We start from the raw sequence: 121,896 nt of genomic DNA on the forward strand, positions 1-121,896 counted from the left end.
TAGTTTTTGGCGGGAAAAGGTCATACAGGGGTCAAATTTCAAAATCGCTCCAATCATTTTGAAAAATTATACCAAATTATTCCTCTAGTCATAAGGATTCAGAAAAAATATAGTTTGCCATATCTGTGATGTACGGTTCTTGAGTTATAACCGAAAAGGTCAAAGGTGCAAATGTTGGGTTCAACAGAGGTCAAAAAACTAAAAATTGTCTGATTTGAACCAAAATGGTCTCAAATTGTTCGGCTTGCAAACATAATTCATTTAAAGAATATTTGCACTGTTTAGGTTATTAATTACATGCGTAACATCGAAAACTAGGTCGGGTCAATAGAGTTTAATGGTCAATGACCTCTTTTACCCTGCTACCTAGGTAACGAAACATCCAAGATATGGCAAACTATTCTTATTTTGGAGAGTTTTTTAAAGGACGAACACATTGAGACCATTTTTAAGGAAATCGGAGCATTTTTTCGAAGTTGACCCACGTGGAGCCCAAAATTTGACCTTTGACCTTTTTGCTTATAACTTGAGAATGGTACATCACAGATATGACAAACTATACTTTTTCTGAATCCTTAAGACTAGAGGAATGCTGTGGTATAGTTTTTAAAAAGATTAAAGCAATTTTGAAATTTGACCCCTGTATGACATTTTCCCGCCAAAAACTACCGGTACCTTTCCACCAAGTATATTTTAGTATATTTTTGGTATGATGTTCAGGGGACATCTCTAAAATGTATAAAAGTGAAAAAAATTCTGTTGCAATTAGTGGTGAGTGACACCACTTATTCGGTTAGATTGACTGGACTATTAGAAATCCAAATTGAATTTGAAACAATACAAAAGATAAATAAAAACATGTTTTTCTTAAATAAAATAGCTTTAATAACCAGTTTAAACTACAAATGTGTCACAGTTGCCTCCTAAAAACAATAAATTACAAACAAATTGCATGCATTAGTATAGGAAAATATTACAAGTAATTTCAATTTATATTGTCCACGTCTATGTCTATGAAAATGAATCATAAAATGAGTACCGAATGTCCAATTTCTTTCAAATAAAAGCAAATTGAAACTGAAATTTCAAAGAAATTAAATGTGAGAAAACCCTAAAACATGTGTAAAATGAGTTAAATTTCTAAATTGTCCCCTTAAAAAAAGACACGTTTCCATTGGAGTCCTTGAAACAAGAAAAGAGCACAACCAGGATAGAGTGAGCATTAAAGGGTCCATGGTTTAAACCAACAAACAGCAAACACTTTGACCACAATGGCTTGCCATATTCGGTCGGTTTGCAGCTGGGCGTATGGAGGAGTCGAGGCATAGATGTTTTCCCATGCACGTATACCACCAGTCCATCACTTACAGGCGACCGCAGGCTGGCGACCGGGCAGGCGACTCGCCATTGTGAGATGATTCCGTTGAATATCGGTCTTAAAAATGTTCTTTCAATTGATGTTTTGCTGAAATGCGCGCGAAAATTTTGACTTTCATCGCTTGAAGGGGCGCAGAATCGATGCCGAATTGGTCAATTTGGCGCCCCCCTAAGGGTAGCGCCCGGGGCATGTTGCCCCCTCTGCCCCCCCCCCCCCGTAGTTACGCCACTGTCTGCACCACCACATCACATTTTGGTGTTTCAAGTGCAATAAATCATGTAATAAACTAAACCAATTCACAGATAAAATGGAATGTATAGGAAAAAAATAAATATTCAAATGTCATGCTTTAAACCGTCCCGTCTTATTTTCAAAGTCATCCCGTGTTTACCCCCCCCCTCCGTTGTCCCGTGCCCACGTGGCCCGTCGTTTTTTCCTGTTACGGGACGAGATGTCATGTGTCCCGCTGTCTCATATCCGCATGCTGTTGCCCCCTCATGTCTGCTCAAGTTTCCATTCAAAACGTAGCATCCCCCTATCCCCTATAACCAAAAAAAAATTTGGATTCCCTGCCCACCGAGACTTCCCCCTCATAAATATTGACCGGTCGTTTAGTGCGGTATTTCATATACGCGTACAGCGTTCAGTGAAAGACTGATCAGTCTTTTACAGTAATCAGGTAACCATTCAGTAATCAGCTACTGAACGATCAGCAATCAGTGGTCAGTGACTGAACAATCAGTAATCAGCTCCTGATCAATCAGTAATCAGGTAACCGTTCAGTAATCAGCAACTGGTCAATCAGTAGTCAGTGATCAGCAATCAGTAATCAGTGATCAGCAATCAGTAATCAGCAATCAGTGATCAGTCTTTTATACCTGCCGGTAATCGCAACGAGTTACAGAATTTAAAGGCACGCATGAACAATGCTCATCCTACTCTGAAATTTACCTTTGAGATATCCGACAACCTTGTCACATATCTAGATCTTCAAATTTACAAAGGAAACAGGTTCCTAGAACACGGCCTACTTGATCACAAGATCAACATAAAAAAGACAGAAACTCATCAGTGGTTATGCCCCGAATCGGCGCATTGCCCATCTGTTTTTACAGCCTTAGTTCTAGGGGAAACGATTCGCTACTGCCGCGGTCATACATCCGAATCCAATTTCGTTAACAAGGTCAACTTCTTCACAGATAAACTTGTGGAAAGAGGTTATGATCGGCATACAGTTAATGAAATAACCAGCAAGGTTAAATTTGAAGATCGGGACACATATCTCAATAGCTCAAAGGAGAGTAGGCCTGATATGAACAAGAAAAATATCCCTCTTGTTTTAGTAACTACGTACACACCATATATCAAAACCCAGGACCTCAAGAAAGTTCTATTAAATCATTGGCATAAAATTGAGCAAAATCCTACATTAAATGCTCTTTTTCCGAAACCACCTTTACTGGCTTTTAAACGTGCAAAAAACGTGCAGATACCCTAGTCAAGTCTAAGCTACCACAACTTGATGAGCCGGCTGAGATCAATCAAACCGCGCTTCCTAACACACCCCAGGAGGCCATGCCGCTCATCGACCGACCAGCATCAAGTAGCCAGATTAGCACGGTGGATTTCAATGCAAATGATCATGCATTGTTACAATGTTTATATGAACTAATGGATGAAATATTGGTTTATTTACACGCCCGTCTAAACCAGATATTACTGGTTTTTTCCAGCCTACATTTTATATCGGAGGCCAGAAACAAGGCCCACATTTTATTGGTTTTAATTAATTAATTAATTAATTAATTATTTTGTTGCATGACGCATATTTAATCTGAACTCATATTTTGGTTCACATCCACATAATTTACAGCTGATGAGTCCCCATGTATCCGAGGGACGAAACCGGTCCTGTTATTTAAATTATTATGTTTAAATGACCTCTATACCAAAGTATTGTATAGGTTTCCAATTATATCATGCCTATTAACTAATAGGCCTACTACTTAGCAATTTATCAGCATGATGCTGGGTGTATACCGCGTCCCCATGTCGTTTTGGGCCGTCCCCTTATTCATTGTAATAGGAAAACCGTGAATATATGGTCTCAAACTCTGAAACATCTGAGCAGAAACGTGTCCTTTTTACTGGTTTAAAGTGAGTCTGTAGCTGTCGCCATCTTTGGAATATAATACAACATTCTCTGGCCAAACATCGGGTTAAATGTAAGTAAATAGTTCAAATCGTCTAAATTCAATAATATCAAACAGTCACGGACATTAAGTCAAGGCTACATGAGAAGTTTGGGGTAGGTCACGCATTTCCTTGGTATAAAAAACAGCCAAAAGGATGTCCAAAATTCCCTCTTTTTATCACAACGCGATTTATTACGAAACAGCATTTTCATAGGGCATACGCTGGTTCTTTCAATTCTAGTTTAAAATCTGTTCGTCACATGCAGTCTGATTTGGTATCTATGTTTTCATCAAAGTCTTGGGAACTAATGTGGACAGTAGTTTCGTTTAAAAACGGATACTGTTTAAAATATCAGTATTTACGCGAGCGACATTTTGAGTGTGTAAAATGCATTGAAAATTGTCGGCTAAAGAATGCATAAATTAAAATCGCGAACAGTAATAGCAACAATAACTATCTACATTCCAAGCGGAAACGCTTTTCATAAGCATACCACCTATTTTTGGGCAATCGCTGCAACCGAAATATGAAATTCCAGGCCATCTGTAAAAAAGAGCGTGAGCATATTTTACTATGAACTTGGGACATCAAAACACATGTTTTAATTGGTGTCAGACCTATTTTAATGATACGATAATTATGCTCCCAATAATGGCTTTCATTTGAACTATTATTTGTTAAACTGCTATTTTTACTTTTTGAGAAATTAATGAATTTATCGAAAAACTCGACGGAGAGTGTCACCGTAACAGCTACCTCCCTTAAGGGTCGGATGCCTAATCACCTTCTATTCGCCAGCGAAGTGTTACGTGTAATCCGATTATCACTATGTCAACTGGATCACGCTTTTAAGTTCTTCACCACGATCGAAATGATCGCAACACAAAGTATATGGCATGTATATACTACCAATAATTCCAAAGGGTGAGTGATCCAGTTGCTAAGGAGTTATGTAACCACTTCGCTGGCGAATAGTAACTAAACCACTGTTATTCAAGGATAATAGAATCAGGATGTGACAATCACTCATTAGTATGTGTCGAATTCTTATGTAAATAGCGTATTGTTATTATGACGTGATGTAGAATGATATAAGTGTATACTAAAACTGTTTTCATTTTATGGGAGCTCATGGAGCGGGGGGGGGGGGAGGGGTCGTGCACTCCATTTGTGAAATAGGCCTAGTATTAAATCATGTTGGCAACATATTTTGTTTGGAGCCCCTTTTTGTATAAGCCTTGTTGATCTTGCTTGACAATTCTTTCATGATATCAGGGATATGCCTATGCTGCACAATCTTGCTGTATTCTGTTAAAAAAAACCCGTAGGCTTTGATCTATGAGAGCTGAAGACTTGCACTTGACCTGAGAGGACGAAACACATTGAAGTTGCTTGGCACAGCTCGTATAGCCGTTATTAAATCACACACTCCCCTCAGCACCACTGATGTGGACAGCATCTAAGAACCTGATTGATAAGGCACGTTCACTCTCCTGAACCCCTCTGAATCCAAATATGACTCCTTTCTGCTGAAAGCTAAAGGAAGGCTGCAGCGAGTATCATCGTGAGGAGATAGTTTCTAATCTGTAGATACTGGTAACTTGTGAGATAGCGTCGCATATGTTGTTGTCATCGAACCTCTCCTGAGGCATAAATGCGAAGAGGGGCTCCAGACAAAGGAGATTGATTGTTGGTCAAGATTTGGTTGACCAAAGACGCAATAAAGATTTGGACTCATTGAAACAGTGGTAGTGAGCAATGGGGGAACTTTTACGAATGCAACAGAAGTGGATGCCTATTTACAGAGCACTGACGTTGAAGAGGGATCACAGGTAGAAGGACTGTATGCCTGCCTTGAATGGAGATATCAGATACGCACAGGATAGTACCTAAAGGAAGGCTTCTGAAAGACTATAACAAGCTACCTCTGATGACTTATGCCAACAATTTGAAACTATATCTAGCAAATGTAACAAAATAAACTGATGACTTTAGGTTGGTTGAAAATTAAGACTCAAGAGCATAATATGTTCCAGAGAAAGCTATTAGAGTAACCTTCAAATTTAGAGTCCACAAATTGAATGCAACCCCGGGATGCAACCCCCCCCCCCCACTCCATGGGACCCATTCCTGAAATGAAAACAGTTTTAGTATACTTATAAACTCTTATATTAGTCCCTTAATACACTACAGCATGTTAAAATTGCCATTTTATACACTAAAAGGACAAGTTCATCACCGGTTGTAAGTTACACCAGTAATAAAGAATATCTCTGTGTTAAACATAGTGCAAGTCTGCCGAATTCGGCAACCTTAACCAAAAACTTTCAGGGGGTATGTGTTGCCTGAGTCCCGCGGCCTCTCACTCGCAAAATGGCGGACAAACATGGCGGCTGCTCGTTCGAGGCCTGAGAAACATACGTGTATTTTTCATGGAGGACTTTTATCCATTATATGGACTTATAGGTCCGTATGCACAAAAGAGTTAGACCTGGTCTAATGTTAGACCTGGTCTAATGTTAGACCTGGTCTAAGTGGAATTTAGTCCCAGGAGAAAGGACATTTTCCTTTACATTTGCCCGAGTTATTTTGTATTATTTTTGAACTTTGCATTTAAATCTTCAGAATTTGCTTGCTCTTCTAGGAAGGAAATAAGAGTAAAGGACCATTCCTGATCGAACTAAATTCCACTTAGACCCGGTCTAACTCTTTTGTGCATACGGACCATATAGTTCATATATGGACAATATAGTTCATATATGGACTATATAGTCCATATATGGACTATATAGTCCATATATGGACTATATAGTCCAAATATGGACTATAGCCAGAGATCAAACAAATAGCGCCATTTCGTCACGATTTTGAACACCGATGTTAAATTTCAATCACGGCGCGGTGGGGAAGACAAATTTTGGACAAGAAATCCGATTTGTGGAATACTAAACGAGGTTTACCGTGAACGGCAAGTGTTCAAACATCGCTTGGACCGAACTTGAAGTAGAGAAAGAGTTGTACATAATCCGATTTGGAAGAATTGTGTGGACAGTGCTGACTGCGTTTAGTGCAAGTTCACATGCAGTGTCCAGTGACATGCATGTATCACTGTTTATCGTTCATGATTTAATGATTCGTTTTTTCGTAGACCTACTGAGCCGAGTGACGACAAATTCAATCAGCTATTCTCGCGGCAGTCTTTCTTGAAGTCTTTCTTCCGTCTGCATCTCAAGTTGCCGTGCAAAAATCTCCAATTCAATGCTTTATGTGAATGCATGTAAACCATGCATGAATGTCGTAGGCTGTTTCTTATGGATGGCGGATACCTTCAAAATACGCCTAAGATAATACGCCTAACCTTAGACGTCTAAGATGCAATCTTAGACGCCTAAGGTGCAATCTTAGACGTCTAAGAATTTCGCGGTACACTACGAACTTACACACTATACTGCTGTATCTAAATACTCGACAGCTTTGTAAGGTCAAACTTTTCACTGTGAGGTTACCACGCTTGCGCGGAAGCTGTTTTGTGTGACCTTTATGCTAATTCAGTGACCCGTGTTCACTCATGCTGCCCTGCACTTCCGCCGTGAATCAAATCATCCTCCAGACACGCTCCATAAGATATGCTAATGCATGGAGTACAAAGAATTACTTTGATCAATACCAGTTAAACAGGTGATTGGTATTGTACTCCATGCATTTGCATATTATCTGGAGCGTGTCTGGAGGATGATTTGGCCGAGTAAAAATAAAACATGTTTCTCGTAAAAAAAAAAAAAAAAGGAGGAAGAGGGGCTTGAGGCCCTTTTTTATTTTATTGTTCTGGTAGGAACGCCCCCGCTAGTGATCACAGAACCATCCAGAATTGTTTCTTGTATATTAGCAAGGCTATATAGAAAACATCTCAACTTCCAAGACATCTTTCTTCAAAAGTTTTGACTGAATTTTAAAAAACTGAAAATAAATTTGAAGCGGCCTCAAAAAAGGAAGCGGTAGGGGACGAGAAACATGTTTTATTTTTATTCGGCCTTATGATCTTCCGTGCAGTAGAAACGGAAAAATCCGAAATATTACTCAAATTTGGTCCAACTTTGGCCTAAATGTAACACAAAAATCGAAAATGTAACACGTTAAAACTAGCACAGTGTTATACTGTGTAGTTTTCCGATGATGCAAAAAATCAAAGTATTCATCGAAAAAATCCAAGAAATTGTGAATCTTGCGATGAAATTTATACATCAAAATGTTTCAGAATTGTCAACTTGCCTAAAAATTCCGTTGATCAAAAACATGTGCCCTGAAAAATGTCATTATTTTCCTTATCTCTTCACCGATTTTCAAGGTTTAAAAAACTTCGTGTAGATTGCGATTTTGTCTAAATGGGAGTAGAAAGTTGTCAGATTCAAAACATTATTCAACCCTCAAAGACCTTTCTAAAGTCCCCGTGCCGAACACACGAAGATTAAAAGTTCGGCTGGTCATTCGGCAAACATCGGCAGAAACTCGCTGAGTCGACTGTGATTGGTCAAGCGGCTGGAGCATGCGCGAGTAATTTAACAAGCATTTGGATACAGTAATATTTGTAGTGCGGTAGACTTAAATCAACGAATGACAGGACCCGAAATCCCAAACAACCAATCATCTTAGGCGTATTCAATTATTGACCAATGAAATCTTTGACCAATGACACCTAAGATTTTACACGCTGTCCAAGATTGACCATTTGACCGTGACTAGTGATGGACGGTATCACAAATTTGATCAAAACGTACGACGGACGTTGTAGAGATCATGGAGCTATTAAAAGATGGAGAAGAAATAGATTACGTAACGCATTGAAACCTTGTGCCGATTTGAAATCTGACAAGCTATTCATCGAAAGGTACCTTTTGTTTGGGACAAAGGGCTTCCGCCATTAAATCGGTAAGCTGACCCGACAGTGTATTAACGCTTTACCTAGCAGAGCACTGTCAATAAGTGATCAAATGAAAGTCGCGTGAAAGCGCCCAATGGAACGAAAAGTACCTATTGTTACGATGAAACCCAAGGGTGTGATTGAGTAGCCGTAAGCACAAAAGGCACACATTAGCCGCTAATGTATAGTCCGTTGTCACCCCACTGACATTAGGTGCTTCATTTAAATAAATTGAATGCGCTTGCTGAATGATTACATATCAAGGCTACCATGTAGGCATTTCTATATATAGTACAATAATGGTATTAAATAGCTACGTATACATGTAACATATAATAAGTATACCGGTATAGGCCTATATAAAAGTTGTTTCACAAATTGACATTTTATTAGATTTTATTTTAAGAAGGAGAATGTCATAAACAGTGGCGTACTGAAGGGGGGCAGCTCTTCTTTGAGAGGTCTTGGGAGGGGATGAGGGTGGAGGAGGGGATACGAAGAATGAGAGGGGACTGGCAGGGGCGTAACCAGACCTGACCTTCCGGGGGGGGGCAAGATTGTAAAATTTCCCAATTTCTGAAAAAAAATCGTAGTATTTATGTGCGAGCGGCTTGCCGCGAAGCATTAAACTAGTGGGGTCCAGGGGCCCGCCTTAGGGCCCTGGTGGGGTCCAGGGCAAAGCCCCGGTCAAGGGGTCAGGGGCATAGCCCCTGAAGCTCCTGGTTTTTGGCATATTAGAGGCTAAAAATCAGTGTTTCAGAGAACAAATTTCACAATGAAAGTAGTAGGACCCTATAGATCTTCTTCCCTTTCTTTCCCTTTTCTCTTCCCCCTTCCCCTTTTCTCTTCTCCCTTCCTTTTTTTCTTCCCTCTTTTTTCTTTTCTTCTTTCCCTTTTTCTTCCCTTTTTTCTCTTCTTTCCCTTTCTCTTCCCTCTTTTCTCTCCTTCTCCCTTTTCCCTTCCCAATTTTTTGCTCTTCTTCCCAGTTTTTTTGTGCCCGGGGGGGGCAGCTTGCCCCCCCCGGCCACCCCACTGGTTACGTGCACTGGGGACTGGAGGAAGAGAGAAAGAGGAAGAAATAAAGAGAAATAAATAAATAGACGTAAATAAATAGAAAGGTAAGGAAAATGATAGGAATGAGAGGGGACAAAACGTACGAGGGGATGGAGATCAAGGGAGATAAGAAGAGGGAGTGATACTTTAGCAAGTACAGAGAAAGGAAAAGAAAGGAATGACAAATAAATGTAGGCCTTATAATAATTATTATAGAAACTAAACACAACCCCCCCCCACACCTTTTTTTATTCAATTCCCTATCTTTTTTAATTTCCCTTTTTATTTAATTCCCCATTTTTTTTTATTTCCCCTTTTTTAATCCTCCTTTTAAAATATTAATATCTTTTTTTTTCATTCATTCATTCATTCATTCATACATATTTTTGGAATAATTTCCCTTTTTTTATTCTCCCCCTTTTTTAAAAAATATTAACATAGTTAACATATCAAATAGTTTATCTATTTTGAAATAATTTCCCCTTTTCAATTCCCCTTTTTTAATATTAACTTTTTTCTTCTTCAAAATAGTTTATCCTTTTTAAAATATTAAATTTCCCCTTTTTATCGCACAAAGCAGAATCTCGGCCGAGTTACAAAATACTGGTAGTTGTCCAAGAATCTGCTCGCTTCCCGCTACGTTTGCTGGTCTTCACATGTTCCTTTGTGTGACTGACAGACCGCATGGTCAGACCCACTGTGTAGAAGTCTACGGAAGTAACTAAGGGCCACGTGAGTTCGCTTTGTAACGCAAGAAGTCAAGATCTTGCGATCACAAATCCCGACTTCTTGTGTTCCTGACTTAGCCAGTTTGAAATAAAGAGATAGTAAAGATATCAAAATAAAGAAATAGTTAAGACAATTCAGGATCTCAAGAACTCATGAAATTTGTTCAATTTTCACGGCGTTAGTATTTCAAATGTAAGCCCATCCACTTTAGTTATCTCGAGATCCTATTTTCTTGACTTAAAGTCTGGAACTCGTGAACTCAAGCCACGCTTGAGTTCCTGACTTCCTGACTTCAAGTCAGGAACACAGGATCACGAGATCCTGACTTCATGACTTTAAAGTCAGGAACTCGTGAACTCAAGCCGCGCTTGAGTTCTTGAGTTCCTGACTTCATGACTTTAAAGTCAGGAACTCGTGAACACAAGCCGCGCTTGAGATCCTGACTTCACGACTTTAAAGTCAGGAACTCATGAACACAAGCCGCGCTTGTGTTCACGACTTCCTGACTTTGAACTCAGGAAGTCACGAACACAAGCCGTGACTTCCTGACTTCCTGACTTTGAACTCAGGAAGTCACGAACACAAGCGCGGCTTGTGTTCGTGACTTCCGACTTTGCCTGGACTTTAGCATGTGTGTTGCTAGCGCCATCATTTGATATTATATGGATGCATTTAGGCTCTCTCAGCTGGTAGGTGACACCGACCTAAACTTGTCATATACTCGAATGGGGGATCTAGCAACTATAGTGGATTGATATCAAATATTTTGTAATAAAATTAGCACAAACAATACATAAAATAGACACAACGAAAAATGAACGAAAGTGATCCAGAAATGATCGTTTGCAGTATCGAATATCGCCCAACTCTTTTGTTGGTGCGATCAGGAAGTGATGGTGTATCTAGTTTATCAGGTAATGATGATGATGATGATGATGATGTTAGTGATCACAGTGATGATGATGATGATGATGATGATGTTGATGATGATGATGATGTCACTTGTTGTTGCTGATGATGTTGATGTTGTTGTTGATGATGATGATGATGATGATGATGATGATGATGATGATGATGATGGATAATACTGATGATGTCAGATGATTATGATCGTGGTGGTAGTGATGAGGGATTTCAGTAATTTTAACAATGCAATCTTCGCTCCCCCCCTCCTGCACCCACCAGCGGCGTAGCTGGGATTTTTTCCAGGGGGCCAAGCCTATATGGGGCGGGGGCAAGTAATATGAAACGCTAATGTTTGCCAATAATGTCTAATACTTTTAATATTTGAACAAAGAGCACGTGTCATCTACCCTGCTCACCTATGATTTTGCATACACATTTAATATACTATCATTTGCTACGAGCCAAAAAAGGACATCATTTCCAAAGACACAGTTCAGTGACCTCGGGGCCTCCATTCAACAAGAAAGTTAACCTGACGTTGTGGAGTATGATGTGTTATATCCAATGCGTTTCGAGGTCAATTTATGAGTGCACAAACATTGTAAGGTCAACCCGACTATGTCTTTATATTTCGAACAGCATGTAACATATTTTCTTCAAGGCCAACCCGACTTTTACAATGCATATTAAAAGCAAGGAGCCAAGAGGTCAAATTTGTCCATGTTAAAAATAGAATATAAATATACATGTAGTATATGCCAGGCATGTTTATTTCTCTTTATCGTTTTCACCATCATCGAGTTATCATCATCATCATCATTATTATCGTCGTCGTCGTCGTCGTCGTCGCCATCATCATCATCATCACCATCATCACCATCATTACCTGATTATTAGACACACCACCAGTCCTCAGAGAAAATTAATTTATAAATATTTAAAATCATGTTTTATTACAACGTTTCTAATTGCAATTACAAACATAACTGCTAAATTAACAATGATTAAGCTGAAATGAAAAAAATAGATTAAATAAATAATTGTTCTCATCTAAGTGGTATCCGAGTATATGACAAGTTTAGTTCGGAGCTGAGAGAGCCTAAATGCATACATATAATATCAAATGATGGCGCTAGCAACACACGTGCTAAAGTCAGGAACTCACGAACTCAAGCCGTACTTGTGTTCTTGTGTTCGTGACTTCCTGAGTTCAAAGTCAGGAAGTCGTGAACTCAAGCGGCGCTTGAGTTCGTGTGTTCCTGAGTTCAAGTCAGGAAGTCGTGAACTCAAGCGGCGCTTGAGTTCGTGTGTTCCTGAGTTCAAGTCAGGAAGTCGTGAACTCAAGCGGCGCTTGAGTTCGTGTGTTCCTGAGTTCAAAGTCAGGAAGTCGTGAACTCAAGCGCGGCTTGTGTTCACGAGTTCCCGACTTTAAGGTCATGAAGTCAGGAACTCAAGAACTCAAGCGCGGCTTGAGTTCACGACTTCCTGACTTTAAAGTCATGAAGTCAGGATCTCGTGATCCTGTGTTCCTGACTTGAAGTCAGGAAGTCAGGAACTCAAGCGTGGCTTGAGTTCACGAGTTCCTGACTTTAAGTCAAGAAAATAGGATCTCGAGATAACTAACATGGATGGGCTTACAATTAAAATACCAACGCCGTAAAAATTGAACAGATTTCATGAGTTCTTGAGATCCTGAGTTGTCTTAACCATTTCTTTATTTTGATATCTTTACTTTCTCTTTATTTCAAACTGGCTAAGTCAGGAACACAACAAGTCGGGATTTGTGATCACAAGATCCTGACTTCTTGCGTTACAAAGCGAACCCACATGGCCCTTAGTTACTTCCGTAGAAGTCAGTGGTCAGACCATGTGTGTGTTTATTAAACACCACTGACCATGATGATAGCCTGAGTGTAGACTTATTTCAAGTCATGGGACTAGCATATTCATGATCGATCACTGCGCATGGTATCTGTAATACGAGCTGCTAGTAATCTTCTAAGGTCCTTTGTGAGCTAGGCGAGGTATCACATTGGTGATACCGTCCACCACTAAATATCAATCTTAGACGTGTAAGAAATCTTAGGCGTGTAAAATCTTAGGCGTCTAAGATTTCATTGGTCAATAATTGAATACGCCTAAGATGATTGGTTGTTTGGGATTTCTGGTCCTGTGATTCGTTGATTTAAGTATACCGCGAAATTCTTAGACGCCTAAGATTGCATCTTAGACGCCTAAGAATGCATCTTAGACGTCTAAGAATGCATCATAGACGACGTCTAAGATTGCATCTTAGACGTCTAAGGTTAGGCGTATTATCTTGGGCGTATTTTGAAGGTATCCGCCATCTATAGTTTCTGACTTCAGGCCTATGTCATGGCATAGGGGTCCTCTCGCTATTCCGAAGGTCCGCCATTCCGAAGGTTCGCTATTTCGAAGGTTCGCTTTTCCGAACGTGTAATTTTACCATTCGCTATTCCGAATGTAATTAAAAGTTCGCTATTCCGAAAAAACGGTTCTCTATTACGAAGGTTCTCTATTCCGAAAATTCACAAAACACAAATAGGTTCGCTATTTCGAAAGAAAGGTTCTCTATTCCGAATATGAAAAAAGGTTCTCTATTCCGAATATTCAAATATGGGTCCTCTATTCCAAAAAGGAATAAAGGTTCTTTATTCCGAAACAAGTCACCGTGTTCTCTACTCCGAATATGAAAAAAGGTTCTCTATTCCGAATACCAATTCTGCTTTACAATGTGTCATGTGGTTTTTTTTTAGTTCTTCTAATTACTTGTAAGGGTAGAGAACAGTTTGAGGTTTGTAACTGTGGAGTCTGCAAAGTTTTGCACGTGAAGAACAATAGAAAATTGGCTACTTTGCATACAATTTGCATATAAGGTAGTCACCTCACCGTCATCATGCATGGTCATGAAGTTTTGCCAATCAGTCAAACTGAAAAGTCAACATAATTTTACCATTATGTAGGCCTACATCCAGTGTCGCCGACAAAGGGGGGTAACCGGGTGTGTTACCCCGGGGCCCGGGGTCTAGGGGGCCCGTAAAAAGTGAAGAAAACATACCTTACTATGGGGCAGTAAAAGCAAAGAAAAGGGACCTCAGGGGCCCGTAAAAGGTAAAGAAAAGATACCTTGTAATACGGCATATTTTCTTTGCTTTAGGGCCTACGGGCCAACAAAGGTCTCTTTTCTTGTCCATTAGGCCTAGGGTATATCTTCTTTGCTTTTTACGGGCCCTCCGAGGTCTCTTTTTTATGGATCCATTAAGGTATCTTTTCTTTGCTTATTAAGCTGTTTTACATACTAACTAAGCTCTTTTCTTTCCTTTACGGGCCTCATTTCGGAATAAAGAACCCGTTTTAGATTTTGGAATGGAGAACCCTTTTTTCATATTCGGAATAGAGAACCTTTTTTCATATTCGGAGTAGAGAACACGGTGACTTATTTCGGAATAAAGAACCTTCTTTCGTTTTCGGAATAGAGAACCCATATTTTCATATTCGGAATAGACAACCCTTTTTCATATTCGGAATAGAGAACCTTTTCTGTTTTCGGAATAGAGAACCTTCGTAATAGAGAACCTTCTTAATTTTCGGAATGTGAACCTTCGGAATAGCGAAACTTCGGAATAGCGAACCTTCGGAATAGCGAAGTTCGCCCATGGCATACCTCATATTGATTGTACTACTACTACTACTACTACTACTACTACTACTACCACTACCACTACCACTACCACTACCACTACCACTACCACTACCACTACCACTACCACCACCACCACCACTACCACTACTACTACTACTACTACTACTACTGGGTGACTACTACTACTGGGTGACTACTACTACTACTACTACTACTACTACTACTACTACTAACTACTACTACTACTACCACTACCACTACCACTACTACTACTACCACTACCACTACCACTACCACTACCACTACCACCACTACCACTACCACTACCACTACTACTACTACTACTACTACTACTACTACTACTACTACTACTACTACTACTACTACTACTACTACTGGTGACTACTACTACTGGTGACTACTACTACTGGGTGACTACTACTACTACTACTACTACTACTACTACTACTACTACTACTACTACTACTACTACTACTACTACTACTACTACTACTAATACTAATACTAATAATAATACTAATAATAATAATACTAATAATACTACTACTACTACTACTACTACTAATAATAATAATAACAATAACAATAACAATAACAATAACAATAACAACAATAACAATAACAATAACAATAACAGTAACAGTAACAGTAACAATAACAATAACAATAACAATAACAATAACAATAACATAACAATAATAATAACAATAATACTAATAATAATAGTAATAATAATTCTATACCCAGGATGTTATAGCTGTTATGTATATAGCTTCAAATTTCAAGATGGCTACTTAAGAATCGATGGCTCATTCGTTTAAGGGGACTCGATCTTTTGTGCGTAATTATAGAGGGCCAGGGGATTCACTCTGTCATTAAAAAAATCACTTGAAGAAGTCAAAGAGCCCTAAGAATAAAAACTGTAGTGTAATTCACGCCAGACACAATTTCTTTATATGACAAAAATTAATTTTTGTAATCGATCAAAAAACAAACGTTTTATATCAATTTTAAATTTAGCCTGAATCCGTAAATATGGTACCTCTCGCCCGTTTTTAGGTCAAGGCTGTTTTTACCATTATGCAGCGAACCATTGTTGAAGCTATTTCACATACATGTATAAAACATTCTAGAGAAAGAATGATGCCATATACTGTTGAAATATCTTTTGTTGATTTCAAATGATAATGTCATGAAGTCGTAAATTTTAAGGTCAAATTCCTAAAACCAAAACAAAACATTGCGACGCAGATATTTCCCGACTTTCGCAATTTCATCATCACATCAGTGTCTTTATTATTTGTTTGAAACCTTTCCCAAACGTTCGTGCTCTTTATGCATAAAAACGGCTAATCTATCTTTACAAAACGCGTCTTTTTAGTAAACAAAAGGCTAAAGATGGCATTATGAGATTTATCATTTATCATTACACTCCTCCACTCAACTGCCACCGTGGCCGAACGGTAAAGCGCTAGACGCGTAATCGAAGGAAGTTTCGAAGTTTTCAAAATTCATGATCGCATTCCGAAATGAGTCACTTGTCGGTAAATCATGTATCGTATCCTTAACGCGTTGGTACACGGGTACTATATTGGTATTAGTATGATAGCCCCAGTGTGCGGCATGGGTTCGAGGCCCTCCTGTGCCTTATTTTCTTTTTTGAAAATTTCAAAATAGGGAAATGTAGCTAGGCGAATTTATGTATGGCGTAGGGTGGTGTCGGTCTATAGCGATGACAAACAGGAAGGTTACGATAAATATCTAAAGTGTCAACATTGGTAGAACTTAGCCAATATATAGCAAAATAGTATTTACCAGATGTTTGGCTACCTAACATATGCTCTGGCACCACACATACAATATGGCTTCACAAGTTATTCTGATCACAGGATGTGCTCAAGGCATCGGCAAAGAAGCAGCTTTGTTTCTTGCACGAGATCCACAATGTCGCTTCAAGGTGTATGCTACCATGCGTAATATGGCGACAAGACAAGAGGAGTTGAAAACAGAGGCAGGGAATATTCTTAACGATACACTGTTTATTCGGGAATTGGATGTTACCAAGCAAGAAACTATTGATAAAACTGTGAAGGAAATAGTCAACAATGAGGGGCAAATCGATGTTTTGGGTAAGATTTTAATCATTATGCATCATAGTACATCCAACCAAACCCTCGGGATCATTACATAGGTTTTTTGATATTGAGGGGTATGTATATTTTTATAAATGTATTTTGTCTATTGTCAAGACCTGCATCATATCAGTTACTATGTCATTCTGCGGTTAATATTATGTTAACATGTGTATAATGGGTCTAGAGTCCAGCATATCCTCCGACTAATACGAGTCAATATCTTTGTGTGTTTGAACCGTTGAACATTCAATACGTGTAATCCTGTATGCTAATAATAAAAGGTTGACGCAGTGAATTTGATTTTTTTGAATGCGAATATGCCTAAATTAGGCCAGTCCATATCTTGTTTGGACTTTTTGCAAGAACTGTGCTGACCAACTGCTGCCTTGCTAAATACAACAGTACAGTAGTACTTGCACGGAAGTATTTTGTGCTTGTAAAATATTTACTCCAAGTGGACAAATATCACCTTGTGCGCCTGCAATGTTCTTTCCTATCATCAAGGCTATATACATCGATCTTATCTGATGAGTCAGATTGGGTTTATCTATTTGCCAGCGATGAGCTATTGAAATTATAGCACTTAATCAACAAAAACAATCCATTTTATTGTTCAAATCGTAAGTGGTCATCGCTAACGACCGTAACCTGATTATGACTCCGGTTTATATAGTAAACACTCTCCGAGATGGTTGAATCGTCGAATGGCGCACACCGACATCGCCTGGCTAATAATTACTTGGTACAGCAGGGATACTAAAATAAATACCCGGGATCGATACACGTGAATTTGCTATGCATGAGTTTGATATGAGAAGAAAATCTTTGGATACCGGTGTAGAAAATGATGAATATCTCCCGTAAATGATTTCGTATAAAGAAACCAGATGTGGTTCCTTGCACATGAATATATATTTTGAACAGATATGATAGTCGCTAGCGTGCGCTTTGAGACAGTAGCTTGCGTCTTGAGTCAAAAACTGACAATAATTCCGCAATAATTCTGATTTATATGTGCCGAATTATATAGCGCAGTGTATAGGCCAATCGTGAAGGTTGTCTAAAAGGATATGACCTATGGCATACGATGCTTGACTGACACACAGCGAGGTTAGTCACCGAGCTAATCGGGGCTATTGTCAGTAGCCTTAGTCAGATGTCCTTCAGCCTATTATGCGACTGAACTATTAAACAGGTCGATATGTATAATGGCCATGCGTGGCAGTGGATTCAATCTACCATGGTGATTTCTGCCATGAAGATATCGGGGCGATGACACTGTGTGGCGTCAGTGGACGTTTCGCTTTTGCGCGAATACAGTATAATATTATCATGGCGAATTGATGACCTCCCGAAAGCTCGGATTTCGACAATACACGGATTTAGGGTTTCTCTACCGGAAGTCAATTTGTGCCGAAATTCCTTCCCACAATGCAATAAGCGTTTTGCATAACAATAGATACAGTTCGGAGGTTAATCCATCTCCTTTGTTATGCAATACGCATATTGCATTGTGGGAAGGAATTTCGGCACAAATTGACTTCCGGTAGAGAAACCCTAAAACCGCGTATTGAGCAAAATTCAAAATTTCTTTCCAGTTAATAACGCAGGTGTAGCTTTTGCACCCTGGTGGGAAACCGGTTCAATTCAGTCGTTCTATGACATCATGGAAATCAACTATTTTGGATGCGTCAGAATGACTAGGGCAGTAGTCCCGCACATGAAAGAGAAACGGAGCGGCAAGATTCTTCAAATCTCAAGTGTATCTGGATTCCATGGTAATTGCTTTTTTTTTAAATCATAGATAGCGACCATGGTACAGCCCAATTCAAACGTAAAAAACGTAAAAAACGTTAAAAAAAACACCAACACACAAAGCACACCATAAACAAGTGCTGACATCTCGCATCAACATAAGGTTTCTTATTTTAATTGACAGGGGTAACATTATGGCCCCGATTGAAGAGGACAGACAACAAATATAATTTTACTGTCTCACTTTAAGCAAATTTACCTCGAGTTGTAAAGATATACCTCGCTATTGAACAGACAAACAAAACAGACCATGATATTGAAAATATAACAAGGACTTTCTGATTTTCCAAACTTGCAGCGGCTCCTATCAGTATACAATACCATGCCTCCAAGTTTGCCCTGGAAGGTTTCAGTGAGTCTATAGCTCCACCACTAAGGAAATTTAACATCTGGTAAGTACATGTCACGGCTGAGCGATCATAGTCTGACGGCGATTTTCTGTTGCTACAGATGTTGCGTTTCAGTTCTCCACAGTGTAAACCTTCGGTTTTGATGTTTGCAGCGAAAGACGTTGCGGAAAATTTTAATCGCTACGACACGCCGATGGCGACAATAATTAGCCGCTACATCGGACTATTAATAGAAAGGTTGCGATATCCACACGTACGTATCATATCCCCGTACATCTATTCAAAATCACTCTTATGAGACGGGAGTATGAATAGATCTTCGGGCGTACGATACGTACGTTTGGAAATCGCAACCTCTCTTAGAATTAAGTACGTGTCACGCATTATGTGCTTTATTGTATATAGTAGCATACCGTCTTGTTTTAGCAGTGCTTTAATTTACCTTATTGAACGGCAGTTCATATTTCTGGCCGAGACGTCAATATCCGGGGGGGGGAGGCAGGGGACGTGCCCCCAACCTTTCGGCAAAATGACCCACTTTTGTTCTTTTCAGCCACTTTCTGACAATTCAGGCCGGTTGCCCCCACCCCTGATTTCAAGCCGGATTAGCGCCAATAATAGCTGGTGACAGGTTTGTAAGACCAGGGCACCTTACTATAAGAGCACACCTTGTACTTATAGTGCATTTTGCACATTGTTGCTATGTTAATATGTGCGGCTAGCGCCGCTCATACTTACTACCACTATAATAGATGCCCGTAAAACTAAGACTTAAAAAGAGGAAGGGGGCAAGCAATTTTGGCACACCGTTTTGAAAATGTTACCCCCACAGGCTCATTGCACAGTCCCTATTAAAGCAAAATGATAACACCCTGGCGATAATACCCATTGCAGGGCAAATAATACACTTCTACTGACCGAGCGTTGAACCAGAATCTTCATAAACCTACTATACTCTAATTAGCGTCTCCCTCACCTTGAAAGATATATAGAAGGAACCTTTTATTTATGATGTCACTGTTCTGAGCCAAGTTATTAACATGATCAATTTTTCACTTATAAACCACCGACTTGACATATTTGTAATAATTTCTATTTATTTATTAACAGGGTTTCTGTAATCGAGCCTGGTTACGTCGCGACAAAGATGACTCTACCCTATGGTGACAACCCTAGTGCTCTATATACAAAAGCAGCCAGAACAATCCCAGGAGAAGAAGAGCGAAAGATCGTCACTGATATGCTCACCTCTGACCCGGAAATCGTCATAGGAAATGAAACGCAGGGCCCCGAAGAATTGGCGAGGTTGTTTCAAGACATTATCTTGTCACCAAATCCTGATTTTCGGTATCAGACTTCTCAGACAATCAAAAGATTGGCACGGGAAAAGTTTGTTGATCCGACGGGCAACACGATCATGAATGCTTGGTTGAAGCAGTAAATTATTATTGACGACATCTAGCCCTAAACACTACCTAATTCACCTAAGAAACCACTGTTTTATGAATAATGGCCATTTTCTCTGTATTATGGGATGGTCCAATCACTTCACCTGTAACATCCCCGCGTTTTGCCCACCAAAAGTTATATTTTTCTCATTGACCTGTCCAATATAAGGGCTGAAAGATGTTTTACTTGGCTTTTGTAAGCCAATGTATCTGAAGTGGGTGGGTAAAGCGGTGGTGTAAACCCATTGTTATTGACACAGTATTCTAAGCGGACTTTTTTGTACTCATCATGCTCATTATAGACGAATCCAATTTGACGCATTCCTACACCTCAATGGCAGCCATAGCTGGGTCCCCCTCAGCTCCATCTCACTGTGAAATGATGCGGCCTTGGAGGGTATTTTAAACTGCATTCTTACACGTAGACAAAAGAATGATAATGGGGACCCAGTAATGGCCGACCAAATCCTGACCATGACTTTTTGGCTCGTTGGATTCGTCTATATCAAGAGGGATTGAAATACTAGCTTCAAATCTCACTACGGGAAAAATGGTTTACGGTCATTCTACCCAGCTGGAAATAGCATGACACCATCCTCTTCCCGTAAATCGAAGTAACAGGTACTTTGAGCAGTAATTTGACGATATCGTCTGATGTTTATACTCTAATTCAAAAGAGGTCAGTGAAAAGTAGCATTACTTTTACAAACAGACGAGTAAAAACACTACTATGGGCTATTTGCGGGGAAGAGATAAGTTTAGGTGACCGCTTATGAGTTCGAATTTCTACCAGCCTAATCATGAAGCTCCTGTGGCCGAGTAGTTGAGGCACAGGTCTCGTAAACCTGAAGTCCTAGGTTCGATTCCCAGACGGGATCACTTTTTCTACTTGTCTCTTTTATCATTTGCGACGGCGAACCTGGTGCAAAATTATGTTTACTTAGACGAATACATATTCGCCACTATGCAGAGTTCAGGAGGAAGTTCACAAGTAAAATTGCAAACAAACAAAAACAAAAGCTTAAAATATACTGTTTTTGTTTATTTCAGCCATTATCAAGTACAGACTCTTTACATCTTCACATTATATAATAACAAAATAAAGATATAAGTATTACATTAATATATAATACATTTAGATCTTGTTGTGTCATTGCAGATTGTTGAGATAATAATTACTCTAGTCAATATTCTAAGCGCTAAATTTTCAGGGTTAAAAAAGACAATGATTTTACAAGAGCCAGGGTTCTCTTCTTTTTTCGACCAGACTGAGAATGAATATTAAAATTCAACAGTTGGTCAATGTCGGAAAAGTAAGTGCTGTATTTTTCTGACTCAGGAGTAGTAGGACTACTGTATAATTTGCCGTTGCGACCATCTTAATGCTGATAGCATGGGCGTCAAGGATCTGTGGTTTCATTTGTAAGTAAATCGGCTGTGTGAAATATCCAGTGTATTTTTCTATTATGTTGAGCCTTATCACTTGGTAAACAACTGACTGACCTTGCCCACCAATCAATTAAGACTATTATAATCATGTGATGGCTAGAATCCAATAGTAAACATGATTAGAAAAAAGAATAAAAATTTCCTACACTGTACAGTCTCATTGCAAGATTAAATGGGTTAAATAGTCCTTGTTATGTGGGACAGGATTATAGGTCAATCAAATTAAGCAATCACCCACCACTAATTGCATCAGAAGCTATTTAATCGCCATTCATTTAAGAAAAATATCCGCTTATATAGGCGTGAAATTCAAATTTTGTCAATTGTTAAAAATCATACCAATGTATTCCTTTCGGATTAAAAAGATATATAATTTGACCTAGGCATTGTTCCACTACTTGGGACCTTTGGAGACTTTTGATATTTTCTTAATATACTTTTCTGAAATGAATGGTGATTATGTTTGTATGATGATCGACCAAAAGTGAATATATTACACAATATTACACAATATTTCACATTAATCACAATATACACAATATATTACAATATTTCACAACATTTCACATTATTTCAAATATATTTCACGATAACTATTGCAGATGTCCCGAACGTAAAGTCACATAACACAATAATATAATTCTTTGGAATCTTTTATAGAACTCTTTAGATATTATCAAAATCATATATTAGTACATGTACACTATCACTGATTTAAACATTTTTGACGTTGCGTAGCGATCGGGCAGTGGATTTGATAATTGTGTACAAATTCATGGCTTTTATTTTGTTTTAATTTTAAACCCACCACTATTGATTCTTGTGGAATATATGGACAATTCTACCACAAAAATGGTCCAATAGCGGTTTTTCCTTTCTTTGGTACGGGAAAACATTACATTACTTACATAAAATTCCACAAATATCTCTCAGCTCTATTTTGAATACCATGGTTTACCATACTTCAAATAACTTTGTGAATGTTCATTGTATCACCTCTGCAAGGTGTCAAAATAATTGTAATTACACCCATGCTCTATCTAACTATTGTTTTAGAAAATACATTTAAGTTGTTTTAGAGAATTTACTGGCTTAGTTGAATAGTGCTTTAACTTTCATTATTGGCCTTGAACAGAGTTTTAAATGAAGTACATTTGGGCAAAAGTGACATTAAATGTACCCAATTTGGGCAAACTTTTTTTTTAACAATTGATATACTGATGGATTGCAAAAACATAAAGTAGGTATAGAGAAATTCAGCATCCGGAAGTCATGGCTCATCCCGTACAAAATTTGTCAAAGAACCCTTCCCCATCCCCGGGGAAAGACACAGTTATTTGTTATGATTGTGTACTTTGTGCACAGATTAATTCAGCAGCATATATCTTCCAAGTAAAAAGGTAGCATCTATATTGTAATGTGTGACCTGCTACCACGAAATGAGCATAAAGTCGCAAGATTGGTAGCTTTGAAATGCCCTGGCTACTGCGTTGGTGTTCTTTGTTTCACACGCACCTGTTTAGTAGTATGTGAATGGGCCACAATTGGCCATTCACAAAGGATATACTACAGGTGCGCGGCAATCAGCAAGGATGTCTGGAAACTACCAACTTGTGACTTAACACTCATTTAGTAGTAGGGCGGACTTGGCATAGGGCGGATTAGACGGATAGTTCCATGACGCAGTAGAATTCACCACGACCTTTGCAGGACTTAAACCCCATTAAAAGCTATTAAACCAAGATAACACTCATTGGAAACAGCTCAATTATGTTAAATCAGAGCTTCTCTGATTAAATCCACACTACACATGTTTCTGTTTTACCTGTGCGATATTGCAATGAGCTGGTATTATAGTTTCAGTTGGGTGAACGATTATAAAGCAAACGCAAGATAACAATACAATAGTCTGCATATTGTTAACCAGCATTCTTGAAAATGAGAAACATAAAGGTTGTAGACTCAACACGGTTTGGAAATAATTTCTTAATTTTTTTGGTGTTCTCTGTCATTTACATATCAGGGAGGTACGACCATTTGCAGATGTCCAACCTACTCAGTTTTTAGCCTACATGTAATGTATTAATTATTCTTGATTAACAAAAAATATCCGTCAAGTGGTTTAGCTTTAATGCCCTTCGCAAGAGAGCGGTACACAAGTGAGTGATAGTCAGTAAAAGATGCATTCGATTTACACAGAAAATTTTGCAGGCCGTGCCGTGCCCTTCCTTCATAAAACACCAAAGTGCGAATATTTCTAAACACCTAAATTAGCTAAAATTTAGGACATGTTACAAAACTATATTTTCTAGAATTTCAGAGAGTACTATACATATTGGCCGGTTATTTTTCACACAGTGACGATAACTAGGCAACGCCCTATACCTATAACATACACTGTTTGTAGAGGTCGCGCGTCAATGGTGAGAGTACTGTGTATTGTGTATAGGAAAATGAACAGTAACTGCAGTATGCCCAGTTTCCTCCACGGGCATGTATCTGTCTTACCTTTCGGCACAACGCACGCGAAACATTTTCTGGCACAAATTCTTTACACTATAACACTTCACGATGTGCATGCCAACAACCCCGGTTTCAGCGTGTAGAATATTTAACATCAAACGTCATGACCCGGGATACATCAAATTTCATCTATGGTGGCCCAGGACAATAAAATGGCGGTACCGTTCCACCGACTATTCCAAGTTCTCTCAAAATAGCAAAAGTGATAAAAACAACATATATGGCGAAACATAGAACGCCCAATTTGATGTTCAGCTTCCACCCGTTGACATGAATGGCTATGACAACTATCAATACAGTTAACATCAATGTGATCGAGGTAAAAGTAAGTCCGTCTGTTGCTATGGTAACTGGTTCAAAGACGAGAGCTTTGATGGACCAGGGTAGACCAAGACATATTAAAACATCAAATAGATTGCTGCCTATCACATTGGAGAGCGCCATATCACCGAAACCTGGAAATTTGAGTTAGGTGAACAGGAAACAAAAATAAGCTTAGTTGGTAGGCTACATCAACATGCGGATTTCAGTGTTTCTTAGTACCGGAAGGCAATTTGTGCTGAAATTCATTCCCACAATGCGATAGGCGAATTGCATTATGTACAGTTAGACTTGGAGGTTAATCCTCATTTGTTATACATTACGCATATTGCATTGTGGGAAGGAATTTCGGCATAAAGTGGCTTCCGGTAGAGAAACCCTAAATCTGCGCATATACATGTTCTGATACATTTCTACCAGTTTGACATTTACTGTTGGACACATTTTATCATCTGATTATGCTTGACGATATCATGGTAAATGATGTGCTAGTAATATAGACCATAAATCTCGAAAGCCTTTTATTTGTGATTTAACCATACATACGTCCCGTCGGAGAACAGTTACTGCGCAGTTTTCCAATGCGCAGTAACGGTATTCGCCATGTAAAGAGTTATCTATCAAAAGCTCTCAGGATTTTCCGAAATTGTATATTTGCCGTAGAAGTATTGATTACCATAGCGATAGGTGAATTTTTTTTTTGAATGTATTGCCCAGCACTATAAGTAGGCTTTACTCAACACTTGTCAATATGCGTACGTGTTTGAGGGCAAACGAGAACACACACAAGATTTTTCACCCTAAACTGCGGAATTACTTCCAACCGAGGACAGTCCGCAATCTCAAACTGCTGCAAAAGACCTCAAATGCATGCTAAATGCTTTATAACGCTATTTGCGTTAAACCGAGGACCACACGTGTAAAAACTACCGTCCGCAGGTGATGGCTAAAATTCCGTTTCGTATTATACACAAAAAAATCCGCCATTTTAGTCCACGGTTAGGCGATGAAAACATCATACACACGTCCTCGGTTAGATAGCAAAGCACAATATCCTCAGTTGGCGACAAACACACACAGGGGTGGGGGTGTGTATGTGTATGCGTTTGTAAATGCCGTCTAACGAGGACCTACATATGGATACACACCGTAAAACGAGGACACACCTCCAAACGAGGACGTCCTCGGTTTGAAACTAGGCCCAGGATGACGTAAATGATGCAAATATGCATATAAGATAGCATATAAGACAGGTCCCCCATAGCGGTATAGGACGGGTCTCAGTTGGATAGTAAGTTGTCTGGTGTGTTTGCGTGAGGTCCACGGTGTGTCGATTAAAAACGGGTGTGTAAGTCCTCGGTTAGATCCTTCTAAAGTCGAGGTCCTCGTTTGAACGTATTTACAAACAGGGGTGTGTGCAATCCTAGATTGAATACAATACGGCTCTTTTCAAAGACACTAATCGTACAGGTGCGAGCGAAACGTATAAATGTACATGGACTCTGCATAAATTATGTGACATTTCCATAGAGTTACGATCCAGGTCTTTATGCCTATTCTTTAATAATCAATGGTGCGATGCAGAGTTACAGCGTACATCTAGTTGCTTGAAAATGCTGCAATAGCAGCATTGATCAAACAATGAGGAGTTGGAAAACAACGAACAAAGACGAGGGAGCCTACAAACTTTATCTAAAGTTGCGTCACCAAGCTTACCATGCCTTGCGACGATGACACTAGATAGTAAATCGGGAACGCTTGTTCCTCCTGCTAGTAACGTTATTCCCATTACGGTATCCGGGATATCAAACGTGTAACCTATAAAGAAAGATGCCATTTTAAATATACAACTATTTGCATGTATTTTTATTATTTTGATTTGAAGTGATTTGATGAAGACGAGAAGGAGTCGTGGAAGACAACAAGACGTGTTATCCTACCTTCATGTCGATTGGGCTATTCCAGTTGAAATCCATACACTATAGCTCACTACAAGACATGACCTTAATCTCCTACATGTGATGTTTAATTTATGAATGTTATTTTTTTGTCAAAAATTTGATTTTTGGTAATTTTTGATCAAAAATGTGATTCTTGGTCAAAATAATGTGATTTTTAATCAAACTCAAAATGTAATTTTTAGTCAAAAATGTGACTTTTGGTCAAAAATGCAATTTTTGGTCAAAATTTTTATTTGCTGAAAATTTACAAACATCAATTTGATGATTTTCTTGACAAAACGTAAGATAAATGTTTAAAAAAAGTTACTATCAAACAATTTCTACAAATTATTAACAAAACGTATCTATTAATTGTTTGCCAAACATTTATTTAATCCATTTAATATACATTGCTAATAAAACGTTTGTCAAACAATTGCCGATAACAATGTATGTCAAACATTTATAGACGAATCCAACGAGCCAAGTCATGGTCAGGATTTGGTCGGACATCTTTGGGTAGCCGCTAGCACCACCCTGGTGTTTTGAGCGTCCAATTGTGCAAATAAAAGCCGCCTAACACCTAGAGAAGATGCAAGGACGAGGAGGGTTAATAGAATAATAGCTAATAATATATATAATGGAGATAATTCCGCAGATAATCCCGTCGCATCTATTCATACATAGTCCTTTTGTTCGCAAGTACATCAATGCATAGATACCGCGTGTAGTTAATCCGATTATTATGTCACTTCAACAGCGAATAGACCATAAATAAGCTGTAAACTTTAATCATTCTTTTGTCTACCTGTGTTTTCGCGGAAGGTGTAAAACGGGTGATGGAATGCAGTTTAAAATTTCCGCCAAGGCCGAATCATTTCACATTTTGAGTGCATTATAGAGGAATCCAAATTCACGCATTCCTACACCTGACTAGCAGCCTTTAGTTGGGTAGCCGTCGGCTACAATGCACTCAAAATGTCGCTAAAGGAGCGGAGTCAAAACTTACCCATAACCACTATCATCCAATAAAGTACATACGACGTCCCCATCAACCACACCAACGACATGAAGAAAGATACGAAATAATATTTTCGCCATCTTGGTTGTGTAACGTCTGGTATTGTTATATACATCAATACGATTGTCGGTAAGCCCAGTATCCAGAGACCACGGTATACTATGCCTTCCGGAGGGGTAAACACTTCTGGAAATTCATAGGACTGTTTGTATTCAGAAATTGGACTATCCATCGCTGGAGAGGTAAAAAAAGGTCACGGTGAATAAATGTTAAGGTAGGGTTTGTGCAAATCCAAGTAACTAATGTATATATAAGTATATGCTCATCGTTTGACACAAATTATTACCAAATAATATTTGACTTTTTGGTCTGTAAAAAATATATTGCTTGACTGCTCTAAACAACCTATTTGTATGATTAGGTCTATTTGACCGTATTTTTTCATACTCATTATATATAATTTATAAATGCACCAAAGCAGATTTTCACAGCATCCCAGAATACACCATGTGCTGTAGATGCTACTTATTGGGTATTTGACCGTTTTCAGCAGACAAAACCATGACATATATTTACACACATGCGCCAGAAAAGGACTATATAATATCTTCTTTAATGTGCAAATGTGAAGTGGTATATCAAAAAGAGACACTTTTGGGCAGGATATCAATTTTGAGTGTTTTACAAGAGGCAAAGACGCAAATACACCACTTCTTTGTTCACATTAGAGAGATTGCAATTTTCCATAAACGTACGTACATATTGCTAGTCTCGGTTCCAAGCTGGATTGTACTCCTTCATCACGAAGGAGATCAAGGCGGCTGGAACAAAGACTAACATCTGATCTGGTCAAAAGAGGGCGGAACACTTGAAATTTAGTGGTCTCCGGGTCAATACGTCTACTTCAATACAACATGTTTTTGATGATAACTAAAAACCAAGGTTAACATGCTGCTTAAAATTAATTGTATTTCAGTGGTACCCAAATATTATGGTTGCCACAAAAACAAATATTTTGGTAGATTAAGGACCACCACATTCATATATTCATTGAATGTCTGTAATATATTGTTAAATGGACAAATTTTGTGCATTTTCAACGTTGTCTCCACGTTCATCTCGTACGTGCCAAATCTTAAAAACGGGCAAAATACGCGACCTCGCTTCCATACAGCAGAGTGATTTTGAATAGATAGACAGGCGTACGATCACGGCAACCTCTATTAATCTACAATGTGCAAACTTACGATCTGACTTATCTGATCGAATAAACCCATTCTGATCTTTTTCTTGGCTTCTCTCCTCATTTACTTCACTGCAAGGCTTAGAAAATGAACTCTCCCTCTCGCGTTCCCCTGACGCTCCGTATGACGTCTCTAAGTTTCCTTGTCCAATCAGAGACGTCGTATCTGTCTCTTTGGTCCTTTCGGGATGTAACCAATGGGCGGCCTTTTCGGAGAAGAATGAGTTGAAGTATATGAGAAGAATGTATAAAAGGTAGCCTACTATCATAATTAGTCCCTCCCACCTGAAAAAAACCAGAAAGAAATGATTTATGGATTACCGTGGAAATTGGGCACAAGTCGATGCACCGCGACACGCACGCCCTGTGAATCGCGTGAAAAGAACCACGCTCGGGGGGGGGGGGCGGTCCAATAATAAAGTGACATGCTTGTGCGTCCGCAACTTTCAACATGGGGGCTTTGGGAAAAAAACATGTAAAATATAGGGTTTTTTCGGGAGGCAATGCTAACAAAATGTTGGTCTTTTGCTAGTAGATGCCATCAAATTGGAGTCCTAATATCCTAAAAACAGGGAAAATTAAAATTAACCAAAAAAAAAAAGGGGGGAGGGGAAGGGGATATTTGGGGAAAACATTAACAATATGGGTCTTTTGGGTAAACAGGCAAACCCCAGGGGGGTCTTTGGGACTGCGGATGATTCAACAAGCCAATTATAGGATCCCACTTCCATTTTTAGCTCTCTCTCCCTTCTATCCCCTACTCTCTCCCGCTCTCTCTCTCCCCTCTCTACGCGTCTCTCCCTATCTCCTCTCTCCTATATATCTGTCGGAGTGTGTGTATATCTCTTTGTCTCTCTGGATCGCTACCTCGCTGTTTACCTTTTCCTCTGCCTCACCCCATTCATTCATTTCCTTTATACTCTAGTTTTGCATACTGCAGTTACTGTCCGTTTTCCTATACACAATACACAGTGCTCTTCCCATTGATACCGCACATATAAAACAGACACATGTGCACAACCAGAGAAGATCTGATTTAATCAGTTGAGATGTTTTCAATGAGTGTTATCTTGGTTTAATAGCTTTTAATGGGGTTTAAGTCCTGGAAAGGTCGCGGTGAATTCTACTGTAGACATGACTGCATCATGGTTCGCGTATATGTATTATCTATACTTACCATTGCACTTGTGAGTCATATATAGTTATTACAAGCAGTAACACACTTATAATGTAGCACACACCATCTCGAAATAAAGGCCACCCTGTCAGTGGTACCGCCTGAATGAAAACAAGTAGAAAATACCATTATGGTAACCCTACTCTTTAAATTTCTAACATTAAGAATAGAGGACCAATTTGACTAATTTAATCTTTTTGGTCCTATAGCGCTATCGGTGCCCGAAGATGTACCGATGGCACACTTTTTATCTTACCCTGAACGTTTGTACAGTGCATTCGTTTTTGATTTAAATGAAAAACAATAACACTATGCAACAGTTAATTATTATGTTTGATACAATTTATTACATCTCCAGGGAGTGATGTTAAGAGTCATCGGTACTTAAGGTTACCAACTATTTTTAAATTGTTGCGATTTGGTAGTTCACAGCATCTTGCGAATGGTAGTGAGGTTTGGCATAAATTGCATTGCTCAATTCATAGCGAGCATGTAGAAGAATCCAAATATCACAGATATACTTTTGTAGATCCTGTGGTTCTTGAGTTATGTTGTTAAAAGGGATCAAACAACAACACTTTTTTTAAATGTACATAACTCATTAGCAACAATAAATTAAGCAAGTTTTCAAAGTATATGATTTGTAGAATGCACTTTTGCAAAACATCCAAGTGTTATTATTCAATAATATATTGATTTAGACAATGAGAATCGATTTTTTTGGTTGCTTCGACCAATAATACCTCGTCCACCCTTAAGGTTAGCCGAGAGTTTTCCATGCGCTTGATTTCAGAGGGGTGTAAGTTCATAACAGAAACAGCCATGCAGAAAATGAAGAAGCGTACCGGGACGTAGGCCTACTTACAATAAAATATCGATCCACGGTCAAGACATGAAAGCCTGAAACTTGGCTTAGCTCGTGCCCGTAGCTCGTGAGTCGCGGAGGGGGGGCTGGAGGGCTGGGGTCATGAGGGGCGCCATGCCGAGGGGACACAAGCCGTTTTCGGCAATTTTCATAAGGATTTTATAAATTTTAAAATTGATTGGGGGCACTTCGTCAAGCTAACATGTAGTACGCCCTGGAAAATGTGTTCATTTTGAATTTATAGCCTTGATATCTTTGATGAAATCAATGCTGCTATTCCCCTGATTACAATGTAATAGGGTACAACAATAACATCAACAACAATATCAAAAAGCAATTATTTGCAAATCGAATTTGTGAAGAATATCAACAAGACAGACTTAGCAGGCCTACAAATTTCTGAATTATATAAAGTGAAAAACAATCAATCACGATTCACTGCAGTCAGCGAATCAATCAAATAAAACTAAAAAGAAAGGAGCAAGAAAGAATAAAGAAATAGTGAAAAAGAAAGAAAAGAGAGAGAAAGAAAAGAACCAAAAGAAAGAAAGAAAGAAAGAAAGAAAGAAAAAAAAAGAAAAAAAAAGAAATGAAAGAAATGAAAGAAAGAAATGAAAGACAATATGAAAAAAGAAAGGGAGAAAGAAAAGAGGAAATTAGAAAGGAAGTAAAAATGAGAAAAGAGAGAAAAAAGAAAGAAAATTCAGCCACACGGGGACTCGAACCCACAAAAATAGATCATAGCAGATTCCCAGTCCAACGCTCTATCTACTCGGCCATATATCACCTCACGCAATTGACTGCTCTCAAAGCGGATACATATAACTATAATTGGATGCAATTACGTGATTACAATCGCGTCCGCACAATGGCTCTTAGAATAAACACGCATGTCGGCGCTGAAATTTTGAACGAACTGATGGAGGAAACACTTCGTTTTTTGCAATACTAGCTTCAATTTGGAGTGAAAATCAAATGGGATAGCAATTGGCAGAATGTTGAGAAATAATGTAGGTATTCAGATGTCTAAATTACCGTCCCGTAATCAAGATATCGATAATTTCACAAAACAGTTTTTTCTCAGGCAAGATTCTCGAAAATGTTCCCCAAAAACGGGCTTTTAAAATTTAATCGGTACTGCATTTGGTTCTTCCCCATGACAACATTATTTCTTTAATCGATTTGTAGTACAATACAAAAAAGAAGAAAAAAATCGCTCGGCGTGGTTTTATACGGGGCGCACATTTGAAAAAAAACGTCATGGAACGTGTTTTTGATCTTGTGAATATGGTGCGAAAAACGGCTTTAAAACGAAGGATTATTCTAAAAATTTGTATAAACACACAAGAAAAATGTTAAGCTACATCCAATGCACCAACATTTCACTTGCTGCGATATTTGATTACTGAGAAAACTCTGTTTTAGAGAACAACTTTATACGTCTTTCATACGTTTTTTATACGTTTCTTTGTGTAACTTTAACCGGGCACCGATAGTTCTATAGGACCAAATTGGATGTGGTGCCTAACCGTAGCGGGTGATATACAAAGTACTACTGCATGGATTCTTCCCCTTCAGCGGGGCGAGCGGAAAACTCAGAGAAGATATCATAGTAAAAAGCAGTTACCAAATGAAATAAGTATTTGCTCTTTTCTTTTGGCTTTACGCATTAACTTCAGTGTGATAATTTAGAGGGTACTCCAGTACAATTCAAATTTTTTCATTCAATACGTACTTACCGTTTTAGCAAAGAAGCAGCAAAAACTTATGATTACAAACACATTAAAAGCAGCAGAGCCTACGATTGCACTAAGACCAGTATCGTCTTCAGATATAAATGTCCCTAGAAGATAAAAAAAAAGAAGATAATTATAAAGTAAAGTTATAGGCGGAGTAGTGACATGCAATTGGAAATTGGTAGACGACAATGCCGCTGTTTTTGATGTTGATGCTACTGCTACTGCTCATGGTCTCCCCCGCCGTGCTGCACCCTACTTGGTGCCAGATCAGAGAGCCATAATGTGTAAGAGTATGGTCAGATCTAAGATGGAGTATGCTAGCACAGTTTGGCATGGAGCAACTCCTACATCACTGTAAAAACTTAACTAGATGCAGTCCAGAGGCGTGCTGCTCGCATCATCGATCTCCCTGGAGAAGAACTTTCCTCTCTTCAAATCCAGCCTTTGGGTCACCGTAGAGCAGTAGGTGACACTACTATGTTGCACCGAATGTTTTATGGGTTACTATGCCAACTACTTCCTGACCAGCTCCAGACTGACCCTCGTCTTCGCCGCGCAGTTAGATCTCACGTCCAGTTCAAATTCCAAGATCTAATCTTGTTAGTCATGTGCGGTCTTTCATTCCATCTGCGGCCCGCACATAGAATGTGCTCCCGCCTCACATTCCTGGAATTGTGAAACGGACCAGCTTCAAAAAGGAGGTTAATAGCTATCTAGGCGCCAACCCGTCAGCTTTATCGTAAGGATAACAGCTGTTAATGGCTTGATAAGTCTTGACATAAAAGCTGCTTGGGAATGATGATAATGATGATGATGATGATGATGATGATGATGATGATGATGATGATGATGATGATGATGATGATAATGAAGATGAGAAATATATGACATGGCGGCGACGACGACGACGACGACGACGACGACGACGATCATAATGATCATGATGATGATGAATTTTTCAAAGAGAAAATGATTAAAAACTCCAGGATTAACTCTCAAGTAAAGTCTTGCATGGAAATCCTGCGACTGGAAAACGCACATTGATCGTACTGCTTGCTTCAACATGTTCAAATAGTTGGTGTCGCGATCATGCAGGAAGATTATGGTCTCTGCCTAGCCACTTAATAAGCCATCGCAATTTATTAATTAATACAAGATTGAGCAATTTGATAATATGAAGATATACATACCTATCACTGCTGTGAAAAATTCTGGAGCTGAGCTCCCAATAGCCATAAAAGTAGCACCGGCAACATCGGGCTTGATCTTTAATTCTGTGAGGAGAAACATACAGAAAGTCCATTTGGGTTATTTCTTTCTAACTCATTATTCGCATGCGTGTTTGAACTTCATTTTCTTTTCTTTTTTTTTTTTTTTTTTAACCCACAAAAAGCCCCTATTAAGTTCACTGCACTTTCCAACGTAATCATGGTAAGTAGGCGACGCATTTAACGACATCCTGTGCAATTAATTCACTTCATGCTAATGAATATTGTGACCTGAATATCTAAACAAACCGCTAACAAAAAATGATATCATCATGTGGGTTGCAATGATTGGCAAAAATAGGTTTTAAATCGCAAAAAAGTGGCATGGCCATGGTGTCGCTTTTTAAAAATCGAATGGTATGATCTGCAACGTTTCGACGTTCCTAAAGCTTTTGCAACAACCTACACAAGAGTAAAATATTGACATATCTACCCCTCTCCCCTCCCCTCCCTCCCCTCTCCACCTCCCTCTCCTTCACTCCCCCTCCCCTCTCTTCCCCATATCCGTTTTTTAAACATGCTCTATATGAAATCCCTCATTCCCTATTCCCCCTCTCACACCTTTATTCTCTCAAGTGCTGTTTCTTTGTCCCTTTATGAGCTTCTTTTTTTTTTTTTATTATCTCAATTCTGTCTCTTTTCTCTCTCTCTTACACTCGTTTACTGTTTTCTCTCTCTATCTCTCCTCTCTCTCTCTCTCCTCTCCCTCCCTCCCCCTCCCTCCCCCTCCCTCCCCCTCCCTATCTTCCCCCTCTCTCTAACACTCTTTCTATTCTTTCATGCTAAAATATTCTAACATAATATTGACATATTAAAATACTTTCCCCCTCCGCCTTTGTAATACTGTAAATTTACACATTGCTTGTTTTATATTGCCAATGTGTGTACTGGGTATACGTCGTAGGCTTGCTGAAAAACGCAAATTATATATTATCTTCATTCCTCAAAAGATTCTGTTTTAACTTTAAAGCTTGCTCTTATAGTCTTATCTATCTTATAGAAATATATTTCAAGGGTCTATGATTAAAATTAATATTGGATATTGAATAAATATTAATACGAATCGCAATATACCGATTTGTTAAGGACATTAAATTTATAATATGTCTATCAAATGTGAAAACTAAAATTTCCATATTTTTCGACAAGCAAGCGTGATTTTTATCAGTGATAATAAACAATAATGCATAAAATGCCTATTTGTATTAATTAAGGGCCAAAATTTATTATAGACCTGCTTCCACAAAACCATTATAAAGTCGCGACATTTCAGTGCGGGATTCGTCGCTATTGTGTGTGATAGAGCTATGCCGACTTTGTACAGGTTTTGTACCAGCAGGTTTTATATAGTCCCAATGGATATGAAACAAACGCTACCCGCCTGTCACAAGAAATTATAGCATAGAATACATAATGAGAAACAAAGTGACGATATAAATGAGTTTGAAATTAAACTAAATATGAGGTTATGAATAATTCAATTAAAAACTCAATTCCGGTTGTTGTATTATTACCATTATTTACCTTTTCCTTTCCTCTAAAGATGTATCGTCCCTCTTTTTTCCCTTCTTTTTAACACCCTTGTATATATAGCGTAGAGACTCGTTGTTTTTAAGGGAATTGCATTAAAAATTCGACTTAACCCTTTGTCCAATAATACGGAAAATCTTGAATAGGTTCTTTCAAAATAAATATAATTTTTCACCACGTTCGCTGTCGCAAGTAATAAAGGAGACAAGAAGAAAAGTGATCCCGCCTGGGAATCGAACCCAGAACCTCAGGTTTACTAGACCTGCGCCTTAACCACTGGGCCACGGGAGCTTCATGATTTATAGGCTGTTTGAAATTAAAACCCATAAGCGGTCACTTAAACTTATCTCCTCCCAGCAAATAGCCCATTGTAGCTAGGGCCGTAAATGCGAGAAATAAATTGCCATCCTCCCTGTGAGGAAATATTACATGGAAAAACAGTGGCATGATCGACAGGAATTATTTAAATAAACATAATTTTTCACCAGGTTCGCTTCTTTTTAACACCCTTGTATAGCGTAGAGACTCGTTGTTTTTAAGGGAATTGCATTAATAATTTGACTTAACCCTTTGTCCAATAATACGGAAAATCTTGAAAAGGTTCTTTCAAAATAATTTTTCACCACGTTCGCTGTCGCAAGTAATAAAGGAGACAAGTAGAAAAGGTGATCCCGCCTAGGAATCGAACCCTGGACCTCAGGTTTACGAAACCTGCGCCTTAACCACTGGGCCTTGGGAGGTTCATGATTAGGCCAAGAAAAAAAAATTGTTTGCTTGCCCTCAATTGAATTTTAACAATTGGGTCGGTCGGTCGGGATTTTTTTTTTTTTTTCTTTTCTTTTTTTTTAATTACTAGGAAACTCTAATGTTTGTATTAATTAAGGCTCAAAATATGAAAAATCAGACAATTTTGGTGTCAAAATGAATCAACTAATATTAGAAAACAACTAAAATGTTGAACACAAGCTCTAAAATACATTTTTTTTACATCTTCAGAATGCAAAAAAAAAAAAAAAAAAAAAAAACTTTTTCAGGAATTTCCAAAAATAGGGTCGGTATTCTTTTGTACAGTAAATAGAAAAAAAAACTTTTTTCTGATTTCCAAAATTAGGGTCGGTCGGTTGAGGGCAAGCAAACAACTTTTTTTTTTTTTTTTTTTTCTGATTGAAATTCGAACCCATAAGCGGTCATTTAAACTTATCTCCTCTCCGCAAATAGCAAATTACTTGCGACGGCGAACATGGTGAAAAATTATGTTTATTTATATAATTCCCGTCGATCAACTCCAAATATCACTGTTTGGTTCTTTAAAATGATTTCTCTCTTAGATTAGCGCAGACCCAAAAAAGCTTCTAAATTATTCTTTAAGCTGAAACAGTTCTTCTTCAAAGAACCAAAAACGGTTCTTTAGATGTATACTGATTCAGAAATGTATATTGACCTATCTGTAACGTACCGTCCTCATGTTCCCAGTCAAAAAAGAAAGATAACATGTTGCAGTGATTTAAAGCATAGTTTGAGCAGTTGTAAATAATCGTCCATTTTATTAATTTCATAATTCCGCCAAAGTGTACTCTGGCTCAATTAACATTCATTCATTTTGACACACCATGTACTCTAAGAAAGAAAGGTTTAAAGAATGGACCCCCCCAGTTCTTTAAACTGAAAGCACCCTTCTTCAAAAGGTTCTGTACCCCTTTGAAGAACCATTTTTGGGGCGCCCTCTACGGAGGAGGCACCATATAGGCATGACTTTGTGAAAATATCTAATTTCACTCTTGCTAGATTTACTCCGCAATTGTTTTGCTAAAATTATGCCCAGCTCAGAAATAAAACCACAATATGCTTGGATTTTATTTTATTATTGTTTTCTGATATGCACGGGATAAAATGGTGTGCGTATATTCTTTGTTTAAAATCAAAATTAATGGACTTATAAAAACACCAAATAAACCGCGACCTTTGATATGGCTTAAACCAGTTTACCGCCTCTTATAGCCCGATAGACAGTGACCCACATTATGAACCACAATAGCCTAATCTCAATGACATAATCCAATAACCTCAATTAAACAATCATAGTGCAAAAATTGACCTAAGTTGCAGAGTGTGAGTTTTTGTACCTAAAGTTTCAAAGTCATTCAATGAATGTACAAATGTATTGGGGTTAAAGAACCGTGTGCTGATAGATGCGCATGTTGTGGATCCCAGTGCAAGTTAAGATAAGCAAACATTGCTGCAGGTAGATGCATTATTTTTGTGATGACCTTCAAGATATGATGGCTATCAGAAACCCGGGATCAAACAGAGATTAGGGTTGTTTATTCTACCAGAAGTATTGAGGCAGATGTGAAATATGCTGGATATGTTTTTTTATTTGTGGATGCAATGTGCAGTAATCAACCAAATTTGGCGAATGATTCAATTTTAGTCCAGATTGATACCAAACACATTAAACTTTGGTACATTTTAATGAAAATATGATATTTTCTTTTGAATTAATGCTGGGCCAAATTTTCTTCTTACCAACAAGACAGCAATGAAATCATCACCACTGTTCATCACCAATTCTATAATATTAATAGTCAATTGTCGTTATCAGGTGTTACAATGATTTACATTTGCAGACCTGCTGGATACCAGCACAGAACGGGATATGTTTGATTGATAATAGATCCATTGTCCATATAGGGATGTCAATTTAGATAATATTTATACATCCCGAATTGAACTGTTTATGAATGATATAATTAAGATCTTAAACATCAATATTGTCTTTTCATGATCATGTTACATAATTTTGTAATGACAAGTTCTTTGAATGCTAGTAACTTTTTGTGTGTGGCATGATGCAGTCATGTCTACAGTAGAATTCATCTCGACCTTTGCAGGACTTAAACCCCATTAAAAGCTAGTAAACCAAGATAACACTCATTGAAGCAGCTCAACTGATTAAATCAGATCTTCTCTGGTTGTGTACAAGTGTCTGTTTTCAATGTGCGACATCGCAATAAAGCTGGTATTATAGCTTCAGTTGGGTAACCGATTATAAAGGAAACGAAAGGAAACAATGTATGTGTACCATTGTTCACGAAATGAGACAAAGACCTGCTTTTTGTTAACCAGCATTCTTCAAAATGAGCAACATAATGATTGTTGACTTAACACGGTTTGGAAATAATTTCTTCATATTTTTGGTGTTATCTTTCGTTTAGGGCCTACATATCCTTCCTAAAACACAAAAGTGCGACCCTCTCCAAACATCTAAATTAGCTAAAAATTTAGGACATGTTACAAAACTTTATTTTCTAGAACCTATTTAGAATAATTTAAATGTAGCTTTTACCGTTTTTTGTGGCATCCTTCAGAAGTGAGCGGTCCGATACCAATATTTTCGGTCAAATCTCCATTCAATTAACACGGGGAGTTGGCTAGCTATGCCTTGCCCTCACTCATATTTTACAAAAGTGCGACCATTTCTGAACATCTAACCTAGCTGTAATTTTAGGTCATGTTAGAGAAATATATTTGCTAGAAGTTTTGGAGAATAAATAAAATATTGGCTGGTTATTTTTCACACAGTGATGTTAACTAGGCAAGTGTCCATTCTCCCAACATACATCATTTGTAGAGGTCACGCGTCAATGGTGAGAGCACTGTGTATTGTGTATAGGAAAACGGACAGTAACTGCAGTATGGCACAACTAACCGGGTGGGAAATATCGGTATTATTGGTTAATACCAGTAATACTAGGAAATACTCAAGAATTTTCATGTTGAAAGCTGAATTAAAAAATGGGTGCTAAATAAATCAGATGAAAAATAAAGTTTTAGGCCCTAACTATGACCTTTTCCAGTTCTAGTTTTAGTTTTTTAACAAATAAAAAACTAAACATTGGTACATGGCAAAAGACAAAAAAGGCAAACAGATCGAATAAATTTAGAGTTATATATAGGCCTAAGCTGTAGGAGTTATGATATTGTTATGAACATTATGGATTCCGGGGGTGGGATAAATCTCCAATATTTTGATATGTGGGTTTCTGACCAAATTAACATCATATTTGGCCATTTTAGCCTAAAAAGTAGGAGTCATGTAGACCCATTTATATAGACACATTTTTCAAATCAGCTTTCAACATGAAAATTCCCGGTCAGTATTTTCCAGTATATCTGGTGGTATTTATCAATAATTTTCCACCCGGTTAATCAATTATTCCACACACAAATAATTATTAATAATTCTGCTCCAACAACCCTCCAGAACGTGATTTCCTAACAATGGTAACCGAAATGGTAAGATCTTTATTCCTTTTTATTTGAAACTACCCCTCTTCCATCCCATGCAGTACGATTTTACACCTCTCTCACTGCAATCTTTCTTTGCTTACTATGCTAATGTTACATTATTGTTTTACAGAAAAAATTGTATCTAAACGGTTACATTTCATCCCCGGGGGTGACACTTCAATATGAAATGGATATAGGTGTAGGGCTGGCCAGTAAGGGGCATCCTGTGAGAGCAAAATATGGGGTCATTGCAAGCCTGAGAGCATGATTTTTGGCTTTCTGTGAGAGTATAAATCAGTGTACAAAATATGGGGTCATTGGGTGAGAGAGGGACCGTTTGGATCTAAATTAGGGGGGGGGGGGGCATTGGGTGAGAATATGACTTTATTTTTAAGGGAGTCTTTGGGTGAGAGCCAAAAGAAGCCTCAAAAATCAGTGATAGACGATTTGTTGCTGTTCAGATGGAAATATTAGGGTCTAGGTCTTTGGGTGACAGATCTAAAGGAAACTGGGTCTTTGGGTAACAGCGATGGTGAAAAAGGGGGTCTTAATAGCCCTACATACGCGTCACGTCCAAAGTGGGAGTGCCCCCCCCCGATTTCAGCACATCATATCATCTTGTCTATAGACCTTTTTCTTGTTCCTCACAGGACGGTTGCAGGTTCAAAGTCATGAAAGTAGAAGACAGATTTTAGAACCATTTTTCTGAGAGTGTGGAGCTGAGACCATTAAGGTATTATGTATGGTCTGAGGTGTGGAGTGAAGCAACTCTGGTAATTGAGTCAGTGCTGCTGTGCATCAGTTGTGACCAACACCAAACCATGTATAATTGAAGTCCTAATTAAAAAAAAACATGTTTGCCTATGACGTCCTGACAACCAGACAAAAAAAAATGCTGTACTGCGCAGGTCAGCAACCAATCACGTCACGTCTTTGCCCTGACGTCAGACGCAAACTAGTCTTTTTAATTCGGTCTTCAATTATAGCTCATCCACGATCATCAATAACTAAATAAAGGTAACAAAGCAAGCAAACAAACAACAAACAAACTTACCGTCAACAATCACTTCAAGTGCTGGCACAAAATAGATGTCACAGTTATATCCTATCATACCACACATATAGAAAGCCACCAAGAAGTTGATGATAATCGCCCCGTTAAGACGTTGTTCATTAGTGAGAAGGGTTGGGAAGCTTTCGATCCCTCTCCTGGTGCAGTTTTCATTATCTTCGTCATCTTCAGTAAAAAATCCGAGTGGATGACGAAGCGCGAAAGCTCTGCTCGATAAATCTGCAATAGGAAAGAAGAAATATCAAGTGTACGAATAATCACCGTAAAATAAGCAAGAAGTAATTTATTTACCTCGCAATTTCGAAAACGCGTGCTATAAATTTTCAATGAAGTTCATAGATATTTTACTGTGTCGCAGGGTAACGAATTTGGCCCCATTTAAAAACCCTGTTCCTTCACAACATTACTGCAACAATAATCGATTTTTGCATCACTGTATATGGACAAGACACCTTGCAGAATAATTGAGATGTAACTAAATACTCTTTCAAGTATCTTGTTCTACGAATTGTAACAAAATTATCCACACGGTCATATCAGTTGTAATGCTTTTACTTATTTGTGACCTGTTTCCAGCGAAAAATAGCAAACTAGTGGTTTCTAGACCTTCCAATTGTTGAGTTGCTGTTCTTTGTTTGAAGACACCTGTATTGTCAGTGGTATGTCCTTTGTGAATGGGGACATTCAATTCTATCCCCATTCACAAAGGACATACCACTGCCAACGCAAAGAACATCACTTCAACAGTTGGAAAGTCTCGAAACTCCTAACTTGCGACTTTACGCTCATTTCGTTTGACCAGGTCACATTTGAGCTTAGACTTATGACTACTCAAACTTGTGGGGACTTTTGTCTTATTATTAAATTTTTAACTTATTAGAAAACCCACACCAGTAATAAGTAACATGTGCTTTGTAGATATATTAAGCCTGGAAGAATAAAACTTTAAGTTCAAGCAGACGTGTTATTTATCATATTTATCTTTAATTTCAAATAAACAAATGAAAATCCTTGGTGCGGGTAAATATTCAAGTGAGTAGAAAATCTGTGTTATTCATGTTTTATCCAGGCTATGTTCACATGCTAGCAATTACATGCATATTAACATATTTATGACATGTTAAAGTCTACAAATCCTTTTCCCCTCTCGTCTTATTATGCCCTGATTCGCAATGAACTATTTATAGTAAATGCACAGTGATTTAAATGATTTACATTTTTACAATAAGGCATGAAATAATTATGCTTGTTTGCCGTGTGCGCCGATATAACTTGTTTTCTATAACCGACTCGGTTAACTTGCCTAACCACAATTTTCATATCTATTTGAGGAAAGTCAAACTTCAAAATGCGTTTTCGTAGACTGTTTTTGTGTGTGTTAAAATATTTAACAAATTTCGGTAAAATATTTGTTTTTGAGTGCACTTGACCGCAATAAGTTTTATTTACCACAAATGTTTACTAATTTTTAATCCATTTTTGGCTTATGTCTTATGTTTCAAAAATCGAAATAATATTATAAATATTGCATAAAGCAGGCCTGATTTCCCTTGCACAATCTGGTAAAATCACCCACATCAAGAAAACCAAAACCTTGTGACGATGGCCATGATTGTATACCTACAACGGAAGCAAATATATGTACAAGAGAATGAGACACGGGTAGCCTGAACAACCTTTGCTATTGGTATTGTAGATAGAGAAACTCTCCAAAACAAATAATAACACACCAAGGTTCGGCGACCTAATATCATACAGATAAAGTAGCACGTGTACCTGAGTCAAGTCAAATTATAATTCGATCGCTGATTGCGGGCGATTGAATACTGACCAATGATATGGATTCTAACGTGATTCTTGCTCTTTGCTCTTTGCGACTACGACGTACACTTTGCATTAGCTAAGAAATAATCACTGATCGCAAACGATTCAATTATTAACTTAGCATTATCTATACACTTATTCAAAATCTATTACAAATTTGTTTAAACTTAACACGTCCACTTACTTAACACTGTTATATAACAGAAACAAAACATAGTAAAATATTTTTGTATTATGCCAAACTAAGTTGACAATTAAGACGGGCAAGATTCATACATTTGGTTTTACAGTCCGATTTTCTATCTTCAATTTCACTATGAGCCATAATGGCATCATTTCCAGGGGCCTAGTTAACCTCACCCCCATTAACTATCATTAACTATCGTAGCTTAAAAGTTGACCTTAATTCATGGAGTATGTGTCTTTGTCTCCAATATATTTAACGGTCATTCTGTGAATATATAAACATAATTGGCATACATACCGGGGGAATTGGGGATGCATCCCAAACAATTTGACAAGGGAGGATGGTCCATACAATCATCCCCCACCAATGTTGGACCATTTTAGATTAACAGTTGCAAATTTTCGCGTGGATTTGTTCACATTTACGTCGTATTTGACCAATTTAGCTTTAAAATGGCAACATTTCAAGAAAGAAAGAAAGAAAGAAAGAAAGAAAGAAAGAAAGAAAAAAAACCAACATTCAGAGTATATTGCATTATATAACTCTAGATATGTTTAATTACCCCCCCCAAAAAAAAAAAAAAGAAAAAAAAAAAAAAATAAGCAAAGAAGAACAATACTCCAAAGGAACAACACTTACCATTTTCAACTTTTAACAAAGCATCTTCTTTGCTCAGCGGTCCAAATAACTTTTCACTGGTAAGTTCATCTCTTTGAAGGTCTTTAGTAATCTTCTTGAATTCTTGGTACTGAAAATACGACCTCAATACGATGATACAAATAATGATCTTGATGCAAGCCCTCACCACTTTGGCATGTTTTTGTGTCATCGCCATTTCGCATTTTGTTGGTCAGTATTGGTTCTGCAATGCTTCCAAAGGTTATGCAAACGGGCTCCTACATTTGTATCTGCAATTTATAATGAGAGCAAAACAAAAACACTAGTGCAGTTTATAGCTGAACTACTGAGATGTGTCACGAGTTTCATTTAACAACGCAAACCTATGACGAATTCAGCCGGTGATTTGCTAGTAAAATAATGGCCACTGAATCGGCTGATCACGTAACTGTTATGAATTATTTATAGGTTTCAATGCAATCGCCTCAATCCATTACAATAACATTAAAGCAGCTAACTGAGCGTAGAGTAAGCACTTTAATCAGGAAAGTAGTCTTAGACTACTACTTCCCTGATTAAAGTGCTTGCAACTTGATAGGAATCACTGTTCAAATAAACTACGCACTGAAACCGATAGACTTCTCAGACGGCGAGTGGCATGATTGAGCCGGCAACTTGTGAAACCGCCCGGTCGTATGGCATATTCCATATACTCGGTTAGTTTTGTGGGGTTCATTTATCGAACCCCAACGGTTTTAGCTTGTATTTATATTATTTATTAACATAGGCCTATTTGTTTGTGATATTTCAAGCGTTTTAAAATTTCAAAATAATCCCATTCAATTACACGGTTGACGATGAAAATTTACTGAATTTAGAGAATGCAATGCGACCACCACCTGAGACATCTCCGTTAAAAATTGATATGCTGCCCTCTTGAGAAGGGTGTTATACTGCCCTCTTGAGCTAAAGATTTAATCCCTTGTTCGCTAATTCAAAGATAATTCATGCGTAACATGAATTTACCAAAAGCTGAATACTGATTCGGCTGTATGGCGAGTTCATAACATTACCATTAGGCTTCCATATCTGCAGGAAATGTAACGCAAAAGTTCACGGATAAAGTCACAGCCGGTCACATGCCAATCCAGACATCATTTCCGCCCCATATGCGCATGATTTTTCTCGGCAGAGGGAAATCCCCAAATCTTATATTATTGGCTAAGAACCGCAAGACCTATGAGAATGTTAAATGCGATTATTGGCTTCATTCATGGCATACGAACTTATTACTTAACAAAGACTGCAAACTCTCCCTAGAATTTGTAGATTGTTACCAAAGAAGCAGCAACAATCATGATCACGCAGTACTTGCAGTATGTCCAGCACCTCCTCCAAAATTGTTTCGTTAGCCCAAGATCACAACAGTTGGAGACAGCTTGTAATCTCCGCAGTCGATTGATAATGATGAACTTCGGAAGGCTTCGTTATTCCAGCGTGTTTGTACATTTAACAAAAATAAAAGATATTTTAATACCTTAAAAGGGCTCGGATAGCGACGTTTGCACAGCATTTTTGTAGGACCTGAGAGTACATCAGAAACACAGAAATTGCATTCTGAATACGAGTATTATCCTTCTGATATCAAATGATTTTGATTTTTTCTTAATTCGATATATATAGTACACATTTTATGAAAAATTATTAAAAAATTATATTTTTGAAATTTCTCGAGGTAATCTTTATAAGCAACTAGGCCTACAATCATCTACACAATATAAAGAAAAATTATAGCAGACAAACACACATCACTTCTCTTGCATCTCACTTGGCTGAGTTGGCTCTATCACAGCTTTGAGAATATTGATCCAGATCCAAATCCAAAATTGGGACAGTGGCTGTTTATTCTTTTCACAATTCAACAATATAATATTTCAACACGAAATTTAACTTCAAACTTACGTCCATCAGCGGTATAGCCTAAATTGACGTGTAAACTGTAATTGCAATTGCGAGGAACGATTTTTGGCATGTCCACTATCTTCTGAAGCCCAGACCAACAAGTATCTTATTTCTCTAACCATGGACGAAAAAGATAACAGACCGCGCAGTCAAAGTCTCAGCATCACTGAGTTACTGAGTACTAATAATTTCACATGGTCGGCAGGTATAAAAAATATATTTAGCCTTATCAATAGGATGGATATTTGGGATAAACCAAATACGATCACCGCTTCCAATTTTAATGAAATTATTGTATCTAAACTTCAAATCGTTTATAGCAATCTTTGGGTTAATCATATTAATAATTTTAGTCCTAAACTCAGAACATATTGTACATTCAAAAATTCTTTCAGTGCAGAAAATTATGTTATTATCGCTAAAAGATCTTCCAGAGCTGCATTCTGTAAATTAAGAATAAGCGCACATAATCTCATGATCGAAAAGGGGCGTCACTTCTCTCCAAAAATTAATCCAGAGAATAGAATTTGTACACTTTGTAATTTAAATAAGATGGAGGATGAATTTCATTTTGTAATGATATGTCCTTTCTATACCAACCCTCGCCAAGATTTATTATATACAATACATGAAATGTATGATATAGATGGTATGGCAGACACTGACATTTTCAAACTTATAATGAGTGCAAGTGATTTTGACAGTATTACTTCAATAACCAAATTCGTCAAGTCAGCTTTTGATTCACGTACGAACAGGGACTTACAAAGTTATAGATAACTAGCGGGACACCCGCGCTACGCGCGGGTCCCCGCTAGGTGAGTAAATGGGAGCGTTCACTAAAACGGGAGGAATTACTGAACAGGTAGAATCATTGAAAAGGTAAATTTCATTTATCCGAGTCTGACCCTCGTTAAGCCTAAGTTCTTTTTAGTTTCTTCTAGGCCTACATGGGCCAATTTTGTTCCATTTTTTAAAAACATTTTGCTGCTAAGCTTGCAAATTTCCGTTACCATGTTTTTTATTTACTCAATCCCGTTCCCATTATTTTCTAAATCTGTCCTTTCTTACATTTCCCTGTTGACTTCATTTTTTATTTGCTGCTTAGCTTGTGATTTCCCGTTTTCATGTTATTTATTTAGTTCTGTCCTCAGTTTAATAGCTTTTTTTATTTAAATCATCTAATTTTATTAGATTTTATTATTCTTTCCTTCTTTAGCCTATTTTATTCCCGTTTTCATTTTCTTACTGTGACTAACTATAGGCTAACCCACATACTCGTAGGCCTACCTGTTTGTCCTCATTTTGTTTTCTTTTTTAATTACAGTAGGCCTACCTCTGAATTCATGTTGTTTGTACTTTTTAACACACATCTTTTCCCCGTATTTATTACGCCTACGGTCGGTCGTTCACCCGTATTATCATTCATTGCGAGACTCTGCGTCGTTTACGCGCGACATGGCGTAGTGCTGCGTTACCCGCGCGCTATCGCTGCGCTACGCGAGCGGCTTGGCATTAGATACGCCCGTACGACGCGCACGGGCTAGCTTGACAACTGACTCCCTTTTTGTTTACCCAGCATAGCAACGTACCACATTTTCACTGATTTTGAGGCCAATTCTTGACCGTTTTCAACCAAATAAAGTTTAAACACGTTCCCGTATATTCATCGATCTCCCGTATGAATTTGGCGACATTTGGATCGAAACTGACGGAGCCTTTCCATGATACATAGATACATAGATACATACATAGATACAACATTTCCCTATTTATAGTAAGACTAGCGGGACACCCGCGCTACGCGCGGGTCCCCGCTAGGTGAGTAAATGGGAGCGTTCACTAAAACAGGAGGAATTACTGAACAGGTAGAATCATTGAAAAGGTAAATTTCATTTATCTGAGTCTGACCCTCGTTAAGCCTAAGTTTCCATTTTAGCTTCTTTCTTTCTTTTTAGTTTCTTCTATGGGCCAATTTTGTTCCATTTTTTTAAAAACATTTTGCTGCTAAGCTTGCAAATTTCCGTTACCATCTTACTATACTCGTAGGCCTACCTGTTTGTCCTCATTTTGTTTTCTTTTTTAATTACAGTAGGCCTACCTCTTCATGTTGTTTGTACTTTTTAACACACATCTTTTCCCCGTATTTATTACGCCTACGGTCGGTCGTTCACCCATATTATAATTCATTGCGCGACTCTGCGTCGTTTACGCGCGACATGGCGTAGTGCTGCGTTACCCGCCCGCTATCGCTGCGCTACGCGAGCGGCTTGGCATTAGATACGCCCGTACGACGCGCACGGGCTAGCTTGACAACTGACTCCCTTTTTTGTTTACCCAGCATAGCAACGTACCACATTTTCACTGATTTTGAGGCCAATTCTTGACCGTTTTCAACCAAATAAAGTTTAAACACGTTCCCGTATATTCCTCGATCTCCCGTATGAATTTGGCGACATTTGGATCGAAACTGACGGAGCCTTTCCATGATACATAGATACATACATAGATAGATAGATACATACAACATTTCCCTATTTATAGTAAGACTAGCGGGATACCTGCGCTTCGCGCGGGTCCCCGCTAGATGAGTAAATGGGAGCGTTCACTATAACAGGAAAAATTACTGAACAGGTAGAATCATTGAAAAGGTACATTTTTATTTATCTAAATCTGTCTCTTCTAACATTTTCTTTTTTAGTTTCCTCTGCTTAGCTTGTTGTGATTTTCCGTTTCCATGTTATTTATTTATTTAAGGGGGTACTACACCCATTGGATTTTTTTGCGGGTTTTCTGCATTTTGTGGAGAAATGAGAAAAAAAAATTGGTCAAAGTGGTATGCAAAATGAAGGGGCAAATCTTCTCGTTCTATTGGTGGCATCGGTATCAATGTAGCTTACATGCTTTTAAAGGTAGAAGCTCGGAAGAGGTACATAGACCTCGATTCACAAAATCGAGTTTCTTTAGAATTTCAGAATTGATACCGTTAATCCAATCACTCACACTTGTTAAGCATTTGTGACAGACGCTAAAAGTATAAAAATTATTTTTGGGGGGAAATTAATTAATTATGCACAGCTTTGAAAACATTAATATGCATCAATTTCATGTTATCAATGAAATTAAACTTATTTCCCCCTTTTAGTTGACAATGATATGCAAAATTTGTGTTCGCAAGGCAGCATATTTGTTTCAGGTTTGATAAGGTTGAAATTAAAGAACAGTAAATGCCTTGGTTTTCAGTATTAGGTGAATTTTTGCTCAGTTTTCTGAGGAAATACGGGAAGCTTACAAAACATGATTTATAATGCATTTGTAATGTGAATCGGTATGTTCACAATGATAACAGCTAAATGGGACACCCTACTAGTTCACGTGTATTAACAGTTTCGTCACTTACCTGTACCGCATGCTGAAATCATTCCACTTTAAGAAAATCCATTATAAATCCAGTATAAATCCATGAAACTCACTGTATTCGCTTGCCGAAAGACTTCCGCATACATTTTTGTACAGACGCCATGATTTGGTTTTTCTAGCGGTGGGCGATTCGATACCATTTTGGTATCGGTCAATTTCCGATACAATACTTTTATTTTTATGGAACGTAGGCCTATTGAAAACAAAAATAATTATTCGAAAATTGAAAACAAATATTAAATAAAAAATCTTTCATTCTCTATTAGCGACTTCAGGTAGCGAATAAATTGTGTGTGGTAGGCCTATAGGGACCGTCGACCGTTCACAAACACTTGCTGGGGGGGGGGGGGGGGGCTGAAGCAAAAAAAATCATCACAAAATTTTTCGGGGCCCCCTTTAGCCTACAGACCTCCTATCATTCACATTTAAAAGTGTATAGAAACTAGTTTACGCTAGGAATCCTCATTTCATACAATTTTTAACAATATTTCACACACCCGAAGTTTTCGTGTTCTTGAGCATTGTAAAGTTGCAATGTTCGAATCCAATCAAAGTAGGCCTAATTGCAAATCTTTTACAAAATATTTTACAAACACCACGGTTATATGTTATGAAAGATTTGAAACTATAGCCAATGTATTGGTTTTGTTTAATGTTTACAATTAATTTCAACACAAAAATTGTGTTAATAATGTTTTAAACTTAAATTGTCAACAGAAAGAGTCAGCTGATCATCAGGTTTTATGTCTTCTTTTAACATGAGTGGAAACAAAGGAACCCGAAGAATGTGCAAAGTTATTGACTTCGGCTAGCATCTTAAATTTAAACTCTGAGTCAAAAATAAGCTTTGTTTCATTAATTAAAAAGAAAGTTGTAAAGTTGTTGTATCTTGTTGGTAAAGTGAAGTTTGCTACTGGTTTTATTATTACCTGTGTTGCGATTCGAAATCCCACAAAGAGTAAGTAAGTTCGTTATTAAATGTGGTAGGCCTCAGTACCCCCCTCCAATCCCCAACATAGGCCTACACATGGACTCAATTAAGGTTAGCCGAGAGTTTTTCATGCGCTTGATTTCAGAGGGGCGTAAGTTCATAACAGAAACAGCCATGCAGAAAATGAACAAGCGTAGCGGGACGTAGGCCTACTTACAATAGAATATTGATCCACGGTCAAGACATGAAAAGGCTATGAAACTTGGCTTAGCTCGTGCCCGGAGCTCGGATGCCGGGGGGGGGGGTGGCACAAGCCGTTTTCGGCAATTTTCACAAGGATTTTATCAATTTTAAAATTGATTGGGGGCATTTTGAATTTATAGCCTTGATATCTTTGATGAAATCAATGCTGATATTCCCCTGATTACAATGTAAGGGATGATTTTGGGATTTTTTGGGATGAAAATCAACAAGACAGACTTAGCAGGCCTACAAATTTCTGAATTATATAAAGTGAAAAACAATCAATCACGATTCACTGCACTCAGCGAATCAATCAAAAAAAACTAAAAAGAAAGGAGCAAGAAAGAATAAAAAAAAAAAAAAAAAGAGAGAGAAAGAAAATGAACGAAAAGAAAGAAAGAAAGAAAGAAATGAAAAAAAAAAAAGAAATGAAAAAGAAAGGAGAAAGAAAAGAGGAAAGAAAGGAAGTAAAAATGAGAAAAGAGAAAAAAAAGGAAATTCAGCCACACGGAGACTCGAACCCACAAAAATAATTCATATTAGATTCCCAGTCCAACGCTCTATCCACTCGGCCATAGATCAGCTTACGCAATTCACTGTTCTCAAAGCGGATGATTTAACTGTAATTGGATGCAATTACATGATTACAATCGCGTCCGCATTATGGCTCTTAGAATAAACACGCATGTCGGCGCTGAAATTTTGAACGAACTGATGGAGGAAAACCTCGTTTTTTTATAATTTTCTTCAATTTGGAGTGAAAATCAAATGGAATAGCAATTGGCAGAATGTTGAGAAATAATGTAGGTATTCAGATGTCTAAATTAACGTCTCGTAATCAAGATATCGATAATTTCACAAACCAGCTTTTCTCAAGCAAATTCTCCAAAATTTTCCCCAAAACGGGCTTTTAAAATTTAATCGGTACTGTATTTGGTTCTTCCCCATGGCAACATTATTTCTTTGATCGATTTGTAATACAATACGAAAAAGAAGAAAACAATCCTCGGTGTGGATTTATACGGAGCGCAAAAAAAAAAAAACCTCATGGAACGTGTTTTTGATCTTGTGAACATGGTGGGTAAAAATGCTTTAAACGAAGGATTTTCAAATTTATTCTAATAATTTGTATATAACACACACAAAATGTTAAGCTACATCCAATGCACCAACATTTCACTCGCTGCGATATTTGATTACTGAGAAAACTCTGTTTTAGAGAACAACTTTATACGTCTTTTATACGTTTTTTATACGTCTCTTTGTGTAACCTTAAGGCGCGGATTCAGGTGGCTGACGCCCCCCAAATAACTAAATAAAGAGAAGAGAAGGGGCAGGAAGGGGAAAAAGAGAAGAGAAAATGGAGGAAAGGAGGAGAGAAACTAAATTGCACGTAATTGAGTAGGCCCATGTGTAAATAACCGCACAGTCGGGACGATTGGAAGTAGGTCCTATAGAGGCCTGCGACTAGGCATTGCTTGAAGGCGGGTCCTCGTCCTAAAAGCACGTGAAAATTACTGCGGGTCCGCCGATATGCAGGGCCCCTCACATTTTGCCACCAAAGTCAAAAATTAAGACGGACTCCATAACGACTTCATCGATTTATGCATGCTTTAGTAATTGCCAATCTCAAGTTTTGCAAATTGATTTCGGGCCCTTTTTCTGTTTAAAGCAATTGATTCAAATAGTAGTGTAAAAACAATGCACCGAATGGCTTCAATTCGACCTTTATTTTGCAAATTTTTCAAACTTCTCAGGGGGGAACATCCCCCTCAGACCCCCCCTTGCGTAGTGGATAAACATATGATCATTTTCGCTCTTCTTCCAACATTTGCAAATTTAAGCCCAATTTGCGGTATAGGCTTACAGGGAAAACTTGTCCAAGGAAGGTTTCATGGACCATCATTTTACAAATTTGCGGCTTTTTCAAACTACAATTTTACACACTAGTACCAAAATGGTCCACCAAATCACTTCAATTTAGTCTTCATTTTACCCTCCCCTGCGTAATCGATATACAAGTGGCCATTTTCGCTTCTGCTTTCGCCGATTTATGTTTAAAACAATTTATAGGCCTACGATAATAGGGAATTCGAAACTTGTCCACGAAAGGCTCTCACAAATTTTCGGCCGCCAAACTAAAATTTTACACTAGTATATAGGCCTTGGCATAATAGTGCCAAAATTGTCCACCAAATCGCTTCAATTAGATCTTCATTTTGCACACGTTTTTTTTTTTTTTTTTTTCTGAGGGGGGAACACCCTCCCTCAGACAACCCCCTGCGTCGCGCAAGCGCGCTCCGCGGCCATTATTTTTTTCATTTTGTTTTATTTTTTCTACAAATTCGACCCAATCCCCCTGACTGCTCTAGTTCGACAATGGGTACCAAAAGCTGGTATCGCCCATCCCTATGAAGATTGACTACGTACTCTCGCTAAATAAAAATCCCTTAAAAGGGATGAATAAGCGTCCTTATCAACCAATCAACTTTTAAGACAAATAGGTGAAAAACGATGTTTTTTCATAATTTTTTTAATTTCACATGATCCGTGCATATATCGCCTAGCTATAAATGAAAAAATATTTTTTTAGACCAATCAAACCAATATATGGGTGTAGTACGCCCTTAACCTAAATCTGTTCTTTCTTACATTTCCCTTTTAGCATCTTTTTTTATTTGCTGCTTGTGATTTCCCGTTTCCATGTTTTTTTATTTAATTCTGTTCTCATTATTTTAGCTTCTTTTTTTCTTACATTTCCTGAATAGTTTCTTTCCTTCATTGTTTCGTTCCCGTTTCATTTAGTTACTTTAACCCGTTGGTCTAATTACTTGTACCTTTTTGTCCTCATTTTAATTTAATTTTTCTTTACAGTACCGCTTCATCCCGTGACCCGTCCATGTACCTTTTGTCCTTTATTATTTTTTTCTTCTTTCCGTATTATCATGTCCACTGGTCTCTGGCTCGCAAATCGTGTTGCTCTGCGCCGTGTACGCGCGCATTGGCGTAATGCGCATTACGCATGCGACGCCGACGCGCTGCCGGCCAGCTGCAGTGACGCGTAGGCTGGTAACCGATTTTCAAAACAAAAACCCTGTTTTTACCCATATTTTCACTGTTTTTGCAGCCAATTCTTGCCCGTTTCCAACCAAATTTTCGCATAACCGTCTCGGTATATGGTTCAATGTCCCGTATGAATTTGGCGACATTTTGATCGAAACTGACGGAGCCTTTATACATGATACATAGATACATACATAGATACATAGATACATACAACATTCCCCTATTTATAGTAAGATAACGAAGTTCCCCTTTTATATTGTAAATATTTGTACTTGTAACTTGTAAGTTTAAGATTACAACTTTAATTGTAAATATTTGTATTTGTAACTTCAATATTAACTATACCAGTTTGTTTGTTGAATGTTAATAAAATATATTGATTGATACTGCATCACCCGATAATGAGGGCCGAGAAAAATAGGTAGAGAAGCGACACTCTCTGCAAACTGCCTATACCGTGCTATACCGCAGCTGAAGACAGGCAATTCGCAAGCGTCGTCGCCGGCCAAGTCTTACTACGATCGTGTAATGAGAAGATACCATAGAGTCCTACATAGAGATCTGAGGAAGAGACGGTCCGAATTGACCTAGTGACCTATAATTTATCGGAGAATCACATTTTTAGAGTATAAGTCCGCCCACCGCTGTCAATCATTCTAATGAACAAATAAACAAGCTCTGGCAATGACGTAATCCTAATTATAAATGAGAGAATCACATTGTACATGTACTGTCTGCTGTACCATATGTCTTCCAACAAGTGCCGGAGTGTCGCGGGCCTGATGAGGGCCGATTGTTCCATGAATTGCGACTGGCAAAACTGTTATGCACTTACCGCGTATTTTACGGTCTATCGCGTAATCGCGAAGGCACGCAACGCTCTATCGCGTATATGCGAAGGCACGCAACACTGGCGTGATTGTTAGACACGGCCATGGACGAAAGAGAAACAGACCGCGTACCATCAGTCAAAGTCCCCGTGTATTGTATGCTACCAGTTCTCGCATATTCATGAGGGCCGATTGTTCGATCATGCCGTGTCTAACAATCACGCCAGCGCTGCGTGCCTTCGCGTATACGCGATAGAGCGTTGCGTGCTTTAGCGATTACGCGACAGACCGTGAAAATACGCGGTAATTGCCTAGCAGTCTCGCCTGTCGCATTTCATGGAACAATCGGCCCTCATTATCGGATGAGGCGGAGACTTTGACTGGTGGTACGCGCTCTGTCTTATCTTACTCCTCTGTGGACACGGCACAATCGACCCTCATGAATATGCGAGAATTCACAGCATACAATGCACGGGGACTTTGACTGTTGATACATGGTCTGTTTGTGTGTCTAACCGCATAGCTCATAAACTCAGAACAGATAATAATTATTATAAAGAAGTGAACAACTAAATTATACAAAGAAACGAGAAAGTAGTGTTATTTCTTGAAAAACCAGTATTTTGTTTTCATTTTCACCACGTTTGCTTTTCTCGCGTTATGGCGACCGTGATATGCGCTGGCTCGCATAGTCATACCGCGTCATGCATCACTGGTTGCTCACGTCCGGACGATATACACATGGAGGACTTGTCATTTACGAACCGCGAATTTGATATCAGAAGGACATTCACCCACCTTTGCAAAGTATTTTGTGGGACCTGGATGCACATCAGAAACACCAGATAGATTGCATTGATTTTTTTTAATTCGCGATATAGTACAAATTCGCGATATAGTACAGATATTTGTTAAATTTTTCAATACTCGAAGTAAACTTTATCAATCTAATGATATATGCTTAAAGTGTATATTGCTGGGTGGAACAGCCGCCCATCATATGGAAAGTTCGATCTTTCTTCCCCCAAAACACCTAACAAATTGAGGTTTTTTTAGGTATTTTTTAATAATTTGTCATAACATTTCTATTATATCACGAATAAAAAAGAAATCAAAATTATTTGATATCAGAAGGATATTCCTCGGTTACTAGCTGATCACCGGTCTTTCGCGGTTCGTAAATGCATAGAGTTTGGACTTGATTATTAGCCTGATTAGTATTTTTCACTTGGAATTCTTTGCATGTTGTGGCCATTTTATAAGTTCCCCGTATAACTCAGAGTGACTAAAAATAGAACTGTTAAATCTCCTCCCCGTATAAGTATTCCACTGTAGGACCGTAAGGTTTTAGCCTTTTACCAATTCACCAAACTTCCTAATTTATAATAGATAGGTTATTGATTTTTCGGTCTCATGACCGATCTCTTAAGTAGAATTTTGTGGGGAAGTGGTCAAATTTTGAAAAAAATTCAAACAAAACACACGTTATCTTGTTTGGGTGAAAATTGGGTAAATTGTTCGAGTTTCATGAACTATTTTCATATTAAAGCAAGTAATATCATGAAGAGAGGGCATTTTATTTGAATAAGCAACCAGGCAAGTGGGTCATTTTTATGAGTGACTGTGCTAACCTTGACATTCTATAATTATACGCGTATTTAGGTAATAACAACGATTCAATAAAATTGCACACTTCCCTGGTCAGAGTGTGTGTCCATGGTCACCCTATTGTGTTTTGGCAATCTGTTATTTAACGCACTACTATAAAAAATTTACAGTACAAACCAGTGGTGATTGCGAATAAAATGGCTAAGCTAGTAATTGTTGTATTCGGTGCTACGGGAAGACAGGGTGGTGGGGTTGTTGAAGCTCTGTTGAAGAATGATATCTTTGAGGTTCGAGGTGTTACGAGGAATACAAAGAGTGATAAAGCTAAGGCGCTTGAAATACAGGGTAAGTTACTGTATTCTCACTGCACGTGCGGTACGTACTATTTCAGAGTATAACAGGAATGTCCGATTTCAATCGTATTCCAATGATTAATATGCTTTCTGTATTTTGTGCAACCTGTAATAATATTATATAGTAGTAGCATATTTAACTACACACAAAATCTATCTTACAGTTGACTGTTTTGTTTTGTTTGTGTGCCCATCGGAATCCCTCACTCCACCAGGGGCTTAATGGGCAAGTCGCTGTGCTCGCGCTTGGCGCTTGGAAAGTCTTCTCTACATGTATAATAGAAGTTTCCTGAATGAACAAAATTGGGTATGGACTGAAACAAACTTTAGGGTAAATTTTGCCCCCTGTGTAAATTCAGGGATATGAGATTGTGATCTAATAGAATTGATAGCGAACCAGAAAACTATAATTCTGTATTTTTATGTCTTTTTGTAAGGTGTAAAGGTAGTTGAAGGAAACTTAGATGATCCCAAGTCTTTAGCGGATATACTATCGGGATGTTATGGTGTATTTGGATTAACAAACTACTGGGAACTCTTCGACTCTAACAAAGAACTCCAACAGGTAAGAATTTCTCTAAAATCAATTTTGAGAAACAATCTACGAGACTTTTTATACCAAATCTTATAAATAATAATTATAAGTTATAAGATTCCGCTGATATTCAAACCACCAATTTCTGTTAGACGGGTGTTCTTGGTAAGCTCTATAGGATCTTGTTTAGAAGGCATCTGTGGTTAACTGTATGGTAAGAGATCGACGAACACTACATCGATTACATTCCCTTTCTCAATGGATTACCAATATAGATGAACTTTCATGCTAAAAACTAAGTTGGTTACCAGCTCTTATGCTGATTGGTCTAACGAAGCTTAAATAAACATATTTCCAAAATCCAGTCTACGCTGGCATCGTCAAAATATCAGTTGCCCTGGTAGGGCCTACAGACCTGCCCTGGTATTAGGCTCTGGTATTTGCATCCAACAAAGGTTTCGGTTGAAGAGAGAATATTAGAGCGCTTTAAAGTATTTCTTTTCATATTAAAGATGTCTTATTTTACTTTTCTTTATTTTTGCCTTTTAGGGGAAAAATTTGGTAGATGCATGCAAAGCCGCTGGCGTGAAACACCTGATTTTCAGCGGCGCGCCAGATATCAAGGAATTGCTTGGGAAATCCTGCCCTCATACTGACGGCAAAGCTGAGATAGCGAAGTACATGTTTGCGTCGGGAGTGCCCAGTACACTTGTACGATATTCGTTGTATGTAGGAACCTTACTGCGTGGTTTTTTAAAGGATCATGTGAACAAGGATGACAAGGGCGTATTTGTGATTGGTAAGGATTTGTTTAAAACACATTCCATGTTCCAACCCTTGTTTTTTCTTCGAAATCGAAGATGGTACAACATAGTTTTACTTCCAGACCACTTTTGCTCCTTCGTCACTCCTTCGTTATTAAAGTCACTTAAAGTTAAACACCACTAAGCATCTATATAACACAGTTTTTAATAGAAAAATAGGTAATTTCAAGCACGATATTCTCATACATGGAACTCTCACAGCAAAAAGACTTTATTATCAATTAGGAGTATAAGGTTGAATCCCCAAATGACCAAAATTTCAACATTTGATGGCCTGAGACGTTTCTTGTTTTAAACCACTGAAGTGTATATATTTTATATAGTGCGCCCTCCCTTTTAAGGGAACTGAGAAAAATAATACTCCGGTAAAATAATGATAGAAGCATGTCATTGCTGTATGTTACTTTAAAATTTGCACATTTGAAGATGTACGAATATGACGATCTACTAGCAGAATTTGAAACTGGAGAATGGACTACTTTCCAGTAAATATCGGAGGATTCGGAACGGAGGTTTCTACAGATGTCTCAGAAAATGCGTTGCCAACATGGAAAGAGAAAATCCATCATGGATCCAAAACTGTACAATCTGGTTATACGTGAACACGGAGACTTTTCAACAGATATAATTTATACAAATAAAACACCAGCAAAATGCTCGGAGGAAAGAGGGCCGGTTGAACGCTCAGAAAACTTGTTTAACCCACCAAAGTCTGGTCCCCAAGTACAGAGACCTCATGCACACAGACTTGAGAGTCAACCTCACCTGTTCACAGAGAATACATCAGGAGTGTTCATCTTTAAAAGAGTGAAACAGTGGCTCCGAAGATGTTTGCACGGCTGCGCTGGTGATTCACAAATGAATTATTATTCCTCTCAGGTCAGAAGCAAAAACTGTCTGGAGCGTTGTTCGGACACTGCCTTCTATTTCGACTGTAAATCTTCATCATTTTTTTAAAAACCTGGACACGAGGAAAATATTAATATTCACCAAATGTCATGGTGACATTTTCCACGTGGAATAGGGCTGAAGTTGAGCAACAGACCAAGTTTATCCCATCTCTACCAATTCATACTGACGGCACAACATACACAAATCCAACCCTCCGGCTACCTAGACTATGCCATAGTCGAATTTTATTAAAAATATGTTATTATTAGTCATGATGAACCCATTTCGTTGAACTCAAAATTATACTGATGTTTATTAAAATTAAAGTATTCAATAGTAAAATGGTCATAAAGAGTTAAAAATATCAGACGATTAGTGACAATAAAAGTAATTGAATGCAACATTATCTTGCATAATTATAACGGCTCACTTTAATACTGAACAATTCTGATTTTGGAACCAGTTTGTTGATAGCGAACCCAAAACTTGGGAAGCTAACAAACAGAGGGAGTAGGGTGACTGATCAGATGTGAAAATCTATCAATTGTGCACACATTAATTAAATTAGAGTTTTAAGCTTAAATACAATATCTAGAGTATGCACAATGGGCAAGTGGACTACGGGGTAGTCTACCGGCTACCAAGAACTGATAGTCCGGCCGCCAAACTCAATTTAGCCACAGAAGCTTGTTTTGGTGTCCAGAGTTTTGTTTTTGATAGGTATTGTTTCTCAAGACCACCAACTTCAAAAATAAGTTTACTGGATCTCTGTCAGCATTCAGCATTGTGAGATATGGCGGGTCAAAGTTCACACAGAGGTCAAAATTCAAACTGCTGTTGAAAAGGTTTCCAAATTATTCCTCTTCTCATAGCGATCCAGAAAAAAGTATACTTTTACCTATCTGCGAATACCCTAGGCAAAAAGGTCAAAGGTCACAATTTGACTCCACAGTCAACCTGACAAATGCTCTGATCTTCACCAAAATAGTCTCAAATTGGTCATCATAGAAAATCCATTCAGAAAAATAATAGTTTGCATTGTGTATGATGTTTCCTTAAATGGGTAACCATGGAAACATAGCAAACAGGGTCAGGGTATGTATGATTCAATGGACATTGACCTTTGTCACCACAATACCATGGTAACGAAACATCCTAGCTATGGTAAACTATTCTTTTTATTAATTGTTTATAAATTTGAGATTATTTTCATACAATTGTGGAGGTCAAATGGTGACCTTTGACCTTATGGGATGTCACAGATAGGTAAAAGTATACTTTTTCTGAATCGCCATGACAAGAGGAATAATTTGGAGAACCTTTCAAATGCTCAATGCTGACAGAGGTCCAGTAAACTTATTTTTGATGTTGGTGATCTTAAGAAGCAATATCCATAGGAACAAAACTATGGACACCAAAACAACGTCATACCCACTGGCAGCCTGACTATGAAACTCAAGACATCCTGCAAAAAGCCAATGACTATAGACGTATCTTAATACGAACGAAGAACATAAGCGTAGTGTTCCCTTCACATTACGGCCAAACGGGCAGTACCATCTACTCAGTAGCCATCAAAAATGAATACTCAGACTTGTGCAAGTCAAATTGTGTGCCTACAATTGTAAGAAAACATGTATTTCTTGGCCTAATTCCCCTCAAATTGCAAATATATTAAAACTGGACTTTTATTGTCAGTTAGAACTAACTAAACGATTAGGATTTAGCTATGTTTCATTTGGCAAAAGAGGATAATTTTTGTAATCCCAAAAAATAGTGCTGTATTTTTCTGGAATAGGGAATATAGTTGGTTTTTTCCCCTTTTATACATTACAGAAGTCCCAATGGAAGGTAAACCTATGGATGTTATCGCTGTACATGTTTAATTTGATGTACAAATTAAACTGCATTTTCAAAGACAGTTCTTGTTTAGCCTAATTTCCCTCAAATTGCAAATAAATTAACGAGCGAGTACCGAATAGGCTGCAACTCAACTAGTCTTATTAGCTATGTTTCATTTGTTAAAACAGGATAATATCCCCCCCCATGCGTATTTTTCTTGAATATGGAGTAGTTGATCTTTCCCCCTTCTATACATTACAGAAATGCCACTGGAAGGTAAACCTATGGATTTTATCGCTGTACATGGAGCTGGCAACGCAGTAGCCGCCATTTTTGCTTCGCCCGAAGCCTACATTGGGAAATCAATCGGATTATCTGGAGATCGTAAAACTATTCAAGAATTGGCAGACATAATGGGGAAACATTTAGCACCAAAAACCTTCAAAGCCAGTGAAGTAAGTAGCAAGTAATGCGAGACTTAAAGCCATATTATAACATTTTCATACAAAATAGATTAGCATTTCTTTGCCATAAAATATTACTGTCAGATATATCCCCTTTTATTTTTGAGCCGAACAACTACGGCAAAGTAAAGAAAATTGGAATTTACTAGCAGCGCACAGTGTCGCCAATACGTACCACTCCTTCGGTCATGTTATGGTACGACCCTTTGTTGTGTAGATCACCGTCCCGCACGCCGTGTACTGTGTGTTATGAATATCGTGTATGCGTTCGACTAATAATTCCGTCGTAATAATAAGACGCCGGTTCCGTCGTTTTATTCAAAATCTCGGATTTTGACCAAACTACAGCACCTAGAGTCTTGATTTTTGCAGGGTATATTGGTTTAATAAAGTACAATATAATCGTGTAAAAAAATGAATTGTAAAAAACCAGTGAGGGCGTCCTCCTCAGCAAATGTTATAATATGGCTTTAAGAACCTAATCAGCCCATAGCAAAAACAAAAGCTATCGGTCATGACATAGTAACTATTCAGTGTATGCCTTCTCCACTGCCTCCCCGTTGAGGTGTCAAATTAATATTCTTCCGTGAACAAAGCGTATTTTGGATTTATGGTTTATTGCACGACTTACGAACAATAATTTAAAAAAAAACCTGGAATGAGTAATTCAGATATCAGTATTGGAATAGTAGGCCTAATACAGTAGGCGTAATGTTTAGGCCAGGCAAATGGAGATTTCACTTGGACCTAGTATAATTGCAACAGGACATATTGATCACAATGCATATCTGTGCCTGCCGAATATCTCCATGCCAACATACTAAAGGTCTTTCATTTAATTTCATTTTTTGTTTGGCATTTATACATCCTAAGACATCCATGTAGATAAAAGATGCCATTACGTTTCTCTACCTGGATAGAATTGATCAAAAATTGAATTGCCTCTTGAGGTTAGTATAATGTCAATGAGTTGACCAGATCACAAGGATGTCATTATAACTAGAGGCAGTATATAACACAAATGAGTCAATGAGTTACATAAAAAATGACCTTGTGTGGTATTTGGTAAATGTTGATCCCTCACTACAAGAGTTATTACCGTCGATTTGGTTGAAAAAGGAGGTGAGACATGATCAAATCTCTCCAGGTAACAAAACGTAATGCCTAATTTGAATGGCACCCAAAAAAAGAAGTATTCAGAAAAAGTATAGTTGGACCTATCTACGACGTACACAGTTCTTGAGTTTTAGGCTCGATCATTTCTCGTTGCACCCCATAGCGAATAATTTGATAAAGTTTTTTTTTTTAATATTCTACAGATAACAATTGAACAATATTACAATTCTGGACTGCCTGGAGCCAAGATTTTGGACACCATGCTCGAGGCCTTTCAAAAAGGTATAATGGACGCTGATTTGGAACTTACTAAGCAACTTGACCCAACAACTATGAGCTTAGAGGACTGGGTCAAAGCAAACAAAGACGCCCTCAACGCCACGTACCAGTAAAGGGAAGATGCCGATTAATATTCTAAACCATTTATAAATGACCATTTTTATTATTTTACTTTATTTAACCTTGTATTCAATATTAGGATTTTACTACAAGCAGATTTTGCATAACACAGAATTCATAGATTCCAATACCAAAGCTGCCACTGTAGGAGGTGAGTCCGGGACCTCATGCAGGGATGGATCCAGGTTTTTGAAAGGGAACTTAAAATGTTTTTACTTCAAACTCTCCTCTGAGTTGGATATTTGTTGTTGTTTTTTCCTTTTTAGGAAAGACCCACCGTAGATCCACCTTTGACCTCCATCTCTAGAGGCGAAGTATCATCCTAATCACTACGTCACACTCACTCCGTGTGATATTGTAATGCGCTGTTTTTGAATGAAACGGATTGAGCAAAGACTCATTGCAAGAATGTCATGTCATTGACTGTCCTTGTGCCGCATTAGATATTGTTTCTTCTCCCACCAATGCAATGTAGCATGAAGGATAAAGGAATACTAATTTGGACAATTTTATCTTGCCCCACCATTCCCATCCAGCTGATTGAGTTTATACTACAGGAAAGTCATGTTATGTTATGAATTTGGACTTGTATATTATTGAAAAGGTTTGCGCTCAAGCGTAGAGTCAATATACGACGTTGTCCAGTGGCTAAGGTATCATTCTATGTATTAAAATATTTGCAATCATGTTGTTAGTTAATTATCATATTTTGGGGTGTTTTAATAGAAATAAACTTTGAAACTAATAAAAGATTAATAATGCGTGTTTGTGTTTTTGTCCGGGGTTTTTGTGTGTCTGTTTTGAGCGCTATAAACGGATAGTTAAAATTATTGCTTTCAATACTATTTGTGTAAAATAACGATGATAATAATAATGACCGCCCCTGGCATTTGGGCTGCCACCCCTCAATGCCAAAAAACAACAAAAAAACAAAACAAAACAAAAACAAACAAAAACCCGCAGTTAGTTATAGGGCGCCTTCCGTCGGGAGAGGTAACTAAGTGCTAGAGCACATCATGGAACCAAGATATCTAAAATCGGTGACATACTTGAATGGTTCTCCGTATAAGGCCTACTTATAATAACCATATAATAACAGAGTAAGAAAAGTTGGGTTTTTTTTCAAATTTTACGAGAACAGCAGGCGAAGAGCGAAGTCTAAATATCGATTTCGTAATTTTCAACGAGTACACACACATTTGAGCATTTGAGTTATATTGTTAATTGGTCATGTATGTCTTGTTAACGAAGGAAAGTGTATCATATTTGGTATCCAAATAATTGCATGAATTTACTCTTTCCAAATATGTATTTTAATTTCCACTCGGGCAATCCTAACGAAATATATGACGGTTCAAAATGGTACAATTGGGACACCCAGTATAAGAACAACTCGATACGTGATTGATGTCAGCTCGAACTTGTGTCAAACTCGTTGTCGCCAGTGTGTGATTGGTTGGGTTGTTGTTATTACACGGGGTCGCGCATGATCGGTGTTTTCCGTAAAAAGTATTGAGGGTCGATAACCCGACGGTTCATGAGACCGAAAAATCATTACCCTATCTATTATAAATTAGGAAGTTTGGGTTTTTGGGTGGGTGCGGCGTGCCCACCCTGTATTCTCTGACTATTGACCTACTTTTTCACATGCCGCAGTGTTGAGAAAATATTCGTGCCGGTTATATCCCAAACACGCACAGAGGTGATAGTTTACGGCGAGTTTTGTAATTATTACTTGATTTTGATATGTAAGTAATACGATAAAGTCGTCATAGGCAGTAATGTGTTTGTATTAAAAGAAATAACAAAAATAATTATTTAAGTAATAGAAATACTATTTGGAAATTGCAGCAAGATTTGCAGATGTTTTTATTTGAACAGTACCAGTTCACCAGTTTTGCTAGTTTTCCTAATCTTTGGGCTAAATTAATAGCATCGTGAAGGTCATATATCATTTTATACTGACAGCTTTGGCATGTACTTATTAATACAGCTTGTATGTGCATTGTGTTCAGTGTGTACATAGGCTATTTACTTTTCAAATCTTGTGACAAATAGTGCTTGCTGGATGCTTGTATAAGGTATTATAGACAAATTATTAGAATGCATGTACACCAGTAGAAATGGCCCAGGTTGAATAAAAGTAAATAACATATGAATGAATATTTTATTCCCTGGATTATTTTTGTTGGGACAAAATAATGATATAGTTTGACGCTTTGAAATACAGTTATGTTAATCATAATAAAGTTACAAAGTTAAAAAATAATATCGAAATATTGTAAAATCAAACATTTCCCTCATAAGTTGCAATACAACATATTGAGGAAATTGATATGACAGATTTTTAAACTCTGTGACATATGCCCTGTGGCATATGTCACAGGGGTAGGTGATGCGTCTAGTGCACATAGTTGTAGTTGTAGATGTAGTTAGCTGCTGTTTCCCTATCCTTCATTCTTAGCTTTCTACCCTACTAACATTCTCCTAGCTTCTCTTCTATCCATCTCCTCGCTTCTCTTTTTTGCTTGCTTGAAACGCCTCTATACTGCGGATCAACCCAACTCGCCGCTGGCTAGCCGCAAGGCGAAAAGAGAAGCAAATTACGTTAGTCTTCTCCTGCCAGTACATAGCCTCTCCTTACTCAAGACTCCTCATGGCCTCCCAGCGGTCACTACCGGGCAATTGGCATCTTGCGATATCAGGCAGACATGAGGGGATCTGGGAGCAGCAAAGGGCCCCAAAGGTGTGGTACGCAGGCCCACCGGCGCGTGGACACGCCCTGGTTACACACCAACCTTTGCCCCAGCTATGGGTCAAATAGCTGAGGTAGTTTACTACCTCAGGCGTAAGGGAGATAGTATCCTGTAAACGGCAAAAGGGCGTAGTGATTAGACTTCACCATACCGGCCAGTGAACAAAAGCAGGGTGTCCTGGAACCTGTACTGTTTCTTGTTTTCTTTGGTTGGAGACAGAGATCACAAGTGTGAAGGGCGCAAGAAAGATGTCTTGTATGTACATTTTTATACGGCCACTGGACAAGCGGAGAGGAAAACTCTGTTAACAAAGCTAGCTGTAGGAGTTGCGACCACAGCTATAACAGCAATCGAAAAACTATGATGGCGAACCAAAACTACACTAGGGTTAAAGTCCCTAATTCAGTCTTAACATCTCCTGGTGCAGACATCGATTTGCAAAGATCACATGACGCCTTGCCTCGAAATCCTGATGGAAGGGACAAGTCTGATGAAGGTGCCTGCAGGAGGAGAAACCTTGTAAATTGCAAGAAAGTCATTTCAATCTCCACCATGAATGTACGGACAATAAGAGAACAGCAGTGTAGAGAGGAGCTAGTTTCTAATCTCATTGAGTACAATGTGGAAGTATTGGGAATACAAGAGCATCGTATTATTCACGATGAACCAATTAAATATGAAAACATACTGGGCAGGACACTGATTACAACATCAGCAACTAAGAACGATGCGGGAGCTGCAGTTGGAGGGGTTGGAATTCTACTGAACAAAAATGCTAAAAATTCACTAGCCAGTGTAAGATCACACAACAACAGAATTCTCATTGCAAACTTCCAGGGTAACCCAGCAACAACTGTCATCGTTACATATTGCCCAACCAACGTAGCTGATGAAGACATAGTAGAGAATCACTACGATAGTATGAGGAGAGCCATTGAATCCATCCCAGCTCATAACCTCTTGATAGTAATGGGTGATTTCAATGCTAGAGTTGGACTGGAAGACACTAAATTTACATACCATGACACCACTAACAGAAATGGAAAGTACCTTGTGGAACTAGCAACAGAGAAGAATCTCATCATTGCAAACACACAGTTTCGCAAGAAAGCTGGAAAATTATGGACATTTACAAGCCCAGGAGGGAATAAATATCAACTAGACTACATACTCATACGAAGAAAATGGAGGAACAGTCTGCAGAACGCTGAGGCATACAACACCTTTGCTAGTGTGGGCTCCGATCACAGAATAGTGTCGGCAAGAATAAGACTAAGCCTCAGAAAGAGCAAGACTTTACCAAGGAAGAGCCAGTTCGATTGGAAATCCCTGAGCACTGATAGAAATATCCAAAAGAGGTACACCATAGAAGTGCACAACAGGTTTGAAATCCTTGAAGACATGGAGGAAACAGCTACAGATAAGTACAGCCGATTTATCGCTGCCAACAAAGAAGCAGCTGAGAAGATCATCCCTGCAAAGAAGCGATCTCGAAGGGCAAACTTTTCTCGTGATCCAAGAGTCATAAAGGCAAGAGACCATATCAGGGAGACGTATGAGGTGTATCAACTGGACATTACTGATTGTAACAGAGAGGAGTACAAGAAGGCGAAGAAAAACCTTGATGATGCATACAACAAAGTTATCGAGGCAGATCTAAGTGGCAAGTTGCGAGAGGTTGAAAGAGCGCATGTCAACTCCAAACATGGTGAAAGTTGGAAACTGATCAACGACATCACTGGTAGAAAGGCATGCAGTACAGGTCAGTTGAAGGGTAATACACAAAGTGAAAGGGTCACCAATTAGTACAACCACTTCAAAGGCCTTCTTGGAAGCCCTCCTGACATTGATGATGAGGAAGAAGAAATTACACCCATTTTAGACGAGCTTGATATTAAAGTGGGGCCATTTGACAAAGAAGAATATGAAGAAGCTAAGGCATCTTTGGTTGAGGGAAAGAGCTGTGGAGAGGACAACATACCTCCAGAAGTGCTGAAGAGATGCAACCTAGATGACATTGTGTTAGGGTTCTGCAATGACGCACTTATCAAAGGGAAGAAACCGGATCAATGGTCCATACTTAATATTGTTCCTATCCCCAAAACAGGAGATCTCAGTTCAGGAAACAACTATCGCGGTATCAGTCTAAGCTCCATCGTAGCCAAAACCTACAACAGAATGATACTTAATAGGATTAGACCTGAAATTGACCAGCATCTGAGAACAAATCAGAATGGTTTTAGAGTTGGTAGAACGACTGTTGGACATATCCTTGCACTACGTAGGCTGATTGAAGAGGTAAAGGCACATCCTGCCAGCGATAATAACATTCATCGACTTCAAGAAAGCTTTCGACACCATCCATAGAGGCAAGATGTTGAAGATACTCCATGCCTACGGTATTCCGGAACTCATTGTTGAAGCTATTGGCAAAATGTACCAAAACACAAAAGCGAAAGTAATATCACCAGATGGCGAGACAGATTTGTTTGAAATCTTAGCAGGAGTACTTCAGGGGGATACCCTCGCCCCATACCTGTTTGTGATCGTCCTCGACTTTGCACTGAGAATAGCTATTGAAGGAAACGAAGAGGAGCTAGGATTCCATCTGGAAAAGAGGCGAAGTAGGAGAGTTGGTCCAGTCGTGGTGACAGACTTTGATTTTGCTGACGACATTGCACTGTTGTCTGAGGAAATACACCAAGCACAAGAACTGCTTCATAGAGTTGAGACTTCAGCTGCTAAAGTGGGCCTGAAGATGAATGGAAGTAAAACAAAGTATATGTCCTACAATAACAGGAGAGAAAGCATCACAACAAATGAGAGTGTAGAACTAGAGGAGGTAGATGACTTCAAATACCTAGGCGCTTGGATGAAAAGTACAGAAAGGGATGTAAAGTTACGGAAAGCAGCAGCATGGAGGGCGTGCAGTAAACTAAAGAAAATCTGGAGGTCAACTCTTACCAGGAGTTTCAAACTTCGAATTTTTGCTGCAACAGTGGAGTCGGTGCTGCTTTATGGATGCGAAGCATGGACCATCACCCCTAAACTTGCAAAGGGTCTGGATGGCTGTTACACCCGTATGCTGAGAACTGTACTGAATGTGCATTGGAAGGAACATATGTCAAATGCAGACCTATATGGAGATCTTCCCAAATTAAGCCACAAGATCAGGGAAAGAAGAACCCGGTTTGCTGGCCACTGTTCCAGAAGTGATGAGCCCGCATCAAAAATGGTTCATTGGACACCCAAGCATGGGAGGCGGAAACCTGGAAGACCTGCTCTGACCTACATTGACATTCTGAAAAATGACACTGGACTGGAGGCAGCAGACTTCAAGACAGCAATGGAGGACAGGAAGTTGTGGAAAGCCATCACAGTTCGAGGACACCACTCGAATTAAGCAAGCAAGTAAGCATGGAAAGATACCCCAGCCCTGTTGTCTCACCAGAGAAGATGAGAAGAAGTCTTTCTATCTGATGATAATAAAAAACTCTAGGTATGATTACAAAAATGTTTTAAATAACTATTATCTACAAAAGTTTTAAAACCATGTTTTATATAAAATGTTAACATAAAACGTCTTGTGTTATGATGTGAAGGGTTAATATAAAAACAGGGAAAATCTGTTCCATCTGACCAGCAGAGAACAAAGGATAAGCAATAGATCAGATTAAAATCAGGAAAATATGACACAACCTCCAATGGGGAATAACAAACGTATAAACGTATAAAGTTAAAAACTCTTTTAACTTTGTTTATACGTTTTGTGTTATTCCCTATTGGAAATCGATGTTGTGTCATATTTTCCCTGTTTTTAATTGTGAACTTGACTTACTCATTCTTTCATTTCTCTTGACAATTTTTCATTTGCCCACCCTATTCCTTTTAAAGGAATTTTTATTTACGTTAAGGGATCCAATTAAGTTAATTACTTTCAAAAGCACTGAAAGTACCATGCAGGCTAACTCACTTCCAATACGATTGCTATATTTTTAACTCGTAGGTTATTTTTTGTCTGATATTCGGTCACTCAGATCATTACACAGGACAGAGAAGATGCAATGTTATTTTATTACATCTTCTCATCTTCACAAGAGTAGCTCAAAGGTAACTATTGTTTGTTCAATTTTATGCTGATTGTTGGCACATATCTTGAGCCTATTATAGTGGCCATTATCTTATTTAGGCCTACATATTAATGATGACAATGATATTGACCTCTATTCATGAGTGGTGATTCAATGTTTGTTCATAGTCCCCATGTGGAGATATTTTTGTTGTTGTTGCAATGTGTAATCCTACTGCAGGGGAAGATATATTTCATGTAGTCCTCCTGGGAGACATGCGTTACCGTGAAATCGTAGGGGGAGCTTCTTTGTTTTACTGTGCACACATAACAGTGAGGGAGGAGGTCGTTTTTTACGGTCAGTATAGTCCTACAGTGGAATACTTTTAGTCCTACGGGAAGGAGATTTAAGGGTCGATAACCCGAAGGTTCATGAGACCGAAAAATCAATAACCTATACTAATAATCAAGTCCAAACTCTATGCATTTACGAACCGCGAAAGACGGGTGATCAGCAAGAACCGAGGAATATCCTTCTGCTATCAAATAATTCTGATTTTTTAAAATTCGCGATATAATACAAATGTTATGACAAATTATTGAAAATACCTAGGTATTTTGGGGGAAAAGTGCATATATTCAATACGAATAGGTCGAAATTCCCATATGATGGACGGCTTTGCCACCAAGCTACATACACTTTAAGTACATATCATTAGATTTATAAAGTTTACTTCGAGGATTGTTAAATATCACAATATCAATTTTTAATAATAATATTTGCCATAAAATTTGTATTATATCGCGAATTTCAAAAAATCAAAATATTTGATATCAGAAGGACATTCCTGGTATTCAGAATGCAATTTGGTGTGTCTGATGTCTCAGGTCCCACAAAAATACTGATATAAAATTGAATCGATTGAGCTCATATTTATTGGTCAAGTTATGAGGTTTAAAACTTATAACGAGACCAATAAATATTGGGCGTAAATCATCAAATTTTATCATTATTATGTGTTGGATCCAACATTTTTACACATTTGGGGTCAAATTTTGACAAATTCAAACAAAACACACTTTATCTTTTTTGGGTGAAAATTGGGTAAATTGTTCGAGTTTCATGAACTATTTTCATACCAAAGCAGGTAATATCATTGTTGTTGTCCTCACTTATTTGAATAAGTAACAAGGCAAGTGGGTCATTTTTATGAGTGTACTATGTTATAACGAAAGACAAAGATAAAAAGACTAAATCGCGTCTAATTCTGACAACTAGACAGAAAATACCGTACTGCGCAGGTTGGCAACCAATCACGGCACGTATTTGCCCTGTCGTCAGACGCGAACTAGTCTTTTTTGTCTCTGTCTTTCATTATAACCTTGACATTCTATTATGATTATACGTTAGGTAATAATAACGTATTCAATAAAATTGCACACTTCCCTGGTTAGATTGCGTGCCCATGGTTGTGTTTTGACAATCTGTTACTAAACGCACTACTAAAAAAATTTTACAGTACGAACCAGTGGTGATTGCGAATAAAATGGCTAAGCTAGTAATTGTTGTATTCGGTGCTACGGGAAGACAGGGCGGTGGGGTTGTTGAAGCTCTGTTGAAGAATGAGAACTTTGAGGTTCGAGGTGTTACGAGGAATACAAAGAGTGATAAGGCTAAGGCGCTTGAAAAACAGGGTAAGTATTCCCAATGCACATACTATTTCAGAGTATAACAGGAATGTCCGATTTCAATCGTATCCCGGTGATAAAAATACTTTCTATATACAACTTATTATACGTGTTCCCTGTAACTTACAGGTGACGGTTTTGTTTGGTATGTTTCGGAACCCCACTCCATCAGAGCCTATAATGTGGGCTAATTGTTGTGCTCGCGCTTCGCGCTTGAAATGTCTTCACCATAGAGCTTTCCTGAATGAACACAAAATGGTCTGTTTTCTAACTCCATATGATTAGAAGAGTATTTGGGGGCACGGATTGAAACAAACTTTAGCGTAAATGTTGTCCCCTGTGTAAATTCATTGATATGAGATTGTCATCTTAGAATTCTCTAACTTGTGATGGCGAACGAGAAAACTATAAAACTGTATTTTTTAATGTTTTTTGTAAGGTGTAAAAGTAGTTGAAGGAAACTTAGATGATCCCAAGTCTTTGGCGGATATACTATCGGCATGTTATGGTGTATTTGGATTAACAAACTACTGGGAACTGTTCGACTCTAACAAAGAACTCCGGCAGGTAAGAATTTCTAAAATCAAAGCAACGAGACTTTTTATACCCAATCTTATTAATAATAAATCATAAGATTCTGCTGATATTCAAACCATCAATTTATGGCCTGCTGCTCCACCTTAAAGACACATGTCATAATATTGACACCAATGACGCAGTGATTCTTGATAAGGAGGAGTAGTGGCACAGGAGAGGCATCAGGGAAGTCATCGGGGGAGAGTACAGCAGCCGTCACTTAACTAGAAAGGGGGACTGAGACACAACTTATTTCACGCATGGGAGCGGGCCTTCAAGATGATCCCTAGTCGTCTTAGTGTCACATGACCAGCCCAGGGGGTCAGTTGCCTGTTGAAGTCTGATGGTATCAGACCCAACGTTGCAAGTTGTAAAAAGTAAGTTCCAGTATAAGATTCAATTCAAAACTTTAAATTAAACTCTCAGTCTGTTGAGGTATTTCCATTCAGCAGTCGGCACCAGGGGGAAGATCTGCTTTGGCATTTATGGACATGGTACGTGTTATTTGTGGAAGATTGGCAAGCCTATTTTCATAAGGCAGCTCTGGTACTTTGTTCAATTTCGTTGACATGGTTGATGAAGTTTTCCTAGACTTCAGCCGATTTTTTGCAGGCTATGGCCGAATAGAGGGTGTTGTCCATCTGTGGTCTGGCGATCACGTTCTCTACTACTTGCTGCACCATAACGGACCTCCGGCGGCGCTAAACCACATAGCAACTTGATTTGCAGTGACTTTGGGCTGTTGAGGTAGTGCTTTATGGTCAGTACAGAGCCTTCGAATGGTTGGCCATGCTTTTTTGCTGTTCTTTAATTGACATATCGGTTGACTCTATCTATCAGGGCTTGCCAGGTCTTACGACACTCAAGGGATATGTTTTCCATCATTTTGTCGCCTACTTCAGTTGTTTCTTCAATGAAAAGATCTTCATGAAACATGGTGGCATACTCTTCATATACTTGTGAGCTTGACTTGGAGAGTCCATATACAGGGTGTAACAATAAAATTTGTACAATTTTGAAAATAGAATGACACAAGTTTGCCACTTATTTTTTGGTTTGATATTTATATGCCTATCAAGATAATTTCTTTAGCCACCACATAAGCTTTGTTCCAATAAAACCGATGGTATACAAGTGAAGATACGGCCAATTATGTAACCTAGTCTGAAAACCGCTTGGGCCACTTTTGTCTAAGTGTTACAAAAGTGACTGAATAGAGTTGAACAATGGACCAGTTGGACGGTGCTCTTAGGTAGTTTTAAACGAAGTGGTAGAAATGATTACATAATCCTGGAGTTTTTGAAAGTCACAACTAACTTTACTAAGCACTGACATAACAACCTCATTTACTACAAATCGTGGCTGCATCTCAACAACTTCAACCCCAATTCACGTTGGAAGAGTGTATTTTCATGGTTGTGACATTCGATAGCACATGGAGTCAAGCAGAAACCATAAGATTGTTTATAGCTCATTTTCCAAACTCAACTATGAGAAATATGTAGAATTTGTTAACAGAAATACTGGCAATAGTGGTCGCCCAAGAACAGCTAGAAACCCAGCTGAACTTAATTTCAATATTGTTTTGTACTTATGGATGCAAAAATCAATCAATGATATCTCAGGGATATGAGAAATTGATGTACTTTATCTTAATTTGAAAGAAATTTCAAGACTTCATTTATAGATTTTAAAGAAACATCATATTATTATTAAGTTCATGTAATTATACGAAGAAACATCACTTATAATTCGTTTGTGTCAGTTCTTTAATGCACGATAAGCATATCTACGCGGTACAAACTTGATATGCGCAAACAAGGCAAAAGTGGGCCAACACGTTTTCTGGACGATTTAAATAATCGGACATAACTTTTGAATCCAAGCTAGTAAAGAAACCAACTAAACGTCTTCTTTTAGCCAATATATTACTGATTAAAGTGCGTATAATATTTGTGCCATAACATCTTTAGTTTTTCCCTGAGAAGTCTAAATGCAATTGTACAAATTTTATTGTTACACCCTGTATATTGTACTCTGCAGCCCGTGGAATATGTCTTCTCGCCGTCTACTTCGCTAGTTCTGCAAATCGGTCGTAGGTGCTTGGTATTGGTGCAATACGCTTGATGTTCTGCTACCACTTTTAAGAGAACCCTTTCCAATCTGCTTTCTTGTAATTGAAGCGCATCTTGAAAGAACACTGGTTGGTCTTACAAATACATTGACTTGTATGCCAACAGGCCGGTGTTGGCTTGCTGGGATAGTGTTCATCACAATCTTCTGACATTGATGTAGCTTATATAACAGAACTTGCTTTGAAAACGATAGCACTGCCATACTGACGATAGGATAGTGTCCATCACAATCTTCTGACAAAATACTTGCAATATTACCGGTGATGATGGCTAGATTTGGGTTGTTACCGCATCTCCATCGGGCACTGTGGAATGACGGTGGTAGCTTGAATTAGATTGAGTTTGTGTCCATCCATTCCTCTATTGCCTCTCCGGATTAACAAATATAAGTTGGTTACAAGCTCATCTTATGCAAACTTCTCTAACAAAGCTTCAATAAGCATATTTGCAAAATAAAACCAGTCTATACTGGCATCGTCAAAAGATCAATTGCCATGATTTCGCTGGTACAGACCTGCCCTGATACCAGGTTCTGGTATTTGCATCCAACACATTTTCCGGGTGAAGAGAGAATATTAAAGCTCTGTAAAGTATTTCTTTTCACATTACAAGTGTCTTTTTTACTTTCTTTATTTTTTAACTTTTAGGGGAAAAATTTGGTAGATGCATGCAAATCCGCCGGCGTGAAACATCTGATTTTCAGCGGCGCGGTGGATATCAAAGGATTAATCGGGAAATCCTGCCCCCAGACTGACGGCAGAGCTGAGATAGCGAAGTACATGTTTGCGTCGGGAGTACCCAGTACACTTGTACGATATTCGGGATATGTAGAAGGCTTTCTGAGTGGTTTTTTAAAGGATCATGTGAACAAGGATGACAAGGGCGTATTTGTGATTGGTAAGGATTTCCTTAAAACACATTCCAAGTTCCCATGTTTTTTCTTCGAAATCGAAGACGACACAACATAGTTTTGTTTCCTACCTGCAGACGGCTCGTACTCCTTCATCATTCCTTCGTTATTAAAGTCACTTAAAGTTAAATACCACTAAGTATCAATAACACAGTTTTCAATGGTAAAAAAGGGAATTTCAAGCACGATTTCCCCATACATGGAACTTACACATTAAAAAGACTTTATTATCAATTAGGAGTAGAAGGTTAAATCCCAAATGATTTCAACATTTGATCACCTTTGTTCCATAACCATTAAGGTATAGGACATTTTTTGTTTTTGCTATAGCTTCCGAATGAAATGTATTCAATTATGGTTGTATTCACTCAGGTAGCAGTGTGTGTGAATTTTACATCCGAACTAAGTGCTATTCTTTTTTATGGGCATTTTAGTGTCTAAAATGGCCCAAAATGAGGGTTTTTCAATATTGCCATTTCTAATCGTCACTTAACATGTAAAATAAAAAGGTCCATAAAAATTGAATAGTAGTTCGGATGTCCCAAAATATAAGAATTTGCGAGCGTAGCGAGCCAAAAAATGGGTGTTTTAAAGCTTTTTGGTCAAAAAATGTCCAAATTTAGGGAAGAAAGTCCACTTTTCACAAAATTGCCCTCCCCCACCTTTGGAAAAAGGTCCACTTTTGCAAAATCAACACCCCCCACCCAAAATAAAAAACTTGCTTAGATTGATATCCATTAAGCCTTTTGTTACAATTCTAAGTTAAATATATTTAGCACACATTTTAAGAGCAAATTTGTATTTGTATTTCTTAGTATGTCCTTGGCGGTATTTACCAATAAACACTGGTATTTCTCATCCGGTTAATTAATTTACACACAAAACAAATTACCAGCATATCAGGCACTTATCAATGTAAAATTATGAAACATGATCTTCATCCGTGGCATTGTCTTTTTCAAGACAGTTCTTGTTTAGCCTAATTTCCCTCAAATTGCAAATATATTAAGGGATCTAAAATGAGCGTTTATTGCGTTTCGACAGTATTTTTTGTGGGACATGAGAGCACCTCAGACCTATCGAATTGCATTCTGAATACGAAGAATGTCTTTCTGATATCAAATAATTTTCATTTTTGAAAATCACAATATAATACAAATTTTATGACAAATTATAAAAATTTGATAATTTTCAAATTTTTGATATATAACAGTCCTCGAAGTAAATTATATAAATCTAATGTTATATTCTTAAAGTGTATGTAGCAGGGAGGAAAAGCCGACGGTCAATTGAAAATGTTGACCTTTCATATTGAAGATATGGATTTTTTTCCCAAAAAGACCTAATTTTTGTTGGTGTTTTGGGAAAAAAAAATCCATATCTTCAATACGAAAGGTCAAAATTTTCAATTGATCGTCGGCTTTTCATCCCACCTACATACACTTTAAGTATAAATCATCAGATTTCTAAAGTTTACTTCAAGTACTGTTAAATATCAAAAATATCAATTTTTAATGATTTGCCATAAAATGTGTATTAAATGGCGAATTTCAAAAATCAAAATTATTTGATATCAGAATGACATTCTTCGTATTCAGAATGCAATTCGATATGTCTGATGTGCTCTGATGTCCCAAAATAAATACTGTCCAAACGTTCATACCCCAGCCCTTAAGGAGCGAGTACCGAATAGGGTGTAACTCAACTAGTCTTATTAGCTTTCTTTCATTTGGCAAAACAGGATAATATGTTACCCCCCAAAAAAAAAAAAAAAATAGTGCGTATTTTTCTGGAATATGGAGTAGTTGGTTTTTCCCTTCTAAACATTACAGAAATGCCACTCAGTGGAAGGTAAACCTATGGATTTTATCGCTGTACATGGGGCTGGCAACGCAGTAGCCTCCATTTTTGCTTCGCCCGAAGCCTACATTGGGAAATCAATTGGATTATCTGGAGATAGAAAAACTGTTGAAGAATTGGCAGACATAATAAGCAAACATTTAGCACCAAAAACCTTCAAAGCCAGTGAAGTAAGTAACAAGTAATACGACACTTAGAACTTAATCGCCCCATATCAAAAAACAAAAGCTATCGGTCACTTAGTACATACATGACATTAAGTAACTATTCAGTGTATATTGCCCCTCCTCTCCCCCATTGAGGTGTCAAATTAAATAAGACATATTCTTCCGTAACAAAACGTATTTTGGATTTATGGTTTATTGCACGACTTACGAACAATAACTTTTTTTTAATAAAATGAGATGAGTAGTTATAGCTTCAGATACCATGTATTGGAATAGTAAAGGCCTATACATTAGGCGTAGTGTTTAGGCCAGGAGAGTGGAGATTTCACTTGGACCTAGTATAATTACAACATGAACAGAATATACATATTTTGATCACAATGCATTTCTGTGCCGGAGATCTCCATACCACCATACTAAATACTAACAATCTTACGCTTTTACTATAGACGAATCCAATTTCACGCATTCCTACACCTCAATGGCGGCCGTAGCTGGGTCCTCGTCGGCTTAATCTCACCTAAAATGTGAAATGATGCGGCCTTGGAGGGTATTTTAAACTGCATTCTATCACCTGTGTTACACGTAGACAAAAGAATGATACAACACAAAAGAATCTAACATCGATTTTTAAGCTGACCATGATTTGGCTCGTTGGATTTGTCTATACCATCAATCCACGTTTTAGGTTCGATCATTTCTTGTCGCACCGGATAATTTGATAAAATATAAAAACATTTTTATTAAATATTTCTTATTTGTTTATTCCAATTCTGGACTGCCTGGAGCCAAGATTTTGGACACTATGCTCGAGGCCTTTCAAAAAGGTATCATGGACGGTGATTTGGAACTTACTAAGCAACTTGACCCAACAACTATGAGCCTTGAGGACTGGATCAAAGCAAACAAAGACGCCCTCAACGCCACGTATCAGTAAAGGGAAGATGCCGATTAATATCTAAACCATTTTGTACATATAAATGACCATTTTTATTATTTTACTTTATTTAACCTTGTATTTAAGGGATCTAAAATGAGCGTTTATTGCGTTTCGACAGTATTTTTTGTGGCACATGAGAGCACCTCAGACCTATCGAATTGTATTCTGAATACGAAGCATGTCTTTCTGATATCAAATAATTTTCATTTTTGAAAATCACAATATAGTACAAATTTTATGACAAATTATAAAAATTTGATATTTTTCGAATGTTTGATATATAACAGTCCTCGAAGTAAATTATATAAATCTAATGATATATTCTTAAAGTGTATGTAGAAGGGAGGAAAAGCCGACGGTCAATTGAAAATTTTGACCTTTCATATTGAAGATATGGATTTTTTTTCCCAAAAAGACCTAATTTTTTTTGGTGTTTTGGAAAAAAAATCCATATCTTCAATACGAAAGGTCAAATTTTCAATTGATCGTCGGCTTTTCAACCCACCTACATACACTTTAAGTATAAATCATCAGATTTATAAAGTTTACTTCAAGTACTGTTAAATATCAAAAATATCAATTTTAATGATTTGCCATAAAATGTGTATTAAATTGCGAATTTCAAAATTCAAAATTATTTGATATCAGAATGACATTCTTCGTATTCAGAATGCAATTCGATATGTCTGATGTGCTCTAAAGTCCCAAAATAAATACTGTCCAAACGTTCATACCCCAGCCCTTAATATTATGATTGTACTATTAGCAGATGGGCACTACCTCCACAATATCGTATTACATAATATAGATTTCATAGATGTCAATACCCCAGAAAGCTGCCACTGTAGGAGGTGAGCCCGGGACCTCATGCAGGGGTGGATCCAAGTTTTTGAAAGGGACCAACTCCTGATTTTTTACTGCAAATTCGATTGGCGGATCCTCTCCTCGGAGTTGGTTATTTGTTTTGTTTTCCTTTTTAGGAATGGACAGCCCCCTCCCCCCGTTGATCCTCCTTTGACATTATTCTCTAGAGGCGAGTATCATGTGATATTGTAATGGCAATGCGCTGTTTTTGAATGAAAGTGATTGACCAATTGACTGTCCTAATGCCGCTTTAGATATTGTTTCTTTCTCTCCCATGCAATGTAACATGAATGATAAATGAATACCGATTTGGACACTTTATCCAACCCACCATTCCCATCCAGCTGATTGAGTTTACACTGCAGGAAAGTCATGTTATGTTATGAATTTGGACTTGCATATTATTGAAAAAGTTTGGGCTCAAGTGTAGAGTCAATATACGACGTTGTCCAGTGGACTAAGGCTAAGGTATCATTCATGTATTAAAATATTTGCAGTCATGTTGTTAGTTAATATCATATTTTGGGGTGTTTTAATAGAAATAAACTTTGAAACTAATAAAAGATTAATAATGTGTGCTTTTCTTCCGGGTTTTTTGTGCATTTGTAAACAGATAGTTAGAATTGCTTTCAATACTGTTTGTGTAAAATAATGATAAAAATGGGGCCTTTGGGCTCCGGCCACTCCTCAGTGCAGTTAGTTGTAGAGCTTTTTTATTAATTTACTTATAAATTATACAATATTGTAAAATAAAATAGGTGTGTCAGGTCAGTATCCCCCCTCCGAAAAATATCCCAGCTACGCCACTGTACAACAGTATAATGGGATCAGGGACGTACCGGGGCCACTGAGGCAGGTGGTAAAATGTCCACATCGTCCCACTTACCCGCTACTTATACTTTACCGGGACAAATTGTGCCCTAAAAAGTGCAATTCCAATGTTAAAATGGGCCAAAATGAGGACAATTGTGACTTAGAATTGGATAAAAGGAAGATGCACATGACAACTTTTGGTCAATTTTATGATAGTATTTCGATTGCCCTTCCCCCCGGTCGGTACGTCTTAAGATGCGGCTTTTGACAGAACGGTTTCACGGGTAGTTGGGATCACCGTTCATCATAGGGCTTGATAGGTCAGATGATAGAGAATCGGACTCCCCGAATCCAGAGGTCGTCGGTTCGAATCCCGTTTCAGCTAATGGACTAAAACGGTAAAAGTATATTTTTTAAATTTGCACTTTCTGTATCAAGCTATATTTGGCCATTATTTGCAAATAACGGAGGTAAATAAGAGGTATTAGATATCATTTTGTCTCTAGGCTATATATTTTAGATGACTTCAACGTTTTTAGGGGCCTGAGCTTTCGATCCCAGCAGGATCTTTATCAAAGGCAAAGATATTACGCAAATATTTCAAATGATGTAATTTAACATTGAGTTATTAACCTCCAGGCAACTTACTCAGCTTATTTTCATTATTGTAGATTTTCCTGACAAACAACGTACCTGCTAAAATATTCTATAGGCCTACTATAAAAATTTAATTGATAACAACGTAAATTTGTATGGCACTAAATCCGGCACCAAATGCATAATAGCTTATAATAGCTAATAATAGCTAATAATAGTAGTGTCGAGTCACCGTTGACACATGAACACTATTATTTTAATAAAATAAAAAGAATATTCAAAACGAAGGTGAAAACTATACTTTCCTATATAATAGCATATTTTGCACGTGGGGGGTGGGGGGGTGTGGGGGGTGTTGAGACTGAAGGCCTCATTGAAGCGCTAAATGCCGGGGTGGTGAGAGGGGTCTTCTCCTGCGCGAAGTGAGGAAGCTCTACAATTTCTGATTTGTATGTTTAAGGTGGTACTACATCCCTTGATAAATTTGTGGCTATTTTTGAAATTTTTCTCAAAAAATAATAACACACTGGTAACTAAAGTTCTGTATATTATAGGGGCAAGGAATCCAGTTACTACTCTGGAATTTCAGTGACTCAAGACAAGCGGTACGTTATTTATGATAAGAAAAGAGGTACCGCTAGGATGTACCTCATTTCTTAACATATATGTGACGTGTCATGTCAAAAGGAGACACTTTTGGGCAGGAGCGTAAATGGAGAAATAGCCAAAAATCTGCCCGGGGTGATTTTTTCACAATTTGGGTTTGTTGCGAATTTGTGATGCTATTAATGTTAAAAATATTGTCTGATAGTTTCAGACCGGAATATAACTGGCATCTTGTATTTTTTGAGACATTTTTCAAGGTAATTCCTACTCTCAACATTGTCAATAATATTTTTAAAGGCCGATATCTCAATTTCCAATTTTATAATACCATAACTTACGAACTCAATATCTTCCCTTACGAATGTCCGATTTAATTGGGGAAAACGGCGTTGTGGAGCAAAATATCTCTATATCTCAGATTTGTAAAAACCTCAAAATTGATAACCTGCCCAAAAGTGTCTCCTTTTGACATGACACGTCACAGATAATGAACCACTTGTCTTGAATCACTGAAATTTCAGTGAAGTAATTGGATTCCTTGCCCATAATAATATACATAATACCAGTGTGTAGACCACCTAGTTATTTTTTTTGAGAAAAATGCCAAATTAGTCACAAAATTTATCAGGGGGTGTAGTACCACCTTAAGCTTTTAACACACAAATGTGTCCTTAATTACAGGTGTACCGATATCATTTGCACCTTCTAAATTTTACATTTAACCCGTATATTGATAGGCCCTATCAATATCCATAAATGTTGAGTCTAGCATTTACCTGTAAGGCAATTTGCTTGTACATTTTGTAGGCCTGCTGTTCAAACTAAAATAGCTTAAGATAGACGTAGATCACTGGTTAAATTAGAACATTTAATTTATTTAATGTTAAACTAGCACGGAACAAACATAACAAGATACATACCTTGATGATTGTGTTTTAAGCTCTGTGAGAAAGCTTGAGATCATTAGGCATACACGACTCAAACATAGTTTTACCATATAAGAATTACTTCATTCTCCTTAAAAATGCACTATCCGTCACCATGGTTACAAAATGCATAGATGGCAGAGCTGTAGCTTGAACTCTAATCTTAAAGGTATGATCACGTGTAGGCTTTGTTAGGCAATTCTCCAATACATAAAGTGAATTCACCCCATTCACCTGTTTGTACACTGAACATGGATTACGGGCCTGAAACTACATGGCTTCCCCACCTCTGAAAAATGAGGGAGCCAATTCACTGGCGGCGGAAGCATTAATTTAGGGGGGGGGCATATTTGGATCTGGTTTTACTGACATTTGTATTCAAAATCGGAATATTTTAGCCCAAAACGGTGCGTTTTGTTCTTTGATGGGCTATAGTGCACGCGCAAAATGTTGCAACTTGATCCTATTTTGGCCCAACCAGTGTTTTTGGGGCTATAAAGGAAAATGCACAGGGCAATATTGTTTAATTTTGTCCTCTCTTACGATTTTTAGGGGGGAACGTCATCCATGAAAATAATTAGGGACAGCCATCATGCCATCGCGTCTCCCTATCGTCCCCACCCCGAGTGGATCGGTGAATTTCATAGCCATTGCGCAGAAATGGTAAAATATAGATGTTGTCATTATTTACAGTGATAGGCCTAATAATGATAATACATGACGTGATGATTGCAAAATAATACTATAATAATAAAGTTTTCAATCCCATCAATTGAAAACCAATTTAACCCCTGCAGAATTAATGCTGTGGTCCCCCGTTGGTAGGGCCTATTGTGTGAATTTGTGTACTGTTGCTAAGTCACGTGGTACACAGGCGATGTTTTGCATTCCGATCATTTCTTGTTTCGTCATTATTTTGTCAGATTCAACAAGACTAGGTTGTGTTTAAAAAATTTTCTTTCGGAAGTTTTTTAGTGAACATATTTTTACAATTTAACCATCGTTCATAATAAGTAGTAATCCCAGTAGCTTTATATATTAATTTGGTTGGTGTAATTACAATATTACGTGGATTTTCATTGATGATTTTCGTCGGAAAATACAACAAAATCTGTGCGGCGGTTTGGAATTCAGTTCAAGAACTTTGAGTGGAACATTGGGGAGAAAAGTAGGTATGCCTACCACCAGCTGGACTTAAAAGGATCGAATTTTATGTCTATTTGCACTATCACCGAGCATCTCGCCAGGTGCATGATGGCTGATAATTCATCAGTTATTGAAGTGCGATCATAGGCTGTAGTATGATAGTTCCAGTTTGGACTCCTTTCTACGACTCCTAAGTCTTTTTACGTGAACGGAAAATCGATGTTTAATTGAGTTTACGCACGAAACAACCAGCTGCAGCAAGGAGTATTAAAAGTCATCAATATGATAAGTGGAAATTGTGACATTGACTGGGATTCTCTTAATAATTTTGTTATAAAATGATAAATATTTGGGAAAAACTAACCCGAGTGATAGAGGCGAAGTTGCTGGTATACATGCGGTATGTGACAATTCTACGTGAACGGGTCACCCAGCAAATGCAATTCAATGACCAAGCAAGGTGTCCGTCGGCCGTCATCCGGCAGAGGTGTTGAGATCCCGAGTTGAGATCAAGATGACGAGTTGATTTGGTGAGAAATTTGCTTTTATAATCAATCCCGGGTTTTAGTAGTAAAGCCTAAAGGTAGAGCACATTTGTAAAAAATGGGCATTGGAAGTAATAACATTGGGTCGCCTGAGTGCGATTTATTTTAATAATTTCACTTCACAAAAAGGAGTTCAAAACTTTTTTTCAAACTGTGAGATTCGCAAAAGCAGAACGCTAAACCAGGTTGCCAAAAAATTTCTGCTTGATTTGCTGGCCAAATAATCGAAGTCTCCAAAAATTCTTTTAATTTGGTTTATGGAACAGGAAACTATCTGAAGTCGCGGGAGCCAAATGTTGTAAAGTCGCAAAAAATTGTCCTTAATCATTGGTTTTGAGACAGGAAATTGTCAAAAGTCGCGAAAATAAATAAATAATATTTTTTTCAAAATTCGCCCAATTGGGCTACCAAATCGCGGGTTTGGCAATACTTAATGGCGGTCTCGATGATTGAGTAAATTCTTTACCGTCAATCAGTCCTGGGGATTATGCAAATAGCCAATTTCTATGGCGCGTTATCAACCCCATAGATTAAATGAACAAACCCATTTACGAAATTACGAGAAATTACATCAGTAATTCATTAATGAGATGACGTCATTCGAACATGTACCACGTATACAAAGATATTTACATTGTTGAATGCGATATCAAGTTGTGTAAATGTGTTCGAAACGAAATTTGAGTGCCAATAAAGAGCAGTTATGATTTAAAATGTTTATTATTTAGTTTAAATTTGGGTTTCCACATATAATTTGCATCGTTCACAAAATGTATCAACTTAATTGTAAGTAAAACATCGGACTTCTGCAGGATGAAATAGGCGCGTGGTATAGGTTGCAGAATTCGACATGCTTGATTTTCTAGAATCCATGGACGGGAAAGATCGAATCACTTCCCTGGTTAAAAACACATGGATCAGAAACAACAACCGTGGGTGGTCAAAACCCTTTATATAATCATGCTGATGCACCGTGCCTGGTTTTTAGTTGAAAACAAACTGTATTGTTGTGGCTGCAATATCCGGACATTGTAGGGATTATAAAATAATCCCAGGGTTTCAGTCCTGAAAAGGTTAAGATGCGGAGCCATGCGAGGTGTGCTGTGACTCCTGCTTTGCATAAAACATATAAAATGCCTCTGCTTTGTCCAATCGTGGGACAGGAGTCATTCACAGGCCGCGCTTGGGAGGCGTTGGCGTTTTTTCGGTAACTAGTGTCGGGAAAATTTACAAGCAGTTTGTATTCCCATCCGAAGTAGAAAATAATAATAATAAAATAAGATAAAATCTTTGCGTCCATTTACATCAGTGAATAGAGCACGAGCTTTTTGCTGATACAAGCGGCAGCCAAAAATCAGTCAATCAATAAATATGAATAGTGCTCCAAGTTTTTTGCTGATACAAGCGACATCTAAAAATCGTGCAATAAATAAATAAATAAAATGAAATAAAATGAAAAAATAAATAAATAAATAAATAAATAATTAGCCTATGGGCATATAAATAAATGGGAAAAATATATATATTAATCAAAAATTATATATAGCCTATGGGCATATAAATAAATAAATAAATACAAATTATAGCCTCGGGGCATATGAATAAACGAAAAAATTAATAAATAAATGGAAAATAATATATGGTAGCCAGTCACTCCGTGTGGAGACACGCTCCGGTCCTGATGGGACCAGGCTCAAACAAAATGTTCAAGCCAGCGTTAAAAAGCCTATAAACATACTGGCCTTTATGCAAAGAGATGTGAAAAACTAATTTGAAGAACAAGGAAAGGGGGTGTCACATCCAGACTTTGCAAGATAAAAGTGACACGAACGCTGATATAAATAATCTGTTTACATTTATATAGTAGGCATTTTGATCTGCCAAGATCGTAAACAAGTGTTGTGCGATATGCAATATAGTAACATCGCTTGCGGTGCATTAGTGATGCGCGGTATATGATATCCTGGATATTACAAGTGGGATATTCGTGAATCATTTAGTCTGATTAAATAATGTTAGTGGCTTTTGAAAAAGCTTGAAATTACTGGAAGTCAAATTTTGGTTGGATTTTCATGAAAATTCCTGGACAATTGTTTAAAGCAATCGGTAAGGGTTAGGATAGGTGAACAGATTTCCTTTTGGCGTAAAATACTAACATCGAAGGGCAGCATTATAATTTAACAATTTTGGAGGTCGTATATACCTGTAAATTACAGAAAATATTAACAGTGAGTGGCAGCCCTATAATTTAACAATTGGAAGATCGTTTTATGGGTTTTCTGACATATGCATAGGTGTTGGCACACAGTGTCATCAACCCTATATCTTCATAGCAGAAATCGCCATGGTAGGTTGAATCCACAGCCACGATTGGCCATTTGGTTCAGACCTTTGAAGCTCTTTGAGACGAATAATTAGTCGAGGGACATGACTAAGGCTACTCACAATAGCGGGGTAATTGATCTTGGTTTTGCGTGAATAAGCTTGTATACCCCATTGAAGTCAATGGTCATCGACTTTTATACTGCCTAGTAGTGAGTGCAGCTGTACTACACGATGTAGTCCATACAGGACCAACGCAATATAAAATTAGAGTTTTGGTCCGATTTTGAGTTCAAAGCGCACGGCCAATTTTCAAAGCGCATTCTAGCGACCATCATATCTGTTCAACACGTATTTTCAAGTGTATGAGACCACAACTGGTTTCTTGAGAAAAATTCATTTACGGGAGATATTCATCATTTTCTAACCCGGTATCCGAAGATTTTCGTCTGATATCAAAATCGTGCATAGCAATTCACGTGTATCGATCCCGTGTATTCATGTTAGTGTCTCTGCTACACCAAATAATTATTAGCCAGGCGGTGTCGGTGTGTGGCATTTAAGGAACTCATAGAAAATGTATCATCAGGAATTTGTAGAGTCATCTGATGTAAAATAAGTTTGGTGGATCATGGTACGATTCCTTATATTTACTTGCCCAAATTAACTCGGCATAGTTTTTTACTAGATTTGGTTTTAATCTACTTGGCAGCATCTTTGTGAAGCTCGCCTATATAGTGGGAACAGAGCACTGCCTTTCCACTTGGACCTTCTGGCATATTTAAAAAAGTTGAAATGTAAATAAAGAGGTAAATAAATAAACAAAATAAATGGAAAAATAATCATGTTCAAGATCAATTCAATTTTCAACTTTTGAGTATATAGTAAGGTAGTTTTATTAATCATCAGGCTTGTATATATGCAAAAGCCTTTGCTTGCACAATTTGCTTCCCTTTTTCTGTCTTCTTCATTGCAGATTATATCAGGTAACAGAAGGAAGACGTGTTGCTTGTTGTGAGACTGGAGATTTGTTTATGACCACAATATTTGACGGTGATCTCATCATCAAGGGTTTACTTCAGTTAGACCATAGACCATTTACATGGAGCCACATAACAGCTACATTGCAGCAATCAATGACTTATATTTGCACATTTTGAATTAATATCGAATGTTGCACGTTGCTTTATTTACAAGCTATGTACAATGGAAGAATCATTTCAAGTGCTTTTAAAAAAAACATAAAATGGAGTACAATCTGGTAAGAATCACAAATCACGTACAATTATTGTACGTCGTCGTTGTCTTGTGGGTCATAAGTAATATGACTGACCTGGTATTGTGATTTTAAGAGTGTTGTTTCAACTCTGCCTGTCCAATCCAAGATGAGGCATGTTGAGCATTCACAAGTTGGTTTTGAATGTCATCTGACCAATAGACCTCTGTTCCCAAAGTCCTGCAGTTGCTGCAGTCAATCTTCTGACATTCTGAACATTTGACAGGTATGTACACTTGTACAGCATCATCAATTATACTTTCAGTTGTCAGGTACTCAAAATTCTTGTTTAATGAAAGTATCCATAACAGTTGGAATGCACACTGAATATGTGCACATGATATAGTGGATTAAGGAGATGTAAATTTAATGCCAAGAACACTTAAGAATTCAATTGTCAGATTGGTATAAAGTTAATAAGCAAGGAACGTGTCAAGTTGCTGCTTGAATGTTTGTTTTGGTTTTGTTTTGTATTGTTTTAAACGATCTTCTTGTTCAGAACCATGAATTGACCTATTGTATTTATTTAATAAATATTTATTGAAAACCGGTCTAGCAGGTGGGATCCTTATTTGTTTAGAATTTTTCATATTCAATTTGATACTGTGTTTTGCCAATTTTGAGATTACATTGAATTGATCATGTGTTTTATTGCTTCGCTGTATACTTCATTTTCATTTTTGTTTTCTACTCACGTGTTTATCTATGTAGTGTACAGCTTGGCTTTTTAAAAATTCGTGTTTTATGATTCTAATTTCATCTTCTGTTTGATAATTGTTAGCAGTATCTTGCTGTTGTTTATTCAATTGTTGTCTGGTTAAACTTATTTTGCTTTAGTGCTTATGCCGTCACTTTGAACATTTCACTTAGTTGTTTCTTTACTCATTTTGCATGTATTTGTTCCGTGCAATACCTTTTTGTGCAATGTTCATCGTGTGCCTATTTCATTTGTTTCTTATTTCTTAATGATGTATATTTATATTTTAATGGGTATTTTGTTTTAAGTACACATGTTTTAATTGTAAAGCGCCTTGTGGTCTATGATGTAATGCGCTATATCAGAATAAATTATTATTATTATTATTATTATTTGGTCGATTAGGTTTGTTTGTACTAAGGAAAGAATCAACTCCAGGTTGGCATGGGATAGCCTAGGCAGGGGCCAAGTACTATGCCCTCAAAATTTGTCTTGTTCAACAAAATTCAAAATCAAAAAATTGTGTTCAAGTTTTTTCGTGAGGTTGCGCAGCCGCCTAGTTATCACGTTGATTCAAGAAGTAGGTTGACCTATTGTATTTTATAGAATAGGCATGTTATCCTAGTTCTCTGTACACTTTTATAGCATGGCACATTTCTCGGTGCGGGGCTTAGATGTACCAGAAATATAAACGAGTGGCACACACAATTTGTAGAGCAGAGTTAACAAACGCACATGTCATTACCCACAGATATAGTTCATCCAGATATGCGTAATATTGACAAACCACTATGGGTAGGGGGATTGCACCATAGACCATTTGCACTCGCAGTCACCGTTTGGTCTCCTATATATCAGGCAAAAGAACATCCAGAGAGCTTCCCATATCCCCCAGGCTTAACTGACGAAAATAAATAAAGAATAAATAGAATATGTTTAAAAATCTGGGGGGGGGGGATTGGGAAGTTTATTTCTCATTCAGTTCTTGCATGATCCATTAACTTCTTTGGCAGAGATTTTCTAATTTGAAACATATATCTATTTAAGTATGGATAAGAAATGCACACAAATTAAAGTATGTAGACATTTTAGTATGGATCAAGTATCCAATTTAACCTGTCAGGGATTTCCCCTATATATATGAATGTACGATTCCTGGAAACCATCTGACAGGAATATATATATTATATATTTTGCATGCACAAATATTGTTAAAGGTTTCAGCCCATATCATTTTATATAATATTACTGGCTGTGCTCTTTGTTTGGATATTTATAATCTCCCTTTTTGTAGTTCACTGGGGATGTGATTTCAGATAGGTCATCTGGGGTGCTATATTAAATATTCCTTATTTTATATTTATATTTTATATTAACAAGATATTATTCAGCTCCCTCTGTAGGGGTCACGAGGGTGGTGACTTAAGATAGGTTTCATCTAGGTCCTCTAAAATATTCTTGTTTATTTTAAGATATTTATAAGCCCTTATTGTGTAGGTCACTTGGGTGGTGACTTTTGATAGTTCATCAGGGTCCTTTGTAAATCTAAATATCGTTTTGCTAATAAGTCCAGGTTTTGGGGCTGATTCCTTATATGCATGCTATATATTTTTGTTACATACTTATTGCAAATAAATCATATATGTCTGTTGAACGTCTGACAAAGACGCAAATCATTGCTTCCAATTTCATTATTTTGTCTGGGGTTAATAAAGTTTTCAATCCCATCAATTGAAAACCAATTTAACCCCTGCAGAATTAATGCTGTGGTCCCCCGTTGGTAGGGCCTATTGTGTGAATTTGTGTACTGTTGCTAAGTCACGTGGTACACAGGCGATGTTTTGCATTCCGATCATTTCTTGTTTCGTCATTATTTTGTCAGATTCAACAAGACTAGGTTGTGTTTAAAAAATTTTCTTTCCCACCCACCACTCCCTTTGCAATTTTTCATATTGAGAGTATGGTAGTGGTGGTGCGGAAAAATTTATAAAGAAAATTTAAAGTTTTTATGTTAAAGTTAAAGAAGCAATTCTAACGTAATTGATAGAGCAAAGATTCGGTCACGATATTCGTGATTTGATGATTGGTTTGGTGCAGTCGTCTAATTCCTTTTGAGAGCGGTAAATTGCTCAAATCATGAAACTCTTGATAGGTGCCTTCCTTTGCTATATCAATCAAGAACTTCCTGCTGATACTTTAACTTCATCGTGTAAAATGTACAACTCGGCGGATTCTCTCTCCTTGGGTTAATAAAGCATATAGTTAAATGTTATCTCATATGTTATAGCTTTTTCAAACAAAAAATTAAAAGAAAAGGACGAGATAGCTGTAGTTGATTAAAAATACACACATGTCTAACCATGTCTTTTGAAGTGAGCAATGCTAAAGCATTAGCAGCAATTTAAACAGATTTAAAATCCGCTGGCAGAGATTTTCTAATTTGAAACATATATCTATTTAAGTATGGATAAGAAATGCACACAAATTAAAGTATGTAGACATTTTAGTATGGATCAAGTATCCAATTTAACCTGTCAGGGATTTCCCCTATATATATGAATGTACGATTCCTGGAAACCATCTGACAGGAATATATATTATATATTTTGCATGCACAAATATTGTTAAAGGTTTCAGCCCATATCATTTTATATAATATTACTGGCTGTGCTCTTTGTTTGGATATTTATAATCTCCCCTTTTTGTAGTTCACTGGGGATGTGATTTCAGATAGGTCATCTGGGGTGCTATATTAAATATTCCTTATTTTATATTTATATTTTATATTAACAAGATATTATTCAGCTCCCTCTGTAGGGGTCACGAGGGTGGTGACTTAAGATAGGTTTCATCTAGGTCCTCTAAAATATTCTTGTTTATTTTAAGATATTTATAAGCCCTTATTGTGTAGGTCACTTGGGTGGTGACTTTTGATAGTTCATCAGGGTCCTTTGTAAATCTAAATATCGTTTTGCTAATAAGTCCAGGTTTTGGGGGCTGATTCCTTATATGCATGCTATATATTTTTGTTACATACTTATTGCAAATAAATCATATATGTCTGTTGAACGTCTGACAAAGACGCAAATCATTGCTTCCAATTTCATTATTTTGTCTGGGGTTAAATGTATAATAAATGTGTACCTATACGCCATTTGGATAAAAGAACAAAATTACATATCAAAACAATAATAGACTTACCACTTCGCTTTCCTTATAATATCAAGCTATTCAAGTAGAAAAGAAACCACTGGCTCCCAAATCCATTCAAATATCAAACATTTTATATAGTTGAAAATCACAGAATAAATTTACATCTTTTATTTGGACGTTCCAATTAATGGATGCCAAGCACCATGATCACCGACAGGCCGAGGTTATCAGAACAATGTTGACATATAATATATACCTTTATATGCAGCGAGCGGCCGGCAGAAATAAATTAATAAATTATTTTGTTTGATTAGTATTTTATTGCCCTTTAATAGAATATCGCAATCGATTAACTTTTTAATTCATATCAAAATGACAGATGTACTTCAATGTTGATTGAGGGTTATAAACAAACAATCTGGTGGTTTGAAAAAGATGCAGAATAACGGGGTATCATTATCAGTTTCAGAGAACCATCTAATAAGCCAATAAAACATTGCTTGTTTCCCGGGTTGTTTGCCCTTAAGAGATTGGATAGCAACGTTTGCACAGTATTTTTGTGGGGGACCTGAGAGCACATGAGACACATCAAATTGTATTCTGAATTCGAGGAATGTCCTTCTTATATCAAATAATTTTGATTTTTTTTTTAAATTCACGATAATACAAAATTAATTTTATGGCAAATTATTGAATAGTGGGCCTCTTGATATTTTAGACATTTAACAGTCCTCGAAGTAAACTTTATAAATATAATGATAGGCCTATATTTATGTAGCTTAGCTGGGAGGAAAAGCCGTCCATCATTTGAAAATTGTTTAACCTTTTGTATTCCCAAAAGACCTAAACATGTGTATCTTCAATACGATAAATAAAGTTATCAAAAGAATATCAAAAATATCAAAAATATAAATTTTTAATAATTTGCCATAAAATTTGTATTATATCGCGAATTTTAAAAAAATCCAAAATTATTTGATATCAGGAGGACATTCCTCGTATTCAGAATGCAATTGGCGTATCTGCTGTGCCCTCGGATCCCACAAAAAATGCTGTGCAAACGTTGCTATCCGATTCCTTAAGCGACACTATTTGGAGGGTCGGTAGGTCGATCCTTTTTTCCCACCATTTTTTATAAGTGAAACCACATCTCAGAGCGTAACTAAACCTATTGAGCACCTGAGGTGGTGTTTGGATTGTATGTTAAGTTGATTGTACGGTAGTAGTAACATACAAGAGTCTTAGAAATTATTACTACACTTTTGGGAGAAAACATGCAAGAATTATGAGTTTTAAAAAAACCGACTCGAGATTTTCGCGGTTTTTTTTATCGGTCGCGAAGGGCAAACAAATAACAATTTTTTCATTGGCCTGATTATTAACTTGTTGGTATTTTGGTGATAATGGATAGGCCTAATTATTTAGAGTGCAGAATACATTTCAATTTGAAACGTATTCTGCACGCGCACTCTATGGTTCTTTCAATTCCTTCAAAATTCCAGTGTGTCTTTTTTTCAATTAGGCTAGGGTTTATGACTGAAGATTCATAATTTTTTTTTATAAAGGCACAGAATAACGGAATATGGATATTATTATTTTGACATTGAAATGTATTCTCTCAAATTTGTAGCAAAATGTATTTATCTTTGATTTGATTTTTAATTTTCAATCTACATAAACCGAGCAGTATATATATATTCGGAATATAAAATGTTTTCTTTAAATTCTCTACAAGCTTGCAATACTATTTATGCAAAGTCATTGCTCATTGAATTTACAACCGTATGGCAAAACAGGTGAAAGTAGCACCTTTTTACACAAGATTTGCAATTTAAAGAGAATTGGCCATTGTTCATTAGTATATGGACAATATAAGTGTGCTCTTTTATTTAATGACATAAAACTTGAAAAATATTGTAAGGGTCATTCGGGGTTTTGACTTTTAAAACCTACATCTTGGTCAAAAATTGGGCGTGATTAGGCCGTTTCAACAGATTTACAACATTATTGCTATAAACATTGAATTGCGTCATCTGTTACAAGAGAATTGTTTTGTAGCCACACCTTTCCATTATGTGAGACATTAATTTTATTTCATAATAACAGTGTGTTTAATTTATAATGAAATTTGATCAAATTCGCCGTCTTGTATGCAAGTTAAAGTACTTCAGATAAGCCTACTTCTAAAACTTTTATAAGTCTTAAAAGTCCCTCCTTAAAACTCAGCCATTATTTCATAGATTAACTTAAATAATTATCATGGTTATGGGACTTGAGGAAGAACATTTTGAATGACCCTCGTATAAAATGGGTAATTGGACATCATTTTGGGGTTCAATAAACACGATAAACGCGACATATTTGGCAAGCCACCGAACCGTTATCCGAGACAATTGACGTGTTTACATCCCGGTACAAATAGAAATATATATTTGTACCATGGTATTAACATACGGTAATAATATAAAGTATGATGGCAAATATGCATTTGAGCTTAGTTGAAATTACCATCATAATTGCCATCATATATTATATATTTATAATTACAATCATATATTTATAATTACCATCGTAGCCTATTTATGGTTGAAACTACCATCATTATGTAAATCGTAATTTATTTAAAAATGACCATTGACTCAGATTTGGACCCTCTTGGGTAACATGATAAATTTTATTCTATTTTCACTTCTCTTAATTCGTATACGCCGTATTGCATCCAAATTTTGTTGAAATTCTTTTAATTACAACTCAGCCATGTCAGCGATATTGTATACAATAGTTTGATTAGACGATTAAATGTACGAAGAGGTGGAATCATATTCCTGTAAAAATTAGGAAATAAGCAAGTCTATGTAGAGTGATGCTAGTTGAGTAAAATGCAATTCTTAGAAATTAATACAGCAATGAATGTGTCGAAATGTATAGCTCTGAATATATACAAAATCAACAGGAAATTGTAATTGATCCTTCTTTATTAAAATCATATTTGTGTGTTTTAATAAGTATTAAAACTCACTGATAGATTTGAGAAATTGTTATGATACCCAATAGCCTATATCTAAATGCATGGTAAGGGACACACCCTATAGACTTCAAGGTGGGGGTTAGGAAGTTTTGAAAAAAAAAAACTTCCCCCACTACATGAGCAAAAAAACAACTTTCCCCACCAACACTAAAAAAAACAAACAAAAAAACTTAACCCCCCTTAAAGTCTAATGGTGCGTCCCTAAGGTGCCTACAGGTATAGCCTATTATGTTCCAGGTTTTGTGGTAATAGTCACATGTGTGCATGATCATTGTTAGAATTGCATGTTAGTTTCAGTATCCTTAACAACAGGATATTAGGTCATGAGGAAGTTACAAAACAATATTGGCCTCCTCGCATCCCAACTTATGGTTCTTAATTTGGGTACCTCAAAATATGACATGTATGCCAATGTATTGTATTGGCCATCCCAGGTTAAAAAAAAAGTGCCATATATTCGTATATAAATTGCATAGCGGATGCTCCCAATTCCAGAAAAATACAGTACACTATTCTTTTGGGATTAAACAATTATCATGTTTTACCAAATAAAACATAGGCCTAACTCAATGTCCCAACGTTGTTACGTCATATAACGTTGTGGTGTTAGCAGGGGAAAATGTTGCTAATTTCAATAAAAGCTTCATAATATTTAAGGTAATGATCAGAATGATATTTAATATCAACGGTAGATTGTTTCAGACTATTATCAATATCAGGAAGTCACATGAACTGTAACACATACACAAAAGTTCGTTTACTTACCTTGCACTTATATACGTATCCACCGAACACACAACGCGGAAATGTTGGTTTTCTGTAGTGTTAATCCGTGAAAACTCGTGAACGTTGTTAACATAGGCTATGAAGCAAGATGAAATGCATGCGCTCAACAAATATACCGGTACATAAAATGACAACGAATAATTGACAACCATTTAATTTAATCAGACAAGTAGAAATGTGTTACACCAGTCGCAAGCTGTGATTGATACTATTTACATATTTATGATAAAATATATATTATGGTTTATCTTGCTACTGTTCTTATCGCATGTTGACATATTTGTAGCACTTTGAACTTGACTTTAGCGGAATAAGATTGAGGGCTCACATCATGTAACATCAGTGTTAGCCATTTGTTTGGGGGGGGGGGGGTTCAAGAACATACAACATTAACCAAATAAATTTCCCACAATTTTCGCCGAAAATCAAGAATTGGCGTTTAGTATCCTTATGTTTTACCTGCAGTTACTTTTACTTATATTTTTTACAAAGGAATCATACCTCTAAAAGAGCTTGGTATGTGTTGTTAACATTGAACGACATTTGACAAATGGGGTATCAAAATGCGCGTAAATAAATCATCCTTCTCTGTATGTGTAAAGTAAAGTAAATCTCTAAAGTGTAAAGTCTGTACAAAAGTAACACAGCTGTTATAAATACGCATATAGCTTCAGAACTAATAATTGCTTTCACAATATTTCAACATAAAAAGAAGGATGGTTTATTTACGCGCATTTTGATACCTAATTTGTCCAATTTTGTTCAATATTAACAACACAGCAGTGTTTTGAAAGAAAAATATCCGAATTTATAAGTTGCAGCTATTTGTATTGATTTGAAGTAAGCGCGAAGATAATAGAGACTTTGCGGAATGAAGTTAGAAAATTTACTTTAACTGGAACGGCAACTTCAGAAATATCGATTGGATTTCTTGCTCAAATTTACTCCAACGCGAACGTATGGTTGGTTACTGCAACAACATCGTATTGTCGCTTAAACTCGGGACATGTGTATCAATGTGCGTTCAAAAGAAGGGCATGGTTGGTTGGTTGGTTGGTTGGTAGGATTTTCCGCCTTTAATACAGGCGCACCACAGTATACAGCTGTGTCTGTTTCATAATGCAAATGTCCATTTAACATGAAGACACGTAAAAGTGCACAAAAAAGCGTCCCGCCACCATCAGCATTGAACAGTCTTCTATCACAATAATAACTTGTCCATTCAAACACGTATCCACAAAGACAACAATTGTCAAAAGTTCATTTTCCCGTCACCGCGAAAAATACACAAAAGTGCTCAATAGTGCTCAAAAAATGCCACTCAAATAAAAGCATGCAAATATATATAAACATGCTGGGAAAAAAAAAATGCCACAATGCCAAAAACTAGTTAAGGATAGCCCACAGATTTTAAATATTTAAAATATATGGGTAGCCTTAACCTGAGACTAGTTAGGTATACTAGTCACATGCCTTAACCAATGTAGATGTTCAGCAGCGATGCTCTCTTCGCATGTAGACTGAAACATAAGCGTCTGGTCATAGGTTCAATGTCATCACTCAATGTGCTCAGTTGAGGAGAAATGGCATCATCATCAAGTGATTTGTGCGTACAGTCAAGAATGATCTGAAGTAGAGTCTGCTCATCACTCAATATGACATCTACAATATCATCCTTGTATATCTTGTGGAGGTAGATCTTGATCTTCTTCATATGTACATCACGACTGCCTTCAAGATTCTTGCATCGAAGGATGAAGTGATGCCTGCCCTCTGGTTCTTCACCACAAACTGTACATGTTGGGTCGACTTGGAACTGATTAAACCTTGCACGGTTTGCTTGTAATACGTAGGTACCAGTAAGAAGTCTAGCCTTTACAGCAGCCATTTCAACTTCCCTTGTGTTTGCTGAGAGGGTTCGCCATACAGGATGGATTGAACCAATTTCCAGGGCGTCAATATTGAGATATTTCAGAGACGTTTTGGTAGAGGCTTCTTTTCTGGTTTCCTGATCCCAGTAAAAATTGACTGCATCTGTGACTCTGGTTTTCCATTCCATCTTCTTAGGTGGGGCAACCAGCAGCTCATAAGCGGATGGAAGATCACATTTCAGCAGAAGTTGCTTAATATGTACAAACCAACTCCTACTTTTCTCTGTCTTCACAGCAAGCTGTCTTTGAGCTAGATCTAATTCAATGGAGCCTTCACTGCGGAGGATGTTTCCAAAATGGTTGAGTGTTGCCTGATGGACAACAGCAAGGATAGGTTTTGCTCCCAGAAGCCCGTACACAGCCTGATTACACGGGGTAGGTTTTTCTGGTAGAAATTGAAGCTGTCTATAAGCGTCTTCCTCTGAAAAGCGTCGAGTTTGGACAGATCTGATAACTTGTAGGAAGAAACCTCGAGTCCATACAACATCCTAGGAATTACATATGTCATCCATAAATGATGTGAAATTTGTGGTGCAAGGCCATTTTTGCCATGCATGCCAGCGCCCATAAGTGCATACATAGATCTTCTTGCCAGTTGAATTCTGTCATCTATATTGACAGTGTTAGCTTGGTTTCTCAGGACCCCAAGATGAGTGTAATCTTCTGGATATGAAATCTCACTGATTTCCAACTCATCTGGAGACTTGACCTTAGTATTGTACACCAGAGTAGCACTTTTGGTTGGATTAATCTTGTAGCGATGGTTCTTCGAGTACACTCCAACTAAATCAATAGCAGCTTGTATGTCACAAGGGTGATGAGCTAAAATGGCCATATCATCAGCACATGTGGGGGCTGGGATGTTGATGGTTCCAATCTTGTGGGCTTGATGGTGAGCTTCCAGCTGGTGTAGCAGTGGGTTGGTATATGCTTTATAGATGGGTGCGGAAGAGGCTCCACCCTGACGGACACCTTGATGGACAATGAATTGGTCAGAGCAAGCATCTTTCCATTTCAGAGATGTTTTTGGGTTGTTATAAAGCTGCTTCAGGATGAGCCATAAGTCTCCTTCAATTCCCATTCTGTGAAGTTCATTCATCAAGATGGAGTGGTCTACGACATCAAAAGCCTTTGATGCGTCCAAAAAGGTAATGTAAAGGGGTTTCCTTGCATCCTTTGCTTCTGCAATGGACTCTGTAATCAGGAGGGCTGCATTAGTTGAGGAACACTTTGCTGTGAAGCCACGCTGGAGTCTGCTCTGGTTTCCTTCAATGATGGGGTTTGCTCTCAGAAGCCAAGCTTTTTCCAGGAGTTTGCCAATGACGGCGGTGACTGTAATTCCCCTGTAGTTGGATGGATCTTTCTTGTCTTTACTCTTCTTTAAGATAGGAGTTAGAACACCATGAAGTAGTTTTGGAGGGACAAATTTGGTCTGCATAATTCTGTTAATGATGAACATCAGATCCTTCAGGATTCCATCACCAGCATATTTGAAATGCTCAGCAGAAATCCCCTCAGCATCCTGTGCTTTACCATTCTTACAAGATCGGATGATCTGCTTGATTTCATCTATGTTGAGTGGTTCAACGGGAATGGAATGATCGGAGCTATTGTACAGGTCAAAGAGAAGCCCTTCTTTGAATTCGGAGGTCAGCTTGTAGTCATCCGAGAAGTCTGTCTCTTCCTGAGGTGTAGCAAGATTTTCAAAATGTTCTTTGAATCCTAGCATCACTTGATCGTCTCCAATCATCTGATTTCCGTTGATCACAAGTGTATCTGTGTTGGAGGTCTTATTGGATCTTTGTTTTTGGATTAGCTTGTAGAACAGCAAGTTGTCATCCTTAGTAGCTTGCATAATCTCTTCATAATCCCTTTGTCTCGCAGCTGCTCTAGTTCTTCTAATTGCGGATCTAAGTTTGGTCTTTGCTTTCTTCATATTGATGAGCGAAGATTGGTCTAATGATCGAGGAGAGCCTGCTTCAGCCCAAGCACCATGCTTTTCTTTGTTGTTCTTCACAAGTTGGGCTATTTCTGGTGTCCAAATATCAAGTCCTTTCTTAGACTTCTTAGGCTTCTTTGGTGGAACATAGCAACTATCATTTGCAGCTTTGTTGAGTGCTGTAGTGAGATTTTCCACAGCATAAACAAGGTCACAATTATCCCTCACATGGCCAGTATGTACAGAAGAGTCTGTAGTGAGGACTTGGTACTTGTTCAGGTCAATGTTAGACCATTTTATCTTAGGTTGGGTCATGAAAGATCTGCTGACAGTTCCTCCTCTCCCATTGGAAAGATTGACATTGATGCTAATCTCAGCCTTGACTGGAACATGATCAGACACATTGGTAGAAATCAAGTTGTACCCCATGGTAGTATACTTGTGGCAAAGATGTCTCTCGTCAGAGCGCATAAGGATATAGTCAGATTGGTTTGAGTCCCTGCCATTAACATGGAAGAATGTATCTTGTATGGGAACCTCGGTAGAAATTTTCAACTCGTTGCATGCTCTAAGTAGGGCTGCATCTCTGGAGTTCGGGTTACATTTTTTGATGGAGGCATTAAGATCGCCCATGAGTATAATAGTGTGAGTATCATGGTACTTAGTGTAGATCTCTCTGATACTGTCAAGAGCTTCTTGGTAAGATTGCTCGCAACTTGATACACCTCCTCTGCAAGGCAGATAGGCGCAGATTAGACAGAGCTTTTGTGCCAAGCCATTGACTTCAATACACATAACTTTCTCGTCACCATCTGGAAGCTCCGTGATTTTGTCATCGAGGGACTTTCTCCACATGAATGCTGTTCCTCCAAAGCCCCTTGGTTTTTGATATGGGCTTATGGGATGAAGATCATCAACAGATCGCACAAAATCACTGAAAGCGGGATCAATTGTGTTGAAAAGTTTTTGCTCATAGTTATAGAGCCAATGTTCTTGAATGGCTATGATGTCAGTTTCTTTTAGCATGTCCTGTACTGCGAGGAGGTTTGCGTTGAGATTCTTGATATTGAAGGTTGCAAGTCTTAACTTCTGTACATCACAGACACTGGATTCTGCTTTAGCAGGTACATTTTGGAGCTTATGGTTCGTTAGTGATGGATTTTCCGAAACGTTTGGGTTGAGGCTCGTCCGTGGACTAAAAAAGACTCCTGCACATTTTGGTTAGACTCATTATCCTTCTTGATTATCTCAGATGTCTGTAAATTGGCAGTGATGGGTGAGGTGAAGCTTGAGCAATTGCCCTTATTCACGCGAGACGCAGATTTCCAGGAACCGCTGCTTTCTTTCGTAGTCAGACTTGGAGGCATACACTCAGGCATGTTCCTTGTTGAACTATATAATTCACTGGTAGTTGGAGTTCTTTTTGACTGCATTCTTACAGGAGACAGTGCGTGACTAACATTTCTCACATTGTTACATTGTGGTTGCTGATGGATAGCTATGCTAGTGTTGCTCTTTCCAGGAATTTGGACTGATGTATGTGGGGTGATATACTTCACATGTGTAGGATCAAGAGATGGTGTTGTGCCCACACGCGCACATGCTTGTGCATATAAGGTGTCAGCAAGCTGTCTCAAATAGGCATTGGTTGGTCTACCAACATACTGTTGCTGAGTAGAGGTAGTCATTGGTACTTGTTTTGCTTTAGTAAACACAGCTGGTGTCATGCCCTGAGGATGACCTTGTGAGGTAGATAGAGGCATTCCAGCACAATATCGTGGAGGTGCAGATGTTTGCTGGGAGCAATACATGTCAGCAGTATCATGTTGACTTAACACTGTTGGGAAGGGACCAAATTGTCCAGATGTGTTGCTCTGCTCACCGTCCGTCTGTTGGGAAAGACTAGGGTTCAAGAAAGAATCCTTGTGGACATATGTTCTTTGATGGTTTTCAGTCCACGGCTGCTTCCCATAGCGTTTCACTTGCTCTTCAAGATTAAGCTGTGCAGTTCGGTTACTATGGACATGGTTGCTCTGGTCCTCAAGATTGCTGCACCTCAGCTTTAGAAGTTCCATTTCCACAGAGTTTAATCTGGCCACGATGTGTTGATTGAAGCTCCGGGCATCATAGTTCGTAGAATTGAGATTACCGGTACTATGAGGATTAGCATAGAGGGTGGTTGTTTGAGGGTAGTCCTGCGTAAAAGGTTCAGACTGTTCAGCTGTCAGAAGGTTCAGACTGTTCAATGTGTAAGAGCTTGTAACCGACTACATCAAACTGTCTCTCTTTTGTTTAGTCAAGTGGTTATTAGTCCCACTTCAAGACAAAATACTCTACCTTAAGAGCTTCGTTTGAGTAAACATGAATGAACTCGCGATACCACTCAACATGGATTATGTCGGGACCCAGCGTTAATCTCCTTATCATATTATTTTGAAACTAGCTATACGTTTCAATTAATATTCTTACGATAGTTTTAGGCCTATTATTTAATAATGGCTCGTCAGCTTTGTCAATTTCATATTCCAATTTACTACGCAAAGCCTAATGAAATACATATTCTTTATTTCTTTCCCCTCCTTCTGAATCTCTCTCCCCTTCCCCTCCTGTTTCCCCTTCCCGTCTTTCTCCATATTTCCCCCTCCTTCTCCCATCTATCTGTACTCGCGCTCTCAAACTTGACCCTCCTATAATTACCCACTCGCACTCCTGTTTCCCCCTCACCAGTGACTTTGTCAGGGTTTTTCTGTTATGAGGGCGTGAGCCGATTCTCAAAGGGAAACGTTTGTACAAAAATGGGCTTAAAATGGCAGAAAAAGGCCTAAAAGCGTAACATATCACTGCGGTCAGCATCAAAAAGGGAAGGGTCAAGAAGGAGGACAATATGTCCCACGGGGGAGCTGCCCCCCCCCCTTGGCTACCGGCAAAGCATCTCCTCCACTTCCAATGCCCTCCCTCTCCTCCTCCCTACCCCCTCTCATACCAGGCACAACCTATGACATAAAAATGTTGTGCACCTGCTTTACTCTTTCAGAAGTATCGTATACTGCTGGCTCAAGTAAAACAGATTACAACCAGGCCATTTTTACGGGAACTTAATCCCCTTGGCGTTGAAGTCAAGCCAAAACTTGGTTCCGCAAACTGATTTGGTGTACGTCATGAGCACACACAAAAGTATATATATCAAGTGTGACGTTTGGAACAAAAATTATTTTGATCTAATTCAATCAATAATTTTCAGCAACATGTAGCATGTTTTTAACCCAAACCAAATTAGATTTCCAATAATTGGTCTATTAAGATAATACATAAGTGGTAATTATGTAGTCTATGAGGAAATATACAAACTATTGTTCTAAATTATGACGTATTTTCATCTTAATTTACACTATAGATTCTCGCGTTAACTTTAACTTCAAGCGGCTTTAATGGCAGAGTGGTTTTGAATACGTAATCCTCTATAATCCTCTAGACGTTAAAGTTTGTGGTTTCTAACTTCATTTCGCAAGGTCTCTAATGACGGGCTTTACGTGCTACAGTGCTGGCATAATAACCATTGATCGCTGTAAACTGCAACTTTTAAATTCGGGTGTTTTTATTTAAAAGCACTACTGTGTTGTTAACATTGAACGACATTTGACAAATGGGGTATCAAAATGCGCGTAAATAAATCATCCTTCTCTCTATGTTGAAGTATTGTGAAAACAATTATTAGTTCTGAAGCTATAGGCGTATTTATAACACTGCGTTACTTTTTGTGCAGACTTTAGTATTAAGATCTTCGGGTTCTCATCATGTAATTATGTATTATTAAAGAGCAGGTCTATTACAAAAACAACATCATATCATTGGCAAGCTAATATTATGAGGACAATGAAAATGACTCCTTTTTTGAGAAAATAAGACGTTTAAAATTGATATTCCGCAAAAACCAACTTAAGCGGTGAGTTCCTTCGAACGAGACAGATTTAGCCTAGAAAAAATGTAACGTCATGAAATGAGATGTGCCCGCTTTGAGAAAAGGGACTATAAACGCTCTCAATGGACAGAACGTATACTGTTGTTGTTCACAGAAAAAAACCTCCAAATTAAGTATTACAAATTTAATGGTTTTTAAACATATGGATAAAATCAGCCGCTTCTTTTTTTATATACCGGGTATTAGTAAATTGTGATATTACAATTCATATGTATATCAATATCATGAGAAATATTAGGCCTAAAAAATAAATACATAATTTGAGCTTAGAATTATTTCATCTGAGACTAGCATATAAACCGTGTTAAGTCCACAAACTCATGTATCTGATTTCCCTGTATATTGCAATGCTATAGTAATTATATTTTCAGTTGGATGAAATATTACAAAGCAAACGCATAGTAACAATACTGTGTGCGCATTGTTTACGAAATGAAAACAATAGTCTGCATATTGTTATGCAGCATTGTTATGGTAAATGATAGTACAACTCATTGTTGCTAATGTCAAACTTGTCAAAGTGATTGTGATTGTATGATGAGAGCATGATATTCGCTACTTGCACGGTTCCGCCATTATGCACTATGTGCGGGGAGGGCCTCGAACTGGCAGCATACATGAAAGGAAGAATTATGTAACCTTACACAGAACGTTATGACTAGTTCAATTCCCATTCATGTATGCTGCCAGTTCGAGGCTCTCCCGCACATAGTGCATAATGGCGGAACCGTGCAAGTAGCGAATAGTGTCCGCTTCATTTACCTACTTCATCAGCCAAACGGGGGAGGACACACGCTTCACGAGAACACGCGAGGCTGAACTTTACCCACACAATTTCTCCTTTTTCAGGAGAAATACGCATAAAAAATTGCAACAAGTGTCAACTTGTAATGTAATAATTATTCTCTTTGAATAGAGATAAACTTGTTTTTGCAATAGACCTGCCCTTTAAGGGGATATAATACCATGATTTTCATCAGTACCCGTCTTCTTCTTTTTGTTGCAAATTTATGAAGTACATAAATATGTTTATCACCTCATGTCCTGAACTTATAAAATATCCCTACATACAAAGTGCTTTTAAACCATTTTAGTAAATCATTTTAGCCCTATATATTTTTTGTTTACTGTATCCTAGTAACTCAGATGTGTGTTTCATAACAAACCATAATTCATTCTATTCAAGTAGAGTACATGAATAGAATACATTAAATCCTTTGTTATACTATCTATAGAAAATTTATACAGCGACGCATGCTAACTAACACTGAATAAATTAAGGGGGTACTACACCCCTGCACAATTTTGTGCCTATTTTTGCATTTTTCTCAAAATATTATAGCGCATTGATGACAAGTAAGATATGTATATTATAGGGCAAGGACTACAACTACTGCACTGAAAATTCAGCAACTCAAGGCAAGTAGTTATTGATTTATTGATCAAATATTGGTTTTCCTCATTTTTGACTGTAACTCCACAACTGTTGTCTGTGCTGAAATAAAATTTCCAGTGCAGTAGTTGTAGTCCTTGCCCCTATAATATACATATCTTACTTGTCACCAATGCGCTATAATTTTTGAGAAAAATGCAAACATATGCACAAAATTTTGCAGGGGTGTAGTACCCCCTTAAATAAACTCTTCCACAATGGATGCATAGTCAATTTAATTTTAAAAAAGTGCTTTTAAAGAAAAATACCCGAATTTAAAAGTTGCAGTTTACAGCGATCAATGGTTATTATGCCAGCACTGTAGCACGTAAAGCCCACCATTATCTTCAAATCAATACAAATAGCTGCAACTTTTAAATTCGGGTATTGTTCTTTCAAAACACTGCTGTGTACAAATTGGGTATCAAAATGCGCGTAAATAAATCATCCTTCTTTTTATGTTGAAATATTGTGAAAGCTATTATTATTAGTTCTGAAGCTATATAGCTTTTTGTGCAGACTTTACACTAACTACACCTCTTAGAAATACAGCAAAGAAAAACAGGAAGAGGAAACAAGCGTGTTTTGAGCATATGCTTTTGTTTTGATTTGGGGAGTTTGTTCCATAATATAATAGGCACTGAGATAGAAAAGGTTTTGTCACCAGTAGTGTTGTCAGCAGTTATTTTAAAATACTGGTGACTCACCAGGAAATTTACAAATATCATTCCTAGATCCCGATTCAGATTATCAACCAATCAGAACTGGATTATGCAGTCACATGATACATTACAAAATAAGTGAAAGAACTGCAACAGTACAATGAACAGCTCGCCTGCATGTACCTTCATGCTTGAATGGATGTGACATGACTACAACAACGTGGTTAGTTGTTAATAATATCAAGAATTATTGTTGATATTATCAGAAATTGAACTTAAAATGAAAAGCGAAAATTATGACATCACCAAAAATTTCCATTCCAAAGACCAGGTATAACTGATCTACCTAATATACAATCTCAGAAATAATTGTACGAAAACTTTGAAGGTTTAATTGGAGATTGTCCCCTTCTATATACCCTGGTACAATGTTGTAATGCACAATGTGCTCATCTTCACCATTATTTTTTCTCAACATTGATTGGGAAGGGGAGGGGTATACGGAAGATGAACATTGAGGCAACAGTCGCACAACATGCAATTAATAATAATAGTTCCCAGTAACTCATATAATTAGTAAGTAAGTATTCAAATACATTTATTCTGAGTTTGCAGGCTACCAATATATAATCCCGGCCTATAATATAGCAAAATAAGTTTTCAATATTTAAATAGATTTTAGTTTCACACATACTTTGACAATATTTGAAATCATTTCAACAAAATATATACATGTATATGTCCATATTCTTTCTTTGGAGTGTTTGGACCATGTGTCTGAAATAGCATTAACAATGGTTAGGTGGTTTATAGTAAAAACGGTATTGACCAAAAAATTATTGAACCATTTTTGATGTATTTTGCCTAAATTTAAAATTGACATAAAAGGTTTGTTTTTTTGATAGATCACAAATTTTTTTTCATTGGTGAAAATTACGCCCGTTATTCCTTATGCGGCCAATACATGCGTTTTATTGAACAAAATCAAAGACCCTAGATACAAAATCTCATCCAAGCTGAAGTTTTATTTCAGTTAAGACTCAAATTATTTCTGAAACAATTTTTTGAGGGCAACTGTAAACTTGAGACACACCTTGCCATTCATTTGATAATCTGATCTCATCTCGTCTTTGAATTTGTTTGCGTTGCTGCTGTACTCCTGGTACATTTCTTCAAGATGGGCGCCATCGAGGCCGTGCAGTGTATTACATAAGTTTTGTTTGTTTCTTTTGATTGATAGACAACAACTCTGCTGGTTGCCCAGGTTCTCCCTCTTCAGCCAATCCTGGACATCCTTAGCAGTCCAGTTACTGACAGGTGACTTGGAACTTGGTGAAACAGGTGACGTGGAGTTTGGTGAGGGTGCAGCAGCATGGAAATTGGTTTCCTGTGTAGCTATGATTGGACCTGTTGAAATTAAATAAGTATATTTTACTAGTACTGGTTTCACATTATCTTAATATCACATTTGGTGAAATATAATATACTTTCTCACTATGAATCAAAGTCTGTATGGAAGGAGTTTATTGGCCCTTGTTATAATTTGTTTTGTGACTCCTTAGTTACAGTCAAAATGTAACGTTGTCTAGATTTTGAACAATACCTCATAATCCAAAAGCCAAATTTGATTATGTTAGTCAAATCCAATATTATAACTTCACTCACAAATTCTTAGCTTTCACCATCTTGTCTGATGGCTTGATCACAGATGGTATGGTCAACTGCCATTAGAAAATTCATGTTTGCAAAGAGTTGTGACCACCACACAGTACACACACCCCACCCACTAGATTCTTGAGCACCCTGGGCCTGGCGAAAAACAATTTGGGTCAACAATCCTCTATAGCCCCTGCGAGTAACTGCTGTTTTTGCAAGCTGCCGTTGATTCCATGGCATCCCTGATTTTATCATTCATGTTAAAACTTTCATTCATGTTAAAACGGTGCTTTGCTAGTATTGGGTTTATAGAGGACTGATATTTTTTTCAACTGACCATTGCAAACAGTGGCGTAGATTTCTTTTTGACATTGGGGGGAATGGAGTTGGAAAAATATTCTTGAAGTATAGTCAATCCAGCATCTTTTGGAGACAGAATAAGTTCATGGTATAATTGGGCGAGAAAAGTAGAATAAATGCGCGCGATTCGCGCGAAAATTTGCACTTTTGGGGCTTAAATGGGCAAATATGAGGTTAATTTGGTCAGAAAGCCATTATCAGGCGTCAACATTGGGGGGTGTGATTGTATGGAGCATCCCATGGCAAAATATTGGGGGTATTCCCCATCCCCCCGGAATCTACGCCTATGATTGCAAAGAATTTTAAAAACAAATTAATTAGAAAGCTAGCAAGAACGTGCCCTGTATTGCTTTATCTACTGGAAACGTACCATCAGGTTCATCATCATGATCATGTGCTTTGGCATCTTGTGCTGATTCCGTCAAAGCTTTCAAGAGTGCTGACATTTCTGTTTCCATGAGATCCTCAGTGAAGAACTTGTAATAGAGCTTCGTTCCCAGTATAGCACCTAACCATCCATCTGGATCATAGCCTTCTTGTACAAGTAGTGGGATGACTTTCTTCTTCTTCTTGTATGCATACTCTGCTTCTGCAAATTAAACAGAAAAGCATGCAACGTTTCAATCTTTTTTTCACTGAGATTATTGTCATAATGATAAACTGAGATCATCATCTTCGTCATTCTGTAAGCTGTTGAACAATCACCAACTTCCTCCAGCTGCTGGGACCAGTGATGCATTAAATAATAAATTATGTCATTACTATTTTCGCTCTTATGTTTTGTTTTACTAAAATCTTATAGTTTGTTCATTAGGTACGGATCCAGAAAGTCAATCTGCCGGCAGGCCGAATCAAGAAAGATGTGCATTCATTTCAGGGACTATTTTAAAGTGCATGCCTCCTGGCACGTTTGTGCAATGAGATTAAAATTCCGTGCAGTAAGAATTAAAATTCCGTGCTTAAAATATTTCTATGCAATTCGGCAAACTCAATAGGGATGTTTTAATAGCACGTACACTAGGCCTATGGTTAATATCAAATTTTTCGCGCTGCGCGCACTTGACATTTCATTACCGTTTTCCTCGTGTTTCTAGAAAACTTTTCAAAGGGCTTCATGCATATTATACACATAGATTGCGAACTGCTAGTATCGTCACCCCCTACGCTTTGCCAACGATTATGTTTACAACCTAAACAAGGCAGTTTTCCATTCCTACAAGTGAGCAAAGCGTTTAACTGCAGTAATTTCCCCTCAAAAATCATTTTGTTAGGCTTTAGACCATCAGGTTGCTTTTTTTAAATTCAATGTTAGGAATAATTTCGGGTTTGATGGGGGGTGCTGGTTTTGCACATTTTGCCGGGACATTTTGAAATCACCCACACTTACAATGCTTGTATCGTTCCCCTTTCTCTTTGAATTGAACTTTTGAAACTTTTGGTGTGAAAAGCGCTGTAAGGTTTAGATTTCATTTAAGAATATCAAAATTGAAATCAATTTACAAGCTAAATATCCATTAAGATCTATGATTACATAAGCAAATTACCTGTCCTGCAACTTTGACTGTCCTTGTACGTCTCTGACATGAACATGAGGATAACCTCTGATTTCTCTACAGCTTCGGCCATCGAGGTCAGGATATCATCTCCTATAGGTAGTAAAATATGTAAATACAAGTAGTAATGTATAAACGAGTCGATATACGTTTGTCCTTAGACAAAATTGTAACATCAATGTTTTTCGCTGTATCTCTAAACATCCCCAGCAACATATCGTAGTAGAGGAAGAGACCTATTAATGTCTGGTGACTACATCTTTGTAACAAAGGTTTGAAAGTATTTTTGGCATGCTTGGCTGCCCTCTTCAAAATGTATATACGTATGTATTAGTCAATCACCAAAACGAATGGTACCGTAGGTGTGCGGAAAAGTGCTGTATCAACAATAACAAAGTTATGTGCCCAAAGATTTGCCTTTGGCATTCGCTTTCTTGATATATCACCAAAAATATCGAATTTGGGGAAAAACTCCACAAAAATATAAACCAAACATGAGCCTTGCAAGTTAAATACACGTTCGCACTTGGTGGTCTGGTCATTACCTGCCGCTGGGATTTGGGTAGGTCGTGTGTTCCCCTCTCCATGTACCAGTACTATTAGTTTGCCCCTATGCCAGCCCATAAATACAATTAAGAAAAAATAGTCTTACCCATGTGAGTGAGATCCATCCAAACTTTGAAACCGTTGTTGACCAAGTCATCTCTGATCTTTACTGCAATTTGTTGGGAATCCCACTGGTAGCTAACCATGACCTTGGTCGTGCTTGCTGTAGCCTGTCTTGGTTCATTAATGGTTTCTTCATATGATGGCGGAAGCTCTTGTTGAGTGCTCTCTCTTGTCGGCAAGTCTTCAGGTCGGTTGTCATTGATTTCCCAAAATGCAATACCACTGATCTTTCGAAGATTTCTGTTTGCAGATTTTCTCAGTTTATCCAACACTGCAAATTATGACATATTACTCGTGTTTATATTTAATTATACAGTCCCCGATCATGTGAACGAATGTGATCATCGTTATGCAAAAATCAAAACTAGAGATTGAGAATTTTCAATTGATTGAAAATGGTGACAATTTTAACATTTCTAATAAGATGTCTCATCATATGCTTACTCAGACTGACAATTAGTTGCATATTTAAGCATGAGTATAAACGTCAGCTCAAAACCCACAAAATTTATTTTAAAAATCTTTAAATTGAAACCTCTATCCTTTTATGTCATACTAATTAGTTTGTTAGAAAAAAATCCGAACGTATCATGTTTTATTTCTTTAATATCTAATTGCACTCTGACATCCCATTCGCTACTTGCACGGTTCCGCCATTATGCACTATGTGCGGGAGAGCCTCGAACTGGCAGCATACATGAAAGGAAGAATTATGTAACCTTACACAGAACGTTATGACTAGTTCAATTCCCATTCATGTATGCTGCCAGTTCGAGGCTCTCCCGCACATAGTGCATAATGGCGGAACTGTGCAAGTAGCGAATTGATCTCGGCGGTTCCTCTCCCAATTTGTTTATGATATACTTACATGGAACTGCCTTTTGCAGTTGAGGAGATGTCCTGATTGACTCCTTGAATGCCAGATTCCACACAGCTTCAGCAGCCACAGACTGATCCTTTTCATCAAAATCATCTTGCAGCATGCGCACTATGTTAGGAATACAGCCTTGCTTCTCAATCTCAAGTTTGTTACTGTCATTTATTGCCAAGTGATTTAGGCAATCAAGAAGCTCACCAGCACGTGCTCCAATTCCGCCTATTTGTGCACTATGATCACTGGAGTTGACAGCTCTATGCAGCCACTGCACAAGAATAGCCACTCCTCCATCTGATGTTGCAAGAATAGCACTTTCTGCTTCATCAACAACATACGCTAAGATAGTTAGAGAAACAACTCTGACCATAGCATTCTGGGATTTCAAGTATCTTTTGAAGATGGAAACTGCTCCTGCATCTCGGTATATTTTGCGGTTGCTGTTGCACAGAGAAATTGAATTGTCAAGAAGAAACAGCATGCCTTGTAGTAATCCCTGTATAGTTACAAATTCCTTTTGTTCAAAGTATTTTTCAAGCTTACCTAAGCCTGCAAACAGCAGAGGGATGCTTCCAAGTTTACCTAAATCAACAGCAAGCTCAGAGCAATAATCAGTAAAATTGAAGTAGGTGTTCAGCATGAGCTCCAAATTGGCAAATCCATCTTCTTCCCATTTTGTTCTCTCCAGGAAGCCACTCAATCCACTCCACATTTTACCAAACAGTTGACCAAAACCTTGGCTCACCAGATATGACACCTTTTTGTGTTGGACACTACGATTTTCATATTCACAGACAGCTGTATATATTGCCAGAAGGGCGTTACCCACTTTGTGGGTTGTAAAATCATTGCACATCTTGAGATATTGAAGCGCTTTATCCAAATCTGGTTTGACTTCTTCCAAAGTTGCCATTGTTAGTGATAACTGTTCAGATATATCTGTAATTTTAGAAACCAAAAAGTGACTTACGTGTTGTTCAAGTAACATACTTTTTATTTTGTAATTTTGTGTGCAATCAATATATCGACATGTGGAGGGGGCCACTTTCATGTGGAAGTGCCGGGTATATTTGCCTGTCAAAAGACCCATTTTTTGAAGTTGAACTTAGCCAATGACCCCCTTTTTAATGTTCTATCTGATAACCCCCCCGTTTTTCTAGGTTCCGCTACCTCATCACATCTAGTTTTCTAGAATTATATCATCAAAATGCCATAATGCAGAATAATAAAGTTTATTGTATCTATACAATAAACATATTTACCTCCTGTGAAAGAGACTAACCCTGGTCCAAAGCTTGTGTGTGGACAAATCAATATGGTTGATTTATTCATTGGTTGCCTAGTAATGGCTTTATGCAAGGGCCAATGAGGTTTAGGGTCTATTGTTTGAAGTAGCCAATGGGAAGTGGTCAATAACCTTCTGACACTGCCAGTTGGTCAGGGATTAAGCACATTTGCTATCTGTCATGGAAGGAGTAAGGTTGGGTCTCCAATGTGAAGAAAATTTTTCTAACACAGAATTATTTCCATGGAAGGGAAAACTTATTCTTTTCAAGGAAATAGTATTTGCTTTTATAATGATATAATCAGAGGTAGTTAGAACTAAATGATAGCTATAAATTATTCTGAACGAAGGAAGCATGATCGCAAAATATGTCGGCAACTAGTGTCTAGAAACACTGATGACAGGAATGGCAGCCGGCCGTCATGGGAACACAAAATATTTAGCACCTTGATGGATTTTTGAAATTTAGGGGTGCAGAATTTTGAACCGATCGGGAAGGCAAGACGTAGCTCATCCAGCAAAATCTGCAGCAGTCAAGGCTGTTAATTACCGAATGCTGAATCTTTCAGCGGAAATGGAAGGTGTAAATGAAACCCCAGGCGAGCATCCATGCAGCAGCTAGCAGCGAGTCACAGCAATGAGTGCATGGGATCGATTTGTCGATCACGGTCGGATGATGGCGAAATCTGCGTGTTGGGATCAAGTATTGCAATTTGGGAAGGCCAGCTGGGCAAACACCGGTTACAACTGTGATTATGTACATGGATACTTGCTTGGACATGGACGTCAAAACGGGGTGAGCAAATTTTAAGTAAAGTTAAAATTAATTATAAACATGGACTCTATCGAGTTCTGAAACTCCACTACTTGCGAAGTTGCTGGATTAAATAGGCTCTACTCTTGATCAATTTCAAATTCATGAGTGATTAATTAGTTGCGGTCATGTGATCATAACATCTTTTTACTTTGTGTACGAGAGATAAAAATTATCATGAATGGAAAAAATAAATAAATAAATAAATAAAATAAAATTGGAAGATTAGTATCCTGAATAATTCGGATGGTTTAGGTAGGGAAATTTGGTTGGGTTGGGAGAACATGGGCGTTGCAAAATAAAAAAGGGTGCAGGTGCCACTGCTGATGTGATAATTGTTTTGTCAGAATTCAAGAATATTTAATTAGTTGCAATCATGTGATCCACTGGATCAAAAAATTGAATGAGATCTCAAATAAAATACTGGACAAATTATTGGGGGCATGAATAAGTCATAGTGTGTGTCAGGTAGGGAGAATTTGTCAGGCAATCAACCCGGGATGTGATCATGACAGTTTGGCTTTGGAAAAAAATGAATCAGATAACAATAAAATATTGGGCAAATTATTTGTGCCATGAATAATTCATACTGTCAGGTAGAGAGAATATATCAGACAATGAAGTACTTGACTAGGTAAGAAGTGAGGGCACCCAGACCATATAGTAATTAAATTTTTTATTGGTTTGGTAATCAAACATTTTGGCTAGGGTGAGGTTTGTGCCTTCAATTAAACATGTTAAAGGGTTCCTTGGAGCCAGGGTTTTGGAGAACTGGGCAAGGCAACATTTAAAAGGGGTGCCACTGCCACGGTGACGTGTTTTTACCAAATTAGTGAATGTATAGGTAATTAGATGCATTCATAAGATTGACAGGGTGCATGTGATCATATAAATAAATACCCTTTTTCAAGGGGAGAATTTCCCCTTTTTTGAATGAATTCAAAATAAATTTGCAGAGCGAACAGAGCAAAAAGAGGTCAGAGGTAGAGGGTTGTTGGTTCATGAAATTTGGGGGTGACCACGGAAACTGGACAAAAAACGTCAAGGTAAATCCGGGTTCATCAGGGTTCAAACTGGTATAAATTTTCGTAGGTTCATGAAATTTGGTTAGGGTTAGTTTGGGGTTATTCGGGGTCAGATCGCCATATATAAGTAAAAGAAGCGGCTGATTTTATCCATATGTTTAAAAACTTTAAAAAATTTGTAATACTCAATTCAGAGGTTTTTTCTGTGAACAACAGTATATATTAGGTGCATTGAGAATGTCTATAGTCCCTTTTGGCAAAGCAGGCACAGTCATTTCATGACGTCAACTTTTTTCTAAGTCAAATCTGTCTCGTTCGAAGGAACTCATCGCTTAAGTTGGTTTTTGCAGAATATCACTTTTAAACGTCTTATTTCATTCTCAAAATATTAGCTTGCCAATGATATGATGTTGTCTGAGCAATATATATGACCATTGAATGCCATTAATTATATCGTTACAATGGCCGACAATCTCATTTTTTGGGAACAAAGGATAGATATATAGATACTGGTATGCAAAATGCGTTGGCTTGGCAGCCAAAGCAAAGTTGCCATATTGTGTGTAATTATTGAGTTAGGCACCGCAGGTAGCCTAACTCGCTAGTATGTTTTGTCATTTCTATCGTTTATTATATGACTATTATACATTGAGTGCTTTACGGCAAGTTTCGGCATAATTTTGAAAAAATGGAGCAAAATTTGTAAGTTTCGGCATTATTTTGTTGCATTTTGATGATGCTATTCTAGGAAATCTAGAAAAAAAGGGGGTTATTGGGTAGCCGCAACCAAAAAAAAGGGGGTCATTGGGTAGCAGCAACTAAAAAAAAGGGGGGTCATTGGGTATGACTTTAAAAGTGTTTAATAGTAATAATTCGTAACTAATAAATTTGAGAAATAGTGCATGAGAAATTGAACGAAATATATCAAATATCCAGATTACTTTCCTGAATGTTTCCGGCTTCAGGAAAGTAGGATTAATGTATATGCACTTTTCTAAGGAATTTATACTAAAGGATTGACAATACAATAAATGTATAACTTCTCTTGAGAAGTTTTCTCTTGAAAAGTTAAGCCAAGTTTGATGTATTATAACGGTACCCTTTGGGTCCGTATTTTATTGGATAAGCTGAAGTTAAATCCAATTCTGGTTTACAAATAAATGGAGATACTCCTGACGGATATGCCAGCAAAACTTTTGAGTAAAATGTGCCTTATTTCATCTGGGGGTAAAATTCTCTTATTTGAGCAAATATGTATTGTAAATTTGGCAAAATTGTAAAAAAAAATGTTTTTGCTAATTTTGTTGTCAATTTTCTACACAATAATCATCCCTTTTTTAAACGTTTCTACCCACTTTTAAACGTTTATTATTACCGATACGCCTACTACTTCTCGACGCCACCATTAGTCAGATGAATGAAGAAGTCCGGTGTTTCTTGACGCAATATAGCATAGTAAGTTGCGTTTTACTTCCCGTTTTTTGATTTATTTACAACTTATATATATGATCTATGATTAATCTACATCAAGACGTACCGCTTTCTTTATAAATCTTAACTTAATCCTTACCAAGGGGGAAAATTTAGTATTTGCTGTTCTCATACCACTCATGAGTACCATTTTGGTCAAGCATTTTGACACCACTGCTGATGTTTACCAATTTGTTAAAATCGTTAAATCCTAGTTGCCATTTTACCATTCCAAGAGGTAATGGCTTTTATTGTGTGCTACATGAGCAAAACCCAATTTTGCACAAAAATTATGAATTCTGTTTATTCATAATTCTCTTATCCTCTCTCTCTCCTTTCTCTCTCACGTCCCCCTCACCTCCCATTAATATCCTTTTACACAATTTGCAATATAAACAACTTACCTCAGACTTTCACAGTTTAGTACTATAGCTTGGTAGAATTAGTGTTCACCAGATCTTGTAACTTTCCTTCTCATTCATATACCAGGTACATGTAACTTGCCAGACACACACCGCCAGTGGCTAGGTTTTTGTGAAGAATGGTTACCCAAGCTTTATAGCTAACAGTTCATTGTCATTAATTTCTATGAAAATGAAATGAAAATGAAATTCAATACTACAATAAGACCTAAGTTCAATCTTGTTATATATATAGTTCACAGTCACCATGCATGAATTCACTGAAAGCTCGGACAAGTAATAGTAGGTACTTTAACGCATAACCCCAAACGTAACTAAATAACTGATGATGCTGTGAAACATATGAATTTTTACAATTGACCGCTCCGTTTTTGAAATAAAAGAATTTTACGAAACTACCTAATTTTCCATCATTTCCACAGAGTCAATATCTATCTGACAACAGACACATGCGCGTGGGGCTTTGAGACGAATTATTAAATAAAGATAGCGTTAGCACTCAATATAGATCATCGATTGATATTTGAATCCGTGGAAAGGCTTGAAAATGAGATAGTTTCGTCAAATTCTTATATTTCAAGAACGGTATGGTCAATAGTCAAAATTCAAAAAGTATGTGATAGCTGATTATTCCTCAACCACACCAAGTATTTAGTTACGTTTAGTTGTGGCGTTAAAATACCCAACAATTAAGTTTCCGACGATACAGTTCTTTCAGGGACACCCTGTATAACTTAGGTTGTCTTCTTTCAGAATCTTCCGGGTGAGGGTTTTGAGAAAATCAAGACGTCGTACAAAAATGGCCGCCATTTTATATTATGGGATATAACTTCCTTTTAGATTCAATCCAGAATGGTGATTTTGGTGTCTACCCAGTAAACACCGATACGTCGGGCCTACGTTGGCAATGGGTTGGACATGGTGGGAACACGTCGGAGTCGCCCTTGCTTCTACGGAACGGCGTCGGGCCTACGGCAATGTAACGACGTCTTCTTCAGATAGTTGGAAGGACGTCGGGCCAACAACAGTCAGCCGGCGTCTTTCATGCATAGTCGGAAAAAAGTCGGACCTACGGTCGAGTAACGACGTCTTTTATGGGTAGTCGGTAAAACGTTGGTCCAACGATGGTGAACCGTATAGGCCTATATACGTATAGGACGATCTTTATTTGCATAATTTAAATTGCAAAATTGGGTTAAAAATGTCTTTGCCTGGAATGGGGTAGGCCTATTAATTAATTCATAGCACCCCCCGGCAATGGCTCATCTTTATACCTGTTCTGTAGGCCTACATTACCTGGTCGAAAGTGCTATACTAATAATGTGTTGAACAATGTTAAAACTCACGTCATAATAATAATAACCTGTGTAAATGACTAACGCAAAACAAAAAGATTTCCCCAAAAATAAATAGGCACATGCCTAGGCCTACTAGCAATATTATAATCTCGATTTTAGAGTTGAAATGATGACCCAGTCATAGGCTAGCTATTATCATGACGATGTTTGTTTTGAAATGAGTAGGCAGCTCACGGGTGATGAGACTATACAAAACCGTTATAATATTTGAACTGATCTTAACCCCTGTTGCCCAGTGTTGGAAGTGAACTTTTGGCCTCCGTTGCCGTAAACATGTACAGCCAATGCACGCTACGTAGAATTACATACATCAGTGCGTGGCAGTTGAAATTCAAATGGCACAAAGAGACAAGCGCTAGGCCTATATCGTTAATATTTTTTGGAAGTTATGGATAATATTATATCTTTTTGGCTGTACATTATACTGTTTATATGATTGCTGCTCGTATTCAATGAAGAGTGATGAGGAGATATAAGTGTTGTCTAGTTGCCGAGCAGGCTTTGACAAGCACTTGCGTAGAAGTAGAAGGATCTAGCTTAGGCCTATGCAGGTTCAAGTAAGTATTTTCTAAATATTTTTCTTCCAGTTTGAATTTTTAACGTGTAAACCTATTAAACTACATCAAATTCACTCATGTGTAACCAGTTAGAGCCTATAATGTATTGCTATATTAGATCTTTTTTAAATCTCGAAACAGGTAGGCACAGACGTTTGCTGATGTTTGTGAAAGAAAACGGTCAACAGAAACATGTTTAACCACGGGGTCATACATTTACTACATGATGTACTTTACTTTATCATGGTCGGTGTATGACTACGTCATGGTTTTATGTGTTTACAACTAGGATTCTCCTCAATACGATGCCTTCACAACTTCCGTTGCCGTAATTTACGAAGTCGGACCATCATGTCGTATACAATCAGCAGGACCGTTGGCAAAAAGTGTAAGTAAAACCAACATACTTTTTATGTTGGTATACCATCGGCACTAGCGTAGGCAAAGAGTTGGCCCTAAAACAATCCAACGTACTTTTCTCGTCGGCATAAGTAAGGTCCGTAGCCGGCAAAACATTGTCCCCTAAGTCGGAACGACGTCCTTTTCAAGTCGACATGAAAAAGTTGGTCCCACGTCGGGACAACCCTTTTAAACATCGGCATAAAATCGGCATGACAGTAGGCAAAACGACGGCCCAGCGTTGGAACAACGTCTTTTACGTGTCGACGGCAGGATGCACCCCCGATGAGCACCCGACACGAATCCCGACGTCCAGTCGACTTTGCTAGCTCCTTATATCCGACGTCGGACCGACGTCCGTGTGTTATCTGGGTAGTCATAGGTTTTTAGGGTCAAGAAATTCATTTAATTAAACTAGTAAGAAAGTTAGGCAGAGATTACATTATGGGGCAACAGACTTGCATTCATTATTCCTAAGAAATGCAATATAAACAACTTACCTCGGCTTTTCAAAGTTCAGTTGCATTAGTTTGGCAGATCCTGAGGCTGTTCCTTGTTCTGTACCAAGAAGCTAATAATGACACACACGCTGCAAGGCTATAGATTTTGGTGTAGAATGATTATCCAAGCTTTTTAACAGTTTCGTTTCCTTATACCTAAAAGTTTATTGACATTTATTACTATGTAAATGAAATAAACCTAACCCGGAATTGATTTTGCTGCAATACGGTATAAATTTACCTAGAGATACTGTGGCTCAAGAGCCACGAATATCAGGCGGTGACTTCTGACTAATCTTTCGAAAGTAGTTATTAATACGTGCAGTTAGCCTATACCGACGAGTGTCTGATCATTACGTAGTCAATTCACAATACGGGCTTTCTACCGCATTCCATACAGGATTATGGGCATTCTACCGTACTTTTACGGTAATTATACTGTAGCGGGGGTTCGAAATTGTCACAAATGTCATAAAAAAGGGAGAAGACAAATCCTGTCTGACACCCGTCTAAAGTCACCGCGATGGCGCACTTTACAGTAATCGCACATGTCAACGATTGCGCAGTTGGCTGATAATCGAGATTTGTTATGGTGTGGAATTTTGAAGGGTTGCGAAACAATATTTTTGCGTGTATTTACAGACAGAAATCGAGGTAGAAACGGGAGGTTTCCAGGTAATAGTAAATTTTGATTATGAATCTTAAAAATATAACATGTATGGAATCCAGTGGGACCTGAGGCGAGTGTTTTGGATAGCGTTTTGGCGGTGTAAAATAGGATTTTATGCGAGCAATTTTGGTATTCAGATTTACATGTAAAAAGGCGATAGTCATTCTTTGCTATGAAATTTAGCAGGCGGAGCTGGAAATCTTCCCAAAATTTCCCTTTTTGTATCACGTAGAGGTGCTGCTTGTGGATAAAGGATGTCAGTAATATGTATTGAGTTGGTAATGACCTTGTTTGGATGAAACACGAGCGTATTGACCGTGCATTGGTCATTTTCCAATCAGGTTTCAATGTGAGATTTAACATTTTATAAATTGTGCATGTACAAGTATAGTTGCCGTATAAAGCATAAGGCCATTGTAAATATTGTCTAAAAATAGACCAAGATGTTGTTGACCTGGATTATTTGGATGTTTATAATTAATTAGTTAATTACTTTTCTGTATGTTGTTATGTCAATTCAAGTGACCAAAATTGCCAAAAGAAGTGTATGTCTTACCAATATTAATTTCGGATTAAAAGAAATTAATCAGTTTCATGTCAATGATGTTTACATTTCAATCATGTGAAATTCTAGTAAATAGGTGATAGCGCTGTGTTTCATATTATGCATTTATCATGTTACATGAACTTATGTGCAGGCGAATAAATGTCAGTTATGCGAAATGGTATCATGTCTGAGCAGAAATGCCATTATTTATTATAGCTCATGATGCGATGCAAGCGAACTGTAGTCATAATCCAGATTTAAATGTGTGTATCAAGGGATGAGTATTATTGTTTCATTAGGTTGTAGGTTGGCGTGAATGAGACAGTATTTAAATCATAACATTTTGGATTACCGTATTCCATTTGCAATTGTTTGGATATGAACATGGTGGTGGACGTGGTAAAGGAACAACATTTGTCTATTTTTGTAGTGTAAAGACGAGCGAGTTAAGGATGAATGTGAACCAAAGAGTTGCAAAGGAAATATTGGTGCTTTTTCTGAAAGTAAGGCCTAGTTGACATGTACGCATAGGCCTATAGTCATGTGGTGCTACAGTGATGTGCTAAAAATTAAGGTGGTACCTTACTCGAGTGTCATATATTTATATGGTGCTGATTATGCAAATTTTATTGTGTATCATAATTATGTGTGTCTATGCGTCATATTTTTTATATTGAAACCCGTCCATTTTATATGCCAAATGTGTGTCTGGTTACATAAAGTTACCAGCTTTTTTCTATATATAATCATGTGTACAACAACTGATCACATAAAGTGAGTCAGATATAAAATATGTATTTTTAATAATGTGTGCTACCAATCTGTGTACCTAATTCAGGACCAAATACATAGGTACATTTTTATATTGGGATTTCTTGTTTCACCAAAGATATCATTCCAAAATGTGAGTTTGTGAAGTCGAGGTATAAGTCGAGTTCAGACGAGTTATCATTTATTCCCCTTTATTTTCAACCAGATATGTAGGTCCTCTATTTGGAAGTTATCAAAGTGTTATTTATTTTGTGAGCCCAGTAGGCCTTCACTAGTTAGTATCAATATTTTCCAAAAGAAGGTAACTCGTCCATAATGTTTTGATATATTATACATGTAGCACAAAATACCTTTGCATGCTTTGTTAAAATTGTATGTTATAAGGATGTATCCTTGCTATGAATATTATGTGCACTTTTCTGTCAATTGCCGCAAATTGCTGCATCTAAAGTTCGCACATGCCAAGAGAGTTATGTGTTGGCGAGTTTTGATTTTCTTTGAGGAGTTATGGGGCGAGTTGGTCATAAACTGTCATGTTGTGGGGAAATACACACATGAACCCAAAATTTGCTCATTTGTATTATTTTTATGTGATGTGATAAATGAGAATTAGATATCATTATCATTTTCACTCAGTGCACCAGTAGCAAGTATTCGTAATAATTGATTATCTCATGTCTTTTAATATATTATGTGTGATCTTTTAATATATAATGTATAATGTTCGATAATGACCATGAGTGTGCTTATGCTGAATGGTTTTGTCAGTTGGGAGTTATTATTGGCGAGTATACGGATAAAGGAGTTCCTCGATATACTTTGTCAATTGGCGTCGTGATAGTCTCATACCAATTTGACCTTTATGAGTTCTTTTCATGGGAGTTGGCGAGATGTTAAAAAAAAAAAAGGGTCACCTGTCAGATTATTCAGTGAGTCACTCCGGTCATGTATGTTGCAATGTCATGTTATATTTTATGTGTAGAAACTAAGCAAATATTTATTTATTTTTGTCTTTATGCAGTTTCACCTTTTCGCATTTCACCTGTATACAGTTCAATTCTCTCAAGAGCTCACAAGTTCATTCAATCCGAGTTTCGTATCCAAGTTTCGCAATTCACCTGTATACAGTTTCAATTCTCTCAAGAGCTCACAAGTTTCAAAGTTTCAATCTTGTGGCTTCAATTCCAAATGCAACTTTAAACTTAAGTTTGAATATAGTTCAAGGTTGGACTATATTGTGAGCATGAGCATTTCTTGGTTGACTGAGTTGTAGTCAAACCTCAAGTCCAGTCCATCCAGGTTCCATTATGGGCTAGTGTAGTGTAGCCGTGTATTCCAAAATGAAGTAAATTGGGATTAACTGTGATGTGGTGATTGTTGTAAGATTATGTAAGGAGCAAGACAAAGTAAGGAGTAAAGATTATCACTAAGTGTGATCTATGTTAACTGAGTAAAGTATGGTGGAGAAATAAAGCAGTAATCATAAAAGGAACCTCTGAGAGTTGTCACCGTGTCCCCTTTCCAGTTGGTCCATCACAACGCCTCAGTGCGCCGCCAGATTCCGGCTCTGGCCTACCCACCCCTTAAACCAGTTGATAACCACATATAACATCAGCACCAGCCGCTCGGTCCCGTTACAAGTGGTGGCAGCGGTGGGATTGGGTTGTTAATGTTTGGAGAAGTTGTGAGCTTTTGTGGACCCGAAAGGATTGTGGTGACATTGGGTGAGAGTAAGGGGAACAGTTAAGGAATATATGTGTCAATCAACAATATGTCAGGAGCCGAGAGTAGCCCCGGATGGAAGGAGAGGTGGGAGATGCAACCAGGAAGTAGTCTAGCAATAGGATCTAGGTCAGCAAAGGAGGAGACGGAGAGGACGCGACGGGATGGAACCAGCGATGAAGGAGGTATCTTCAGGAGTGACCCTGGGAATGATTCGGACCTTGTTAGTGATGTAGGCGCCCGGAAGAGGAAGACCGAGAGGAGACGGAGGTCGACATATTATAAGAGGGTGGCCCGGCAACTTGGGGATAGCACATCGGATGAAGAGAAGCAACATAAAGTCGAGAGAGGGAGGCAGTTGATGCGGAGAAAGAAGGTGACTACACACCAGCCTTATGACCTTGTGGATGAAGCCAAAGGTGCAAAACAGGAGGATAGTGACACGGACATACAAGTAGTTCTGTTAGAAGAAGTTAATAGAAGGTTAGGAGAGAAGGTAAAAGAAGTTGAACAACGAGCATTAGATGCCGAGCAGCAAAGAATAATGGAGAAGCAGGCAGACTCTGAAGCCCTAAAGGTGTTGGACGAAAGAAACAAGAGTTTGGTACAAAGGTGTGCACAGTTAGCACGGAGTCAGGAAGAACAGGACACCATGTTAGCGGATCTGAATAGAGCAAGTCAGCGGTATGCAGAGAAACAGCAAGAATTGTTCGAGAAAGAGGAGATGATGAGAGAGATGGAAAATAGGATTATGGAGGTTGAACAGATGGGGGCTCAACATGCAAAAGAATTGGATGAGAGGATTAGAGCCAAAGAAAGGAATATGCAAGAAATAAAACAATTGAAAGAAGAAGAATGTAAATGGGAAGGAGAGAAACGAGAACATGAACGCATCAAACATCTTATGGGAATGGAGTTACAGGAACGGCGGAAGGACCATCTAAATGAAACAACAGTGCCAGAAGAGGGGAATCAGATGACCCAGTCTTCGGAAGTAGTGACAAGAAAAGAAGAAGTTGTGCCAAAGTTAAAGCGAGGACGAAGGATTAGGAGTAAGCGAGAGTTTGCTGCTAGATATGGACCCTGCGGAGAAGATGGTGACTCAAGTGGGCAAGAAGTAGATGGATATGCATCTAGGTTTTCGCCATGGAAGAAAAGGAAGGAACCACCCAACTTTGATGGCAAGGAAAGATGGCAAGATTTTTATGCACAATTTGAAGCGATACGGAGGTACAATTGTTGGCCAGATGAGGAAGCTGCACTTCAACTCTTCACA

General features: G+C 37.7%; 4 protein-coding genes and 1 non-coding gene across 6 annotated transcripts; 2 read left to right on the forward strand and 3 right to left on the reverse strand.

The window, feature by feature from the left end:
• Window positions 1-16,726: 16,726 nt before the first annotated feature.
• On the forward strand, window positions 16,727-20,694 carry LOC140170716 (retinol dehydrogenase 8-like). Its single transcript, XM_072193951.1, has 4 exons — window positions 16,727-16,994; window positions 18,599-18,778; window positions 19,114-19,207; window positions 20,276-20,694. Exons 1-4 carry the CDS (start codon window positions 16,727-16,729, stop codon window positions 20,604-20,606), a joined length of 873 nt encoding a protein of 290 aa, XP_072050052.1. The 3' UTR covers window positions 20,607-20,694.
• Window positions 20,695-24,325: 3,631 nt separating this feature from the next.
• On the reverse strand, window positions 24,326-94,118 carry LOC140171259 (sodium/potassium/calcium exchanger 5-like). Its single transcript, XM_072194489.1, has 10 exons — window positions 94,005-94,118; window positions 43,702-43,970; window positions 41,034-41,270; window positions 34,082-34,165; window positions 32,892-32,995; window positions 30,288-30,388; window positions 29,115-29,395; window positions 27,856-28,101; window positions 26,623-26,724; window positions 24,326-25,040 (listed from the first exon to the last, which is right to left on the reverse strand). The coding sequence occupies exons 2-10, from the start codon at window positions 43,895-43,897 to the stop codon at window positions 24,715-24,717; spliced, it is 1,677 nt and encodes a 558-aa protein (XP_072050590.1). The 5' UTR covers window positions 43,898-43,970; window positions 94,005-94,118; the 3' UTR covers window positions 24,326-24,714.
• Trnat-agu (transfer RNA threonine (anticodon AGU)) lies at window positions 35,907-35,980 on the reverse strand. The gene has a single exon. It is a non-coding gene; the product is annotated as a tRNA-Thr (tRNA).
• LOC140172126 (nmrA-like family domain-containing protein 1) lies at window positions 55,938-62,389 on the forward strand. Its single transcript, XM_072195468.1, has 5 exons — window positions 55,938-56,085; window positions 56,531-56,658; window positions 57,178-57,427; window positions 60,447-60,640; window positions 61,969-62,389. The coding sequence occupies exons 1-5, from the start codon at window positions 55,938-55,940 to the stop codon at window positions 62,155-62,157; spliced, it is 909 nt and encodes a 302-aa protein (XP_072051569.1). The 3' UTR covers window positions 62,158-62,389.
• A 9,441-nt stretch (window positions 94,119-103,559) lies between the features above and the next one.
• Window positions 103,560-117,024, reverse strand: LOC140171256 (uncharacterized). Of its 2 annotated transcripts, XM_072194486.1 has the most exons (7): window positions 116,911-117,024; window positions 114,079-114,260; window positions 109,075-110,019; window positions 108,190-108,477; window positions 107,529-107,630; window positions 106,355-106,573; window positions 103,560-105,375 (listed from the first exon to the last, which is right to left on the reverse strand). In XM_072194486.1, the coding sequence occupies exons 3-7, from the start codon at window positions 109,991-109,993 to the stop codon at window positions 105,014-105,016; spliced, it is 1,890 nt and encodes a 629-aa protein (XP_072050587.1). In that variant the 5' UTR covers window positions 109,994-110,019; window positions 114,079-114,260; window positions 116,911-117,024; the 3' UTR covers window positions 103,560-105,013. The 2 variants fall into 2 exon arrangements, with proteins under 2 accessions (XP_072050587.1, XP_072050588.1); XM_072194487.1 differs by lacking the exon at window positions 114,079-114,260.
• Between the last annotated feature and the right edge of the window lie 4,872 nt (window positions 117,025-121,896).

Source organism: Amphiura filiformis, chromosome 15, assembly GCF_039555335.1.
Source record: "Amphiura filiformis chromosome 15, Afil_fr2py, whole genome shotgun sequence".
Classification (NCBI taxonomy): domain Eukaryota; kingdom Metazoa; phylum Echinodermata; class Ophiuroidea; order Amphilepidida; family Amphiuridae; genus Amphiura; species Amphiura filiformis.

Excerpts from the sequence above, each read along its gene's own strand:
- LOC140170716 (XM_072193951.1), top strand. The coding sequence starts at position 16,727 with ATGGCTTCACAAGTTATTCTGATCACAGGATGTGCTCAAGGCATCGGC. Across the intron at positions 16,995-18,598 it reads GGGGCAAATCGATGTTTTGG|TTAATAACGCAGGTGTAGCT; the intron begins GTAAGATTTTAA and ends ATTTCTTTCCAG. Across the intron at positions 18,779-19,113 it reads AAGTGTATCTGGATTCCATG|CGGCTCCTATCAGTATACAA; the intron begins GTAATTGCTTTT and ends CCAAACTTGCAG.
- LOC140171259 (XM_072194489.1), bottom strand. The coding sequence starts at position 43,897 with ATGGCGATGACACAAAAACATGCCAAAGTGGTGAGGGCTTGCATCAAG. Across the intron at positions 41,271-43,701 it reads TTTGTTAAAAGTTGAAAATG|ATTTATCGAGCAGAGCTTTC; the intron begins GTAAGTGTTGTT and ends TTCCTATTGCAG. Across the intron at positions 32,996-34,081 it reads ATTTTTCACAGCAGTGATAG|GGACATTTATATCTGAAGAC; the intron begins GTATGTATATCT and ends TTTATCTTCTAG.
- LOC140172126 (XM_072195468.1), top strand. The coding sequence starts at position 55,938 with ATGGCTAAGCTAGTAATTGTTGTATTCGGTGCTACGGGAAGACAGGGT. Across the intron at positions 57,428-60,446 it reads CAAGGGCGTATTTGTGATTG|AAATGCCACTGGAAGGTAAA; the intron begins GTAAGGATTTGT and ends TATACATTACAG. Across the intron at positions 60,641-61,968 it reads AAACCTTCAAAGCCAGTGAA|ATAACAATTGAACAATATTA; the intron begins GTAAGTAGCAAG and ends AATATTCTACAG.
- LOC140171256 (XM_072194487.1), bottom strand. The coding sequence starts at position 109,993 with ATGGCAACTTTGGAAGAAGTCAAACCAGATTTGGATAAAGCGCTTCAA. Across the intron at positions 108,478-109,074 it reads ACTGCAAAAGGCAGTTCCAT|TGTTGGATAAACTGAGAAAA; the intron begins GTAAGTATATCA and ends CATAATTTGCAG. Across the intron at positions 106,574-107,528 it reads CAGTCAAAGTTGCAGGACAG|AAGCAGAGTATGCATACAAG; the intron begins GTAATTTGCTTA and ends TTTAATTTGCAG.